Source organism: Corvus hawaiiensis, chromosome Z (genome assembly GCF_020740725.1).
Source record: "Corvus hawaiiensis isolate bCorHaw1 chromosome Z, bCorHaw1.pri.cur, whole genome shotgun sequence".
Lineage (NCBI taxonomy): Eukaryota > Metazoa > Chordata > Aves > Passeriformes > Corvidae > Corvus > Corvus hawaiiensis.
In genome coordinates, this window is record NC_063255.1 from 48,204,979 (window position 1) to 48,349,157 (window position 144,179).

Below are 144,179 nucleotides of genomic sequence, written 5' to 3' on the forward strand. Positions count from 1 at the left end.
CAATCCTGAGATGTCATGAAACACAGGATTCTGTTGTGGGCACGCTGGTAGACAAATAAAAACACAAAGGAAATTTGTGTTCCCTGACCTCTGAATTATGTTGATTCTCCCAGGACAACGATGACAGCTCTAGATTTTCTCTTTGATCTCCTTCTCTGTCTTAGTTGACTTCTAAACTAAATCTGAGCAGCGAAGCCTATTCAGATGTTTTTGTCTTTCTGTTCCCCTAGGACTGTGAGATATTTTCCCATTCCCATTGCACAGGGAATCCAGTCAAGCACACACCCTCAGCAGCTGTCTAGCACCATGGTGAGGCGGGTCTTCTCCCACTGTGCTCCTGAACACCACACTTGAACTCGTTGGCCATCATCACCTGAGGAAATATACTTAAAGAGTGTTTGAATCTAGTGGCAGGGAGTGATATGGTTAAGGGCAAGCACAAATAATTCAGTAGAGAGGAGAGAAAGAGCATTTCCATTTTATAGTATGCCAGGGGGCAAATGGATCTGTGCAGATGTACTTGCATCTCAGACAACTCTATCATTGAGCAATGGAGATGCAAGAAAGGTGATGTTAAAGATAGTAGAAAACTGTGCTGGTATTCAGCATGAAATGCTTCACTCTTGAATTGTACACACGAGCAAACATTTGAAATAATGAAAAAAAACCACCTCTGAAATGTCAGTGTGCATGCCTCTGGTAAAGACTGTGACCTGCTTTTATTCTCTGATCAGCATTCACAGGCCTGCATCCAGCTTGAGTAATATGAAAGAGAATCCATGTGAATACTTTATGAATTTTGTATAAACTCCTTCCTTCCGCAGGGAGTGATGTAGATGTGAACTGTCACTGGCAGAATAAAAATTGCCTTGAAACAGAAGATCTGATGGCTGGAAAGGTGTTGCAAGCAGGACAAATGAGACCAAACTATTTCAGAGATCACAGTACCTGCATGCAGACCTAAACCCCTCCCTGCAATAAACCCCATCTCTATAGTTTTTCTAGGCACCACAGGGGCATTTTCCCCCCCATTTTTTTCCCTGCCTGTGCTGCTCTGGGGTAAACAGAGGAGCAAAAGTCTCTGGACTCTCTTCACAAGCAGTTAGAAAACCGTCTGCTTCTGTTTCTCTTCCACATTTTAACTGAGATCCTTCTCAAAATGGCCAACTCCTGTACCTTCCCCCTGACAGCCATGTTAATAAATTCCACTCGGGATTCAGCCTTAGCCCGGAATCCCCAGATCTCTCTCATGATGCAGCTGCCAAATCACATCTTCACTTTCTGCTGGAGAATTTGATTTTTACCCTTTCAAAGTCTCTAAACTTCCTTAGTGATCTAATTTTTACCCACCATCACCACAGACTGAAACAGGGTTTTATTTATTTTTATATACTTTATCCTAATAGAAACTGGCAAAAACATGAAGGTCACTGAACATACAAGACTTAATATGGCAAATAAACAACAGGAGATACTGAAGCAGTTCTGCTGCTGCTCTATGGCTAACACAAGATACTTGACTGCTAATGGCCAGATGAAAGATTCTCACCCTTTCCCTGTACTTCTTGCTTCCCTTACTTCTGGCTGTAAGTCCTCGGGCACAAGCCAAAAAAGAGAATTAAAAAGTGAACTCCAAATCCACGATATATTGGAGCCAGATATTTTGTTCTACTGTGCTGAGACCTTTTTGACACTTGAGATACCTATCTTTAGACTTTTTGTCTTGCTCCCTTTAAGGACCTCTGTTCAAGTTCCATTAATACACGTATTCAGTATTTTTGAGACGCAAACACACAAAAGAAAGTTCAGAGAGAAAACTGCATCTGCACTGTTTGAAAAATTACCTTTATGTATGATTTCCTCCTAGCCTGTCCCATATGACACTAGCAGAGTATCACATGCCCCTGGGAACAAGCTCATTTAAAAAATATGGGTTAAGTATGTAGACTACTATTAATATTTAATGTATTGAGTATGTTATTAGATATTTATGAGGAATAAGCTAAAGTACATAATTATGCATACCATGAATATATCATGTAATTGCCATTTTTTGTTGCAACTACAGTTAATCAAGCTTGACAATACAAAGAAAATTTGGGGTATCTAGAGTTTTAACAATTATTAATTGAGCAAAACACAGAAAGCTTGTGTCTATTAATTTACTGATTCTATTCAGTTACTTAAAAGAATGTGTCTAATGAAGAAATCAGAGACATGCAAATCAGAGAAAGATAAGGGAAAGATGAGCACTGCTGAGATCTGCATGCAAATTGTTGTCATGTATGTTTTAGTAATTTTGTGTGTTTTGCAAAAGTGGCAGGTCTGTAACTGTGAAGGCTCTGATGAATGAAGCATAGACATGAAAGCTTTTTAGGCTCAGCTGGCCTTCAGAGACTGTTACACCCTTCTACAAAGCCTGTCCAATTCACACCTTCAAGGTTTAAATGCGTCAGCTGGGCTCCGGTACTTTTCTTTCAGCTTAACTATACCAGGATTACATTTGACTTAACTTTCCTTTTTCAAAATGGCATGCTGTGCTCCTGCAATGAAATTCATCCCCTGCATTTACCCATGGGTTAATGAAGTCTTTAATCCCCTCTGAAAGTGGATTTAGCTCCCTGCAGATTGGCTTTGCACAGAGCAAGGTGGATGCAGACCCTGCTGTGCCCAAGGGCTGACCCTCCCAGTGTCTCACAGCGCCAGAACGAGCCTGCCCCTTTACCCGTGTGTCCACTGGGCATCTGAGGCTCTCCAGAACCTCCACACCAGTAACTCCATTTAACACCAGTATCCAGCTGGGATCAGCATTTAGGCATCCATCATGCTGCTGCACAAGTCATGACATCTGTCACCTGCCTGCAGGAGCATTGACTTTGCAGCCTCCTAGAAAGGAGCACGGCATTGATGAGAGTTCCTGTGCCTCCTTCCTCCTCAGAAGGATGACAAAGGTGCTGGTGACCTGTCAAAGAACAACTGGCTCAAACAAAGTTGGCTTATGTATATAAAGGGATGTGCACCACAGAGCAAAAGGCCAGAAATGTCACTTAGAGCAGTTTGTCTGAAATCACTACACAGCAAATTGTTCCTTCTAGTGTTAGTAAAGATCCAAGGGTGGAGCACCATGACACTCCTGCTCCTTGGTCCTGTTGTGTGGAGTGTGGAAAGGATCTGGGGCATAAATTTGTCCTGGATCTGAGATGGATGCTAAGGCTGGCTGTCGCAATGACTGCCACTGACCACTGACTGCCACCACAGCTCCTGCGGTGTGCGACAGGAGCGCAGAGCAGCTGGAGGCTCTTGGCTTTAAAGCTGCTCCTCAGGAGCTCAGCTCTGCCCACGGGAGCTGAAGCTCCAGGCACAGCAGCTGTCAGCAGTCCCGACGAGGGAGAGGATCAAAAGTAGCAAGGAGGCTTGCCACACGGGATAATCCAAGTTTATTGGAGGCAACTCCCAGCAGACAAGCCTCGAGCAGCTCCAGGGAACCTCTTATAAAGAGAGGTGTTACAATGGGGATGGCTTAACTGGGGACCAATAGAAATCTCTGTACTAGTTTGAAAACAAACCAGTGGGAGGCACCAAGTCAGAATAACAATTTAATGGAAATTAAAGAAAAGGAAAAAAAAAGGTAGAAGAAAACACTGTCAAACTGACAGAGTCAAGGTACAACCTGACACCCTGTTAGGCACGGTGGTGGTAGCAGTCTGGTAGAATGGTGGCTGCAGTCCTCTGAAGCAGTGATCCTGTAGTAAAACAGTCTGCTCTTCCTCAGGAAGTCCAATGGTGGCTGTGTAGCTCCTGTCCTCTGGAAATCCAGTGGGAAGCCCATGTCTCTGGTGTTCAGCCTCAGATTATATCCAGGATGGGATGCTTGGTTCCTCCCTCTGGGTGGAGCATCTCACAATGGGGTAATGAGTCATGAGGCAAAGTGTTGATTAGGCTCATTAACAGAAGACAGTCCGGAGGGAGTTATCTCTGAGTCAGGCGGCAGGACAATGATGGGCCATTAACAGAAAGATAGTCTGGGGGGAGGAGGCAAGGAAACACTGCCCCACCTGATTTCAACAGCTGATGGGGATGGTAATAGAATACACTGCAACCCAGGACATTATCCACCCCTTATTCTATTACCATCTACATTATCCCAAATCAATACCTTCTTAAACTCTATAACACACATACATATATATATATATATATATATATATATATATATATATATATATATATATACACAGTGAAACCTACACACCGTTCTCACCTAAGATTAGGTCTCCTTGTGGCACACAACGGGTTTCCCCATCTTTCTGCATTACCCACCAAGTGCAACCAGATCTTTGAGCAAAGACAATCCCATGGATGGGTTTGTCTTTGCCTGAGGTGGGATTAATCCAAACAGTCTTTCCTAAAATACCTCTCAGGTGTACCACAGGGACTCTATCTCCATCCACTGTGTGAAAGGGTTCAGACTGGGCGGGACCAGCTCGATTGATGGACCCTCGGGTGTCGCAGCGGGGATTACTGCAACAAGCATATTTCAAACCAGGAGTCCCGTGGAAACGAAGTATATATGGACAGATTCGTGGTAGATGTTTCAGAGATGTTTATTTCTCCAGCCGCATGGCCGGGGCTCTCCTCAGGAACTCCGCAGTCACGGGACCCCAGGGTCCTTGGCCACACCAGGGAACACAAACCAACCAGTGGGAAACAAAGGTGACCAGGGGCAGGGAAACCCCATGCCTCCCCCTCAGGGCCCCTCTCCCAGGGCTCCATGGCAGGGGGGGAGACCCCAACATCTCACCCGTTTTATTTTAATAAAAGGAGAATGAAAACAACTGGATAAACATAACAAGAACAGTTTCAAGACAAAACAAGCCACCCTCCTGAGTCCTTAAATGTCCAAACAGATTCTCTGGAACATCTTAGGGCTGACAGAAGGGAGACAGAACTCTTCGGACATGCTTTGTGGGGAAACTGAGGTGGGAGAGGGTTTAATTTCTTCCCTCCCCCTTTTCATCCCCCCCTTGGTACCGGAGAGGAATTGTAGGGAAATGGAATTGTATAGGGAAGCCATGGGGTGAAAAACGGATTAGGAATAAACTGGGGATAGGGTAAACTTAGGAAGGAGTTCATATTGGGTATAGGGTAAAAGGGGGAAGTAGGCTGTGGGTAGGGAAATTGCTGGGATGGATATTGTTTATAATTTTGTGCATAATGGCTGCCTTTGACAGGAATACCTCCAGGCCCAGTAACATTTGCTGCTTGTAAACCCTTCTTTCCTTGCACTATATCAAATTGTACAACTTCCCCATCTCCTACACTTTGCAGGTAATTTTTAGGGTTATTCCTTTTAATGGCAGTTCTATGGATGAATAGATCTCCCCCTGTATCATCTCGTGTTATAAATCCATAGTTGTTTTTTACATTGTACCATTTCACAGTTCCTGTGACTTTCGTTGCTATAACTCCTCCTATCACGTGCTTGCATGTTCATCGTGGCTGCTGGTCCCGTGTGGCCGCCGCCTCGCTGACTCCGACGTCTCAGCTGGGCCCCCGCGTTGTGGCTGCTCCGCGCCCTCCGAGAGGTGCTGCTCCAGCGCGTGTCTGGGCTCTGTGCAGCCCTGCGTTGCCATCACCGCTGGCTCCGTGCCCTGTGAGTGGTTCCGCTCCGCAAACTCCACGCTGCTTTGAGAGCAGCCCCGTTCCGGCTCGGTGCTGCGCTGCGCAGCTTCTCGTGTCGCTGTGGAAACCGCCGCTTCTCCCTCCACAGGGCTCTCCGAGCCGTGTGCTCAGAGCAGCCTGCCACGCCGATGCCCGGTTCCTGGCTGCTCGTGGCCCACGGCACCCGCGGCGCCTGCGGCAGCACTCCCTCACTCGCGGCTGCGTGGCCGGGGACCCCGAGACAGGGATGGGGTCCGCGATAAGGCGCGCGCTCCCGAGGGGGCTGGGCGCATCCAGCGCAGGCACCTCCGCCGGCACGGCTGCAGTCATGCGCTCCCGGGATGGCGGCCGCGCGGCCTCGGCCACGGGCTAAGTATGATCTTCTGCTTTAGGGGTAATGGGACCGTACAAATGCTCCTCAAGAGCTTCCCTGATTATAAGGTATGCACGGAAAGCTTCTCTTTGATCCCATACTTTATCCCAGATCTCGTCCCAGAAACACCCCTCACAAGACACAGGAGGTTCGATATTAAAAATAAGTCTCGAGTAATACAGGAGAACCTTTTGAAAAGCCAGATGAAAAAGTGTTCTAGATCTCCCGGTTGCATTACTTTTTTGCTTTGTTGTTCAAGGATTCCTTTTACTACTAGATACATTTTTCTCTGTGGCTCAGAGAGCCCCATTTCCCACGATTCCTCCATAGTCCAGAGAGAATATCCAAACCAAGATGAGAAGAGAGAGGTCTAGAGTGGTTATTTTACTCACGAATCTTCCTCAGGGATCGGTATCTTGCTCGCATTCCTCCACCAGTTTGTCGCAGCGGGGATTACTGCAACAAGCATATTTCAAACCAGGAGTCCCGTGGAAACGAAGTATATATGGACAGATTCGTGGTAGATGTTTCAGAGATGTTTATTTCTCCAGCCGCATGGCCGGGGCTCTCCTCAGGAACTCCACAGTCACGGGACCCCAGGGTCCTTGGCCACACCAGGGAACACAAACCAACCAATGGGAAACAAAGGTGACCAGGGGCAGGGAAACCCCGTGTCTGTGCCCTCAGGGCCCCTCTCCCAGGGCTCCATGGCAGGGGGGGAGACCCCAACACTCGGGTATTGACTATCCAGGTGGCCTTTGCTAAGTTCACTTCCCAATTTTTGAAGGTCCCCCCACCAAGTGCCTTTAGGGTAGTTTTAAGTAGTCCATTGCAGCATTCAACTTTTCCAGCAGCTGGTGCATGATAAGGAATATGATATATCCATTCGATACCGTGTTCTCTGGCCCAGGTGTTGATGAGGCTGTTCTTAAAATGAGTCCCATTGTCTGACTCGATCCTATCAGGGGTGCCATGTCTCCACAGGACTTGCTTTTCCAGGCCCAGGATGGTGTTCCGGGCTGTAGCATGAGGCACAGGGTAGGTCTCCAGCCATCCAGTGGTTGCTTCCACCATGGTCAACACGTAGTGCTTGCCTTGGCGGGTTTGGGAAAGGGTGATGTAATCAACTTGCCAGGCTTCACCATACCTGTGCTTTGACCATCGTCCACCGTACCACAGAGGCTTCGCCCGCTTGGCCTGTTTGATTGCAGCACAGGTCTCACAACTGTGGATGACCTGTGAGATGCTGTCCATGGAAAGGTCCACCCCTCGGTCACGGGCCCATCGGTATGTTGCATCTCTCCCCTGATGACCAGAGGCATCATGGGCCCAACGAGCTAGGAATAATTCTCCCTTGTGCTGCCAGTCCAGATCCACCTGTGATACTTTCACCTTGGCAGCTCGGTCCACCTGCTTGTTGTTGCGATGTTCTTCATTAGCCTGACTCTTGGGTACGTGCACATCCACGTGTCGAACCTTCACGGTCAGCTTCTCTACTCGGGCGGCAATGTCCTGCCAAATCTCAGCTGCCCAGATGGGTTTCCCTCTGCGCTGCCAGTTGGCCTTTCTCCAGCGATCCAGCCATCCCCACAGAGCATTAGCTACCATCCATGAGTCGGTGTAGAGATAGAGCCTCGGCCACTTCTCTCGTTCAGCAATATCCAAAGCCAGCTGGACGGCTTTAAGCTCTGCAACCTGACTCGATCCACCTTGTCCCTCGGTAGCTTGTGCAACTCGTCGTGTGGGGCTCCATACTGCAGCTTTCCACTTTCGATTAGCGCCTACAATTCGGCAGGAACCATCAGTGAAGAGGGCATAACGTCTTTCAGTCTCCGGTAGCTCATTATATGGTGGGGCTTCCTCAGCACGAGTCACTTGCTCTTCCTCTTCTTCAGAGGATAATCCAAAAGTCTCACCTTCAGGCCAGTTTGTTATAATTTCTAGAATCCCAGGGCGATTTGGGTTTCCAATACGGGCACGCTGTGTGATGAGGGCGATCCACTTGCTCCACGTGGTGTCGGTGGCATGACGCGTGGAAGGAACCTTTCCCTTGAACATCCAACCCAGCACCGGTAGTCGGGGTGCCAGAAGCAACTGTGCTTCAGTGCCAATTACCTCTGAGGCAGCCTGGACTCCTTCATAGGCTGCCAAGATTTCCTTCTCTGTGGGAGTGTAGTTGGCTTCAGACCCTCTGTAGCTTCGGCTCCAGAATCCCAGTGGTCAGCCACGAGTATCACCAGGCACCTTCTGCCAGAGGTTCCAGGAAAGACCATTGCTCCCGGCTGCAGAGTAGAGCACATTCTTCACCTCTGGTCCTGTCCTGACTGGGCCAAGGGCTACTGCATGAGCGATTTCCTGTTTGATCTGGGCAAAGGCTTGCTGCTGTTCGGGGGCCCCAGTGGAAATCATTCTTCTTGCGGGTAACCAGGTAGAGAGGGCTCACGATCTGGCTGTACTCGGGAATGTGCATCCTCCAGAAACCTATAGCGCCTAGGAAAGCTTGTGTTTCCTTCTTGCTGGTCGGTGGAGACATTGCTGTGATCTTATTGATGACCTCGGTGGGAATCTGACGTCGTCCATCTTGCCACTTTACTCCCAGGAACTGGATCTCTTGGGCAGGTCCCTTGACTTTGCTCCTTTTGATGGCAAAACCGGCTTCCAGGAGAATCTGGATGATTTTCTCTCCTTTCTCAAACACTTCCTTTGCTGTGTTTCCCCACACAATGATGTCATCGATGTATTGCAGATGTTCTGGAGCCTCACCCTTTTCCAATGCAGTCTGGATCAGTCCGTGGCAAATGGTGGGACTGTGCTTCCACCCCTGGGGCAGTCGGTTCCAGGTGTATTGCACACCCTTCCAGGTAAAAGCAAACTGGGGCCTGCATTCTGCTGCCAAAGGAATAGAGAAGAAGGCATTGGCAATGTCAATAGTGGCGTACCACTTTGCTGCTTTGGACTCCAGCTCGTACTGAAGTTCCAACATGTCTGGCACAGCGGCGCTCAATGGTGGCATGACCTCATTCAGGCCACGGTAGTCCACCGTCAGCCTCCATTCTCCACTGGACTTACGCACTGGCCATATAGGGCCGTTGAAAGGTGAATGGGCCTTGCTGACCACCCCTTGGCTCTCCGGTTTGCGAATCATCTCATGGATGGGAACCACAGAGTCTCTGTCGGTGCGGTATTGCCGGCGGTGCACTGTTGCTGTGGCGATTGGCACCTGTTGTTCTGCAACTCTAACAGTCCCACAGCAGAGGGGTCATCTGAGAGACCAGGCAAGGTGCTCAGTTGTCTGATATCTTCTGTCTCCACAGCAGCTATCCCAAAAGCCCAACGATGTCCTTTTGGGTCCTTGAAATATCCATTTCTGAGATAGTCTATGCCGAGAATGCACGGGGCCTCCAGGCCAGTCACAATGGGATGTTTCTGCCACTCATTCCCAGTTAAACTCATTTCAGCTTCCAGTACAGTCAGCTGCTGGGATCCTCCTGTCACCCCAGAAATAGAAATGGGTTCTGCTCCCACATACCTTGATGGCATCAGAGTACATTGAGCACCGGTGTCAACCAAAGCCGTGTATCTTTGTGGGTCAGATGTGCCAGGCCATCGGACCCACACAGTCCAAAAGACCCGATTCTCCCTTTCCTCTACCTGGCTAGAGGCAGAGCCCCTCTATTCCTGGTCATGTTGCATGTTGCTCCCTTCCGGTGAATACGTTCCTGAGGTCCCTTCAAGAGGATCGGTCATATTATCATTCCGGTACTGTCTGGAGTTCTGTGTGCGGGAGACCGGAGCAATGTTGACTCTAGATGCGCTTCTTGTGGTAGTTGTCCCACTTTTTAGTTCACGTACCCGAGCTGCTAAGGAGGAGGTGGGTTTTCCATCCCACTTACTCATGTCTTCTCCATGTTCCTGAAGGAAAAACCAGAGGTTACCTCGTGGGGTGTATCCTCTCTCCCTGGTTGGGGGTTGCCGGCTCCTAACGGCAGAGACTCTTATTGGTTCTGGTGGGATGTGGTAAATCTCTTCCTTAAGTTCCTTTTTCAATTTCTGATGGCCTTCTTCAATCAAGCTCCGGACTTGCTCAGCCAAAAGACTTGTTTCCACGGATAAGACGTGGGTGCGAAACGGGGCTGTGACGGTGCCCTCGTAAATCCTCAGTTTGTTCACCAAGACGCCCACCCTGTCCTCGCCTTCCCTCCATTGCAGTGTTGCCAGGTAATGGGAGTATATCTCTGGTCCTAGGCGTGCGAACCTCAACCACATCTGTGACGTGCACTGGACGCCATCTGGGCTCTTAGGAAATCTCTCATCTTCTGAGAAAATGATCTCCAGCACAGCCAGTTCCCTCAGGCACCGGATACCTTGTTTCATTGTGCTCCATTTTCCTTGGTGCACCTGGAGGTCTTCTTTACAAAGGTACCTGTCCCTTACACTTGTAAGCAGTCGTCGCCAGAGGCTGAGGGTTTCTTGGGTTCTCCCGATCCCCTGGTCAATGACCACATCCCGGGACAGAGATCCCAGTTGCCTGGCCTCACTTCCGTCCAGAATGGTGTCATTGGCTGCAGTGTCCCAGATGCGGAGCAGCCAGGTCAGGATAGACTCGTTCGTCTGGCGGGTGAATTCCCTCCGCAGGTCTCGCAGCTCACCCAGGGATAGCGACCGAGTGATGATCTCTGGCTCTGCCTCTTCTGCTGGGTGCGAAGGTCCCGCTGCATCCTCGTCAGTCACTATGCGGACTGATTTGCTTTTTGATTTCTTCTTCTGCACAGGGCCAACTGCAATCGGTTTAGGCTGTTCTGGTTCAGTGATGGTTTGCATGGGGACGCTGACAGTGCTTTTGGTTCCTTTCTCCTCTGAGTCAGTCTGCGTAGACATGGACGCTGTTGTTTTACATTTGGTTCCTTTCTCCTCTGTGACAGTCTGTGTAGAGATGGACACTGTTGCTTTTTGTTTGGTTCCTTTCTCCTCTGTGTCAGTCTGCGTAGAGATGGATGCGGTTGCTTTGCTCTTGGTTCCTTTCTCCTCTGTGACGGTCTGCGTAGAAATGGATGCGGTTGCTTTGCTCTTGGTTCCTTTCTCCTCTGTGACGGTCTGCGTAGAAATGGATGCGGTTGCTTTGCTCTTGGTTCCTTTCTCCTCTGTGACGGTCTGCGTAGAAATGGATGCGGTTGCTTTGCTTTTGGCTCCTTTCTGTGTGACAGTCTGTGTAGACATGGTATTTGCTGCTTTGCTCCTTTTTACCTCCTCCTCAAGCAGACGTTGCACCACACTAAGTAGTGTTTTGTTTCTAAGCATGGTGTACACAATGCAGGCCATAGAGAAAAAAGAGAAGAGAACTGACAAGAAGATTATACCATCCTTAACATCCAGAGGGAACTCAATTTTTTCAAAAACTGCTGTGCCTGGCCAGAAAGGCTGGAAGAAACCACTCTCTACTCCTCCCACTAGGGGCTGGCTGTGATTGTTGAAGAGGTCCCAGACATAGGAGCCCAGACTAGGACAGCCAATACAAAATTGAGTATATATTCCGAATGGTATTCATCGCCTCGCAGGTTATTATGCTATAGACATAATAAACCAATAAAGCAATTCTCATACCATTCCCTGGTTTTAACAGGAGTAATACAACAGGCAGGTAGTTCCCCATGTGAGGAAAAATAGAGAGAGCAAGATACAGTACCCATGCAGACCAGCTGAGCACCATGGTGAATAGATTTCTGTTTATACAAAATTGTAATTCTGACTTTTTCTCAGAGCAAGCCCCACATTGGGCGCCAAATTATGTACTAGTTTGAAAACAAACCAGTGGGAGGCACCAAGTCAGAATAACAATTTAATGGAAATTAAAGAAAAGGAAAAAAAAGGTAAAAGAAAACACTGTCAAACTGACAGAGTCAAGGTACAACCTGACACCCTGTTAGGCAGGGTGGTGGTAGCAGTCTGGTAGAATGGTGGCTGCAGTCCTCTGAAGCAGTGATCCTGTAGTAAAAGAGTCTGCTCTTCCTCAGGAAGTCCAATGGTGGCTGTGTAGCTCCTGTCCTCTGGAAATCCAGTGGGAAGCCCATGTCTCTGGTGTTCAGCCTCAGATTATATCCAGGATGGGATGCTTGGTTTCTCCCTCTGGGTGGAGCATCTCACAATGGGGTAATGAGTCATGAGGCAAAGTGTTGATTAGGCTCATTAACAGAAGATAGTCCGGAGGGAGTTATCTCTGAGTCAGGCGGCAGGACAATGATGGGCCATTAACAGAAAGATAGTCTGGGGGGAGGAGGCAAGGAAACACTGCCCCACCTGGTTTCAACAGCTCCTGAGGATGGTAATAGAATACACTGCAACCCAGGACAATCTCTAAGGGAGGGATATGGACGAGGATAGACATTTCCTTGGGCCAATAGCCTCAAGGGGAGGAGGGAAAGGGATCACATGCCCCAATGGGGCATCGAGGTTTAGCGGATTTCCAAAGGGGGAGGTATCTAGAGGGGTAGGGTCTCGGGGGATAAGGGTAAATTGGGAGGTTTCAGATGATGGACACTGGACCTTCGGGAACAACAGGAGGGGTTTGGGTGATTGATAGGGAAAGAGCTAGAACAAGGGGAGGAGAACAACCATGTAGGGAGCACCGGGGGAGCGGCTTGGGTCTGGGGGAAACCAACTGGGAATAGGAGTGGGGAAGGTAGGGATGAACCATTGGGGTACAGAAAACTTCTGTAAAAATACAATAAAGGTATCGCATCACCACAGCTGGCCAGCAGTATTTGGGGTCCAAACCCCCAAATCATGGCTCTGCCTGGCTCCCCCTGTGTGTTGCCGTGCAGGGGAACCAGAGCACCACGGGGTGCAGAACCACAGGGTGCAGAAGCAGAGAGCCACAGCCCTGAGTGTTGTCCCACAGACACCACAGTGCAAAGTAAGCTGTTGCCAACCTGGCTGGGTGAGCTTGGTCGCCTTCATTTCATGGGTCACAGGCAGAAGCACAGTCCCCCGTGATGTGAGTCCCTGCCATGGGCCCACAAGCACTTATGCACTATTCTGGAGCTTCTAGAAAATGAAATCTCCCTGGATTCCCATGCAAAGTTCTTTTCATTCCTTTGGCTTCTACAGACCACAACTTCAGCAGTTGTCATCAGCATACTTGAAAAGGCCTCCCTGATGCAGCAGCCTGAGTGGAACAGACTTCCCTCCAATTCAGTTACAAGACATTAAATCCACAGAGGCACACTCACTTTGCCCTGCTGTGGAGAGGAAAGTCAAATGCATGTTAGTGTGTCAAAGGTGACCCCTCTCAGTGTCCTCCCCAAATAACTTGTCAGACAAGGATTTCAAAGAGGCTAAAGATAGACTAACTCCTACTAGTTTGGAATATTGCACTATTTATTACATTTTTACTGCATTTATGTTGTTGAGGTGCGTAAAATGTTGGCAAAATGGACATTTTAGCCTGGTTTTTTTAGGGCTTTTTTTTTTTACCATTAGTTTAAAACAAACAAGAATAATCTGTTCCTGACTGACAGCAGTAGATGAGCAGAAATGTTTAGGCTAGAGCTGTCTCAACCCATAAAAAAACCACATCTAAAGTGCCTGAATCTTCATTTGCCAGTGTTTCCAGAGCACAGAACTTCACTGGAGTGACTGATATTTACTTACTAAAAAAACAAAAAAAGGGTTTTCTTTACATCCCTGTTCACTCCAAATCTGGCTAGCATCAAAAAGCACTGGAAAGCTCAGTTCGTTCTGACAGGACAAGTGGTCTGTGGGTAGCTGGAGTAGGCTGGGGCAGCCAGTAAGGGAATGGGAGGGGGGTCCAGTCCAGACTGGCTATCAGATCAACAGCTGCTGCAGAGTTTAATTTCCTTTTATAGAAGGGAAACTGTGGGAACTGTGGCTCTCTGCAGTCGGTGGAACCTTTGGCTTAAAAAACTGCCCTCCCTGGGGAACAGACGCTATGTAACATCTCGAATGCCTGCATGTTTGCTCAGGTTTCTGCCACAGCTAAAAACAGTGTGCTTGTGTTTGTTTTATGCAGAGACCTGTGAAGCATCCCTTTTCCCTGGCTTCTGGACCATGACTTGGAGTTACAGGAGATGTGAAAGTCCTGAGAGGTTACAGGCAGATGGTAAGGGAAATGCAGTGTTAGGACCGTCCAGGGGCAGAAGGAGAAATGTGCCAGAAGCCTACCTGCTGCTATGCAAGGGGCCCCATGGGGCAGAGCACGGGTTCGGGTGCCTGTCTGGGTTTGTGCTGGTGGCCACTGAGCTCAGGAACATGCCCGCAGCTGTCACAGGGCTGGGGAACAGCTTTCCCACTAATAGCTGTCATTCCCAAGTCGTGCTCAAAGCTGGCAATGCCCCTCAGCAGGAGGAGTGTGCATCCTGGGCAGAGGAAACGTGTGCCTCTGCTGTTCCCTCACTCCCGTGTTTAATAAAAACTAGGATAAACCAGCGCTGGCAGAAGGGAAGGGGACAGGACTTGTCTTACGGCCAGGGAAGCTCACCTTGTTAACACAGTTAACACCTTTTCTTTAGATGCCCACTATCCCAGTCCTACTTGTACCAGCAGCTCCTCATTCTGTAGAAGGAAGTTGTTCGAGGCTGGAGGTTTTTTAGGCCAAAAACAGATGTCAAGGCAGGGAGCCATCAGAAAAAATTGGTGGTAGTAGCAGTTTGCATGGTGTGCACAGGAAGCTATCTATAGCAACTGTGAAGTCACAGAGGGCACGTTATCACCACCCTGCAGGTCTCATTCTGGCCACATACACGGAGTTATATATAGAGCCATACACAAAAATATAGAAGAGCCCTGTGCCTGTGTTGGAAAGTCTCATCAGAACTTCTCTTGAGCAGACTCCTGTCCTTGGCCTCACCAGAGAACTGCATATTTCAGAGGATATTTTGGAAGGATGCTGGACAGCGAGTACCTCCCAAGGACAGCTGATGTGTAAAGTACAAGACCAGAGTGCATGTATGCCCAGTCTATCTAAGATTTCTGATTTCCTCTGAAGTATTTTTGGGCTATTTATAGAAACCTTCCCCTCGCCCCCCCTTTCCCATCTATGTACCTCACAGGCTGGCTGTAGGATAAACCAGAGCAAAACTCTCATTGGTTTAAAAATTCACAGGCTGGGGTTTTGGGGGAAGTGGGGGTGGTGTTAAAAAAAATATTGAAGTGGAACTAAAGAACTGTAAGAAATAGTCCAGGAGGGTCCTTAAGAGCCCACCAAAGTGCCCCAAGGCAGGATGAACTGTCCCTACACCATGTCCAACAGTTCTCAAGCTGCTGTGAAAGAGCACCCCTGACAAATGCTCCCTGGGCAGCAGGTTTACACAGATGATGCCTTTCCACACAATACTTCTCCAAAACGAGTCTGAATTCAAAGGAGGCTTTAATAATAAAATAAACAGAATGGATGTTGGGACAAAGATTAAAATGCAATTTGGTCAAGTGAGCTTATTTTAGTAAGGCTTGGCTGTAATTTAAAGAAGGTTGTTAAACATAGACTGCTGGACAGCACAACAGCAAATAAATATACCTCTCTGCTTAGGGTAACCTTTAAATTAACCAAAGGCAGCATGCAATTGCAATAGCAGTCTTGAATATTTAGCTTTCTAGGCGGCATAGGCACCACTCCTGTCCCACAAGCACTCAGTAAGGGTGATAAACCACAGAAAAACTTGTTTTGACTTTTGTCATTTTTCCTTCAAATTTTCCTTTTGCAGCTTTCACATAAAAGGATAAAGTGGGATCCTCCCTCCCAGAGTGAGGCAGAGCCTTTGTCTCATGTGCTGGAGCAAAGGGAACATCGAGAGGGCTCTGGACGGAAGCCTAGGGTGGATCTTGCAGATACAACCCTGCAAAAGCCTCCATGCTCTCCCAGACTGAGCATCCAAAGCAGCTGCTTAACTGGTGCACAGATACGGTGGTTGATCTGGGCTGGGCACCAGGTGCCTACTGAGCTGCTCTATCACTCTCCTTCCCAGCTGGACAGGAGAGAGAAAATAAGATTGAAAAGGACTTATAGGTTCATATAAGACAGTTTACTAAAGCAAAAGTTAAAGTTTGCACATGCACAAACAAAGAGAAAAAAATAGGTTTATGTTGGGTCCCTCCCCCTGCCCTGTGGTCCTGGGAGAGGGGCCCTGGTGGGAGGCACGGGGTTTCCCTGCCCCTGGTCAGCCTCGTTCCCCATTGGTTGTTTTGTGTTCCCCTGCGTGGGCAAGGACCCTCGGGTCCCGGGATTGCCGCAGTTCCTCGGCAGAGCCCCGGCCATGTGGCTGGAGAAATAAACATCTCAGAAACATCTATCAAGAATCTGTCCATATAGATTTCTTTTCCACGGGACTCCTTGTCTGATACACGTGTTGCAGTATCCGCACTGTAACAGGTTTATTCTCTACTTCACATTGGTAAGCGATGTTCAGCAACTTCCTGGGAATGGGGCTTCAGCACCTGGAGTGGTTCCTCCAGAAGGCAAACATTGTAAATAAAAAATGTCCCCTTCCTCATCCTTTTCTTAGCTTTTATATCTGAGCGGATGTCATATGCTATGGAATATCCCTTGGGTCAGTTGACCTGGTTGTGTCCTCTCCCAGAATCTTGCCCAGCCCCAGCCTACTGATGGGGTGAGCAAGAATGCCAGGGGGACAGTGCTGATGCTGTGCCAGCACTGCCCAGCAGCAACCAGAGCACCAGTTATGAGCACCTTTGCAGCTACCAGGGCAAAGCACAGCACTGTGAGGGCTGCTAGGGGAAAATGAACTCAGACAGACTCAATACAACAGGGTAGCTCCTGGTCCTCGAACTACGGCCTGGTTATCATCACTGTTACGAGTTAACATGGAAGCCACCTTCACAAGCAGGCTAAAATTGTCAAAACACAGCTACCACATTCACATCTCTCTCCTTGCATTAGTGAATTTAATATAAACAACTTACCTGGCAAGTTGAAAGCTCTTTCCTTAACATTTTTAATTCTCAAGGTGAGAGCATACAGATTGTTATCACACAGATTTTCTCTTCCTCTATGAACTTTCTCTTTTTACTTCAAGTCAGGACCATATTCTTCCTCAGAATTCTACTTGTTCTCCAGTGATAGTGGCCTGTCCAGTCCTATTCCCAAGTACAGAGCCTGTACCTGCAGATAGACATTTTAACGGATGCCAGTCTTACCTTGGTGGAAAGCAAGACCAAGGAGCAAATTCTCCTAGAAACTATGCTAAGGCATGTGGAAAATAAGTAGGTGATTTGTGACAGCCAGCATGGCTTCAGTAAGGGCAAATTGCACCTGACAATTTTGGTGCCCTTCTGAAATGGGCTTACATTGATGGATGTAGAAAGGGAAACTGACACCGTATACGTGGACCTGTGTAAAGCCTTTGACACTGTCCCATATGACATCCTTGCTCTAAACTGGAGAGGGTGGACCATTTGATGGATAAGGAATGGTCTCACTCAAAAGGGTTGTGGTCAACACTAAACGTCCAAACAGGGACCAGTGATGAGCAGCCTTACTCAGGGGCTGGTATTGGGACTGGCACTGCTCCACATCCTTGTGGGCAGCAGGGACAGTGGGACTGAGTGCACCCTCAGCAAGCGTGCCAATGACACCGAGCTGCGTGGTGCTGTCCACACACTGGAAGGAAGGAATGGCATCCAGAGGGACCTGGACACGCTTGAGAAGGGGCCTTGTGGAAACCTCATGAAGTTTAGTACAGCCAAGTGCAAGGTCCTGCAGACATGAGTACAGGCTGGGCAATGACTGGATTCAGAGCAGCCCTGTGAGAAGGCCTTGGGAGTGCTGGTGGGTGAGAGTCTGGACATCACTCAGCCATGAGCACTCACCCACAGCCCAGAAAGCCAAACGTGTCCTGGGCTGCATCCAAAGCAGCGTGGGCAGCTTCTGCCCCTCTGCTCTGCTCTGGTGCGATCCTATGTGGATTGCTGTGTCCAGCTCTGGGATCCTCAACATAAGTAGGACATGGACCTTTTGGAGTGCATCCAGAAGAGGCCATGAAGATGATCAGAGGGCTGGAAAATCCCTCCTACGGAAACAGGCTGAGAGGAGGTTGTTCAACCTGGGAAGGAGAAGGCTCTAGAGATACCTTCTAGCACCTTCCAGTATCTGAAGGGACCCTACAAAAACATCAGAGAGGGACTTTTTGCAAGGGCATGTAATGACAGGACAAGGGGGAATGGCTTAAAACTGAGAGAGTAGATTTAGATTAGACATGAGGAAGAAATTCTTCACTGTGAGGGTGGTGAGGCACTGGGAACTGGTTTGCCCAGAGAAGTTGTGAATGCTCCATCCCTGGAAGTCTTCAAACCCAGGCTGGACTAGGCTCTGAGCAACCTGATCTGGTGGGAGGTCTCCCTGCCCATGGCAGGGGGGGTGGAACAAATGATCTTTAAGGTCCCTTCCAACCCAAACCACTCTACGATTCTATGTCCTTACAATGTAGTTATCAAATAAGGCACTTTTCCAGAGCCTCAAAAATAAAGTAGTAGTGTCAGGGTTTGCTGCCTTTAGTGGGTTCAGCTTGAAAACCTTTGGAGGTTATCATTCTCTGGGCCCTCAGGAAGACAGCTCCTCACCCAGAACATATAATTTGGAAAAAAAGACATGACAAGAGCTACAGTTCAAAAGAAATTACAGTTTTCCCTTGGTTTCCCAACAGTTCATTGAATTTTATTAAACTCAGAAACCAATCAGGCAAATAGAGACCAGGAACACAAAAGCTTTAAAATGGTGAATGAAAAGTGTAAATCTACAACACACTGTAACCACTCAGTGGAGTAATTTAATAACCATTTAGTATAAAGATGTTGAGACTTTCTTCTTTTTCACCCGATACTGTCTGAAATGAGGAAAACTTGTTAAGTAGCCTTTTCTTGCAACAGCAAAAAAAGAGCTTTTCAGAACCACCACAATATTAAACATCAACCTAAACAGACCAATAATCTCATTCAACTGACAAATTTTGGAGATGTCTCAAATTTTGGTTGCAGCAATAGCATCTTCTTACCTAGGCTCTCTCTGCTTCTCATGCATGTCCTGACATCTCTTTCACCCCCACAGGGACACTGATAGCAAGGTTTCTCCAAAATCCCAGGAGATGGGCTGTCCACAAAGGCTTTGACTTTGGAAATCACTGTTTCTCCCCTTCTACACTAGGCAACCCCATACTGAATGGCTTACTCGGTACAAAGTTGAAATGTATTTTTCAGGGAACACAACAGTTTCTACAAAGTATTTAATTTTTATACTGCCATCCATGGAGAAAGCACATTTGATGTAGCTTCTTCTGCTCCTCTCAGGTTGTTTTTTTACCTTGGGCATTAGAGCATGGAGCAAGGTACTCTTACTATGTGCTTCAGAATACATATTTCTGCAATGCCCAACTTACTTGCTAGTTTTTTTTCAGTGATAATGATTGTTCCATTTAGAAAAAACAGTTCTCAAGATGAAAATTCATAAATACAAACATACTTAGCAGCAGCCTTCCAAAATGGTGTTATCATATCTGCCAGCAGCTATGTACAAATCAAGCAGGCCTGAAAGCCCTAGTGACAATGTTTATATCCCCAATCCTCAGATCCTATGGAAAACACACATTTGACTTCCTTTGTTCAACATACCATTTTAAACCCGTTTTTCTGGAAGAGAAACTTGGGCCACACATAGAGTTTGAGAGTGTTTCAGATAGGATAGAGGCACACACGTTTGTCAGCCTGATAGCCAAGAGGTTTTACATCCTCAAGCACATGGTAAAGCGATTTAATGCATTAATTTCTTATGTAAGTTCAGTTTCAGCAATGTAAAGTTGTGGTTAACACAAAATTATTAGAGGTAGGTAATAATCACATGGTTTGCTTTTTCTAGCTACATTTAAACTTCACAGTTCACATTTAAATTTTAGCTGTATTTTGATGTATCCCCTTTAAAAATGATTTTAGGTTATGGACTTCTGTGAAACTCTTGTCCATTGTTTTCTCATTTAACATTTTTCCAGTCAGAAGACATAAAAACCCACAAAAATCAGAGAAGCAATTCAACACAGTCAGAATCCAGATGTCTGCTACACAGGAACATTCAATATTCATCATTTGTTTGCCTGACATCAGTTGGGGAATTTAGAATGGCTAATCATGAATGCAGAGTTGGTTATTAATACAGATTTTTGTCAACTTAAAAAAGATTAAAGATTTCAAACCAATTAGAGTAATTAGACACTCAGCTTGAGGCGAAGGCATACATATTTTGCTGCCTTCATCAAACTTTGGGAGTTAATGAGAAACAAATACACCTCGTGCAACCTTTAGGAAAGGCTAGCTCTGCTAGCCAACATGCAGCCTGAAAAGATGTAGAATAACTGGGGGCCAAGGAGACATGAAATGTAAAATCCAAGGAGACAAAAATGTAAAATATAAAGAACCCAGGGTAGCTTACAGATACAGAAAGCAAAGCAAGAAATATTATCTGCTTTTTGAGGCAGAAAACTGTTAAATTACTTGCCATGAGAATTTAAATTCTTGTTCACATAATATGATTTTTCACTGTTACCCCCTTATTTTCTGCTGAGGGATCCAGATGTCCCTCACAGATGAGAACCTGGTCACATGTAGGGCAACTCAGGAACCATAGTTTAGGATTTTGCAAGCATGGATTTGCCTCACGACAATCAAATACATCATTTTTTATGAAGCTAAGTAAGAACAAATATTTAGGCTGTTTCCCAGCAGAGACTAAGAACACCTTATTCAACTCTTCTGAAATTCAAAGCTACTCCCTCTACTAGGGCATGTAGTAAATGCTAAAAATCTCAAAGATAGTTCACCAGCAAGGCAGAGCAGTAGTGGGGATGGGCAGCTACAATTACATCTCATCTTCATTGCAACTACACCGTGTTCCAGAAACCCATCCTACCCTAGCATGAGTCAATTTGTGGCCACCATCTGATGCAAAGACAAGCAAATACTGTGCTATTTTGAACAATTTTGACTTCAAGATTTTTCTTGTTTGGTTTTAAACGGGTTTTCATCTAGGTAGACCCCCATGACCCAAGAGACTTCTGCTCAGGGAAGCTACTTCAGCCTTTGCTGACCAATATCTGGTTAAGTCCCTCCAGGAAAATGGGATTCCCACAGGAACTGCTGTAGTGAGCCCCCTGCCTGGGAGATCCTCTCTTTTAGGTATCTCACTAGTTCTTTTTACTTGTGGCTGGATTTCTGGTCATCTCAGCATGTGAGCAGCAAAACTAATTCCCAAGCTCTGTCTTCCTCTCTTTAACTCCCTCATGTTCTTTGAGTCATTACCTTTCTTTCACGCCCCAATCTTACCCTAGGCAGCTCAGATCCTTTCAACCAGTTTGGTTCCATTATTACTCCACATTCTTTGCTCTTGCTTCCAGCCTCAGTATCTCCCAGTTTCCAGTTCTCTTACTCTACAACAGTCCTACTCAAGTACCTCATTCCCCCTCCCCAGTAACAGCCCTACAGTTCTCTTGGTTCCACCCCTCCAGACTTCCTAGTTTTTCCAACTATTTAGTCTCTCCTCCTCCAAATAAACTGTCTCCTGGGACATGTCTACATCATACATCTTACTGTCCCCTGCTCCTCCTCGGCTTTTCCAAGCAGATCACTACGCTAGTTATGCTCCCAATGCTGCCATGTAAATTAATCTGCTATAGAAATAAAAACTATTTATTTAGGTAAGAAGGCTTCTACAGGTTTGGACACTGAGATTGTTCTGGTAGCCTAAAGATACCTATTGGATCTCTGCAACATGTGTGCTAGGGGTACAACTACACTACCCTTTTCTCTTGCCCTGCATTGCAAAACAGGAATCGTGTTTATCCCCAAAGCTCTTTTTGCTGACCAAAATGGTCTACGATCCTGTCTCTTTGGGCTCAGCAGTGGCAAATGGTGCACTTAATCTGTTTTAAGAAGTCTTCAGCTGTCTTTGGAACCTTTAGAAAAAAAAAGTGCTGGTAATGACTGGCAAGTAGAAAGATGTCGTGGTATCTAGTGAATGCACAAACTGACCAGCCACAAATACACCAGCTGCAAAGTTACTTGCTTCAACTCTGAACAGCACTTCAAGCATACAAATTAAGGCACTAGTAAAGCACTAAAGAAGCTGAGAATGTTCATCATTACTCTAAGCTGAACAACTTCAATGTATTGCAAAGGTTTGTCTTTGGAAGCGGGTTCTAATGCTACTCTTGCACACAGCTATGCTTCCAAAAGACTGGGTTGAGTATCTCTTATTGACACACATCAATATCCCTTCACTCCTAGCAAGCTTCACATGAAGAAACTATTTCAGATGAAAACTCTTTATCTGGCTAACAACCCACTGCATCTGTGTAAAACCTACTCAGAAGAATTATGAAATCCATTTAGTAAGGCCACACAACTTTAAAAGTCCAGTATATTGAATAAAATAATTTTATTTGTATTTAATTAATTTGTTTGTGAAAAACAAAGTTTATGGAATCTGAAAGCTGATGATAATAGGTAACTTTTAACTGAGACTTAATATGGGAGATTCTCTACCCAAAAATATGTCAAACAGTAAGATTATAAAGAACTTCAATGTTCTGTGCTATACTGTATGATATGTAAACAATTTTGAAAATACTTCCCCATTATATATTTTGACACAGTATGCACAAATTTAAAAAAATAAAATTAAAATGAAGTTTAAATGCCTCAAGGGATTTCTTATAAGTAAAGCCATCTGAAAAGCCATTTACAGTCTGCGGTGACAAACTTCTATATAATCATTTCCCTTTTCACAATGCAGAATAACCTGCTGAAGGCAACTCCCTATCAAAGTGATGCCAGCAACACAGATCTGATTGTATGACTCCAGCACTTAAAAGAGCACATTGGTTATACATGGCTTTTAACCCTGGGCTACAATTATGCTACCAGAACTAAATTCAAGTCTAAATCAGTCATGTAGAGAGGTGTGTGTCGTCTGAACGCTGTTTAAAGTCCGTGTGTTCCAGATCTGATGAAGGTGCTGAAGACGCTCTGATGCTCTTGTGCTTACATTCAGGGCGGGATGAACTTTGCAAATACCAGCTTCTCCAATTAATGACAAACCACAGATCCCAAAGTAGGCATGTAGAGCATCTGAAAGAAGGACAGAAAAGAAAAAAAAAGATAAAATTTCAGTCTGTAACAGCCAAGTGCTCCTATACTCAAACACCCCCAAGTAATTATAGCCAAGGAAAACAAATAATCAACTGCTATTTTAAACTTGAGTTTTGATGGAAGGAAAACACTTCTGCCCAAAGCTACCAGCATGAACTAAAGTCCAGATTTCTTTTGTAACAACTTGTGCACTACTTGATTTTTTCTGAGTGCCACAGCCAAAAAAGCAAAAGGATTTAAGCATCTGAAAATAACCAGTCCAGAAAGCAAACTTTTTTTTTTGCAAGCATTTTTTGGCTGGTTACTCCATGAGCAGCTAACTACTGAAACAACAAAATTAGTGCCAATAGCTGCCAACAGCAAGACTTAGAGAAATTGAAGAAGCCATTACTTTTCCTAGCTTCCCTCCTTCCTGAGAGATACCCTAAGGATAGGAATTCATGCAGCTTGATCAAGAGATGACTGCTACCAAAATGGGATACTCTTACTCTCCTATCCCATGCTGCTCCTGATGTCCACCTTACACCAGGGTTACATGTGGCACCCAGACCTGCCCCCAGCACTCGAGGTGAGGCCGCCCCAGTGCAGAGCAGAGCGGGACAATCCCCTCCCTTGCCCGGCTGGTGATGCTGTGCCTGATGCCCCCCAGGACACGGGTGGCTCTCCTGGCTGCCAGGGCACTGCTCACTCATGTTCAACTTTCCGTTGACCAGAACACCCAGACCTAAGGCCCTTTTTGCAATGGTGCTCTCCAGCCTCTTGTTTCCCAGTCTATCCAGATGCACACCCTGGACTTGCCCTTGTTCAACTTCATACGATTGGTGATTGCTCATCTCCAATTTGTACACTCTGCAAGACTTCTCTGCCCTTGAGTAGCCAACAGCTACTCCCAATTTAGTGTTGTTTGTGAACTTATTTAGTATTCCTTCCAGTCCTGTGTCCAAGGCATTAATGAAAATGTTGAAGAGCACATAACTGAGGACAGACCCCTGCGGAACCCCACTAGTAACAGGTCACCAGTCTGGTGTCACTAAATCCTTTTTGCCCAATACATGAGCCAGTTGGTCACCCATCACATGATGTGTTTACCCAGCCATGTGCTGGACAGTTTGTCCAGAAGGATCCTGGAAGGGACAGTATTGAAAGCCTTAGGTCACAACTGGCTTCCCTTGGTCAACTAGGCAGGCAACCTTGTCATAAAAGGAAATTAAGTTTAAGACAGGATAAGGAACTTCACACACAACAGGTGTTTGAAACAGACTTTTCTGATCTCCAACTCACAAGGTAAATTTTTCATTAAGATAAACCAAAACACTCCCTCCAAAAATTCCTCCAAAATTCCTCTGAAATCCTAAACTGATTTTCAGGCAAGTGGCAGAAGCAAACCTATCACAAGCACGGTGTTGTCAGTGTGGTTTCACCTCAAAAAATTCTGAACTGTTGTTCAAAATGAAATTATGAAAGGATTAAATAACAGGGCACAGATTCTGAACAGACTCTTCCTTTACCATGACTAAATTTTTGTCTTATTTGGTCAGTTTATCTTCCCTGTACAAAATCCCATGGGCAACACTACTGGCACAAGCTTTGTTTTCACAAGTTTGCAATACCCAAACTGAATTCCAACAACTTTTAAAATGAAGAGATTTTAACATCCTTTTGAATTTTTCCTTCAAATTATCCACTTCCAAAAGCATAATAATTAACTTTCAGATGTATACGTACAACCATAATCTGCAAATGACAGTACGGAACTATGTAAATGTTGACTGTTTTTACATATATCAATGACTTCTCAATAAGCTGAAATGATTAATTTACTAAAGAAACAAATGTTTTAATATATTAAACTCAATTTACAGAGATACCTACAGCACAATATTCCCTTTAAGCACAACAGTTAAACACATACTAAATAGACAGTGATACTCTTTTAATAGTAATCTAAACGACAACAGTTCACTTCCTCTGTGGCTGTACAGGGAAAAACTTCATCTCCCTCTTTCTACTTCAAAAATGAAAACCTTATTATACTTTGAGGGCTTTTTTTATCTTTTTTCTTTTATGGAAGGGTACGATTTCCCTTACACCTCTCACATGTCTGACTGCTGGAATGCATTTCTTACTTAGAACACACTCACAGTAATTTTGAAAAGTTGTATTACCTGGATGGCTATCTGGCCACTTGGCAAATCCACCAACAAGGCGATCTTGAGTTGACAGGATGTAATTTCGGTTTTTCTCAAAATTTGTATACTGGAATACATTCAAGAGCTGAAAAGAAATTAGATCGTTACAGTAATATACTAAGTCTTAGCATATTTTTAATACTAGAATTTAGTGCCTATTTTTGAGATAAGCAGCGACAGCACAGACAGCACTAATCTGGTATACCTCCATTTCCTGCATTTTTGCAAGATGAAAGACATTGGCGTGTATTGGTGCACTTGTGTCAAATATCTAACTCTTTCAAGCAGAGAAAATGGTGCTTAAAGAAATCAAAACAAGTGAATAACTATACTTAATAGCTGTTCTATACACTACCTTCAATGTTGCTCCCACCCAGAAGGAATAACAAGTGTCTACAGGTTTGTTGGGACGTCCATGGTAGCCATTCTGTTGTCTCATTATACACCATCTTCTTATTCTGTTCAGTTCTTTTTCTGAAAAAACTTCCTCCAGTTTGCCCATCAAACACAGAGATGCAATACCACAAAATGTAGAGCCACCTGTGAAGAGAGAGCAGGGTTTGCAATGCTTTGATGCAGAGATTTTCACTGAAGACGTATGATCTCAGTCAGAACTTTAACTAAGTTATTAGCAATTAAATCAGTGGACTTTTAGAAGTATGAAAAAGTTAACTTCAAGTCTAAAATTCAAGTAAGTAAGAAGACTCTAGTTCAGCAGGTATGTCAAAAGGGGGGAAAAAAACCCTCAGCCTAGCTCTTGTAGAAATAAACCAGATCATTTTCTTAAAGCTGTTTTTTCTCTCAATGCTGTGCAATTTACATTACACAGCAGTCCAGAAATAAGTAAATGGCATTGGAACAGAAACATTTCTTCATTTGTAACTTAAAAAAGAAAGCCGTTGGGATGCCAGCAATCAGACTGAAGCAGAGATGCCAAAGCCAGTCTCAGACACCATCCCTCAGAGGATATAAACAGACAGAAGTGTCTGGTGAGCAGAAGGAGAAAAAAAATTAAAAATAAAACTCAAAAAAAAAATCAGAGTTAACAGTGAAAAGACTCCTGGACTCTCATGGTCATAATATATACAAACTGTGCTTCCAAGGAATTTTTTGCTGTCAAGGAAACTGCATGGTAAATTAGAATATAAACTCATGTTCTTTGTGTAGGCCGGCCATCACTTTTTAAAGCCCATCAAAATTTATTTTGAGTCTAATACTAATACTTTGATATGATAAAATTAGAGGCTGGGAAAGACCATAAGCAAGCTGCTAACACATGACTTTGGCCCCAGAATTCCTTACAATACCCTGGTGCTGGAAGACCTCTGGAGCTGTAAGGTTATTTTCATTCTGATGCTGAAATGCAGTACAAAAAGGCTGCTGGAGTACTGCTATCTGTTATCACTAACACTCTACAGAAAGTTAGTTAACCAATTGTTTTAATACCAAGGGGTGTAATTTAAATTTTTCAGCTTTATTGATCCAGCAGGAAGGAAACACACAAAATCCTATTAAAGCTCAATACTAAGGATAAAGATAGTAAATATTTTGTAGAATCATAAAATCATTTAGGTTGGAAAAGACATCCAAGATCATTGAGTCCAACTTTTGACCAATCACCATCTTGTCAAATAGACCACAGCACTAGATTTAGTATCAGTCACATGAAAGTCAATAGTTCCTCTGTCACAAGCAAACTGCTGCTTCGTAACATAGAAACATTTTGCTGAAAAATACCTTCTTAGTATTTTAAGTCTCTTAGGGATTCCTGTCTTCAGATCTACCAACTTTTTACAAAAATTAATTGTTGCTTCAAGATTTGAGCCCACAACAGATGCTGTATCTATCACAGGAAATCTTTCTAGGTTTTACCAAAGCTGTTGAAATTGGAAATAATCAGTTGCATTGCACAAAATCTCTTGCAGATAAAACCGTCAGAGTAACAATGACATGTGTGGAAAAAGTTTGCTCTGTCAGCAACAGCTGAGATCTACAGCCAACACCTTTCAACAAAACACTCATGAGGTAAGATTAATGGAGGTGATATATTAAGAGCCCATCTGTTCAGATATTAAGCTAGCTAAAGGAAGAAGAAGAAGTGATATTTAGAGGCATGTTTTGGATGTGCTCCTCCTCATATCACTTACTTAAAAATCGGAAAAGAAGGAGAGGTATGGCATACCCTGCACCTCTACAGCATTTTCAATACCGGTCTGAAAGGTGTAGAACACTTTTAACATTCTTACCATGAGATTCCAGTCCAGCTCCCTGTGCCAGGCCATTATCATATGACTGAAGAAAAAAAATCCCACAAACCAGTTACTTTAGAACCACGTCACTTTGACAGACATTACAATTTCTTACTTTACTAACAAAATTATCATCAGATCATAGCCACAATTTAATCTCATTAAATTCTGAACCTCCAAAGTTCTTGGCACAAAACAGTTAACAAATCAGCCCTGTTTCAATGCAGGCAGTTTTTATGCCTTTCATGGAATTAATTTTAGTTGTGACATGTGTTAGAAACCTGAAAGTGGAAAAACATATCTTTGCCAAAAAAAAAAAAGCATGTAATGCAGGTATAAAAAAAAAAAAGGATGTGTAATCAAAACAAAACAAAATTAAATAGATAATTTAATCTCTCTCTAATCTAAGAGCAGTTTAACATTAAAAAAGGCAAAGTGCAAGGTACTACTGCTGTAGAATACTCAAATCCAAGCAACACTTTAGTAAGAAGCATGTACATCAGGCTTTTAAAAAAATGAGAAGGGAACTAGAAGCAAGAAGAAAATTATACATCGGAATAAACTTAAATTTGCCTATAAAATATTACTGTTAAAAAGAACCGTTACAGTGCTGAAAAATCACTCTGTTATGTGCAACATAAGGAGAAACTCAAGTCTGACAAAGCACCAAGAATATGACAGTTCACATCTGTCATGAGTAATCCAGGAACAGATGTATATGTAAGAACAATAATCTTTCTTCCCTAAAAATCCATTAAATCATTTTACTTCAAAAGAAACAAAGGATCATATCGGAAGTTATTCATAAAGTAGAAAATGTTTATTTTACAAGAGTTCATAGAATACTTACTAAATTATCTCTGAACAAATACCAAATGGTTTAGTAGGAGCAATGAGGTATAACTTTTGAAGTTAAATTACATAGGTCTTACATATTCTAAATCAACTGCTCAATTAATGATTGGATCAATATCTGATCAGGCAGTTAAAAAGCAGCAAAAATCTTTCCCCCCCCATCCTCCAGGTGCTGACTATGAATTTCTCATGTTTTCTCTAAAGCAGTGGCTAGTAGATACAGGATACCTTGACAAACCACTAATGATTCCCACAGTCCTTACCAAAGAATGGCTACAGGACTATCCTGTCTTTAGAAATTACCTAAGGATTACTTTGTGTATCTGCTTTTAAAGCTGACATTAAGAAAAAAATAAGCAGAAGTAGACACAGAAGCTACATTAAAACTGTATTCCTAGTTTTGAGTTGTTGCTGCAAGCTGAAGCAACTAAAAAGACTAATATCTGATACACACACTTCAAGCTACAGCTTGATTTCTCAAGCTTGAACTAGTAAATTTTAAGTAATGTCTATGAATTTCTGAATGTTAAAGCACACAGTGTAAGCTCTTCCTTTTGCACTGCCTTTTGAGAATGCAATACAAATGTGCTGCCACACTCCACAGACGCATTAATTGCTAAGAAAAGGCAAGCTGATTAGCAAAGCTATGCTGGCAAAGCTAATTAACTCTACAAACAGCAATTGTAAAAGGAGGTGGCTTGCTTTATGTATGACAAAGTAATTAGCTCTGGAGAAAAGCTGTTAAGTGTGCATCCCAGACACTACTATGTTGGGCTGTACAATTAGCTTCAAAATCTTATAGATAGTAGCTGACCCTTGGCTAACTGATGCCTATTTATTTACAGACAGCAGCTGCTCTTTGGGGACTTGTGTGCACTAAAGAACTAGGGAATACTTTTATTTCTTTGTCCTTTTGAAAAGACTCAAGAAATCGTATGCAAAAGGAGCTCTTGATTACTGCAACATGAGAACTGCATAATTAAATACTATCCTCAGGAAACGTGTAAACCCAGTTGAGCAAAATCTTCACTTCACAGTCTACAAGTTTTACAACCAGCTTAAATATATCAACAGACCAATATAACTGCATTTGAAGAAGACTATACTAGAAAAAGCAGATGATATTTTTAAAGCTTTTTGCAATTTCTCTACTTTAAGAAAACCAAGCATTGTTGTAAAAAGCAGTGTTATTGAGTCTCTGGAAGTCATTCAAAATCTCAGCATCCTAGTTGCCTTTTGATTAGTGATATATCTGAGTTTTGAAAGACAAGACTCAATCTACACTGATAAAAATCGTGTGTATTTTACTGAGAATAAAAGTGGCCCAGCACTATTTTTGTGATCAGCATTGTATAAACACATTTTAGTCCAATGACAACAACAGGGCTATTTATTCTGTATGAAGATTCAATTCCTTTTAACATTTTAAACGTTGTTTATGTTCCAATCTTCTGCTGTCCTTGACACGCCCAACTACACAAATACACTCTCTCATTCATCTGTATTGAATTGTATGTCACAATTCTTATACTGTATCACTAAAGGCAACAAATTCCAAAGAATAAGCGAAAAAATCCACAATCTTATTACAAAGATTACTGTGTTTAACCAGTCATGCTACTCTCAATCCAGATTAGTTGCACTTCACATGTATGCCAATTTGAAAAACTGAGAAGAGTTCTGTTAACTGCCACATGCTTCATCTAGGTGCGAATGAGTGACAGACAACAGCAAATCAAAACCACACCTTTCTGTCAAAGCAGTTTAGTACTGAGCAGTGCAATCTCTTTTCTTCCACAGTAACAATAATAATTCCATAACAAAAGTGCCAGAATGCAGAGACATTGTAGCAAAACAGGAATAAGCATTTAAAATAAAGCCTATAGCTATATTCATTGTATAATTAGTTACACAAGGAGTAACAAAATAATCTCAAATAGAATTTACTTTGTATTGTTCCATTTTATAGGTTAGTTTTAGCACCATCTACAAAATCTTAATGGGAGAAATCAAGCTAACATTCTTGGATGTCACATGTCACATCCATTGTATTTATGAGATACACTTTAAGAAATACTTGGCTCCTGTGATAGGTAATTGAACCGAAATACATCTCAAGGAAAGTGGTGAAGAGATGAATGAAAGGAAGGAATAAGCACTGCTGTGAAATGATTTTCACAATGGGCTAGTCCCTGAATGTCTGAGACTTCTTCAGACACATCTGCAGCTCTAAATGTGACCAAGCCAGATGCAAAGGTTTTGTGTCTTTTCCTAGAATTGCCAGACACCTTGCAACTGAGTTAATTCACAGAAATACTGGTCTGACCAAGGAGTGCAAACCCAGAAAACACAGACAGAACTAGTGTACATGTGCATGCCAACTCTGCAGTGAATTCAAAGCACACTAGTGGTTTAAAGAAGTTCTACTGAACAGAGTGTATAGTTAACCTACAAATTCACAGTAAACCTGGACAAAAATACAGCATGTCTTGCTGCACATTTCTGAATGCTAGGATGACTGCTGCCTGCAGAACACTGCTTATAGGATCTAAGTTACTCTCTGAGCTAGCCAGGAAAAGACACAATCTTTTGTGATCAGTGTCTTCCGAACTTTGACCATGCCATGACTCCAGGTCTACTTTACTGGTGAACTGAAATATTAATATGAGGCCTTCCAAGATGTCTTGCCCTGTTCAGGCTTCAATTACTCTTTTTTTTTTAAGTGGTATCAATTTTTCCAATAAGGGCATAATGATTGGAATTTACAGGTACAACAATTAATGCTAAGATCTAGAAGCAAAGTATAAATCTGGTTCAAGATCACACTACACAATAAATCTCCAGTATCATTTCAAAGATCTAAACTTTAAAAATCTCCACTTGCCTGTGCTATTAAAGGCCTCACCTGATGCTCTCTAGTTCTGTCTTAGAAAGAAATAGTTGCTTCTTGCTCCCTTTATTTTTTCAGTGCTACTTGTTACCTTACACACCTCTGTCACACTCTACTTAACAATCTCATGTCCAGAACAAAGACTCCTAGTACATTAAATACTCCTTTTACACAATCTGGTTCATACCTTTCACCATTCAACTCAACTTTCTTTGCCCCTTCCTAGTTCCACCATTTCCTTTGCGATGAAAACTGCACTCAGATATTCACAAGGTTAACTAACAAACAGTGATGTACAGAACTACAATGAGGATTTTGCTCCTGTGTTTTCTTTTGTATTCTTTTGTAATACTTGATTCTCCTTTTGTATCTCTGCAAAGCTATCTGACTAAAGACTGATCTCAGTAAACACAAAGGTCCAGAAAGGGTCAGAGGAGGAAGAATTCTCCTGACCTAATCAGTTTGAGCAAGCAGTCTGCCTAAGCTCCTCCCTCAGACTGTGAAAAGAGAATGGATAAATCACTGTCCTTGGGTGAAACCCACTGAGAGGATTCAGTAGGGATATTCTCATCCTGAGAACCCGTGCTGAGTAAGGTGAGCTACCAACTACAGGAGAAGGGCTCTTATGGGATGCAGGGGAGGAAGATTCAAGGATTGTACAGAAAACGCCCTTGTTATGGACTGTTCTCTGGGGAATGTAGAGGTGTGCACGACTTACCATGGCATGGCTAGGGAAAGGACCAATGGTAAGAAAGCGAAAATCAAAGTAGACTGGGGAAGAACAAGTAAGTGAAAACAGAGGGGAAAAGGGGATAAAAAGTGTCACTAGGGTGTGAGCAGACTGCAGGTCCATATCCTTGTATGACTGAGCCCTGGCCTTGATCACCTTTGTCTGTCCAGGACCATGGCAGTGTGCCAGAAAGCTTCTTGAGGTGAACAGTAAGAAATATTAAGGCATCCAACTACCTCCTTTAAAAATAAACAACAAATAAAAAACAATTTGGTCTGAAGCAGGAGATTTTAAAGTCTTTTTTTAAGCTTGTTTCTCACATATATTTTACAATCTTGCTGCTGGCAGCAACTACTGAAAATACTCATTTACAACAGAAGTTGTGTGTCATCATAAATTTGGGTCTTCTTTACCCTATGTTTACTGACACTCAGGGAACTGCAATTTTCAAGCTTGCTCAGCTTCTTTAAAAAATTGTATTTTAATGTTGGAAAATGTAACTCAAACTAATGAAACAACATTAAAAAAAATGGAAAGCTCCTTTACTCCAACCAAATATGAAGACAACTTGCACAGACACAGAAAAAAAGATGTGTACATACTCATGAATATTTTTCTTCACTCCAAGTTATCTAATAAATAAATAATGGAGTGCATGACTGGAAACACTTAAGCATGAACTGGTGTCAATAATTAGCTTATTTGAATCAGTACATCTTTTAAAAAGCAGAACTACAGCTCAATGAAACATGAGGATTTTACTGATACAGTGCTTTACGCACCTTCTCTAAGTTATGCAAACATCACACCTCAGTTTCCAAAAACTTGCTTTTGATTTTTTAATTATTTAAAATAAAGAGGATTTTAAATTTAATTTGCAGTGAGCAAACACAGCAAATAAAATTATCTTGCTAGCACACACATTTCATGAAAATACATATGCAAAAAAACAATGTACTTTGTAATTCTCAACTTGCTAGAGCAGGAAGGAAAAATAAAGAAATTACCAGAATACTTCAGTTTGGACAGAGATTATTTTAGCCACAGTTAAGAAGAAAAGCTATAAGCCTTAAAGCATAGAAAGAAATAACATTTTGTGAACACTCACCATACTTCTTCTAATGTAGTCTATCGCTTTCTTCATATCCATGCCTGACCAGTTATCAAGCATGTAGCAGATGCAGGAAGCACAGTACACAAACCTCATATCATTCTCACTTCCTTCCAGCACTGCACAGAAACTGAAAGAAACATTTCTGTCTTTAGACACTGTTTCGGCTGTTACACCAGAAAATATGAAATGCAGTTCAAGGAATTGCGCAGTGTTTTCTTTGAAGATTAGTTTCCAGTAGTCTCATAAATATAACCCAAAGCTACACTAGATTTTCTTCATAGAAGATGTGATTCTAAGCCAAGGAAAATGAATAGAACTATTAACATTTAGGGGCCTGGGTAACTATTTCCAGCAATGTAATGACACTGGTGTTTATTTATTCCAAGATGTTTATGCTTACGGTCTTTCTCCTATTAGTGTAGATACAGATATATGACTCAGCATTTTACCATTTACTCTTTTGGGCAGAATTCTTTGACTTTCTAGAAATCCTAATAGCTCACAAGGCTTTCCTTCCTTACTGCAACTTCAGGACCAGTTTCCCAGGTATGTATAAAAGTAATTGCTAATACTACCATTTCTAATACAAATGGTAAATGAGCGTTTCATTTCTTATTGTCACAATCTCACCAAACTCTATGAACATTTTACAAGTATTGCACCTGGGCTCTTTTGGCACAATCTCAGATACTCCTAAGATGATGAAGGATGCCCTGATTTGGATGCTTGTATCAGAAAGTGGCCACCAGGACCAGGGCAGTGACCATCCGCCTGTATCAGGCACTGGTGAAGCCACACCTCGAGTGCTGTGTTCAGTTTGGGCCCCTTACAACAAAGAAGACACTGAGGTGCTGGAGCATGTCCAGGGAAGGGCAGTGGAGCTGGGAAAGGGTCTGAAGCACAAGTCTGATGAGGAGCAGCTGAGGCACCTTTGAGTGTTCAGCCTGGAGAAAAGAACACTGAGAGAACACCTTACCACTCTCTACAACTGCTTGAAAGGAGGCTGTGGGAAGGGTTGGTCTCCTCTCCCAAGTGGGACAGAGGAAGTGGCCTCAAGTTGCACCAGGGGAGGTTTAGACTAGGTATAAGGAAAAATTTCTTCATCAGAAGGGTTGTCTAGCACTGGAAGTGGCTGCCCAGGGAAATGGTGGAGTCACCATGGCTGGAGGTATTTAAAAGACATGTAGATGTGGTGTTTAGGGACATGGTTTAGTGCTGGATTTGGCAGTGCTGGGTTAATAGCTGGACTTCATGATCTTAGGGTCTTTTTCAACCTAGATGATTCTAAGATATACAAAAATACGTAAAAGGTTGAATTACCTGTGACAATAAATAAACCTTTAATTGTTTCTTCTGCTTGGCAAGCCTCCATTTCGTTCAAAGAACTAGTCAGTCAGTATCCTCTGATGACTTAACAACTTGCAAGAAGCCAGCATACATATTGGCATATGTTCTATGACTGATACAGTTGCCAACCAAACTATTTGCTTATAGAACAAAAAGATTATAGCTACTTTTTAAAATAACATGTTTCTTATGTTTCATTCCACATGTGGGTTGTGAAAGCTGCAGAATATAAAGTATCTTTTACCTTCCATCCTCCAGCTGGAGAGCTCTCAGTCCTGCCAGTATGGCATCTTTATTTACTCGACTTAAATCATCCCCAAGAATAACCAGACATGATAGTCCTGTGTAAGTCATTGCTATGTGTCCACTATCATAGGGATGAGATATACCCGGACCCTAAAAAAAGAGGAAAAAAATAGAAATACTGAAACATCACAAGATCTTATACTACAGCAAATTTTTTTTTTTTTTTTTTTTTAGTCAAGAGGCAAACAAATGACTTTTCCCTTCACTCATTACGGTTAAACTGAAGGCATCCTGCTCAGCTTTCCTCATCAAACTGAGCTACTGCATAACTCTGCTAACCTTCTAAATTCTTGGTCAGCAGGAAGCTTTGGAAAAAAGCTTTGCCAAGAGCTATATTTGTGCAACAGTTAAGCAAAAAGATGGGATCTCTTCAACTGTGCCTAAGTTTGTCCTGACACACCACTGGGCATTAGCTTCCTGGCAGCTGGGTAAGCACTCTTAAAACAGTCAAACCTCTGGAGGGCCCCTCCCTCCAGCAAAGATTTTACAACACAATGATCTACAAGGAGAAAGCAGTGAGAGAGATTATTAATAATCTCTCTGTCAACTGAAGCAATACCAAATTAGCCACTTATCTACTTTCATCTATTTTAAAATAATAATCAGAGTTAAAACAAAGTACTTATACACCAAATAATCACAAAAACATAAAATATCCTGAGTTGGAAGGAACTCACAAAGATCACTGAATGTCAACTGAGAACCTAAAATGATAGCTAAATGCTGACTAGTCCCACAATACAAATAACAGAAATGAGCAGGGGATTGATACAGCTGTGCTAAAATTATTATTTTTCCTTATGGTATTTTATAGGCCCATCCTGGACTGTACCACTTCATGAAAACAGAGACCACATGTAACAAGATGACTTTGGATACTTGGGATGGTTCAGTTGGGAGCAACTGCAAGGTAACTATTTCAACAGAATAAAAGCTATTTCAATGCTGAGTAGTAGAGATAGATTTTCAAATGATATTTTACTAGCATTATTGTCTAATCAGTTGTAATTCTTATTTTGCAATTCATCCTAAAAACACAAGAAAAAAGCAGCATAAAACCAAAATTTAATATTATGTTATGTGTAACTGGCATTTTTCAGGCAAGTTATTATTTCCAAAGCCAAAAGGTTTTGCTTCTAGTAAGAAACTGGGAGAAAATTTGTTACTAGCCACCAGACAGCAACAGACTGCTCTCGCACAAGGGAATCAAAGACGGTTGGGAAAGGGAGGCAGAAAACAAGGTGAAATGGCTTCAGCAGCACTGAAAAAGCTATGTAACAGAGAAGGAGAAGAGGAGAGGGAGTGCTGAGACCTGCACCTCCTCTCCCTTATTCCTGGTCCTGGACCCTCTCTTGAGAAGGGGACACAAATCTCAACAGCTCCCACTCCCACCCCTGTGCTGCCAGTGCCCCCATCACTGCCTCCTACCCTGCACGTTAAACAGACATATAGGGCACATTAAATTCCTTTTGTAAGGAATTTACAAATTCTCTGACTGACCTGAGCTAATGCACTGGTGCAGACATACTCTGAAAAGACAATAAAGGAAGTATGGCCAGGGCCTCTTCTCTATGCACTTTGCCTTTTGTGGTAACTACTCTGTAGGTCCCACAGGAAACAGATTTACTTGAATCTCAGAGATGGAGTAAAGAGTTCTACTCTATTGGCATTACCATCATGTTCTCCACAACCTCAGCCTTCTTTAAAAGAATTAACACTTAAAGATGTAAGGTGAGGGGAAGCTTTCAAACACTTGGCTCATCGATGTGACAGTGTTCCCCACTATATAATTTAGAACAGCTATTAAAATGTAACTCACAGCCACCAAGAATTCCCACTGTCCACTGCAGAGAGAGCTAAGAAACTCTCTCTACTGTAGAAGCATGGGCAAGATCTCGTCAAACACTAATAAAGAATGCTACTGAACATACACTTGCACTGGCGCAGTCCCACTTTCAAGAAACTTTCTTCTCACACCTGGCACTGTTGCCCCAAGACAGGATTCTTTCGCCCAGGGTGCCAATCCACACATGGAGTTTATTAGATTTGACATGTTTGCACAGAGGTGTGTGCTGGGTGCTAAGTACACAAAGCCAACACACCTGGTTACAGCCAAGAAGCATTGATTATACTTTCAGAATATGTAAGTATGCAGTTATCTAATTTCTAAATACATGCCTACTTAATAGCTGTTGGACAATTTTTTGCATACTTTGATGTAAAGGTACAATGTAATTTATGTTTATTGCAGATGTTCAGTGGGTAGGGGTCTTCACTTGGAGCTGGGTAGCCTAAGCCTTAGAGGTGTGTTTTTCACATTATGATGATTTGAGTTCATTTAAAGCACACGATTTTAGCTGATTTAGCTAATTTGAGTAAAATTTACGGTACGTTGCCAAACGCAGTGTCTAGTCGCTAATTCAAGATATCTCTGCTTTTGTGATCTCTTTACTTGTTTCAAAACTGTTCTGCAAGATCTTGCCATTTCTCACTTCATAGAACCACAGAATGGCCTGGGTTGTAAGGGACCTTAAGGTCATCTAGCTGTAACTCCCCTGCCATGGGCAGAGACACTTTTTCGTAGATCATGTTGTACAGGTCCCCTCAAAATATATTATAGAGATGTCTGCTTAAAATAAAAAAAATACATAATACAGAGATATTTTAGCCCAGGCTTACCAGGGTCTTTATAGTATTTATTTTTATCTTAAATTTACTTTTGTATTCTACTTATTGTTATCTTCTCTGTGATTCACTCTGCAAAATATTTTTAACTATTCATCTCTCACCAGTATGAGTGTTGCAGCCTTACAATGTTGTGTGAGGAATACAAAAGAAATATTTTTTCCCCAAGTGAAAGCTATGTTAATTACCACAATCTTACATGCAGCTTACTTGCAGCTATTGGCTTTCAATTTAGCTCTAAAACTGATTCACAACACTTTAAACAGACTGAAAAGACTTATGCCCATCTGAAACTTTGAGGAGACTGTTCACCCCTAAATTAAAAAGCTAGTTTAAACTTCAATAACACCAAATCAGAGAGAGTGCAAAATCTGGAGCCACTTCAGTATATAATTATTTTCTAATTCTAAAATTAATCATGTTTTAAATGTGATGACAGAGGAGTCACTCGTAGCCCTCATTCACACTTAAGACTGTTACAGTTTGTGAGGGCTGTGTTCTGAGTAGGTGAAGTGGATATGCTTTAATTTTACTTTTGCTTCTGTCCCAAAAAAGCTGAAAAGACATTACCATCAAACACCACAAATGCAACAGCCGTAACACCTCAACTCCCAAACCAAACCCAAACAACCTATCCTTTAGTAAAGTTGGATATTCCAACATAACCCTTGCTCTTTTCTACTGTTTTGAAAGGTCCCTACTGACCAAATAGATTTGGCTATCTCTGATACCACTGACTCAGAGTTCAAGAATGAAATCACTCTAGCAGCATGTAATAAACAACAAATGTCAATGCAAATCCAAAATACTTACAGGCTTTTCAAAAAATATTTTTCAAGGCAGATTTAACAGAATGTTTTTAAATAATGAATAAAGAAAAATGATGTGACTGTAAACAAACCTCAGAGTCATAGCAGTGAATTTCCAAGCCTTTTTTTCTGAGTTATTTCAGAACATTTCAGGCAACAGTACTGGAAATGCTTTAAACCTTTCTTGGCCAATAAATCAAGCGGATGCAATCCTTCAAATGCAGATACAACGAAAAAAGCACTGCAATGCTTAAATAAAAACCACATCCACATGCAAACAACTTTCTAGAGATAGTGACCTTGCAGCTAATTTCCACAGGTTACACAATTCCACCTCTTTATCCCAACTGTATATTGGCCAACACATTCTAAGACACTAATGGATTGCAACATATTTCCAGTAAAGATAGTATTTCAGTATGAAGCATATACTATAGGAAGTTGAGAATTAAAACACCACCAAGTGTTGGGAGGGGAAAACAATGCTTTGCCAATATTACACACTTTCTGTTTTCATGGCCCTTTACAAGATCTCAGAACTATATCCAGAATAAACCCTTCTAGCATCATACACTGGGGAGGATGTGAAAAAGGTTTCCAAAAGCATGCACTGATACAATGTACTACACTGTAGAGCTGCTAAAGGTGGGATACAGCTGGAAAAGAAATGTAGAGTCCAGTGTGCAGGAAGGACTGCGAAAGTACAGTAGCTCTGTCCTGTGTTTGAGAGTGAAGAATCAAATCTCACTGAAAATTGGATGAAAAATCCATGAGAGCACTAAACTAGCCTCTGCTAACCTCCTTCCTCTCTTTTATTAAAGGCACTTTCTTTTCATATGAAAGTTTAACTCTCTTGAACCTCAGTTCATAGGGCTTCAAAGCATCCTCTCTTACAGTCATGACAAACAGGGATGAACAGAGCCTTGCCTAAGTCTCCGGGGGTACCAGGTGCAATCAAATACACATGATTCAACACAGGAAGAGAAATACCAGTCGCACTTGCAGCACTGACTTTGGAAGAAACAGTCAGGCCCAGCCTATTAATACATGGCTCCCTGGCTCATGTCACTGCCAAGATTTTAGGTGTTTTTTTGACAATGGGATGGCCTACATGGCACCAGACACATTGGCATCAGATGGGATTCACCCTTCTCAAAGGACCTGGACAAGCTCTGGAAGTGGGTTGTGGGAACCTCATGAGGTTTAGCAAGACCTACACCTGGCATAGGACAACCCCAGAGTGTGAGAAGAAGAGAAGCCATTGAGAGCAAAGGACCAGGGAGGTGCTGGTGGATGAGAGGCTGGATGTGACCCAGCCATGTGCACTCTGCCCAGAAAGCCAAACATGTCCTGGGCTGCATCCAAAGCAGCGTGGGCAGCAGGGGAGGGAGGGGATTCTGCCCCTCTGCTCCTCCCTGCTGAGACCCCATATGGAATGCTGTGTCCGCCCTGGGGTCCTCAGCACAGCACAGGAAGGATGGGAACTTGTTGGAACACATCCAGAGGAGGCCACTAAGTTCACCAGAGGGCTGGAGCACCTCTCCTATAAGAAAAGGCTACAAGAGTTGGGATTTGTCAGCCTGGAAAAGAGAAGGCTTTGAGGTGACCTTTGTGGCCTTCCAGTTCCTGAAGGGACCCTACAAGAAAGATGGAGAGAGACTTTTGACAAGAGCATGTACTGACAGGACAAGGGGGAATGGCTTCAAACTGAAAGAGGGCAGGTTTAGATTATGTATTAGAAAGAAACTCTTTACTGTGAGGATGGCAAGACATTGGATTAGATTGTCCAGAGCTGTGTAATCCACACCCCTGGAATTGTCCAAGGCCAAGCTGGATGAGGTCCTGAGCAATCTGGTCTAGTGGAAGGTGTCCCTGCCAGTGGCAAGGGGATAGGAGCTAGATGATCTTAAGGGCCCCTTCCAGCCTGAACCATTCTATGATACCAAAGAACACCACATTCTGCACCACTTAATTAGGGCTATTCTGCCCTTCTCTACCTCATGACAGCTCCTCAGCTAGAGAAGTCTTCATTCATTAGTAAAAGACCAGAAAAGGAGGAAACTGCACTGAGATAAGCCACAATTTGTATGTCAATTTCTTCACTGCTGTGAGAACTGAAGTTCTAGGTATCATTTTCGTATGTTTCTCAGGCACATTTCTTAAAAGTTCTGCAAACATTTCACTATTAACAGTACAAAATTCCCTGCCTTCCAGACATTCTGTAATCATGCAGTTAATATTATAAAAAAGACACAAGATCATTTATTGCCTAATTTAAAACATTTCACATATACATTCTTAACTGACCTTGGAGGGATTGAATGGCATCCCTAAATATGAAGAGCCTCTGAATCCACAGCGATTCATGTTTGATCCTGGAAAAGATTAAACAACACTCAACTAACTTGTATTGTTGAAACAATCATTATAAACCGTAATTCTCTAATGAGATCAAGATCTGTTAGTTCAACACTACCCACAGCCTTAATACAGTGTGCATGTGTTTCGCAGTTCTCAACCTTAGTTTGTTATCTCTCTGATTAACAAAAAATTAAACAAATAAAATCACAAGCAAACTTAACTTACTGCTGCAGTGACAAAACACAAAGCATCAGATTTTCTTTTAATTTGTTGGAAACACAGTTTGTATCACCATAGACTTGTCTTCTATGCTCACAAGGAAAAAAAGAAGAAAAGGACTGCTCCCCTGGGAAAATGGCCAGAGTTAACGTATTTTTTTATTCCTCTCTGGATTCCTGCCTGGTAATACCGTCTGTTCCCAAGCAGAACTGTTTCAAGATACTTCGCAACATGTTCAAGGACAAACAATTCGCAGTTTTAAGTACATTGTAGCTATCAAACATTTCTGTCAGTGATTCAGTGTAATTTGTTTCAAATGTGTCACAATACCTGAACATGTAGCACATAGAAGTGTGAACCACACACTGTCAACAGTTAAGTACAGCTTTGCAGGGCTCAAACTTGCTTTTGCATGGCAAAACCTCGGTTGTTTACTGCTCGGTGTCTGGAAGTAAAAACCTAATGAATGCCACAGTTAAACAGCAGCTGGCTGTTCTTAAATCCTCTCCATGTTTTCTAAGTTATACAGCCATTAATCTAAAAAATCCTTACGGATATTAGGGAAAATTGCACCAGAATAAATAAGAATTAATAGTTATAAAGCTGAAACTCTAAGTAACATCACTATGCAATATGGCCTACAAGCTCTGGTATAACTTAGCAGCATTTTACCTTCTAATTCTAAATACAGTCTGTATATATGCAAACTTTAAACTAGAAAGGTTTTATTGGCCTAAGAATTTCTACTTGGCCTAAAGTACGCAACTTTCTCTGCAAGACAAGTCTTTGGATCTAACTGACATGGAGCAAAACACCTACAATTCTCCACTTCCTCCACAGTTCAGTCAAAAGTACTTTTAAATGATGCTACACACGTAACAAAAGCAACTTCAGCCTGCTGAAAAGCTGGTGTGCCATAGTCAGATCCACAAAGAAGAAAAAGAAAGAGTATCTGTATTTGTAGACAAAAAAAAACTTCATAACTGTTTTTTTTATTATAATCTAAACATTCTCATAAGAGAACATTTGTCTGTTCACTCCCAGAGTCAAAAACTTGCATTTCATGTTGCATCAGCCTCTGGAAAGCACAAAAAAATTGAACAAGTTTTAAAGACTAATCTAAGGTCTTGAAGGACACTGCCCAAAAAAAATCACAATTTCAAAAATGCCACAATGTGAATTAATCAGTAAGAGAAGACCTAGAATTCCTGCCTGGTAATTCCCAGATTTCCTAGGTGACATCATGGGAAAAAAAATCACCATTCACTTTCATTTTCAGTAAAAATGAATCTGCGTCTTAAGTACTTAAACAAACTAGAACACTCACTTTGAAATGATACTAGTGCAGAAACCCTTCATCCAGAAGAGAGCTGCTATGCTACTAACACACAGCTATCCAGGCCTGCTGCAAAGGGAAACATGCTACAACCAAGACAGCGCTGCAGACAACCAAGAACTCAGCTGATAGTTGCTAGATGGAAGGATTCATCCCAGAAATACTGATCCCCATCACTGGCCTTTTGGAGCGTAGCATATAGTTATTATCATAGTAGAAATGACAGCGTGAACCGCAAGTTTCATGCTACTAGTGTTTTGTATGCTGTCAGTGGGTCGCTTTGATTGTCTTCTGAATTCACAGATAATATACAAATAGATTAAAAATGAAGTACATTAGTGAAATCATGCCCTATTACTCCCTTTAGATGTTAAATTTTCATGTAGTATTTGAAAATCTTTTCTGTGCTACTAAACTTCTATCAACTAGAAAACAGCATTTGCAATTTTAAAATGTTGGAGTTTTAAATGCATTGCTGTCAATTTAAAATCTATTTTGCCTCTTTCTGTCAGTACTTCTGATCTCCCATTCTAAACTTCTCACACTGGCTCCTAAGAAAAACAGAAGACCAGCATGCCCTTTAGGGCAAACTTTAGGGCAAACTTTGCAGGGAATTTTATCCTGTCCTCAAATGCATTAATCTGCCTGCAATAGATGCTTCCTAGACGTTTGGTATTACAAGTGAGTTGCTAAATCTCTAGTCACAATACATGCAGTAAAAAATAGAATTCTTAGTTGATAAAGGAAGCATTAAAACAGGAAGTGAAAACAGCTTGTTTTTACCACATGACTCTACAACACTGATGTTGTGTCTCAAAATGGTTTTTTAGCATCCTGTGAACATACAAGCTCAAAATCAAATGGGAACCAAAGGAGAGTTACAGGAAATTACTGTCTTTCAGTTTATGAAAGAAACCTGAAAATGTGAAATAGAATTTTCTGTGAAGTTGGTTTTACTATTTTATTGCAAAGCACTCATACTTCTCGTTTTATGTAATAGTTTAGTATTGCTAATCCAACTCTTTACTTTCTTGAAACAAAAATGGGCTGTGAGAATCAGAAATAGAATTAAAAATGAAATACACTCAAATTAAAAGGATATGATCACAGCTTATGTCCCCTGGGAAAAACCTGCTAGAGTGGCCAGTTCAGCTCCAGCAGTTTGCTGTGCATCAGTCCAACTGCAGCTATGAAATGGTACCACCTGCTGTTCACTTCCACCATTAACCTTACTCAGCCACTTCCTGCAGGAGCTTAAGACAGAGCAAAAAGTAATAAATATTTCATAAACTGCTGTGTAACTACTGCAAGCTGAACAAAACACATCTGGAAAAACTGTTCTCATTTGACAACTAAAGAAAACCGACCCTTTCCAAAACCAAAAGACTTCATGCTTAAATCAAGAGCTGCAACTTTCCTGTGAAGAAAAAGAGGTTACTTATGTGTCCTTAAGCCAGAAAGTCCTTAAGATATGTAAAAGAGCTTCACGTGATGACCACAGAAAACTTATCCTAAGAGCTCTTTTTTTACAGACAGAGCGTTTTCGTTATTTATATTTCATGATTTCTCTTGCAGGGAAGGATTGATAAACTTTTACCACTACTTTTTCACATTCAGATTATCCATGCATTCCTCTGGCTGCAAGGGTTCTCTCCTTTTGCTAAGTACAGGAGTTTACATACATTATTAAAATCTTATAATATATAAAAAAATCATAGCTTTAACATAGGCTGATTCAGTCAGTACATCCAGACAAAAGTAAGCATAAGCTCTTCTCACTGAACTAGAGCTTGTAATTGTTCCTGTAAATCAAAGCACTACAGTATGTCACCAAATGCAAAGTTGAATTCTCTGAAATGGAAGTCCATTATACATCCAGATAAATACTTCAAATGTAGCCATTAAAGAAAGTTATATTGGAGGAAAATTTGTATTTTTGCTCAAGAAACTCAGGATCAGAAAGCTCAGATGTATCAATGATTTGAACAAAGTCAATGTCATTTTATACATTTTTTTTTTGGTACTGCCACATAAGAAAAAAGAATCATTAATACAAATCTAAATTTAGACTTTGATAGAACTAAGTTTTAAGTCTGTCGTGTAACATATTGGTTTTCAGTCTGTTATCCATGGGTCCTGGGGATTCAGACCAACAAATAAAATATGTTTCAGTGTTCCTTTCGGTTCCATTTCCTAGTACATCAAGCTAGTGAAGCATCCAGCTGTCAAAAAGTACAATTTTCTTCCCTCTCCCTCAGTGGGCTGGCACTGGGACTCCTAATCAACACAGTTCACCAATGCAACACAAAGCTAACCTTCTGTTAGATAAATAAATGCATGTTTTTCTGCCACTTCAGCAAGCTCTCAAGCAGGGTCAAACAAATGCCACTGCTCCTATGGGGGAGGATGGTGGATGAATATGGCCAAGCAGTGTGCTTCCACTGTGTAATTTAGATTACTTGAGTACAAAGCTCTGGATTCACTCTCTTTTAAAAGTGCTGAACTGGCTTTGAATGTGACTTGCAAGAAACTGGAATACATCTTCCTTAAATTGCTACGAGTTGCACTTTAGGTAGGTAAACTTGAAATTCTGTCAAGAAGCTGCACTATGAGAGGAAGAACAGCAAAATACTGATATGGTAAGGATCTTAAGAACAAGCAACTAGTTAAAAGAGGGTCTTTTGTCCCTTTTCCAATTTCACTAACACTTTAAAAAATACGTTTTAATCTAAAAACGTATCATTTCTGGTAAGGCTTGTAAAAGAACACCCTCCTCAAAACGAGAAAAAAAAAAGCACTTTTTAAGATTTCAACTTCTTTCTAAAAGGAAACAGAATGAGGTCTTCTTGCAGTGAGCACACAAACAAAACCGAAACACATATTAGTTATGCACCTAAGCAAAGCATTTACTAAAAGGGAAGGAAAGGTAACAGTGGCCAAAGTCTATGCAAGATAAAGCCAAACTATTTAGTGTGAGTTACAGAAGACAGGGGCCCTTCAAACAAGCAGAAGGCAGCAGTAAGTTGAAGCATTCAGCTAAAAATATGTTTCCGTTTGAGGGTCAGTTTGCACATGTGACATGCCATTCCCTCCGAGTAAGAAATGGTATTGAGCCAGTCTCTGGAAGACTTGAGCTAAAATTATGGTACCTAAAGGACATTATTTGTTTGTATCACAGCTACAATAAACCCACAGAAGAATACAGTCTATCCTGACAGACCTTAATCTTCAGTTTCCTTAAGTGCATTTTGATTAGGCTGACAGACCATTTATTTGTTTTCTTACTCAGTAGATCAAGATCTCACCACTTAAGTATCAGTGAACTTTAGTTTCACATAATATTTCAAAGGCTACAAACCTCTGAAGTGAAGCTATCATTAGCCATCAGATATATTACATCTATCACTAAATACAAACATGGCACCTAAAACTATCACAGCGTATTGTGAGACTTCATCTAAGAAGTGCTCTAAACCATGAAATTCTAAATTTTCTAGAAGGTTCTGTAACACTGCTGTTGGGTTGACTCCAAACAGCAGCTGAGGCAAGAAAATAGAGATGGAGAGAAGACTCACAGAGCGAGACAGAGACAGTTTGACAGGTGAAGCCAAAGTTCTGGGCACCCAGCAAAGCAAAGTGGGAATTAATTTACTACATCCCATCAGCCAAGCATGTGTATAGCCACTTCCCAGAAAGCAGGGTCTCAGCAGGTGTAAGGGTTATTCAGGAAGACAAATGCCAGAGTGACAAACACTTCCCCCTTTCTCCCTCTTTTCCCAAAAGCTTTTATTGCTGAAAATGATGTCAGATGGTGTGGAGTGTCCCTCCAGTCAGTCCTGAGGTTAGCCTGGGTCAGCTGTCCTGACTGTATCCCCTGATATATCTGCCATGGGAAAAGGAGTGCAGAGGAGGCAAAAAGAGCCAGCCTTGACTGGCACTGCTCGGCAATAGCTGAAAGACTGGTGGTTGCCAACACTCTTTCAGTACCAGGCTCAAAACACAGCAGCTTAGAGGCTACTATGAAAAAAAAGGAATTCCAGCCCAGCCAGTACACTTACTATAACAGTTTTTGATAAAAATAAACAGACACTAAGTTTGCAAAGCATCAACTGTTCTGTCTCCCATCCACTGGAAAAAAGACTGTAAGGCAGCAGTAGTTCTCAAAATAATTTGAGTTTACCATCTTAAAAAAAATGCTTTAAATAAAAATCAATTTAAGTGCTGTGCGTAAAGGAATCTTTGGAGGGACAAATGTGAAGTGCAGAAAAATTTATTTTTCTAATAAGTATTTCAGGAATTCTCTTTTTGACTGATACCGAACCTTAGAAATTCAACCACTGATGCAATCAAGAACAAACCCCAAGATTCTGCAAAAACATATTCCCATTTAAAATGTAGCTTTTAAACTGGTTTTCAGTCCCAGAGTCAAACTTAGTGAAGAGTTCTATCAAGTACAATAGAGTTACTTTAGACTGGTGGAATTCATCATTATAAAAAGTATTCTAATTTAAATGTTTAAAAACCAATATTCCCTGGAAAGAAAGATTTATTAGAATGCATGAAAAAAATGCTGCAATAGCATGTTTCTTTAAAAGTAAAATGTTGTGCTTTCTTGGTCTTTTTTTTTTTTAACCTGGACAGATTCCAACCCATCAAGTTAGCAATCGCCTCTTTAACTAGAGATGCAGGAGCACTTTGAAACCAGAAACTTCAGTGCCGTAGCCTACCACAGTTCAGTTACTTCTTCAAAGAGACCGAAAGAGGGAGCAGGAGCTCTGCTGCTGGGAGGCTGCCAATTAACAAGCACTGCGCCCACCAAGGATTAAAAAACAGAGAGCCAATGCATTTTACTGAAAGGAGATATTACAGGAGTGTAGGTGTTTCCTTCTTCACATTTAGTCATCCAATTTCCAACCTGCTGCTATCATCATCATTTACATTTTGCACTTTCTATCGTCCAACAGAAAAAGCAAAAATGAAATACAAATAACGCTAAAGTTTCAGTAGTCAAGCGACCAGATAAGAGCAGTGCTATTACCAAAAGCATAAGAAGTTATTACAGTATGATACAAAAATGCAAGACTGAAGGGAAGCTTGGTCTTCTAGTGAAAAGAAGAAAGCACAGAGTGCACTGCCAAAAGTGCCCTCCCCAAAACTCCCCTCAGTTTAATAAGGGGATGATAGCTAGAAAAAGACGGAGCACATCTCCACTGAACCGTTAGTCTCCACATCTGCATGCTGAGATTTTGACTGCCCTCCCTAGGAGGCTCTAGACAAGAGCAATATTCTGAACTTTGGCCATGTAGAAACCCTCAGAGAATTACTGCTTACTGTCAAAGACAAACAAACAGAAATGCCCGTTCTGATCTCTCTTCTTGCAAACTTCCCTGTTCTTTTGGAATGAAGTCCTGAAGACTGCGATAAAAGTCACAAAGTGAGCTACTCCTAAAAACAAAGCATGTACACAGTGGAAAGATTTTTTAACAGTAAGGCACAGGAACCTTCTAATCATTAATAAACTTTGCAGGAATAATTACGTAATCCAAATTTTCAAGAATCAATCCTGGAATACAACACAAGAAAAAAGAAATCTATTAGAACTAATTTCTGTCGTGGATCTGATGGTTTCTAAACCTCCAGAGTAAGAAAAAGGGTTTTTTTATTACTGTAAAAATAAAGCATCAGCAGTCTTGATTTCCATATGCTTACTTCATAAAACTGATTTTAGAGACCTAATTTGTAGTATATAATTAGACAAGATAATATAAAGGAAACACACAATTTTCTTTCTACATCCATCCGAAGTGCATGTTCACAATTTTACAGACAGGCACCTGGAATTGTCTTTGCTCTGGAGACCACCAGCCTGGAGCTATGCCCACACCGGCATTTAACATCCCAGCACCTTCTGTCATAAAGCAGCAGTGCCTTGCCCACATCTCCCTCCCTCCTTCCAACCCCTTCTACTGCCACCAGCCATTCACCTGGGCTGCCACAGAAAAAACCGCCACCACCAACTAGCCTACAGGAACAGCACCCCCTAACTTCTGTCAAGTCACCAGGAAAGGGACGTTTCCTGTGTGTTCCCTCACCAGCTTGAATCTGCTGTGCAATCTGAGGAAAACTGGGATTCAGCAGCAGCACTATTCCTTCTCAAAACCTTGGGTGAATTCAACCTTCACAGATCTAAGGAACAGATCTTTCTTTCTCAAGCAGGGACTGTGTTTATCTTTTTTGCTTCTTACCCTTAAACCTCCAATTTTCCAAAAGCTGTTGTAAATAACCACACCTAAGATCAGAGCTCCTGGCATGGGAGTGGAAGTCAATATAATCCTAGTATTAATAGTATTCCTATTAGACTTGTAATACTTTCACAACATATCCATTTCTTTTAGAACCAGGTGAAACATTCCTCTGAGATGCCTAAAAGTGCAACTTCATTATACTATTTTAAACTGGCTTATGTTCAAATTAATTTCTGGTTTTTCTAGCTTTATTATTTGCGAGGGAGCTATTTCCAAGATCTGCTCAACATCACTACCTGAAATTATCAGGACAGCACTTCAGGAAGGTCAACCTTGTATTTTATAAAAACAAGAGCCATCCACTATTCCCCAAGTAAAAAGCAAAAGTAAAGATGTTAATATCAATAAAAAAACTAAAAACTCACTCACTGTCTTCTGTGGGAAGGACCTGCAGGGAATAAATCCATTCTATTATATCATCTTTGTTCACCACATCTAAGGAATCCAACATATCCAGACCAGAGAGTGCGAAAAATGCAATTGTCAACCTAAAAGAAAAAGATAAGACTTACACTTCCCACCATACATATCATGGGGAAATTAACAAATGGTTGCAGCAACAGATACCTCTATGAATTCTCAGCCTTTGACAGTGGTGCAACACAGAGCCTAGCTCAGAGTACATGAAATTTATCTACTGGACAAAATAATGTTCTTTGTACTGAAAACATTTCTCTGTCTCAACAAGGTTTTTCATATAAGCTGCCCCTCCTTTTATATAATAATGACATGTCAATTCAAAATTTACCTAAGGGCCTGTCTACCTGAAAAAAAAAACCCCAACAAAACAACCCACTACAAAGTAAACTAGGTTATGGTATTAACATATCGAGCACTAGCTCTCTGTGAAGAATTCTTACACAAACAATCCCCTAAACATGCATTAGGTGCATATGCAAGGTAACCCTTAACTATAGTAAGCTGCCTCTCATTGTGTCCCAAACCCAACTTCGGATGCTTAGATGTCAGTGTCAAACAGCAAAGCCTATTTTGTAAGCAAACAATGTATGAACAGGCATATAGGATGAATTAACATCTAGAGGTACTTATTTCTGGTCCTTGGGTGTAAAGCAGGCTACATGACTACCTTACTTAAACATCTAAAATTAAGCATGTCACATTCAAGCCTCCAACAGAGCAGTGAAGTAGCTAGCATGCTGAACGTCCTTCTTTCCTACAGCTTGCTTCCATGAACATGGGCTATCATACCTGCTAACTAACACCTTCTTTGCTAGGTTTGTCTTAACTTAAACTATTGCAGCCACCCACGGCATGGCCCTCCAACAGGGATTACTCACTCTGACAGAGCACCTGAGCAACTGCACTGGGTTAGGAACCTGGGAGAACTTGCTATGAGAGAAAATGCTCATGTAATGGTACCTTGGATGTTCTGACTCAGACTAAAATTAGCTGGATGTATATTTTGCCACCCACACTTGTCTGCTGATCTTTCTAGAAATTCTTGTTCTCCTTACACCAGATAAGATGATGGATTGTGAAACAACTGCTACACATGCAGAAACTACAATTCAGCATGCCAAGGAAAACCAACAGTTAATACCAGCTTTCCTTAGGAAATGAAGCTGTAATTTGTATTTACCTCACAAACTGGTGAGCCACCTTGGCCACCAGTAGTTGGCACCTCTGAAGAGACAGATGCAGACAGAAGCCTCCAGAGCCACTTAATTTCTGCATGAGGTTCTGCATCAGAACCACAAACAGTAAGACCATGGAAAAAATGGTGATGTGATCCAGCCCAAAGCACACAACCAAAAGAATTACTCTAATTAAAGCACAGCAGCCAAATGACAATGCAGCAGATGCTAATCTCAATAAAGTGGCACAACGTCCTAGGGTGACATTCCTACCAGTGGGCTGGTAAAATATGTATCTTTACTATTATTATTTCCAATAATTATCTGAGTAGAGAAAGCCAAAAAAGTATGTTGCACACAGAAGTATTTCTATCTGGAACAAGAGCAAATTTTAACCCTTCCAATGACTAAGAAATTGTCTTTCAAAGTGCAAAATTAACACTTCAAGGCTTATATCCACTTTTACCATCTATCAGACCTCTGTTTAACCCAAAATCTGACCCTGGATAATTAACTAATTAAAAAAAAAAAAAAAAAATCACTAATTTCACTAAAAAGCCCCAAGGAATTTATTGTGCAGTTACAATAAACTATTTATTTGAAACATTGCCTGTACGTTCTGATATTCACAAACACTGACAGTCTTTTACTAGAACTATTTAAAATACATTTTCACTCTATTTTACCCAGCTAAGTTACTTCCAGAGAGGCACAAACAGCATGCCAACATCAGCACTAGAAACTGCTACAAAGTAGCTCCAAAACCACAAGGCGATACATACAATACAGACAGTAAATCTCATCTACAGTTAAAAATGCATATGTCAGATATATGAATTTAAAAAGTGGTTTTACATATAGTTAGGGTTCAGTTCACTTATTCAGAGTTGACTGTGTCTCCAGCATTACTAAGGAACAGCCTGTACTGTGTTGGAATTTATGTACGGTGGGCAAGAACAGCCGGCACCACTGGTCATACAGAGGTTGCAACGCAGCCATTTAGGCACTGAATCCTTACTTCATATGCTACGCTGCCTCACAGAAAATTAACAGACATATGCCCTAACAAAAACAACTCTTAGCAGCACCTTAGGTGACACATGCCAAGAAGTGTAAAAACTTTATCTACAGCCACTTCCACACAGGATGGCCAACAGAACACTTCTGATGACAGATTCAGACCCCTTTGTCTTCAATCGTGGACAAAGACTACAATTTCACTGAAGAATTCAGAAAGCATTTGAAGTGACAAATTGAGAAACTGATTAAGTGCACTACAAAGAGCACCATGAAGGACCTGAATCTTAAAGACTTCAGAGACCAGCAGAGTTGCATTCTCCTGCAAAACCTCAGTGCTGACAATCATTGTGTATGAAACACTATCAATAAGAATGCTTAAAAACTACTCTTGCTGCAACTACTGTTGCATGCAATAGCTACAGATAAAAATAATTACAAAGGCTTTGAGCAAAGAAGTTGAGTAGAGAACATGAAATGAATTCTCTTTATTCCCCATTATTGTCTGACAATCTACAGCTTAAGTTGGAATGCACCAGCACAGTAAGGAAAATCTCACTCTCTACTACCCTTGTCTGGTGACAACAAATACATTTTTCTACTGCAGTGCAGTGAAAAAAACAATCTGAAAAACGACTTTATTTATTTATTTGACAAATTTTTCTTTAATTTAGTTGAGTTTCCCCATCTAACTCACAATGGAACCACTCAAATTCAGGAACAGGGGAAATAAGAACAAAAGGGTAACAGCATTTCTTTCTGCAGCTGTATAAGCTCCAGAGGTTTGCTGAAGGTTTGCTGAACTCTGTGACCTTGAACTTGGCAAAAAGGCAAACTTAATACCCTTGAGGTCAAACTGGAGAAGATGCATTTATGGTTCAATCCCCCACTTCGCATTTGTTGACAGACAGGTGCGCATTCCTGCAGAACATGTCCATGTTGCCAAGGGCCTCTGGAGCTCACTGGTCCCATCTTTTGCAGAACACAGGGCCTCCAGAGGAGATGACCCAGGACCCTGACAAGCCATGTCCTCAAAGGTAACTCCATCACTTCAACAGGCAAACTTTTCATGGTTAACTGTTCTAACAGCGAAAAACGTTTTTCCTACAGCCACACAATTCTCCCCAAAGTACCTCATTCCCACAGCCTCCTGCCCCGTCACTATGGTCCCTTGCAAAGAGTACACCTCCATCTTTCTTCAGTGAGAAGTAATACCTCTCACTAATGGAAGACTGATTAGATCCCTCCTCCTCTAGGCTGAAAACATCCCATTTCTTTAGCTATTTTCAGATGTCAGTGGGGCTAAGGTTAGCTATTTGTGTTATCACTCTAATACATTTGCATGCTGTTGTAATTTTAAGACCTATAAAAAGTTGAGCATAGGATACCTAGACTTCCTCTTGCTGTCATCTAAAATAAATGAGAAAGTAGACTGAAACAACAGCTAATTTTTAATGAATAAATGGTTTACAGCTCTGCAATCAAAATTTCACAAAATTACAGAATAGCTGGGGTTGGAAAGGACCTCTGGAGATCATCTAGCACAACCCCCCTATCCTAATACAGGTTCACCCAGAGCAGTTTGCACAGGATCATGTCCAGGCAGGTTTTGAACATCTCCAGGGAAGAAATTCCACAGCCCCTCTGGGCAATCTGTTTCAGTGATCAGTCACCCCCAATCTAAGAAAGTTTTTTCTCATATTGAGATGAACCTTCTTGTGTTTGTGTCTGCTGCCCTTTGCCCTGTCACAGGCACCACTTAAAGAGTCTGGCCCCATCCTCCTGCCACCTATCCTTTAACATACTTGAATGCATTGGTAAGATCCTCTCTCAGTGATCTCTTGAGGCTAAACAGACCTAGCTCCCTCAACCTTTCCTCACAGGACAGATACTCCAGTTCCTTAACCATCCTTGAAGCTCTCTGTTGGCCCCTCTCCAGGAGTTCCATTTCTAACTTCCTTTTTTAATATAAAGTTGTGTTATTCTACACACAGCTCAGCACTATCTGTACTAGTCCTTACATCTTTATGCCAAGTGTTTGTCCTCTCAAATGAAATAAAGCAGGATGACCTGACCAAAGATGATGCCATGAAGATTTTTTGCTTTTTCTTTTATACCCCTGTTATACCTTTTTTACAACTTCTGTATTCCTAGTGCTTTTTGCCTACATTCTTAGACTTGTTTGTCAAGCTGAGAGACTAAACATTTTAGAAGCTTCGTAGCTAGGGATCAGTGTGCCCCAGACCCCAAGGTCCTCTCCAGAACACATTCTGTAAACCAAGATAGAACCATCCAGGGGAAGGTTCCTTGGGGAGGGGGGCTCACTCGAGCCTCTCATTGGGGAATCTTTGATAGATATGCTAATTAGGAAAACCTATAATGTTATACCCGATCTTTTGGGGGGGTGCATTTTCGCAGGGTGCATTTCGGTGCATTTGACCTGGATGTGTGCACCTAAGGATCCTTAAAATAAATACCAAGGTAAAATCCCTTTTTCCCTTCTAACTGTGTATGACTCTTGATTTTAAGACCAGGAAAAGGCATCAAAGCCATTGAGCATTCCTCATAGCATGACCTGCAGGACATTACAAAATGGAAAGAATCTTACTATTTTATTGCCTGAATAAGATTACCAAACTATCTACATGTTTCCAACATTTTATCAAGTGCAGCTTGATAATCACATTACTGGTCTTCTTACACCTCAGATGTAACTATCTTAGGTGAAGACTTGAAGAGGATCAAATAAGTACATTCTGAAGCCGTAAGAGGAACAAATGCCTCTCTAATTCAAAGTGAGGAACATAATTCACTAGTATTTTCTTTTATACTAACTAATGAAGACTTAAAAATATTTGTTACATGAACAAGAGTCTTCTGCCTGCTGAAGTGAAGCTTAAGTGATTTACTTTAAAATGGCTTCCAGAGTGGATTAAGAGAGTGAAGCACTGGATTTAAAACAGATTAGAAGGATCAACAAGTCTTCCCTCGTGGATGTCAAGCACTTTACGCGAGCAGTGACTACACCCCTACATTAACACATTTTCTGGGAGCCGTCTGCTGGTGGGCAGATTTATAGGGATCCGCTTCCTTCCGGCCGCGGGGCGCTGCTCCCGGCCGCGGGAGGCGGCAGCGCTCCGGGAGGGGTTTCCTGTCACCGCCACCGCCCGACGGGAGGGGAGCGCGGCCGGGCCCCGGACGGCCGGGGGGCGCCGGGCGGACACGGCGGCGCCCGTCCCGCCTCCCACCGCGCGGCCCGCCGGAGGAGCCCGGCCCGCTGCTACCTGCTGGTCTCCAAGGACGAGTAGCGCTCGGGCAGGATCTGGAGGCACCGCTGGAAGAAGCGCACGTGCCGCTCCCGCAGGAAGTCCAGCCGCTCCGGCTCCCCCGAGCACGGCGCGGCCGCCGCCGCCATCTCCATCTCGCCGCTGCTGCCCGCGCCCGGCGCGCCCGGATCGCGTCACCCGCGGCGCCCGCCCCGGGGCGGGGAAAGGGAAGGGAAAGGGAAGGGAAAGGGAAGGGGAAGGAGCGGGAAAAAGCAAGGGGGAAAGGGAGGAGCGCCTCAGTTCACTGCGGGTGGCAACCGTCCGCTTAAGGAGCCGTCACAACCGGCTGCAGGGAAGATGCGCTTTTAATGCCAAGGGATATCACAGCTGGCCGGTCTGATAGCCGGCGTGTCAAACCCGACACTCGCAAAATACAGAGGTAATACACGTCATGGGTCAAGGAACTCTGTGCCGGCTCCCGGGAAGCGCTGGCTGCTGCTTCGTCCTGCGACAGGGACAGGCTGGTGCGCGGCTACAACCCTCCTCTCCAGGCTGGGACAGCTCTGACAACAAAGCAAAAAGGCATGAAGTACAGAAGTGCACTTCTGTCGTGCTGCACATCCACCGGTCCCCTCCTCACCTCTGAGGAACGCCCAGCTGCGGTTCTGCAGCTGCTGGTGTCTCTTGCCTACGTTCTTCCCAGCCTTTGGTAGGTCTGTTCAACCTGGATCGGTCTTTGGTGACCCGAATCTCGACCTCAGAGTGAAACAAACAACCCAAACTCTAATAAGTCTTTTTCGTTCATCACAAAAGGAGTTCTGTTATGCTCACTGGGTCTTTATCGTAGTAGCAGGTGCAGAGTAAACAACACAGCTGGCTAGCCAGAAAGAGACACTTCCCTCCACGCTACCACAGGGAACAGGAGAAGGGTGAAAACTAAGGGTGGCAGCAGCTGCTTGCTGTCGTTGAATTTTAATAATTTAAAAGATTAAACTCTTGTAAAACCCAGTGTATGTAAAATGCTTCTGGGAGCCAGCCTACTTATTTAACCAATGGTAAAAACAATTTCGAAAAAAAAAAAAAAGCCACCACCCATACTGCAGCTCGCTTTTATGACCTGTAGGCCTTACCCAGTGAAATACTGCAATGAGATACATAAATTCTCAGGATTTTTTCCTATTTTTTTGAACACTGGAACAACTATGCCTGCTGCAATTTAGTCTCCTGATAACGGGGCATTACTTTTTGTTTCCCTTTATGAACCATTTAGATAATTGAAAACTACTGCTTTTTAGATGAATGAAGTCTGCTTAAATCACCAAGCTGCACACATCTCCAATTAGAACAAAGAAAAAGTTACCTTCTCTCTTAATTTTGCCAATCTTTTTTCTTCTTCTTGTTTCTCTGTCTCTTTAGCGTGTTTCTGTAAAACCCTTAGTTCCAGTTTATGTAGATCCTGAAACATAATGAGTGGAAAAGCAAACTTCTCTTTGGAAGTAAAACAAATGATACAAAACTACACATGCAGCCTTTTTACAGCTTTTTTTTTCTTGTTTTGAAATTATCATAATAGTAAAGTTTCACTAGCTACATGTGATAGCTTGTCCGGCACAAAGACATTATAGTTACATGGCTTGAAAAAACCCCCCAGTAGTTTCAGCTATTTATAAAAACTTTAGTGTGAATACAGATAATAATATCAGTTCTCCAGTAATTGCATTTACATTGGTATGGGATCTGACTTTACCTAACAGGTACTGAAACCCATAGGATATTCAAACAACTCTTTCTATCTCCTATCTGAATACAACACTTAGGTCCTCTGACATCTTCTTAGGCAACACAGCCCAAGCAGTTTTTCCCAAGTAAATTTTTTACTGAAGAAATAAAACCACTTCTATATGGATAAGGAAATATGAGCTTGAGTAATCCTGCAGAATTTAGATATTGAAGAAAATGAGCATCTTTGTTTAAAATCAAGTTTCATACTGTTTGTCTGCAATAGATGCTGTTACTTATATCAATAATGGATTTACATTAATGAAATTTGGATTTTAAAACCTGTTTAACTGATTATATTGTAGGAGGAAGTCGCAAATTTAAAACAACAACATGCAAAAATGGAGATGAAATTACACACATGCTCTTGAAACTTAGAAATTTCTTGTGCAGCAATTTGCTTCCTTTCCTCCTTTTCAGTTTCCTCTCTCATCTCATTTTCAAGCTTTTCAAGTTCCTCCTTTACTTTTTTTTGCAAGGTATTCCTTTCCAACAGTAACTTCAAGTGGCTTTGGCACTCTTGTTGTTGCTTTTTCTCTTCTAGTTTTAGTTGTGATGCTTGATCCATTGCAAATGCTACTTCTTGCTGTTTCTTCCAGACTTCAACTGCTGCTTGTTTTCTTTTTCTTTCTTCTACTTTTTGCTTCTGAGCTTCTTCACGCTGTAGCCATCTTTCCTTGAGCATTTTTTCTGATTTCTCTTTCTCCTTCAAGTTTCTTTCTTTTTCTTGCTGTTGCTTTTCTTTCCACTTTTTAATTGACTACAAGAGACCATAGGGAAAAAAATCCAAGGTTTCCATGAAAATCTTACACATTGACATTGATTCAGTCTGATGAAGACTTATGTTCCAAGGACACACACTACACAGAGGAATTAAAAGTCTGTTGAAGGCAAAACTTAAAGCCAAGAAGTACCTGTATCTGTTTTCTCACTTTATTTTTTCTATTTTATGGATCACACAAGCAGGTTTAACAGATGTCTGCTAAAACTGTTTCAGATATGGCAATCATAATAACTCTGGGTAGTTATGAATGTCGATATAATATGCTTTTTTAAATGCAAACATATTACAGTTCTTACTTTTTTTCCAATTAACCCACTGTTTTATAGTAGTTCTTATGTCAATATATCTTTTATTACTGGATAGTTCTTGAGGGAATCATAATTCTGTATGTCAGTCTGTCGTATGTGTATTGCTTATAGGTGGGACAGACATTCTTAGGGACAAATGTAACAGGAAGACAGGATCACTTACAGCTCTGGGCTTGGCACCTAACCTGCTAATCACTGACATCAAAAGCATTTATAATATACTTTGGCAGTACACATCCCACTTCTCTGTGTTGTTAGCTCTATGCTCGTTTGTAATTATTTTTTAAAGACAAATACTTTGGCAAGTTTGGGATGCTAAAGACCTCAGTTATATACCATCAACTGTAAGACAAATCTGCCTAGCACTACTACCAGAGAGGCAGACACAAAAATAAGACAGTATGCATTTTGAAAATAAGTGCTTTTTCTTAAATCTCCGAAAGCCCTAGAGGGGTTATTTTACCTCTTTCTTTCTTTCATGTAAAATTACAAATTCTTGATACCATTTGTCATGCTGTTCTATATCTTCTTTTGTTCTTCCATTGAGATACTCAAGGGCTTCATCCATGTAAGACAGCCTTCCTCTGTATTTTGTCCGTATCTTCAGAAAATTTTGATGATCATAATCATCCCAGCCTCCTTGCCGCCCTCCTGTTCGCTGAAGAAATCTTTCAAACTCTATTACTTCTTTGGGTAGATGATTTTCCAGTGTTTTATCAACTGTGACCCTGGCTGATGGTAATTTCAAAACTTTTTCTGCTGTTGAGCTCCCTAATACCCACAGTTCCACTTTTCTCTCAAAGAGACTGAGCTCATTAATGGCAGCTTTTTCCTCTTTCAAAAGCTGTTGATATCTGAAAAGAGACAAGCACTGAAATGTAAGGAAAAAAAACCAGTATTCATTGTCCATTCACCAAAAATGAATTTTGTAATTGTTCAATGCCACACAAAAGCTATTCTTCAAAGATTAAGAACTGAAGTGGTAACAGCACAGTTAAAATGATCCGATAATAAAGCACTACACAATGAGAATTAAGTTACCCTTTTACTGAAAGAACACATTTATGGCATGCATACAATTAACTCAATCCCCTCCTGACACCAGTGGAGAGAAAAGGAACCCCCCCAAACCGGCTTAGACAACACAACAGCAACAACAAAACCCCTACAATCTAATCTCTTCTTCAGCCTTTCCCTAGAAAGGTTATTCATAGGCAAATCGTTGTTACACTGGAATGCTGCAATAGCTGTATAAACAGCCTCCCTAAAAGGCAGCTTACCAAGATTCTAACGCTGATAGCTTGTGCTTTGATATACATACCATGAGAATCACTACCAAAAGAGTAAATCATAAGAACAGTTTGCTAGATTAATGCAAAGTTTTCATTGTGTCTTATGAAAGCACTTTTTCTAGTAGCTGAAGCATGGATAAACATACATTTGCCTCTGTTCCTCTTTAAAAGCATTGATTGCATTTTCAATTTCTTCCATCATTTCCTTGATCTTGTCAACAACTAAAAAAGGAAAAGAAGAAAAAATTATTTAACTTAAGAAGTCTACAGTGTTTATCAGCACTATCCAGAAATGCAGGACTTGTGGAGACTTTCAGGACACATATTTCAGTGTACAAAAAAGCATGCATTTCCATCTCGCACAGCCTTAAAAGAGAAACTCTTATTTATTCAAAAGGTGTGTTTAAGAAGTGACTTAGGTAACTGGATGCAAATCCCGATATAAATGTTTATTTCCATTAAAGAAGTCTCATCTTGACTGAGCTTCAACTGATTCCCAGAATAAGACAGCCTTATCCTAGAGTTCCACGTTTGCTTTTTATAACAATACAGTTAGTGACTTAAGCACACTCAACTCTGGTTTATACCAGATTGTAGCAATCCTATTGAACCTGTAGGCCACTGCTTTTACAAAGCTGACAAAGAAACATCAAAGTAAGACTTAGTCCTGTACTGTCAGCGTGCTGTAGTCCTGACTTTAAGAGGGTAATACTGCTGTCCAGGGAAGATCTATTTTGCACTGGTACAAAATCCATCCATTAGATTACATTATATTATTAGATTAGAATCTGTTTTACATCAGCACAACATCTCTATGGACACACTGAATGTGTAGTTTAAATAACCTGTATTTTAGTAAAGTTATATAATCTAAACCTCTTATTTCAGCTTTCATGCCTTGTTAGTTCTTAGTATCTTCACTGACAGTTTAAGAAGATAATGATTTTTTTTAGATAAAACACTGAATAAATGAAATGGGATGCATTTTATCCAGCATCAGCAAGCCCTCAGCTAGTAGGAAGGCCTCTACCTGAGCTCTGCAAAATAGTAGATACCACATGAGAATGGTTCTTTCAGAGCCTATTTCCCTAAAGCTTTAAAACATCCAAACTGAACAAACTGCTGCAATATTTTCTGTAGAATATTCCAATTTACATTTCAAACCATGTGGTGGCTAGAAATGAGTTCCCTGAAGAACCTACCCTGTGACCTCTTACCAGATCAAAGGGAGTTACAGGGTAGTAGAATACCAACTTTGTTTTACATAAGGCAAATGTTACACATGGGAAATCTAGCTTTCAACAGCCTCAAGGAACAAACACACACCACTTGTAAGATAAAGTAAGTTTCTGATAACACAGAACTGCAGAGTCTTTCACCATTTCTTAGGTTTCTGCAATTTCTAGGTTTAGTCTTCCCTTTCCAGATTCCTGCAAAATCATAAAGACTGGAGGAGTATCCCAACTCTGCAGGAGAAAGACAACTATGCAAGAAATCTGTCTGTAGAGGAAAATGTTTTTAAATCTGATATCATGACTTACACTCTGGTGTAGGCTTCACATCTTTTAATTGTTGCTGAAGTCTCTTCACACTGTTCTGTATTTTTAATAGCTGCTGCAGGATTTTAGCTTCTGTTAAACAAAATAAGGTGCTGATAATTCTAAGTTTCTTTTGCATTAAATTCAATACAAGAACAAGAGCAATGAAGTGTCCAAAATAAACCAGGGGTTTGATCTAAGCAGGGACAAAATTCTGTTTGATGATAAGAAACTGCCATAATACTGAACATTTTAACTGGTAACTGCATGTAGCTGACCATGCAGTTAACAGTTAAAATGCTTAGTATTTTAGAGGGGAGATTCCTAAAGGGAAGTTTGGAGAATATTGCCTATGCAGGTGATAGCTTCTAGGGTTTTGAGGCAAACTTTGACTTAGGCTTCAAAACACTCATTTATGAAGAGAAAACAAACTTTGAAAGTCTATATGAATGTACTACTTCAGTAAGATTAATTAATTTGTTGTGTTAAATAGAGAAGAATCAATGTTTTCTTGCCCTCCAAGTATGTGTGGACTTATTTGCATTGTTACCACTTGGTTCCTCATGAGACCATACAGTACTGAAGAGGATGAAGTTCTGGATACACCTTAGATATTAAGGAGCTGTATCTTCTATCCTAAAAGATTTGGATTAAGGAAGGTATAAGGAAGGTACACATTCCTGCTGAGACCACAGAAAATCTAAAAGCACACAGATCATGCTGAAAGACCTGAATGCAGTAAATGGGAATTGGGGGCTGTTGTACACTTTTGCATCTTTTAGGATATACTCCTTCACATCTGACATGTAGTGCCTGACACTTCACATCACTGTCCTCTTTATTATCTCATAGCATCATCTCCATCCGTATTCCATGCTCCCTTCTTAATCATGGAAAAAATTCTGAACTTATTAGCTTAGTCATTCCTCAGAAACATTTATATTTCTTAAGGACTGCAAGATGCAAAGGATATTCTAAGATTCCTTAAATAAAAAACGTACATCAGAACACACGCAAATTTGTAAGATGAGGATACTTTTAATTGTTTCTACATTCCTTTCCTTTCTTCAACTTATTTTGATCTATATCAGATGGCATAGCATGATTTATGTGATTACTTTTGAAAGCATTCAAGTACTGTAAGTAAAGAGAGTAATTTTTTTTCTTGAGTTACATTATCACCTGTAAGTGGAACAGATACTGTAGGACTGTGTAACATCTCACAGCACTATCTGAACTAGGAATATTCAAAGACTCAAAAACTGCAAACACAGAACAGCTTAAAAGTATATTTAAAGGCAGCAATCAGTATGTGAATGCTGAGGTAAGAATATTTTCATTGTACCTTAGCTGGACTACATTGTATTTTGCAGTATACACCCAAAATTGATTCAAAGTGTTTTTAACAGTACCTTTTCACCACAGTCATTTTACATTGAAGATTAAAAGAGAACAGTTAATAACATAGGGGGCCCAAAATTTTTATGCTCCTGAATTTTGCAAGTGAATTGTGTGTTTATAAGCACATGGTGAAACACTACACTTACTAGGATCTATCTTCCACCTAACTCATCTCTCTGTACTACCGGTTTTTAAACCATTTACAAAAACAACACCATATAAAAGGGGGGAAAAAAAACCAAACAAGCCCAAATAAAACCCCACTTACTTTCCGTTTTCCTGCTGACAGTCATGCTGTGTTCCAGTTCCTCTAGTAATCTGTATTCTACCCTGAAATCACTCTTCCTATTATAAAGGTGTCCATTTCTGTCTTTTTCTATATTTGCAAGCCTAGGAAGAAAGGGTGCCACACTGAATAAGGCACAAACACTTAGCAAAGCCCCAAGATTTTCCAAGGTTATTGTGCAGCCAAGGCTGTATTAACAGGAATATCTTAGATTTTATACAAATCCATGGTTTGTTCCTACAACTGTTTTCAAAGAAAATCTTTCTGCAGCTGTAACACTACACACCACTCAAGCACTTGAACAAGAGAAAGAAATTAACAGGGAAATCACCTCACTGGCAAGCAGTGGTTTACGCACTGAAATTCTATGTGCATGCTTATTCTCTGGAAGCCTATGAGGATTTTCCCTGGAAACGTGCAGGCAGACAGGCTGTATTAATGCAGTGGCACACCTAGATGGAGCCCCAGCACAGACAACACTACAGAGGGACGCTGAGCCTCAGTTAAATGGGATGCCTCATTTCAAGCTGCTTGATCAAGAACATTACCCAGCAGTCAAATTTTGAGCCACAACCCAGGATCCAGGGTAATCAAGATGAATTCGATTCAGTCACACAGTGTAAAACACTGCTGTGAGATTTAAGTACCCTGTTTAATCAGGATTCACAACTGCAAACCTCTCCTTCAGTCAGATGGCTACATTAGCTATTCCCCATAAAGCTCACCTGTTTGAGAAGAAATCTCCCTGTTCTTTCAGATGCCAGTGTAGTTGTAATCAGCACTTGGTCAAGACATGGGGAAACAGATTTAAATCACTTCTGTGCCTCAGCTGTCTTGACCCCTTGTTTTCCAAAACAGTGGCCTAGATATTTTAGATGAAGTCTTTCAATATTCTGCTACTGCAATTCCCCTTTTGTTGGGATGTCTTAAGGGCTTTAGGTGCTTCGAGGATCAGCACAGCTAAGTAGGAAAACTGAGAACTCAATTGTGCCACACACACACTTCCTTTTCTTTGCACCTAAGAGTATCAGTTCTTACTAAAGAACATGACTGGCCTAAGTCCAAATGGTAATTGGAACAACGGGACATTTTGGAGGTCATAAGCCTATCCTGAACTTCTGTAACAACCACAATAATTTGAGCTCCTGAAAAGGAAACCTTTAGCCTAAAGACTTCATTACCATATATTCTTAATTTGAACCTCGAGTTATTGTTACCTCCAGAACAGAACGAAAACATGATGAAGTGTTTAACTTACTGAGCTTTTAGCTTTTCTGCAGTTCTTATGAATTCAACTTTCTTAGCTCGTTCAGCTTTCATCTTCCAGCTCTGAAATTGTCGGCCAGCACCTGCAGTACTGGAACAGCTCTCATTCTGTAGATAACAAAATCAACTGTTATTTACAACCAATTTTTTTTTTTTTTTTTTTTAATGCTCGTTGGTTAATTTCAAGCAAACAACACCACAGCGCAGAGTTCGCTTTTCTACTGCCGCGATTCAAGTAATTTTAAGCGGAAACTGGAGTGAGGCGTGACGCACCGGCGCACACACAGAAATGCCCTGCTCAGCAGAGACACGCCGGTTCCGCCACAGCGGCGCGGTGTCGCGGGCTGCGGACCCGCGGCCAGCCCCACACGCCCGCGCAGCCCCGGGGCTCCTCCGGGAGGCTCGGCCCCGCCGGGCCCGGGTGCCGGCGGCCTTTACCTGCAGCCGCCCGGCCGCCGCCGCCAGCGCCGGGGCCAGCGCGGCCATGTTGCCGCCGGCCCGCTGAGGGGAAGGGCGGCCGCGCCTCTCGCTGACTCCATTTAACTCTTTTCTTCCCTTCATCTGCTGCCGGAGGGCTCTTCTTATTGGCCTTGGTTTCAGTTATGTGGGGATTCAAGGGTTTGTAGTGATTGCTTCTTTCAGGAAAACAGGGATATACCCACATTATCCTGTCACAATCTAAAGAGTTCCGCATTATTCAATAAATTTTGGGGGGGCTCAAGATCTTGTTTCTCACTCGTGTACGAATCAAACTTTCAAATGAGTTGCCACTTAGTATTTCTGTGGAATAGAAATAACACTCATGCAGTGGCTTTCCTGCTAAAGAGATTTTTGGAACCGGTGTTTTCCCAGCTGCTGGACACAAACACATCCACAGATGCTGCCCGAAGGGCTATGCTGAAGACATTTTGTTGCCTAATTGATGTTTTTAACAGCACTTTCCAGATACATTTTTCCTCTTTCTATTTTATGACTATACTTGTTCTCTTTGTATTTGCTGAATAGGAATTGAAAGGAGAACATTTCAAACCTGAAAATATTCTTCAGCATAAAATAAAGAAGATTGTTCTCACAGCCTGCTACCTGAAAGGCTTGTAGAAGTATTCTCTTCACAGCAGTGTTTCAAAGTCTTTTTTGTCTTGTCCTTCACTATTGGATGTAAGAGAAAAAAGTAAGTTGTGTTAGCATTTGCTTTCTGTTGGTGACTGTCAGGCCTTCCAAGTTCCCTGTTACTACGAGCAGCAAATTGGCCACTGGTCAGGGACTACTCCACAGGAAGCACCTGTTTTCAGAAAGTGCTTTAATAAGGTGTCTCCACTCATAGTGTAACTCAGGTGTGTTCAGTAGTTCACCAGTTTCTGGATGGTGAATCTCTAGGACTGTTTTACTTTACTTGTGAGTTATTCAAAATCCTGAGGACTTTACACAGGTGTTCTGGAAACCATATGCAGGGATATTTCAGCTGTCGGAGCATAGTTAGGCTTGGTTACTTCTGGCTTTGGGCACCAGGGATTCGCACATCAAGTTGTGATGCTGGTATAAAGATGAACCTTGGGTTTCAGCTGTGCCAGGACCTTACTTCATTCCCTCTACAGAGCAGAACTCATTTCAGCCAGCATATGCCTGCAGTGGGTTCATTTTTACTGGGCACCAGGACTCCACAAAGATGCTCCATCACTTGTTCTGCTCAGCAGGACAGGGGAAGAAAATAAGATGAAAAACTCATTGGTTGACATCAAGGCAAAGGCCACACTGGGAAGCAAAAAGATTTATTCTCTAATTGCTCTTAGCAGGTAATGTCCAGCCACTTCTGGGAATACGTCCCCAGTACATGTAGCAGTTACTTTAGAAGACAAACACCTTAATAAAAAAATTCACCACCCCTTAGCTTTTATTTTTACAACATCACATGGTATGGAATGTCCCTTTGGTCAGCTGTCCCAGCTGTTTCTCCCCTCCCAACCTCTTGCACACTCCAAGCTTGCTGGCCTTTGTGGGAGGTGTTGAAGACAGCCCTGATTCCACCTGAGTGTGCCCTGATGACCACACGGCCCAGCAGGAGCCCAGCACTGGAGTGGTCTCAACTGTTGTGGCCACAAACACAAAGCACAGCTGTTTTCAGACTGCAACAGGGAATATTCGCTCTATTTCAGCCAGACCAAATATGATGCCACAACTCTTGGATGGCCTCTTTGCCAGACAGGTAAACAGGTAATCTGAATCCAGAAGAAACAATCTAGATAATTACGTAATTTCCTTCTAACCTCTACCGCATTCGTTTTCAGCTTAGTTTGGTATTTGAAGTCAACGAATCCCTGACTTCTCTCTGTGTTTTGCTTCATGAAATCTTTGAAGATTTGGCACAAAAATAAGGCATGGAAATACAGCAAGAAAAAATTAAAACTGTTAACATTTAAAGGAATGGAGTATACATAGAACAGGAAAAAAAGCTGTTAACCTGGAAGATGCAATCAAAGAATCGATCTTGGTCACCTTATTTATGGCAGAAGCCTCATATGTCACAGCATTGGTTCAGCAGTATCTGACATTTTCTGAAATCCTTCGAGCCAAATAGAGAAACAGGACTGCACCAGAACTTAATATTCCTATCCATGAGATCTTTGAGGAAACCACCTATTTCACCATGAGATATAAGCATCCCCAGAAGAAACACTTTTCTGAGTAGTTTCTCTTCAAAGTGCCTTTTTTTTTCTTTTATATTGGTGACTTATTTCTGAGACCTCAACAGGAATGCATAAGGGCAGTTGTAAAGTATCAAGCAGAAAAGACAGACACGATAACAGAAGCAGACTGGAATTAGTTTAAAAGAGGAAGAGTAAATTAATAAACAGAAGAAATCAAAGTCTTTAACCCTCTGAGTGTAACTATCTACTTGTGAAGGCATTCATAAAATTGTCTAGTTATCCCACCATAAAAGGACCCTGTTGCTGCTATCCTGGGCTTTCCCTGTATTTTTATTTTTGGAAATGGTGTGTCCACTCTAGCCTATTTTCAGACATGCAAGTCAGAATTAAACAAACTCAGGACATGAGTCAGTATAAGAATTAAAGAATAAATAAAATGGATATGAGTGCTGAAAAGAAAGCTCTTGCAGGTACATGGATGATATGTGCTTATTCTGGGCAACTGTAATAATGGGCTGGGGAGGTGAGGTGGATAAGCAGAGTATGGAGGAAAGCTGATAGGTGCACCTGCAGTAGTGCCAATGTGAGCAAAGATCAAGGCTCTGCACTATGAAGGCAGGCTGCTTTCATCTCTCTAGCTTTTGTCCACCAGGTGTCATCTGAGAAGCACATGATAGCTACTAAAGGCGCTTTTTTTGTTTTGGTTTTGTTTTTTTTTTTAAGAAACCAACGGCAAGCTTTTGGTGTCTGTAGATGGCAGCGCCTGCATTCAGTGCTTTGCCTGTCTCTATCCCTCTGTAGGGGATTATCTGGCCCCACATTGATACTGTCAGCTCCCCATTTGTTTGATGAGGACTGAGTGGTCATCACTTTTTCCTGTGAGTCCTGACCTGGAGCGCTGGCAGACCTGACAGCCTGGACACAGACATGTTTGTGGCTCTGCAGCTGCAGCCCAGTGTCAGTGTCCCCCAGTACCTTCTCCTGCCAGTGCCTAACTTGCCCTCGAAGTCAAGGAGCTCCAGAGTAGACAATGGCATTATAGAAGATTCATTTTTTGTTCCCCAGATGAATGCCTATTGCACTCACGCAAAATCATTTTCGCATAAAGTCCCTCCCCTCCCCTCCCGTGAAATCTAGATTTCACAGTAAAATTGAAATGGAAACCAAAGGGGAAAAGAAAAAGCCCTGGAAAATTCCATGGGTCCCAAGTGAACAGGAGCACATCATTTTAGTGTTCCTCACTGTGCCGGTTTGGGCAAATTTGGAAATATATCCTCTGATAGAAGGCAGGTTACAACCAACCCTCCCCCACCAGGTTCGGGAAAAAATGAATTTTCCTCAGAGGAAAGTGAAAGAGATAAAAACTATTTATTTAACAAACACACAGGAAAAGGGATAATGATGCTAAATAATAAAACTTCTCGATCTGCTGAGAGAAACCTGGGGAAATTTCAGAGTCCTTCTGTAGATCTCTCTCTCCTCTCTTTCCCTCGGAGCTGGGACGGGATGGGCCCCCTCCTCCAGGGCCTCCACCTCGGTGAAAAAAGTCCCGATGTGTTCTGATGTTGAAACAGTCCAAAAAAGAAGAAGGGGAAAAAAAAAACCCACAAAAAACAACCCACCAAAGTCCCAGGAAAACAAAGGTTCAACTCTCTGTCTCTCTCAAGAGAAAAAGTAGCCAAAAGCTGGCTGAAAATCAAGCTGCTTTCTCCCGCTCCCACCGCTGCTGAACGCAGAGAGCCGTCTGTATCTCAGTGTGTCCTTGAAACATGAAAACAAACTGCAAAACTGCTTTGAAGAGTTTGCTCTTTTTTTTTTTTTTCTCTCCCCCCTCTCAGGCTCAGTTTAAAGGCATAGAAAGCCACAAAATTAATTTCTGGGCATAGGGCAGCAATATGGGATACAACATCATAAAGTCACCCCAAGACACTCACTTTCTCCTGTTTTATAACTATGTAAAAGACAACTGAATAATTATTCATCCTATTCATTCCTTTTCCCCTCCAATTCTTTCCTTCTTTTTTTCCCCATTCTCTAGAATTTTGAATTTATTTTCACATCATTTCTCATTCTTGCCTCTTTTGTAATTTTCTCCTTCATCTTCCTTTCCTGTTACAAAAAGGAGAAAGAAAATATTTCCCACAACTGTACTTGAAACTAACGAAAAGAGATAGCAGGCATGCCAATAAACAAACAATTCCTAATGTGTCTGAAGTCTTGAAGGTTTTCTTGAAAATCATTCTGGATGTGATGAAGGCGTTAGTTCTAAGTTCAAGTCCCAGTGTTCCAAAATACCACCCTTCTTAGATCTGGCAAGCAGAGGACAGAAATGTGCTCTGGCAAAATTACAGAAGATTTTAATCTTGGCCAAACCTCAACACAGCAAAAAGTTGGATGCTGTCCCTGGTACACATTTGTACATTCAATCAACAACCTTAGCAGCTGCCTGTGTTGGGAACTGGCAGACTGTATAGGTCACACTATTACATCAGTCATGCTGGGGCTTTAAGACCTTACTCAGCAGCTGTCTCTGCCACTTTTTCATCACAAGTTTTTAATTTATCAGCTCCTATACTGCTTTTCTGTAACTGGTCATTAATGCAATCAAGTGTGATTGACTTTCTTACGGCCTTTTGTTGCCCTTCTCTGCTGCTTCTGCAAAAAACCGACTGCCTGCTTTGGGCTGTTGCGAGTTTTTCTTCCTCCTGTGACCTAAAGGCCAAGAGTTGACTAACTCAAGCCACACTCAGCAGCACTCCAAAAACCTCAAATACATCAGAGGCAAATAAATGAGAATGTGTTACCAATGTAATGAAGGTTCTCTAGGGAAGTGTGTGCTGCAGAAAAGAGAGAGGGTTCCTGGGTGCCTGAAGAAAATGGCTGGATAGAAAGATGACCTGTACTGGGTGCAAGTGCAAGGATATTGGTGAAAAAAAGCAAACCTGACATACACAGATAAAGAGAATCACCTAGTCTGTCACAAGTGTGCAGCCTAGCATTGCTGCAATTGGAAGTGTTCAAGAGTTTTGGCACTGCATTCCTAACTGGCACATTAAACCCCTTAATTTTTATGATTGCTTTTCTTTTTCTCAGTTCTGATCCCTACCGGCTTGCTATGGTAGCTATGAGAGTTAAGTGATTAAATTAGTGATCAGAATTAAAAGGTGGAATTTAGAATGTTGTACTTCTACATTTTTTCTTTGTAGTTACCCTCAGTCCTTATACTTGAGCAGCTGAAAGAGCATGTGTGTGAGTTGGGACTGTAACTGCACAACCAGCACAGCAACACACAAATCTCAATCACAGCCACAGTTTTCTCCTCCATTGTTCTGGATATATGGCTGAAAGATGCAAGACACAGTCACTGCTATTTAATGTGTCTTTGTAGTTTAAAAAGGGAACACATAAACACAGTCCATTTACAGCAAAAAATCCCTAGTATTGCCCAAATGCTAATTGAAAAATAAACTTGAAATGAGGACAACATTTACTATTTTCATGGCCACCATAAGGCTACATCAGTTTCACAGATTATTCTGGACGTCAGTAGCACAGAGTTAAACATTGTGATTTTCACAGATTTACTCTTGCAATGAAAAATAGCCGGTTTTACTCACATTCACTGAGTTTTATTTGACCATTCCTTTATCAAAGAGAAGCACTATCCAGACCATATTAAATATTGACTCTAATTTTATACCTGGCCTCAGAACAGTTTGCTGGAAAATGTGATAGTACATGTGCAAGAATATACCAGTCTGTGCCAATATTAAGTCAAGTAAATATTTGCGCAAAAGACGTGGTAAAATTCTGTGGGTGTTAAATAGGATCTTGGTACTGTTTTAGAGGAAGGGATTTATCACATTGTCTGTTCCCTTGATCTTTCATGGTCTTTCCCTTGTGGAGTATACATTCTCAGAAAGTCATGTGATGCTGGGATAAGTACTCCTGGTTTCTGTCCTGACAATGTCCCAGTGAAGTCAGTAGGAATGTTGCTGTATGAACAAGTTGACACAAACAGTGCTTGATGCTTTTGATAAGGTTTTGGATAAGTTTTTCAACCCCAAATACTACAGAAGCAGCATTGACAAGCAGTGAGATAGGAAACAGAGCTCAGGAGGCTTTAAAGGCCTTCATTTAAGCTATTGTCTTAATCTGTAATTTTCCTTGATTTTAAAACAGTACTTAGAGCAAGAAGCCATCCATTAAAAAAACTTAAAAGTGGAAACAGATCGGCTACAGGTCAAGGAGAGAGACCACCTCTTACATATGCAGGGACTGATCTGGTAGCCTGCTGCCATTCCCACAAAACCGTGCCTGTAGCAGTACCTCTTGGTGACTCATGACACCAGTCTTGTGGCTCCTAGCATAGCCCCAGGAAGCTGACACTGTAATAACAACCTGACAAATACTCTGTATTGATGATTTGCAGATGTGTTTCAAGACAATGATCTCTTCTTACATATTTAGTCAACAAGAAGCATGAAGTGGCATAGAGTTTTTTTTCTCTTGTATTGCTACTCCTGCATAGCTACCTTAGAAGAATCTGCATAGCCATTTTTGATTCCTATCTGCAGTAGACAGAAATCAGAAAACGTTTGAAATGAGCAAAAAAGTCAAAATAGATCCAAGGAACATTAGTTTTAATCATCTGTTGGAAACCTTCAGTGTCAGGTAAGGGTTGTGCTAACAGGGATTGAAAATGATATAATTAGTAAGCAATTCACAGCCAAACTGAGGTCAGTACATTTTTGTAATTTTTATTCTTTCCTATTCATGTTTTTTGCTTTTCTTGAGATATCAGGGTTTTGTCCCTTTTAAAGCAGAAAATGAAAGCGGAGCATTTTTGATTAGTTCCTGCCTGTTGGCAGAACTGCAAAATATCAAGCTGTTTTCAGTGAAAATGAATGGGCTATCAAGATGTACGAAACACAGTCACTTGTGTCTTAAGTGAAGAAAATCTTTACATGCATAATGTGATATCAAATATGCAAGGTGCTGGAGACGGCTGGGGCAAAATAGCTCACAGTGGAGACACAGTGGTGCAGTGAGTCTGGAGCAGTGGCAGGGATTCAGAGGATGTCAGTCCTGCCCCCAGCACAGCTGCTCGGGGGTCTGAGGCAAGTCACAGAGACACCATTCAGCCCTGCACTGGAACATGCACTCCAGTGCTTGGGAGCTTGTGTGGATGGTGCTGAGGAACTACCACGCACACAGGAATGACTGTGTTGAGAATTGCATGTCAGCATTTCTTTAACCGTTCACTCTGCAGCACACAAGACCAAATAAAAATTACATCTGCATTTGCACTGGGCCTGCTGCTAGACACAACTATAAAATACATGATTTAGGAAAAAACCCCATGCAAACATAGAGTGTTGGTATAGTATGCTATCCTTGCTAACATGGACACCAAGCCTGGAGGTCACAGTGGCCTTTAGTTAGATAATCCTGTAAGGACCAGAAGTATATTTGGTTGGAAAAAACTGCTCTGTGGGGCACCACAGAGGAAGTGAGGGACACTTGCTTGATTTCTCCTCAAACAAGCTCTTGTACCAGGCTGAGCCATGCTGCAGGCACTGATAAGGAAATGCTTGCTGCAAGTCATACAATGAGATTTTTTCCCTTAATGAAGTCTTTAATAAGACTAATGCTGCTGATTACACGTCTGAGAGAAAATAGCCTGCATGAGGAAGGTGAGAGGCTTGACTGTATGTTACAGAACTTTCTGACAGATTGGGAAAAAATATGTATCACAGTATATTTCATAGTTACTGACTGTTGGTAGGGGAATTTGCAGACAGCCTGGGATAATTAGATGATTTTAGCTGTGTATTGCCTAAAATCTAAAGGTCAGGTTGAGATTACAAGTGGTTTTAATGCTGGTAAGAGTAGTATGTTCACAAAGCCAGCTGCCAAATGGGTGGTTTTCAGTGTAGGCTGTTCTGTAGCATTGCTAAAAATAACATCCACAGGTTTCCACTTTTTCCTGTGTTCCATGGGTAGTAATCACAGGCACCATCTACTTCCCACATAAATCTTCACAGGATACTTCTGAGCTCCACTCAGATGAGTTATACCCAGAGCTAAGGCAGCACAAAAGATAGTTTAAAGATGGTTTTGCCGTTGCCACTCCCTCCTTGCCTTCTGGCTGAGTGGTCACTTCAGTACCCACAGGACAGGGAACCAAAAATGAGCAGGAGGATGCCAGGACTTTTCCCTTGTCAGAAGGCACACTTCTGTAAATTGATGAATACACACTGTGAGTGCCAGATAAATAAACAAATAGCAGTTATTACTAAAGCCAAAGAAAAGACAGATGTGCACCCTTTACAGATATTTAGCTGAAGCTGTGTTGAGAGAGATATTAAACCCCTGAACATACAACAGTCCATTTGGAAGCATATTCTAGATTGGTACATGATAACGCTGGAAAACATGCCTCAAGTTCAACATTCCCCTTGGAAACTATTTCACTGAGAAATTCTACCATTAAGCAAAATGTTATATACTCTGACAGAACTTCTCAGGCAATTTGCTCCATTTCCAAGTGAAGTTCATCCTTCTTTTTTTCCTCCTGTGTCATTTTATTTATTGGAGAATTCCAGTAGGAATTCTCTCTCTCTCCTTCTGTCTCTCATTCTGACATCTGTCAAGAGCTATTTCCATTATGCTTTCTTTTAGGGAGAGCAAATCTGGATCCTGACCATTCCTGCTAGTCAGATTACAAAATCAGAGCATGCCACTCTAATGAGAACCTTTAGTATCTCAATTGTATCCTGCAACACTGATGATAATAAAAGTTTATGACAAGGTACTGTGAGTTATCTGACCCCTGCTGTGCATAAGAGGAATTCTTTTTTTTTTTTTTTTCTGCCTCTATTGACCTTTTAAGGTTTTTGTTTGCAAACTGGCGGGGTTTTGTCACAGCAATACACAGAGCACTCAAATGAGTACCATTTGCTAGGACTCATGGACATGAGCTGAGGCACGCTCCTGCTCTGACAATGCTGATGTAATGCTTGGGGAACTACACTGCAGTGAGATGCATGGCTTTAGCGTGATCTTTGTGTCAGAGGCTTCTACTAACACATCAGCATATACACACTAGCATTTCACTACCTCTTTCAAACAAAAGCAGTGCTTCTGACACTCTGTTTTTGTGCCCATGGCACCAGACCCTGCTATGCATTAAAGGTCACTTTGTGTCATTTTCCAAAGCTGGCTAAAATGGCCCAGAAGGACTTTCCCAATGCACCCATGTCCCAGGTGGGAAGGAGCTGACGTGTTTTGTATTCTGTTCCCCAGCTGAGGGCTCCGGGCCCATAGCCAGGGTCGAAGCTTGTTCTGAAATAGGAGGCCACATACCTGGAAAGGGCTGAGTTTGATGGGGATCTGGGACAATGAGTCCCACCATACAATATGTGGTTTACCTGCAGACCAGCATCTGTGGTTTTCCCTTCCATCCTGCCCTCAGTCTCCTTCTGGGTGCAGTCAATGTGATGTGAGTGTCTGACTGCCAGATTATGTTTCACATCACAACTGCTCCTGTTGTGTTTGCACTTATGCAGGTTCCGGCAAGGGTGAAGGGACAGACACAGTCCACAGCCATCAAGTCAAAAGGAAATGCTGGGCATTTCAAATCTGACTGTTACATGTCATATCTCAACTTACTCCCAGGAATATGCAATTGAGAAGTGACCAGAATGTATTTTAACCCTTTCATTTGATACAGCTTTTACATAGCTTGGCTTTTATCTAATGAGATTATACTCGGGTGGATGAAGAGGTGGATGCTGTCAGAGCCCTCTCTAGCACTGCTGCTGGACCATCTGCAGGAAATAAGAGTGGCTCCTTGGCTGTGGAGACACCCATTCAGACTGAGCCTGTGCCTGTCAGCTCTGTCATGTCACATGTAGTGTCTGTTGGTGTCAAATCCTTTGGCACCCAAGTGCCAAAGCCTGTAACCAGGTACATGCATAGATAACTTGACATGGTTGAGTAGGTCTCCCATAAAACAAATATTTGTGGTCTCGGATTCCAAGGTACTAAGGAATATGTTACACAATCCCCATGACAGTACTGATTGGTAGCCTCACCTCATATTCTTGTGGGAACCTACTGATAGGTATATGTGTTCTGGTTTTAAAAACTTCTAAAAATAAGATTAGCTATATTCCTTGTCTAACAGCTGTATCTTATCTCTCTTTAAAGTATATCTTCAAAATGTTTTCTTATTTTGCTATGTCTAGTTTGCCAGAAAGGTTGAAGTGCTCTTTGTAAAGGTCACAGAAGAGCAAGGAAATGAAAAGAAAAATAACTGCTAGGACCACAATCAGCAATTAGAGGAAAGAACAATGGCAAGGGAATGTACAGGTGCTTTTGAACCCCAGTGCAACTCCTGAGACTTAATGCACAGGAATTAATATTAATCCAAAACACATATATCAAATTCTTCCAGGTGCTTTTCATTTATAATAGCAAAGCTTTGAACATTTCAGTCATAATGTGCTTTTTAGTGAGTCAGGCCATGGTGCTCCATAGGCACTTTTTCTGAGTTAGGCCCCTTCTGACCAAAAAAATGTTGCCTAAAACATCATGTCCAGAAGAAAATGTGATAGAAAATTGTAAAGAGTGACTAAACTCCAGACCTACACCTGAGATGTCTAAGCATTTCTCCTGATGTGTGGAAAGCTTTCTGTGGGATGCACCTGAGATGGCAGGTGCTGTCAGAGCTCACCAAGAAGTGTTAACAGTAAATGCCATTTTCTCTCATGCTCCAGTTCTGAGGACAATTTCATTCCAACTGCACACTTGTTTGCCATCTGCTGAGTGTTGACTGGGAGACATGAATGGTGCCTGTGCAGTTCCCCCATGCTGTCCTGCTTTGGGGCAGCCCTGTGCACAGCTGGTGCGGTCACACAGCTGCTGGGTGTCCAGGGATGGACGTCCTGAATGTTCAGACATATTTCCTGTACCAGATTGTAAAAGAATGTTGAAAGGACTCAACCCTCCCCCAAAACGTCCAGAAAACCCCAGACAAACAAACAAACAACAAAAAAACCCACCCTTCCCCACAGTATCTGTGTATGTACCTAGATAGTGGCAGTAACCTCTGTCTTTACAAACATCTCTGTGCGTTATACTCACCTACATTTCAGTGTGTTACATTATTTTACAAAACTGGCCTGCTTCTTAAAGACATAATTAAATTGAAATACCTTTCATTATGGTGATTAAGGACCATTGGGAAGTAAAATCTTGTACTTTACTTGAAATAGAAGTATTCGCTATTTCCTTGAGAAATGTAGACAATGCCCACTGAGTCTCAGATACGCTGTGCTATGCTAATAGTGTATGAGGATCAAATTTCTTTTTCTTAAACAATTAATACCTTATCCTTAGAGAAATACAGTTTCTAAGTTGGTTTGGACACACTGTCATGCACGAGTCTTTTGAAAATCTCTGGGGTTAAATCATTTAAATCAGATGTCATTTCTACAGAAACCTGTACCATGGAGAATAGACCCACCTTAGGCTCTTTTGTTCCAAAGCCAAATGCTCTCCACTTGGACTAAATCAGATGTTCCCCTGATTATAAAGACTAGCAATAGTAAATTGATAAATTTCACTGCATATGCATTAGTAACCCCAGTGGATGTAGTTGAAAAGCTGGTTTAAAGCAGTTACCACTTTCATTTTAAATTGCTGAGCAAAAGCCAGTTGTCTAAAAGCCAGAGATGGGTCAGTATTACAAATTTAGTGCATTGTTTGCAGAACTGCTCCAGAAAGCTGCGTAGTCTGAAAATATTCATGACATAGCCAGAAAACAGGCAGTAAACACTTTTGGTGCTTGTTGAATTGAAGGGCTGAACTGCTGTTATTTTCTTAATTGCCTAAATTGTTAGCAGACCAGAGGTTAGTGGTGTTTATGTTTTGAATACAATCCAATCCAATATAACACTAGCATTAAAAAAAAAAAAAAAAAAAAAGTAGTCTTAACTGTTTTTTGGGGAAAAAAAATAAGTTGATACAGAAAAAAAGATAATATTGATATAGAAATTCATCAAACAATATGTTGAATTACTCCTACAGAATGCACGCTCACCTTTTGAAAGTTTTATGCACAATCCAGAAATGTACTGGTCTCTGACTTTTGATGATAATGGTAGAAGTTTGATTTCTAAATACCTTGTAAACTTCTGTCTGTGGATAAGTAAAAATGTAACACCTGGACTACTACAATGTGAATTAGAAAGAGAAACATTAAACCTGCTGTCCAAGGTGTCTGTTTCTTTAGTCTTAAGGGCATTTTCATTTTTCTTGTCTTTTGTCAGTATATTAAAGGTCTTCCAGAAATTTATCTTGCAGAAAAATGCTAGCACCCTTTCACAATACCTAGACAAAATCAATATGTTGCTATGTGTGTGCTAAAGTGCATCAAACATCACAATGCTTGAGCAGGAGCTCAAATGATCTAAATAAATATACAGACCTCCGTTTTCTAGCTTTTCTTTGGTTTTTACTCTTGCAGTTTGAAGGTACTCTAACGTAAATTTAAACATACACTAAATGTTAGATGCATTAAATGAGTTAACACCAGAAGTTGGCGTCCCAATGAACATGACATCAGGGTCACAGGAGGCAGTTCATAGGAGGAAACAAGCCCTGCCTTCTGCTCTGGTGTGTGGCAAATTCCTCGGTGGTAACCCATGAGCTTCTGAGGGGCAACCTGGGAAGGAAACAAGAAAGGCAAAGGCTGCTGGAAAACCACAGCCACAGCTCACAAGGGAATAACCCCCTGCAGCAGGATGCCCACCATCACCTGGAGGCTCCCATTGGGACACATCCAGTGGCTGCCTCCAGAGGCTGATGAAGGGCTGAAATGTTGCAGTTGTGGTGGAAATCTGCTCTTGGGATGGTGACCACGTGGAGACACATGGCTGTCCCAAAATAGCTTCCAAGGGTGGTGAACAGACTGCACACCTCCCAAATGCACGTGTTTGCCAGGGGTCCCCTGTCAGGCATCTGACAGATATTTCCAGAAAAGGACTCTAGTGTTGTTCTCTGCATCATATAGCTCTTGCTATGAATGACATCTTCTAAATTTAGGGGGTTTATTTCTTTAACAGAAAAATATTTAGATTTTATCTTACTTGGTGTTTTTCTATTTTACTTTGCCAGCAGAGGACAAGCCTTTTAGATGTTAGAGGACAAACCTGGCCTCAGTAAAGTATAAATTTGTTACGGCAAATAAAAAGGGTCATTAGTTTAATATGGATAATTTTTATTTCTTTTGATTGAGTACAGTTCACAGCAGACATAAAATTATTTACTTCAGGTCAATCTTTCTGCTGGCTTAGGAAGCTGCAAATGTGCCAAGTATCTTCCTCCATCTTGACCAAGCGGTATCAGAGTTTTAATTTTTTGGGTATATATTCAGCTTCTCTTGTCTACCAGCATTTTCTGTGTATAGCGGGATAACTCTGATTTAATCAGCACCCTTTCTGGCTGGTGTTCTGTTGACTTTAAAACAGTTGATCTAGTAAATCCAGCTAGAAACTGTGCAATAAAGGACTCTTCTACCTACAGCAGTGCATCTGCAGCAGAATGTGCTACAGACAAGCACAGATTTGCCAGGAATTCTATGTAAAGACCCAGCTGCTGAAGCCTGAAGGGTTACACTAATTTTACTTTCTTTCTGGTTAGTTAGAGGTAGTTTAATGTTCTGGGGAATGAATAGACTGCTGCCACAAAGAGAGCTGATTATAGAGGCAGATGCCATGTCAATGAGACAAAAAAAGCTCTTTAAGTGGTGATTCAAATGTTGTGATATGGGAGAATATACAGGAAGGCCTAATCCAACACCTTCTGGACTCAGGGATGGTCCTTTCATGGCTCTACTGAAACAGAGCCTTGGGTACAAGTAATAGCTGGAAAGTGTTTGAAAACATTACTTTGACAAACAACAATAATATTATAATCCCTTCTTTCTCATAGGAGGCTTTCCTCTATACAATTGTGACTTCACTGCTCACTAAATGTACCTGTGATTTTGCATATTCTGTGCAAATAAATTCATGGGGCCTTACTGGAAATATGTAATATCAGCTTTAGACCTGCCCATACAAAGACTAAGCCTGAGCAAAAGCTAGGGTTTGTAAAGCCGCTTGAAATGAAAGGTATTTGCAAATGCAAATTACTATTATGATGGTAATTTCTTTCCTGATCATGCATGATACTTTTTATCTTAGAAAATTTCACTTCTTCATAAAAAGTGTATAGCTATCCCATTTATTAGAACAGGAGAAGATAACATAAATATAAATGAAGTTTTCTTTCAGATACCTGGACCTGAATGCAAAACAGCATGCAGTTCTCTCCCGTTCTTATTGGGAGGACACTTTAAAATGAACCTGAAAATACAATAAATCTGCAATTGCTAGGAGTATAACTGCATTAGAACTTTAGTCTTGCAACATTTCTGAATCTTGACACCTCTTTAGAAGGGCATTTTCATGACATAGCTTTGAAATTACACACAGGGAAGCCAAGAGTGCTCCAGACATGGTCTCACCAGTTAGAGCTGCCTCTGAGGTTCCAGATTGTGCTGGAATGCCTCTTTGATAATAAAGGATCACCATCTTACTACTTAAAATCAAAGAGATATATACTGTGTTTCCAATGCACCTTTAATATCATGTAAGTACTGTGAAATTACTGCCTGCCATGGAGAAAGTCACAGAGGTAGAAAGACGTCATCTTCTGAAAGTTCTGAAATTTCCTGAGTCATCAGTTTCTGGTGATTCTGAAATGGTAGTGAAGCTGTAGGAGCAGGCTGGGTGTTTGCTGTGCCCAGAGGTTGTGACTGCATGGCTGTCAGAGGGCTGGCAGTGCACAGTTTGTCTCTGAGAGCCCACAGGTCATGCCCATGAGAGCAAGTTGTCAGGTACTGCCCTGCAGTTTCACCTACACCTATTCTGAACAGGCTTACAGCACTATCAAGAACATTTCACAGGCCCAGGGTGGCTACATATTTACTCATCGCTAGATATATTTGTTTTGTACAGCAAAAGGGAAGAACTAAAAACTAATTTTCTCAGAAAAGAAACATCCTCGGCCAATGGGGAAACCACGGTTGCTTGCCACAAGAGAAAATCCAAAGCATGTATTTAGTGTTTGCGTGTTTTCCTACATCTCTGTCCAGAAGAGGACTTTTTCTGAAACGGTGTAGGGGTTGCTGAGTATGGCTTGGGCCAGATTGAAAGGCTGATGTTCTTATCTGACAAAAGGAAAGGTGGTTAGGAGTCTCACGGAAGGATCTTGCAGGAATTTGTGCACCGTAGAGCTGTAGACTTTGACAGTAAAATACATAACAGGAAAATCTGATTAAGTGCTTTGGGTGAATGTATACTCTAGTAGGCCTAGAAGGTTGATTATCAGTAGGAGTGTTATTAGTGATGTTAGGATTAAAAATCATATGTGTCCTCCCTTGTATAGTGGGATCATTACTGTTTTGTAATTAAGTAGAAGAATTGCAGTTGGAGGGTAAAAAGGTGTTTGGCAGTTCACCAGTCGTCATTGGTGTTGTGGGAAGTAGTAGGGCAGGAAATATTACTGAAAGAAGGATTAGGGGGATTCCTAGGAGGGATGGGCTTGTGAATTGGTCAAAGTTCATGGTCAGGTTCAAGGGGTATTTTTTGCAGTTGTGAGGGTTTTGTTAGAGGGGGAATTGTTAGGGGTGAATGATGGGAGTTTGGGTTGAATGATTAATGAGAAGGTCAGTCATGTTGTTAATAGAATGAACAGACCAGCTAGGAAAGCCCACATGGGGTGAATATGTGTGTGCAAATATGTGTTACACATTCAACCAGTGTCAGTTCCTTTTTCACGGGGATCCAGATTTGTACTGATTTTTTCCAGGATCTCTTAATTTTGTGGTATTACTATCATTATGTGCTGTTACTGTTCTATGTGCTATTATTAATATGGTAGCATTATTAGGACTATGGTATTGTTATTACAGGGTAATATTCCAACACCTGATATTTAGTAAACCATAGGTGCATTTATGGTCTAAGATAGGAACACATGCAGCTAATCAATATGCTCCCTGCAGACCTGCTACTCTAAGCTTCCTACTCTGAAGCCAAAATGAGGAGGACCATGGGGTACAAATGAAGATGCTCTTGACTTGATTCCTGATTTTGTTTACATCCCATATGCATTCCCTTTTTATGCATCTAAAAGGCAGGACAGAAGTCCTGCAATTTGTCAGGTGAGAGAATGAAATACCACTAGGCTACAAAGCCCAGCTTTGCAGAAAATTAGCTTTGCGTCCGTACAAAAGCATCAGATAGAATGTTTATCAGATAGAATGTTCACCCACCAGCATCATTGCTCAATTTGCTTTGCTTTGGTCATATCATATCATTTACCAAGCTTATCTAGTGAGTGAAACAAGTGGTTGGCATAAAGTGTTGCCCAAGCAGAAAATGAACTGCAGTCAGTTATCAGGGAACACAAGTAAGTTACTGGATTTGTTCGTATCATCTTAAAGCAAAATAAATTATCTACATTTAATTTCTTGTGAGGTGACCTGACAGAGTCCATATCACACTCAAATTAAGAGATACAGTATTATTTAAACTCACAAAACATTGCAAACCTAGACATAAATAAAGAAAAATAAACTCCAGAAACACATACTGCAGTGACTAAACACTCTAGATTATGTGTTTTCTATACGTCAAAATTCAAAAAAAGTGGTTGTTGGAAAGAAAGTCAGCAGTGTAGAGGAAGAGGCCTACATGAAGTTTTTTGAGCAGTCAAAAGTTACGTGTCAGTTTGATTTTGAACCTGCAAGATTGCTATCTTACTGAATTTGGTGCCATTTGATTTAGCTGGCTATGGTTTACTCTTTCAGCTGTTTTCTCATTCATAGACATCAATATGTGGCTTGGGTGACCCATTGCAATGTGACAAAATTATTTTCTAGTTTAGCTCAATTTTGAGTGTTGCTTGCTTTATTTTATCACAAGGGATTTAAAAGTCATCAGAAGATGGGTTGAAAAGCACCTGGATTTCTGTGGGGTTGGGGTCATGTCCACCCAGTCCCTTACAGAGCTTAGAGAAGAACCCCAGCTCTTTTCACGCCACAGCCATTGGGCCTTAGGACTTAAGACAGTCACCATCCCAACTTCTCAAAGGTCATGAGGCTCCTGGGTTTTCTGTGCTCTCCCAAAAAAGTCTTACGGTTTCCTATCCAGGATACACACTGCAAAACTCAGGGATCAAAATTATGCTGGGCCAATTTTGCTTTCTGCTCATTCCAGGGTAGGTCTCACCCCAACCACAATGTAGATCAGACTGATGGTCTCTGTCCATTACGGATGGTAGCAGGGCCATCTGGGGACTCTTTCAGCAGCTTCAAGACTTCAGGGAAGAACTCTCTCTGCAGGGAGCAAGAATGTCGAGGCAAAGGCAGTGACAAGCTCTCTGTACTGGAGGTGCCAGTACAGAGAGCTGTACATTGGTGCTGGTGTACAGAGAGGTGTACATTGCTGCTGGTGACACTGCTGAGCCAGGGCGGAGCAGCCACAGTGCAGAGTGGTGCCCTACATGTATTTATTTACATTTTTCATGCCAGATTTCTTACTGTGCATGAATCATTTTTCAGTGGTTTGGCCTACTGAAAGAAATCAAAGGTCCTCATTTTCTCCGAGGGCAGGATGCCTCTTAACATTAGTACTGCTGCTGCAGATTCCTGTTTGGTTTATATGACAAGCTGGTCTCTTAAATGTACCAAGGACAGAAAGTTTAGAAATTCGAGGATTCCCTAGCAAAAAAATCCTCCTTCCTTGTTCCTCAATGTATACTCAAGAAATAAATGGGACGCAGATTTGGGAAGAGAACCAATGTTGCAACCACCTGGCTTATTTGGTGAAGAAAGCTGCTCCATTCTCAGCAGTCCAGGCTAGTGCAGTTTGCCCCCACAGACCCTCTCTGAAGCAATCAATTTCACTCTAGCATCAGTCCTGTGAATGTGAACAAGTTATCATAGTAGCATAGAATGGTTTGGGTTGGAAAAGACCTTAAAGATCATCTTCTTCAACCCACCTGTGATGGGCAGGGACACTTTCCACTAGACCAGGCTGCTCCAAGTTCTATCCAACCTGTCTTTGAACAATTCCAGGCATGAGGTACCCACAGCTTTACTGGGCATCCTGTTCTGGTGCCTCACTTCTCTACAGTATGCATCTGTTATATAGATCATATAGGCAACACACAATCCCCATCCTCTACCTGTACAGTTCATAGATTTTAGAGCTACAATTATGCTAATTAGATCTGCTTTCAGGTGAGATTTTGAGATAAAGCAAGGCAAGCAATTTCACCTTTAATCTGCTATATCTATCCTAACACTTTTAATTGAATTGGTTGCAATGCGTATTTGCAAGAAAATTAGCTGTGACAAAGAGTTTTAGTAGTAAGTAATCCACTTTCCCTTTTTCTTTTTAGTGGACTGGGGGGAGGCATTTTCCATTGGAATTTGATCATTGTTTAATTTAATCTGATGGGTTTTGTCTCTTCCCTGGATTAATCATTATTTGCCTCTCTATCATTTCATTTAAGACCAGGTTTCTGCAAATGGAAACTGGTGACTCAGAAGGATTGTTCTGGGACTTTCTCTTTAGACTCTACAGAAAGCATCACGATGGCATTTCCAGAGATTTCCCTGAATAAACACAGTGTACTAGCTCCATGTCCCACTCAGTGTGCCTGGGCTTTATTGCTCTGTGTGCGTATGTATCTTTCTGCCTGCCTCTGAACCAAGCTTATTTATGTAAAGGCTACTTGTGCAAATGAAAATGCTGTTGTTCCAAAGAACACAGGCAAGCAGTCAAACAGCGTATTGAGTTTCTAGTTGGCATAAAACCAAGGCCTTGGTGCTTTGCACAAAGAGTCCCCCGCTTGTGAGTGCGCAGTTTGACGGAAAGCAGAGACAGAGTCTGTCATCAAAAAGATTTTGCATAGTTTGGAGTCTCAATTACAAGAAACCCCCAAAAAGGTGTATATATGGGTATATCTATCTTTGTATCATGAATTTCTGCTGTCAGTACTCTAAATAATTAACATTTGAAAACAAAGGTCTAAAGGACTAACACAACAATAATAAGCAGAGACAAGCAGTGCCCTGAAGTGTCGCGAGGTAACGGAGTGGGAAACATATGCAATGAAACATCTACAATGCTTGAAAACACCATATGTTGCTTTGCCAAGAACTCTAGCTGTGCCACTTAACTGTGCTGAGCATTAGTCATGAAGCAAGCCACCCTGCTGGGAGGGAATTGGAGTTAATGATCCTGCCTTTAAAGAGGCTTCACAATGCAGGAACCCTCTCCAATCGCAAGCCTGCAGTCTTCTTTTGCAGTGGGGGCCATCATCCTTGTTGGGACTTCTACTGGGGTGTATCCGATGAAAATAAAGTTTGCAAGCCTAGTTAAAATGTGATTTCTAATGCAGTTCTAGAATATTACGACTCCACAAGCCTTGGGGTATTAAAACCCCTTGACACCTTTTAGAAACAAAAGACCGGGCCTAGTGGCTGGTAGGTCCCTCCCAGCCCACCTTCCTACATCATGGGCAAGGACACGCCTAGGAATCCAGGTGGGAAGTTTTACCAGTGCCTGCCACTACACTGACTTGATTCATACTGATTTTTTTCACCACTAGGCAAAAGTTGCCATTGCAAAGTGGCTCCAGATCTGCTCTGCAAGGAATATTGGTTCTCAGCAACGTTCAGAAAATGGAGGGAAGAGGCGAATTGTTCATAAAATGGTAAGGGACTAAGCAGTGAATGCCATTATCCCACTGTATGTTTAGCTACGATATATCTCCATCTTGGACACTGTATTTTGTTTGAAATAGTTCACAAAAAGTCAAAGAATTGAGAAATCCCAGGAAAAAAGGCAAAATTTCTGAAGATAGAGAAGAGCTTTCCTATGAAAAAAATTTGAACAATTTAAGACTCCTCAGACTGGAAAGGGGCAGAACCCAACTGTGCTGATTTTACAGAAAAAAAACCTTTAAAAACCCCCAACTTTATTAACTGTAAAATGTTGAGTGATTTGAAGGAGATGGCTGTTTTTCATGGACTCTTCCAGCACAATACCTCAGGAACACTGACTGAAATAAACATAGGAAGATCCTGACAAGCACAAGAGGTGGGTCTTCACAAATGACAATTAAATTGAATTACTCCTTGCTCCAAGACAAGGGATAAATGAGAAAAGGGGTTTTTTTTTGGTAAATGATAAAAAAATTTGGATTTTCAAAATAACTCAATACATTGATGGGAAAAGTCCATCTAGGTTTACTAAACACAAAGAAACCACCACGACAAATTAGAGTGACTCACCAGGTTTTTCTAGGTCTTCCCTGCCCTTTTATCCAGACTAAAGGAGTCTCATTAAAAGTTGTCTGGTCAGATTTTATAAGACTATTTAAACCAGCTTTTCTATTAATAATATCAGTGCCCTTAGAGCTAGTCAGTAATCTGTCCACTCCTATGAAAATATTTATGACTTGCAAAATGCTTAAAATTGCTAGGCAAATATTCGTAACTGAATGGAAAGAATTTGAATTTGTCTGTGGAATGGTTAGTAAGATTAGTAAATTGATCTGTGCACCTAAGTGTAGCTTTGAGGGTGGAGGTTTTGATCAGGGTCACACATGATTGTGCAAAGGCTTATGAAAACTGGTTTTAAAATGCACTGGATTGGCTTTCTGTCCAAACTATGCACATGGTCTAATTCATTATCTTTTGAGCTTAATCAGATGCATTCCCAAAGCAAAAGCAACTTCAGCTTCAGAATGGGAAGGGAAGAGAATATTCCCATGCAAGTCCTGACTTCTTAGAAAAGCAGGAGCACCATTAAGAAGCCTGTGGAGATAACAAGCTTTCTGCTTTCCCTTTCCACTTCTACCTGATCCTGACCAGGATGTTCCTGCTTGAGGTTACTCCTGCAGTCTTGTTCATGTCTTAACAATTTATGGGAATTTTTCATGTATCTTCCAGGTGCTGTAATGGAATAGAAAATGCATGTGTGGCTGAACTGTGACATGAAATCTCTAGTATCCAAGGAAACAGAGAAAACACATAAGCAACTCCTCTTGTGAAAGTTAAACCAAATTATCTGTATCATTTTACTTGTCCAAGGGACTATCTTGCTCAGACAAGCCAGTGCAAAAATATTTTAAATGTCAAAATGGAACTCACTGCAAAATATAGATCCTAGTCTCAAGCACCCTAGTTCTTAACAGGGTTTTCATCTGTGGGTGTAATTTTGTCCTATTAAAATCACAAAGATGAATCACAGATAATTTTTTGTCTTCAAAACCCTGAATCTTCTATCAAAATGAGATGCTGATTGCAGACAGCTTGAAACTGGACATATTTTCCCACAGCTTGCTAGTTTATGCCTGCCTGTAAAAAGAAGGATATAGTAATGAGGTGATTAAGCAAAAACTGAGATGTACTGTAGGGAAAATACTAAAATACTATGCAGTAATCTCAAAAGAACCACAAAAGAAAATGTCCCCTCATATATTCACTACCGTTTATCTACTGTTGCCCAGAAATGAGAACTGCTGAAGTGCTAGGAAAAATGGTTCTGTCTGGAGCTTTCCATTGCAGGAGGGCACTCACAATATGAGTGAAATGAGAAGAAATTTTTAGGCAAGTGGTATGGGTAACTGGCCCTTTGGATCTGCTTGTGTATCCAAGCAAAAGCCATGTAATGCTTTTCAGTTCTGTTACATGCTTTTAGATAGATATATAGATATAAAGCCAGTGTCATTATCCAGAGCTGCTGTTTCAATGAATAACCAGACGCGGACAAACCCTCAGGCATAATGGAAAGGGGCCATGATGTGGCACAGAAACTGTGTGCAAGTTTCCATGGCTTATTTTTAGAGTCAGGGACAAAAGGAAACAAGAACAAATGTAAGATCTCCATGATAGTCAGTTCAAGAGAGAGGTGTATTCCTTGGTTTAAAGTGTTGCACTTTGGTATTTCCCCATGGCATGCACACGCTCCTGAGCCTGATGGGCTGCCTGAGGGAGAGTTCTCATTTGCCGTGGATTTTCAGATCCCAGAGAGAGAGACTACAGTCTACTGGAAGTCCAAATTGCCCAAATACCTCACGACTTGTTGTTGTATCATGTATTAGGTGAAAAGCAGACAGGGTAGAGCTGCCCAGTCCTCAGTCTGGACAGTCCCAGCCAGTCTAAATGCACATGCATACCTGTGTATACACCTATAAGTGTACACTCCTCAAGCAGAGAGCAGAAGACAAGGTTAAATGAATCTGAATATAAATGTAGTCTCTACACAGGCATAAAAATTGCACTGTGTTTCAGTGGGAGGGAAGTCAGAACCCTCTAACAGTGGTGCTGGAGCAGTGTGCAGTCCATCAGACTGAGGTGTCATGCAGACCGCTAAGAAAGCTGCAGTCTTACAGAGAAACCACAGCTGTGATGAGGTAGCAGTCTGACTCTCTGCTTGCACATTAAAGCAATTAATTTCTGGATGTCCCTGGTGTGACAGAAAATGTAGCATCTACGGAGGTGTGCAAATGCAAAAGGAGATAGATTAAAACTTTGCAACTTTAATGACTTCAAAGTGAATCCAACGATTCTAGGAGGGGGAGGGTCTAACTGATTGGATTTTTGCTGATCTTGGCTAGGTTCAACTTACTTGCAAAAGAACAAATCAGGGGTCCACACTGCATAGACAGGACTTCCTTGGACAATATTCAGACCAGAAACAGCTCCAGCTCCAGCAGCTGTGGACACTGACACCTATCAGCTACACCAATATGTGCAATTAAAAGGAACAAATTAATAGTTTGCTTGGTTTAATCCCTGTACCAAAGAGTCAAAAATGACTTGTTGTGAAGATGTACTTTATAGCTTGTGCTGGGGCCAATTCTCCTCCTGGGCAAGCTCTGCTCTTAAAACAGTAATACCCAGGGAATGGTGTGACTGAGAAATTCCTGTTAGTGTTTACTGTATTGCAGAGAAGAGGTCGTGCATTTCTGAGAAGAGTATCAGGTGCAACCTGATGTGGCCAACAAGAGTTCATTTTAGAACAGACCATTCTGGCACTTGTCTCCAGATGAGTGATTTCACTGAGGGATGGCTTTCTGTGTCCCAGAAGACTTTTAAAAGATATGGTAAGAGGCCTCACCTCTATTGAAGATTATTTCCCTCATTTTCAGGGCATTTCCAACTATTTCTTGACTTAGTTCAGCTGTTTTTTTAATTTCTGTAGCCAGGAGAAAGGGCAAATGAATCACAGGTAGTCTCAGCTATGTCGTCATTTATCTGTTTCAACAATTTGCCACATCTGATGGTGTAGCTGTGAGAACCCAGTGTGAAGTGCAGCCCCTCAGCCCACAAAGTACTAGTCTGTCAGCTCTTGAACATGGGAGCCAAGAAGGAAACCAGTCAGAAATGCCCCTGTGGGTGCTGGCAGGAAACTTTGCACCGTGCAAAGACATAGAATCAGTACTGCTTCAAGGCTGTCCCTGTGGCAGCAGGAGAGAAGAAGCCAGGGAGTCAAGATTCCTTCTATATCATTCTTCTTGACACATCTCTCCTCAACTGGTACCCCAAGAGGTGTGAGCAGAGACAGAAGCTTCATGTGAACAGGGTTGCCTCACTTTCCACCCTGACATGAGTATCTTCACAGGACTTCATAGGGGATGAATGGTATCATAGTGTTGTGACTGGTGCTGATCCCAGATGTTTATAAATTGCAGGACCCAGAATAATAATAAAATTAGCTAGAAAAAATATCTAGAGATAAAAATAAAGCTTAGATTCTTTTTAGTTGCTGGTTTTTGTTTGTTTGGTTGGTTGGGTTTTTTTGACATTTAGAGCAGCATTTATGTTGTATTTTCCAGCTTTACTCACATCTCTGACAAGTAGAAATATACACTTATTTTCTCCTTTTAAAAAAAAGGGAAGAAAACTACTCTGTCATTATTTAGTCCCCTGCTTCATTATGAATGAGAGGGATAGGAAATGCTATTCTCACCTGACATGCCTGCAGGCCACCCTTGCAGCAGAGCATGATCACCTGTGCTCTCACTCTTCCTACAGTTCCTCACCTTCCCAAGTAAAAAGCCAAGCACTGTGGTCGCATGAACTGAGATGATGGGCAATCCACATAACAGAAGAGAAACATTTCTCATCTTGTGTTTTATGATCACAGAATCACAGAATGAACTAGATTGGAAAAGACCTTGGAGATCATCAGCTCCAACCTCTGACCTAACACCCCCTTATCAACTACACCATGGCACTGAGTGCACGTCCAATCTTTTCTTAAACACCTCCAGGGACAGTGACTCCACCACCTCCCCGGGCAGTTCATTCCAATGCCCAACCACTCTTTCTATATAGATTTTTTTTCTACTGTCCAGCCTAAACCTCCCCTGGCACAGTTTAAGACTGTGTCCTCTCATCCTGTCACTGGCTGCCCAGGAGAAGAGACTGACCCCCACCTGGCTGCACTTTCCTTTCAGGCAGTTGTAGGGAGTGATAAGGTCTCCCCTGACTCTCCTTTTCTCCAGGCTAAACAACCCCAGCTCCCTGAGCTGCTCCTCATAGGACTTGTGCTCCAGACCCCTCACCAGCCTTGCTGCCCTTCTCTGGACACACTCCAGCATCTCAACATCCTTCCAAACTGGGGGGCCCAGCACTGGACGCAGAACTCAAGGTGCAGCCTCACCAGTGCCAAGCACAGGGGAAGAAGGACTTCCCTGGTCCTGCTGGCCACGCTACTCCTGACACAGGCCAGGATGCCATTGGCCTTCACGGCCATGTGAGCACACTGCTGGCTCATGTTCAGCCTGCTGCCAGTCAGTGCCCACGGGTCCCTTTCTGCCTGGCCACTGTCCAGCCACTCTGTCCCCAGCCTGTAGGGCTGCAGGCGTTGTTGTGGCCAAAGTGCAAGACCCAGCACCTGGTCTTGTTCATCCTCATATCGTTGGATATGGCCCCTGTCTCCAGCCTGTCCAGGTCCCTCTGCAGAGCTCTCCTACCCTCCAGCAGACCAATGCTCCCACCCAGCTTGGTGTCATCTGCAAATTTGCTGATGGTGGACTCAGACCTGCCCCCAGCACTCAAGGTGAGGCTGCCCCAGTGCAGAGCAGAGCGGGACAATCCCCTCCCTTGCCCGGCTGGTGATGCTGTGCCTGATGCACCCCAGGACACTGGTGGCTCTCCTGGCTGCCAGGGCACTGCTCACTCATGTTCAACTTGTCATTGACCAGGAACTCCAGGGCCCTTTCTGCAGAGGTTTTTTTTCCTTTCTCTCCCCACTCCTCACTGACTACCCCTTCAAGAGTCTTCAGCGTCCAAATGAGCTTTGACAGCTGGAAAGACGTGTGGGCTGCAAACAGAAACACCCCACTGTCCAAAGAGACTTTACTGCTTCTTGCATGAGCAATGCATTGATTTTAGTTTGAAGGTTTCTTCCTAAGAAAATTAATGTCTATAACTATAAAATGTGATATGCTCAGCATCACAGGAACCAAGTTTAATTAATTAAAAGGGAGGCTGTTTTTCTTGATTTGAGAACAGCAGGAAGAGAACAGGAGGTGGAGAGCTGAAAATGCTCTTGTCTGGCAATGAACAGTGCACAGCGTGAGGAAGAGGGAAGTTGAAGTGCTGATTATAATGTGTGAATTTTCTGAGTTGGGCAGTTATTTGCTGACCTTTTCCACCAGGGCTTCACTGCCATTACAGGACACCCAAATAGGATGTGTAGTGAGGTAAATGTGCTCTCAGACTCAGAGGACTGCACTTTCCTTTTAAACATCATCCTTATATGCTGCTCAGTATATTTAGAGTGGTTGTGATTAAGGCCACCAAAAATAAAGCTACCACATATTTCACTCTATGATGTTACCTGTCCTTAAGCTTGGGGACCAAACTGAGACATGTCAAGCACACCAGAAATTATATGTATAGGGAAGTTCTAAAGGACTTCACTGAAATCCGTCCTTTTTTAGGCTTCTGAACCATGCTGTGGTATTTAGTTGGGACCTTCCACTGCAGAATGGGGCATTGGAGGGGACACTGATACGATGTATTGCAGTGGTCCCAGAGAGAGAAATGCTGGTTTTACTTGCATTGCTGGCATTGTAAGCTGGCATTGCTGAACCTGCCAAAGAAGTTTGTGGACCAAAGACAAATGTATGTGTTCTCTTCCTGCTTGACAACAAGTTGTGCTGGAAGTTTTAGAGCAGTGTTGTCTGTGACCAGAAGTGTCACAGAATGGGGGCTTACAGAGATGCTCAGCCAGAGGCAAGGTTTGGTGCAGATGAGAGCTATCTAAGCAAGAGGCTTCCAAAGCTGTGGTAATCTGTGGCATCATGGATACAGGAATGGCTATTTTCAGCTGACAGTAAGACTTGCTCAGGCAGCTTCAGCAACAGAGAATTTATAGGATGAGGAGCTGTTGGCACTGCTGAGGATCAGCCTGTACCTGCACTGAAGGCAGGCAAAGGATGCTCATTACTATGGGAGAAGCAAAAAGGAACTAGCTGTTGCTCCCACATGCCTGTGGTGTTCCAGAAAGGCATTCCAGCTGAGCAGCTCTGAGGCTGGCTTGCTGGCAGCCCATGGAATAGGGCACAGCTTCAGAGGGATGCACCTGGAGCTGATGCCAGAGACCCTCTGTGGGGTGGAGAATGTGCTGTCTTCATCTCCAGGTCCAGGTCCAAGCCCAGGGAGTAGTCCAGCCTGGCCTAAGCACTATAAAGAAGGCAGTGCAGCTCCTTCATTATAGCATGATTTGGGGTAAGAAACAGAAAAAGCTTCACTTTTTCTTTTTCTCTAGACTTTAGGCTGCCCATGTGAAAGGAGAGAGGGCTTGGGGGTCTCAGGCTCTTTCATGTGGGCACACAGCACCCCTGAGTATGTGACCTCTGTGGCACTAGAGAAAGAAACCCACAGTGGGAAGCAACATGAAGGCCAACAATTCTTGATTTTGTTACAAGAGGATGCTGCTTGTCATCCAACTCTCCCCTATTCAATGAAACAGCCTGCATCACCCTGATGAGCGTAAACAATATTGAGTACACAGTGTCTGCCTCCTTTTCACCTTGAGAACAATTGCACTTATTTGTTAACATTTTGTGAAGAGAAAAGAAGAAAAACACTACATAAAGCCAAAATGTGTTTCTTTTAGTACAGCAGATGCGCAAAGGTGAGCACTGGCAAGTCATGGGTGGTCCTTAATTTTTTTTAATATGCCAAGGGAAAATAAATCCTATTACTTTGCTCGGGGCTGTGGAAAAACATTAAGAAAGGGCAATAATTAAATGTCTACTCCTGATCCTGCAACACGTCCTTCAAATATCCAGAAGCTGCAAAGAAGCTGTAACCCAGGGACACAGTCCTGTTCATCCTTACTGAACTAGGTGCTTTTTGCCCAGGCAAATAAACATTATTGAAGTCAGCATGACACCTTGCAAGAATAAACTTTACCCTTGTACAGAAAGAGACTGGCAGATAGAAGTTAAAGTTTAGATAATATTTTGCTACCTCCCTTTCAGTAAAACAATTTTTGTACACTGAAAGGAGAGGGAGATGAGAGATGATATTGCATGCTCATGGAATATACAAAACAGGCTCCTATTTGTTATACAAAAATGCAGTAACTTTAATTACATTGAATACGTTTGACAGAACTTTAAAATCTAAAGGATTAAAAGCTTTCTGACAGCTCCTGCAGTCAGTCATGGCTGTGTCAGCCAATAGCAGTGCGTTGTGCGCTTGGGGAAGATAACTTTAACCAGCACTGAAAAACAAGAAGGAATGAGGAAAAAAGCCGCTATTGATTTTTCACTATGCCACAGCATGTGATAGCTCCCCTGAATAAAACTAGTGGATGCAGTGGGAAAGGAACAGAAATTGATATCTGTGCTCAGCTTATCCGAAGTGCTGAGTGGGTTTAACCATTAATAATTACCATTATGCACCAAGGAAATAATTGCCCCTCTTAGCACATGGTTTAGGAGGGTTTTCATTTTTATGCAGTGAAGGATATGATGTGAAAGTGGCTCTTTAGGCAGAGCTTTGATGAGGGGTTTGGGGAATCCTGAATCACCCTCAAACTAACACGAAGACTAGAAGACTGTGGGGGAGGGGGAAGGGCAGGGTGTTTTCAGACCCACTGCAGCTCTCCCAGCAGTGTGCTCTGCTCCAGTCCACAGTTATCCACAGCAGTGAAATTTTGTCACCCACCACTTCCCCCAGTGCACACAGCATGCCAAGTACCTGTTGTGGTGGCAGCCGTAATAAATTTACTGCCGCTTTAAAATGAAAGGCATCAGAAAATCATTGTCAATAAAAGTAAGAAAAGAAAGGCAAGGGAATTTGAAGCCTGAGAGTTTTTGTTATGTCTTCTTTCTTTTCCACACCCCCACCCCCCACACCTCCCCCATCACTTTATAGCAATATATGCACATATTTTAAAACATGCACTTTCTTCTGTCTGTTATCAGACATTTCAACAGCACTGCTAGCAACATCAGCCTAGCAGGGATAAACTGGATGTGATGATGAGAGAATTGTTCTGCTGGTACAAACTGGTGCTGTTCTGCATAAACCAATGGACCTGTGTCAGTTCACATCTGCTGAGCCTTTTTCTTCTCTAGAAATCACTCTCTCATGTCATATCTCCCACAGAAAGTGAAAGCAGGGGGATTTTCGGGTTTGCTCTGGGAGACCCTGCAAACAGAAGCACAATAAGAGAGAGCTCCCACTGCTAACGATTAACCCCAAGCCCATTGATTTTGGTGCAGGTGTCACTGCCCGCTTGTACAGTGCCCTTGTGTGTGGGCCCTGAGGCCGTTGCTCCTGAGGGGCTCATATAGATTAAAGACTTCATACTTGCATTTTGACAGCAGCAGCAAACCTTAAGCCAGGTGGGTTCAATACCCTAGGCACTGCTCAAACATGGACTGGGGACTCAAGTTGCAAAATAACCTTCTCTGTCATACCCACTGCTCTGCAAAAATTATCCAGTCTTCACTGACAAGCAATCCTCTTAGCTGTCAAACTCTGCCTCACATGTTCAGCACTGAAAATTAAAAATCTTAAATAAAAGGGGTGTTTTAGAAAGACAAATATATTCTAGAGATGAGAAAAGCTATTTTTACGTATTTAATTAGTCACACTTGAGAGTAATAATAGCATTACTTGGCTTGTGCTATGTTATTAATATTATGCAAAATACTAGATACTGGTTGTGTTATCTTTTTTTTTTTTTATCGCTAGACCACAATTTCATCAAACAATAATTTGTCATGTAAACTTTTTTTTTTTTCAATTTTACCTCTTATATGTGAAGGTACAAGTGTACTTATGCTAGAGGAGCAGTAAGGAGCAGAAATCCTGTCAGGAATTGAGATGCCAGGTGAGAACCCCACACTGGCTGGAGAGCACTGAGCACAGGTGCTGGTGTTTCCTCAAAGATGGTAATTTGCAAGTACCATTTTTTGGTGCTGATCCCTGAAAAAGGGCAGTGCTTGCAGTAGCTGTTGTTTTCTTTATTAAGTAATCAACCAGTTTAGCTGCAGAGAGGGTGGTGGTGCTGGGCTGGAAAGCTGTTGCACTGGCAGGAGGGTGCCGGCTGACACGCCTGGCTCCTCGGGTGCGCTGGCTTGCTCACGCTGCTGCAGAGTGATGGACAGGACGGAGATGCCGGAGGCTGTGCCCTGAGGCTGTCGGATGTGAGTCACACCTTGCAAGAGCATCCTGTGAGGGCACAGTCATCTACTTGCTCCTGTTGTTTTTTGGCAAGTTGCAAGCCCCCAGTGCAGGACGTGTGCAATGGAGAAAGTCACAGAGACAGAGACAGAGACAGAGACAGAGACAGAGACAGAGACAGAGACAGACCCTGGTTTGGCACCCTCTGCTCAGGCAGTGAGATGTCTTGTGCCTGGACAGAAGGTGATTGCCCCAGGCAGCCACCACGGGTGGAACCGGGACCTGCATACACCCAGAGCTCAGCCTTTGAAACACTAGATCAAATCAGTCCTCCGATGTCACACCACACAATATATACTCTGGTGTGTCTGGGGAGCTTCCACCAGATTTAGTAACAGTGGACTTTGTTTTTCTTGGTGTTTAGTTTAGCATTCAGCCCTCTGCCCTGAAAAAAAAGTTCCTCTTCTTTCCCTGAAATAATATGTATGAGATATTAAGTAGATATTTATGCCTATGAACAAAGATTTTAATTGCATATATATATATATATACATATATATATATATATATACACACACATATACATGTATATATTTTCTCCTCAGGAAGGCAACCATCCTCCTGGTAAAGATATATTTTCCCCATTTAATGGGCTGGATTGTGTGTTTCCCAAGCAGACACTGACCTTCAGGGTTCCATAGTCCAAAACTATATCCTGCTGCTCACACATTTGTTGACAGACACTACCAGTACCGTCCTCCTCCTTACACTTTCAACCCTCTCTGTCAGGAATTAGAACATCACTTGGGTCCCCGACTGCCACCCCCAGAGCTCTGTGGTCACTTTGGATACTCTCAGGTTTTCCAGCACTGTGATTGGTGCCTACATTTAAGAACACAATGGAGTAGTAGTCAGGGGGTCAGGCAAGCTTTGGCAGGCCTCCCCAACACCCAGATCCAGGTCTCCAGCATGCAGCAAACTTCTGCAGACAACAGGTCAGGTTGGCAGGTGGTGCCACTGTCCCCTGCAGCAGGGAGTCCCCGGCTGCCGCCACTGCTTCCTTGTGGTGGCCTTGGTAGGTCAGGGGCAGTCGGCCCAGATACCTCACTTGAAAGCATGGCCAGTTTCCTCAGCCTGGTGGGCAGTGAACAGGTTGCCAGAGAATCTGTGAATGCCCCATCCCTGGAAGTGTTCAAAGCCAGGTTGGATAGGGCTCAGAAAAACCTGGTCTAGTGGAAGGTGTCCCTGTCCATGACAGGGGAGTTGGAACTAGAGGGTCTTCAAGGTCCCTTCTCAAGCCAAAAGCCAAATCATTCTGTCACATTATAGTTCTATGATTTTATGAACTTATGGCATAGTTACAGGCCTTCAGATAGAGCAGAAGGCACCAGCTTCCATCCCTTTTCCCAGAGGCTGCCCTTGCTGTTCTGCTGGGAACAGACCCTGCCTGCACCTGCATTCTGCATTGCAGCTGGGGCCCAGGGTTCTTGAAGCTGTTGCATATCTGAGAAGATCCTGTCTATCGCTCCTAGTTCCACTACATATTCATTTTCTTTCTTTGTTTTTTGGTTTGGTTTGGGTTTTGTTTTGTTTTGTTTTGTTTTAGTATGTGGGAGATGTTCTTGTCTTCTGTATGGTTTCTTTGTTACAAAGAGAATGACAAGGAAATTACCTTGGGCTCCTGCATGGTAGGAGACTTTGCAAAAGCTGAAATCACTTATTCATCATAATCTCCTATGAACCTGCACAAAAGGTATTGGAAGCACATTAGAATAAAGTTGTCTTTGTCTAGCTAGCTTGTGATTTTAGGAAAAAAATTATTTGCATACAGGGAAAACAAAAAGCCAGCATACCATTCAAAGGTGGTTGAAACCATGTTTCAGCTCAAAATAGGGTGGCTAATTTCACTGGAGTCTCAGTGCTGACACACAACTCTGCCTTGGGATGTCTTCCTTGTTCTACACCAGGCTTTGGGCAGTGATTTTAGTTGGGGCTCCCTTGTTTTGCGGACAGAACTGGAGAGCTACACAGTTAAAGGAATATTTGCTAAGATACTGTAACCCCAAAGTGATCACAAAATACCATCAACAGAAAGACATTGTGTTCTCCACAGCCCACTCCCAGGGCTCCATTGCAGAGTGCACAGGCCCTTCCTTTTCCTCTCAGGTCTGGGCAGAGACCTCACAGGGGTACAAAATGCTGTGGAGTCGAGACTGGTCAAGTGCAGCTTTACCCATGAGGATGGACTAGAAAAGAAGTATTTCAAGGCTTTATTCACATAAGGCGTCAAGTGAGCCTGAGAGTATTAATGAGGCCAACACAACTTCTCTCTCCACTTTGGCACGGATTTTAGAAGATCCTTAGCACCAATTTTGTCCATCCAAAATTGGCATACCCTCCAAGTCAGATATGCTCATGAAGACACCATGCTGTCCAGAAGGAAGGGGAGGTCTGTTCATGGAAGAAACCTCTCTGAGCTCTGTTCTACAGCCTCCCAGGACTCAGTCACAACTGAGAATATAAAAATTACAAATTACAAAACATAATCTCATAACCCTTTCACCTGTGAGACTGCTATTACTTCATGTTTCCTCACTTTGATCTTCCATCACCAACTTTCAGAGATGCTTCCTCTTGTTGCCATGTTACTAGAGCAGTTCAGGCAGTGCCTGCTTGGCAAAGAGGTTCAATTTCTACCCGGGGACTCTGACACAGAATTTTTCCATTTTGCTTGGTGGGTGCAAACAAGCAACTGCTGCTGTCCCAGTCATAGGTATGATGATCTGAACGTTTATCAATCCTGGGACAGAAAACTGCTCATCTTAAAATAACCACTTATTAAAATAAACGTATTGAATAACCAGAAGCTGCTCTCTGCCTGCCACTTTGAGGAGGGGTGAGCCTCGGATAGCAGGAATGTGCCAGGCTGATGCAAATTCACACCTGTCATGGCACAGTCTCTGTGCCTCTTCACCAGTCCACTACTGTTGCTTCTGGCTTGTGATAGCTGGGAATCTGCTCTTCTTTTATTTTTAATACAGGTTCTCTTCCTCTTTTACTAGAGGAAAAAAGACAGGACAACTCAAATAAAGGGCAGGGGATCAGTCTGTCTCCTAATGAGCTGGTGCCAGCATTGGGTAAGAACTTGGAAATGAAGTATTTCCTTTCAGCTGCAATAACATGTTAGTATGTTTTTGTCAACATTACAGAAGATACCACACGAAACACAATTCATTGAGTGTTTCATTTTATTTTGTTTGACAGTATCTCTCTTCTTTTGTTAAAATTAGAGGATACATTATTAGAGGATTAAATTAGAGATAAAATTAGACAATTATGTAACATTTTCTGTTATCATCCTAGTGACTAAAATACTTGGAACATCCCCTGCTACTGCTCAGGAGTTTAAGCCAGAAGTAGAGGAGAAAGAGAGGTGGCACTGGCTGGTGCTTTCACAGTACACACTTGTGTCTTCAAAGAACAGGAATATACCAATCCCAGGTATCAAAATGCTCATAAGGTAAATATTTTGTTCCTTGATGGCCAAAGGCTTGGAGTCCCTGAACCATCAGTAGGATTTGCCTTTGAAATATCCTGTAGGATGATTGTTTGAAACTTGGTCACAATTTGTGTTCTTAAATTTGATTTTAAAAGCAATATTCTTCTAACAATAATCACTGAGGTAAGCGTAGGCCCTTCCTATTTGTTAAACATGACTTTTAAACACATTTGTTGTCAAAGAGGGACCCGTTTTGATGCCTGCATGGATTGATAGTCTCAGCATATGCCATCTAAAACCAGGACTGTGTTTGCTTTAAGCATGTGTGCTTCAAAAACAGTCTGGAGCTGTGGCAAACTGTGTATATCCCCTCCCATCCAGTCCTGACTCTGCACCCACCACACCACCCTGTAGCATGGGCTTCCCCCTGAGAGCTGGCATGGGAGATGCTGGCCACATCACTGTCCCTTGAGACGCTCCATGAAGATGGAGAAGGAACCCTCACTGTTATCTGTAATCCTGGACTGAAGGATTACATTCTGCCTAAATCCTGGCTTCCACTGTTCTAGTTAGATACGATATTCCTTCTCCTGTCCCAGTAGTTAAGCTGGGTCTGCTGTCCATGGGGATGGAACTGCAGCATTTCCCTATGGAAATCGGAGGAGGCCATGGGCAGTGTGTCAGGCACAGCAGCTCCTCTGAGGTATTCCCTTGCACCATACATGTATGCTTGCTGCCCATCCAGGTGCACTGGCATCAGATCTCATAAATCTAACATAATTTCAGCTCTAGATACAAGGGGACACCTGCTTTCCTGGGCCTTCAACCTGATGGTCTTTTTAATTGTGTTCTCTCTTATAATTAACACACCTATCCTCACACACAGGCTGTACTTCATATCTTGCACCCCACAGCTGTCAAGAGTGATTTTCATGGTAGCATGGCTTTTTTTGAGGTTGTGTTGGCTCTTAGGAAATTAAATTGGGACTGCCTATAATTGCACTGATACTGAGGTAGTCTCTTCCCAATATTTAACATCTTCTGACACACGCTTTAACCCACATGTACAGTGTTTGCTTTCCTCATTATGCTGTGAGTACCAGGGTGGACTTAGAGAACAGCAAAGACTTTGAGGAGTAGGCTCTAAGGGTGTTGACATTAAATACAGCTTGCTGTTGTGATGATAAAGGTGAGAAGTTACTGACAGAACTTCCCATTTTAGTGTTTCATTTACCATTTGAAGAGCAGTAGTTTCATGCAACTGCTTGTTACACCACAGGACCAAGTAGATTAAACAAACCTTACATCAATAAATTTCCTTTTTCGTTTTGACCATTAGAAGCTAGCAGAAGCTCTTTTCTGCCAAAAGAGATAACATACATCTCTTCTATGAAGAGGATTTTATTTTGTTGAGGGAACAGATCTCCTCTTAATCAAAGGAAAATACTCATCAATAATCAGCTTTTATTTTTTTCTATGAATATACTTAATGATGTTGGTTGAAAGCCAGTCTCCTCTGAGACAACTTGAAGTCAGCTTGTTCACATGCAGAAGTAACACTTTACTGTATGACTAATTAATTTCCTAATTAGCAGCTGGCAAACTATTATTATTTTTAATTAACTCATCCACCGAGGCTCATTCTGAAACTAGCAACTCTTTATTATAAATATAAAAGTTAGTTCTTGACATTTATGTTATGCCCAGCTAACACAAAAGGCAAGCCCTCCAGAGCTGTGCAAAGCCTGTGCACCACAGACCGTCCATCTGTGTTTGCATGCAAGTGTTGGTGTGCAAATTCCTTCACCCTGACACTGCTGATCTGCACACAACACACACACGGGTTCATATGTGCATTTTTCAGCATGGTTTTCAGCTCATGGATTTTCTGAATGTTTCTTTCAGGTGGTTCAGTGTCTATGTAGCTATAAATCTGTCTATGGCTACAGCTGTGCCCAGAAATGTCTGTGTGTTCTCCTCACCTGTTTGTTAAATGTGAAACTCTCTAAGGTAAGGTTTGCTTTATGGCACATGAACAGCAATCTGTGTCAACAGGCGCAGTCTGATTTGAAAGCAGCGTGAGGATCTTGATTGAATTTAATCTGTTGATCCCCACACACTCTGTTTTTGCAGCTGTGGCGTTTTACAAACTTGCTGTGTCATCTAAGTACCACACAAATATAACTTACTGAGAAGTATGAGGGACCTTACGTCCTCGAGCCACTGAAGAGTTATTAATAGTAGAGTGGTCTACAGCAGCCAAGCTATATTAGACCAAGTCCAAGTCCACCTGAAACCTGGCAAGTGAAAATGTTCTGGGGGATTTATTCCTGTGGAGGAAAGAGCAACCAGAGGAGAAGCAGGACTGGGTCCCTCATCAGAAGGATGAGAATAGAATAAACAAATTTTAGAGAAACAGGGATATGAGGCAAAAAACTAGCCCTGTCTACCATTTGCTTTCATTTCCTCTAGCCTTTTGCTGTTCAGATGTCTCCTGAGGCTGGGAGAAAAGGGAGGGAGGTACCTGTCACCCGCAGAGTGCTCAGAGGTGCTGGAAGACTGGGGCAGGCTCTCCTCCAGAGCCCAGAGATCAGCCAGAGGAGATGGAGGGCAGCTGAAAAATGGAGTAATCTCCTTTCTCAATTACCTTTTATTGCCTGTCTATCCTCATGTGTCCCCTGCCTGCTCAACCCATCTGACATGCAGACTCTAGTCTGCTGTCAGGGCAGTATGCCACCACTTACTCAATTGTGCTCCAGCAGGGTCCTGAAAGGACTTTGGTGTTTTAAGTGCCACCAGGGTGTAAAGCAGCCTTAAAAACCTACAAAAGCCACTAATATTGGTTTGAGGAGTGGGAAGCAGGGATAATCAATTGTAGACTAAAAACTGTGGGGTTTACACAGTTTTTCATCCTGAGAAGCTGCAGCTAGGGAGTGAGGAGCCACCCCAAGAAAGGAATGGTTAGGAAGGTGACCATTAGCAGGGATTTGAGCCCACCATATACAGACCTAGCTCCAAGCTGAGCTATATATAGCTGTCCTAAACCTCTGGATGCCTTCCATCTGCATCAGATGTGCAGCATGCTGGGCAATGCTACGGCACTGCGGTCCAGCATGGAAAATTCAGGCTTTAAGTAATGGCAGGCTGAGCTTTCTGCTGGGACAGCTTCATTGAAGGAAATTGCTAATCTTGATTGTGCTGGTGGCCTTCGTAAGAGCCAGTGGTGCAGCTGTAAGGCCATGCTTGGAGAAGTGGTGGCAGTCAGGGCTGAGTCCCTGTGCCAGCGTGGCCACCATTCCCACATGGAGAAAGGTTTTCTTGCCCCTCCACCACCCAGGTAGTGTTGCATAAGGGATTTACATCTACCCTAGTGCTTTGTGAGATCTGAGCAGCTCATTATTTTTAATAGCTCTGACATCATTATCAGTCATGGGCTTACCACAAGGATAATGGGCTGTTGTTTGCCACTGCCTTTAGCATTAACCCCACAGTGTGGGCACACCCAGCCATGAAGCGTAAGCAATTACAGAGCCTCCATCTTTACCTTAGGGTTACAGTCCACATTTTTAAAATCAGCCTCAGCTCTAGTGTCTCTAACTTGTACTGGAAACATCATGTGCTCTCCACGCACCTTCTTCCTAATGGGTTTATGAAAATACCAGCTTCTTTTGTGGCTGAGTAAAGAGGAGAATTTTCTTCTTTGTCATAAATGCCAGAAGACATTGAAATTTTCAGTTGATCAATCAATACAAGAATATTGTTCCTGGGATTTTCTTTTATTATTTTTAAACTAATGTCCCCCTAAATTTCCAGCCCTAATCAATTTTCAGCATATTTAATTTTTTTAAACAATAAAATAAAATATTTCCAAGTCTATTTACTGCAATCAAAATCAGAATACACATTGGCATTTGGGTGGTACTTTTAATCTATTTTTCTCCTTATGTAATGACACACATCCCTGTTCAATTAGGTGACTCATCATACACTTCAGCTGTAGTGTGCTCTGAAAAACAGAGCATAATGCGTTCCTAACAATTACATACTTCTTAAAGAAAAGTTACAGTCAACCAAGATTGATAGAAACAAATAAGGTTAAGTCCCATTTATATCATTTAAAATGATAGCGTGGTCTATTTCACCACAGCACTCATTTTAAAAATGGTAGCCCAGTTTGTGATTCATAACCATACCCCCATGTCACATAATTACACATTTAATTCCATTTAGCTACCTACATACATCAGCTTGTTTTTCACCTTTATTGTTCATTCTTTCCTACTTCACCCAGGCTAATGTGGTCCCAGAGCTCTTCTAAAGTAGTAAAAAAGACATGTGTGCTTATTTATTTATTTCTGCATTACTGATTGATTGATTGATTGATAAACTGTGCTTCTAGGCTGCCAGTTTTTTCTGAAATTTGTTGCACACTTAGCCAAAAAGGTCTCACTTTGCTAAACGTACAGCAGAAAGGTCTAGCAGGAGGAATGCATTTCACAGCAGACAGATGGGAACCAGTGCGCCGAGGAGATTTGGATTCACTGGATTCATTCTCTGAGGACATATCTGCTTTTCAGTCTGTCCCAGCACATGGCAACCTGGAGCCACAGCCAGGCTGTACCATGTGGCATATCCCAAGACATCAATGCCATCTCACAACCAGTCATCAGACTGCTTAGTTAGTTTGGCTCTCCTAAGCAAGGAGGATTCAGAAACTGTTTTATGGGAATATTCTTTCATAAAAGAATACAGCCTGCCGGCTGACCAAGAACCAGAAGAAAGTTGTCATCCAAACCCAGGAGACTGGATATTTCAGTTGTCAGTATCAGCCCCCTCAACACCTCAAGACAAACCTTACAAGCCTTGGGAATCTAGATTTAGGCTTTAGTTTTGCAGAAACTGAGCACCTAGCTGATACTCCCATGTTGCTCCCAGTGGCTGAAATCAAAGTGTGCTGCATAGCACACCATCCAGGGGGCTCATTTCCAGGTGCAAGGCATTGCAAGCCTGTGGGACACTAAATGTGGACCTCTGTGGCATAGCTGTGCATCTAGAGGAACGGGAAACAGCTTTTAGTTTGCTGTAACATGAAAAACAGTGCTTCCACAACTTTGAGATTTATGAGTCCACTGTGTGTATAAGGAAATGAGAGGGACAATGTGTGATGTCAGTTTGAGATTTGCCCTAAGAAAGACATGATAAAAGTCAGATCCAGCCACAAGGCTTTGATCTACAAGATGAAAAGCATTTCAAAGCAATGACAAGTTCAAAGGTATTTACTTAAATATAATAGCTCGTCCTCATTTTTAAGCAGTTGATGAAACAACGGTACAATATTATAAAGAGTTCAGATGACAAATAATGTCAGGGTTAACCATGTGTGGAGGAAGTTGCCAAAATATTAACAAATATAAAAATTACAACTATCAGAGCAGTTCAGGAGATCTGCACAATGGATTTTGTCAATCCTGTCTGGACTGCTCAGACACAGAAATAATGCTGGAATTTTTTCCCCACTAATAGACAGATCCTATTTGAATTACTTACTTGTTTATATCCTGTGTAGTGAACTGACATGTTATTCAGATTCAAGATGTAGGAATTAGTTCTGCTTTTCTCTCAGCACATTCATTAAAGCTGATTTATCCTGTGCATTGCTTTTGAGTAGTGTCTTTGGCTATCCCTTTGGCTATCCCTTTTCCCATGGCATTGCTTCCTCAAGGCTCACTATGACTTGTGCTCAGGGACTGCCAGCTTGACACCCACACAGTAGGGAAGGAATGAGTGGCAGCAAGCCAACAGCACTGGTTGATCACCATGCTGCAAATGAACAACTGCACAGTTTCCATACTTCCTCTGATACACAAATATTGGCATTTGGAAGAAGGGATTGTCAAAAAGCAGATAAGGAGAGGTTCAGTCTAGTAAAACTGATAAACTCATCACACATATTCACAAAACATTAGTAACTTTCCCCACTCTCATGTGCTAGAAATTTGTGTAGCCACCTGCACTATTAATAAGGATTTTTGGAGTCAGATCCGAAACTGTAGTTACCATTCATACCCAGATTCTCAGAGTACAAACATCACAGCACCAAAGTACCACCTCACCTACAGAGCTTTATTTTAATTAGTCAAATGTCTGCCTCACCTGCAATTTACTCTCTTTCCTCTATACCACATAAAATAGATTAAGGTTAGTTGTACGCTAAATATGTCTTTTATTGTGAAACACCCAAAGATCAAGACATTTTGTTGTAACAGTCTTATCATTTATGTTCTCCATAAATTGAGAAGAAATAATGTGAACTTCAGCAAAGACATCTAATAACTCAAATTCATAAAGCTTCTTGGGGAGCAACTTGTATCTTTTAAAAAAAGAGTAGCTGACAGATTTTCCCCAAACTGGCTGAAGTGAGGCTTATTCCTATTAAAATAAATCAAGCAAAACAGATCAAATCAGGCTGTACATTACTGACTTAAGGAAGTGTTTTCTGTTTTTACCGAAAGTAATTCTTCAAATTTCACTATGAATCAAACTAAATTGTGCATCAGTGGAGGTGGTAGGAAAGCTAAAGGTCAGTGTTTAAAGTCTGCAGCTCCCTAATCTACAGTTCATCTAGAAATCAACCCACCTTGCAATCGAAATCCGTCAGTAGACTAAAGGAAGCAAAACCGCACAAAACAGAACATTTCACTGAGTAACCATTTGAGGAGTGCCCAGCAGGAGCATCACAGCAAGGCTGAATCAGAACTCGACAGCTGGAGAGTGAGTCTTTCCAGGTGGAAGGGATCTTCACCCTTATTTCATTTCTTGAAGTCATCGTTGTGCTCAGGACGGTCTGTGTAATGGTCAGCTTCCAGATTTTAATGGTTGTTAGTGCTGCTTGGATGGAACTGTGCACTGCCGCAAACTGTGCAAAGTCAGCGCGTGCTGCAACATTTTGCCCAAGATACAAAGGCTCATTTACAGGAGATGTTTACTCAGAGGAGCTTCATCACAGAAGTAGACTGGGGGAATATCACAGAAAGTTAGAGCATGTTGACATAATTAGTCATCAGATGCAGTTTTGAGCATGAGAGTAGATGAAGGGACAGGAAGCATTACCTCCAGCTTTCTGCAGAGTATGCCTTTAATGGTGGGGAAAGGAGTGAAATCACTGATCAGGAAAAGGGGGAAGAATGCTAAAGTTAGTATAGATACAGTATCAGAACTATTATCTTAATGATTAATTTCTAAAAAAAATTGAAAAAACTGTTTCAAAAGAAAAAAAATGAAAAGATTTCTACTGTATGAGCTTTAGGACATATTTTGACACACCAGTGATAGAAGAACAATTTATTAAATACAGTTCAATGGATAAAGAAAACAACAGATCTCTAAAACTCAGAGAGCGTCACAACTGAGAAGAATGTGAGAGATGAAAGAGCTTTCATTGCTGCACTGTCATGCTTGGCAATATTAACAATCAAACAAACAAATAAACAGATTGAACAAGAATTGAGCCAAAGTTCCAAAACAGTGATTGAAAGGTGCTAGAGCTTCTGAGGAAAGAAACCCCATTGGAATACTGTGTGGAGGACTTTGGCAGAGGGGAGTGACACGTCACAACAACAAAAAACCAGGCAAACCCTCCCCCCACAACACACACAAACCCCAAACAAAACAACAGACCCGAACCCCCAATAATTAGAGGGAATGAATAGATCCAGAGAAAGATAAATCTACACAATGTACAGGTCACAGAAGCTGGTAAGAGCTGAGAGAAAAAAAATAAAAGGTTGAGCATTGTACTTCTAACCATGTGATGCAGTTAAGAAAAGTTAAATATTTCAATATGGAAATACACCATCCAGGAGTATGGGTTATGGTTTAACTCTAGTCAGCAACTAAACCCCACACAGCTGCTTGATCACTCCCCACCTGTGGGACTGGGGAGAGAATGGGAAGGTTAAAAGCTAGAAAACCTGTGGGTTGAGACAAAGGTTAATAGAAAAAGCAAAAGCTGCCCACCAAAGCAAAGCAAAACAAGGAATTATTTCACTGCTTCCCATGGCAGGCAGGTGTTCAGCCATCTCCAGGAGAGCAGGGCCCCATCATGTGTAACGCTTGCTTGGGAAGACAAACGCCATCACTCCAAATGCTCCCTCCTTCCTCCTACTTCCACCCCACTTTATCTACTGAGCATGATGATCTGGCATGTCCCTTTGGTCAGCTGGGGTCAGCTATCCCAGCTGTGTCCTGTCCCAACTCCTTGTGCACCCCAGCCTGGCTTCTGGTTGGTTGGTTGAGAAGCAGAAAAAGCCTTGGCTCTGTGTAAGCCCTGCTCAGCAGTAACTAAAACATCTCTGTGGTATTGACACTGTGCTCAGAACAAATACAAAACACAGCCCTACTGGGAAGAAATTTAACTCTATCCCATGCAAAATTGGCCCAGTATGGAAATACCTACCTCTGTTCAGAGCTCCTCCTCTCTGTTCAGCAGGGACCCATTCAGGACATGGATGTTCCAGTGCTTTGGGTGTCAAGAGGTACATGATGATGTACCAGATCTGCACATTTTGTGTGGACTCACTGCTTGTCCCTTCTTTTTGGCAAGCTGCCTCCTGAATGAAGATTTCAGGTGAGCTCTGACTGGTGTACCTGATCAAACCATGATGCTCAGCAAAACCTGAGGTTTCTGCTCATTTATAATTTACCTCTGATGTTCTTTTCATTACTGGCTGCAGTACTAGTACCAGATGGGTTTCATGAAGTGTTGCCTGTCATCAGGAAAAGGCTTCACTGACAAAAAATCCTCACCTGTCAGAGGAGCTCTGCTATGGTGCTGCAGTAAGGCCAACACATTAGAAAATTGCACAGCCTAAACACTGTGTGGGACAGGCAATTTCTTGGAAAGAAGAGGAAAAGAGCACCACACACCTATCTAAAGCACCCAGAAGGCAAGCTGTCAAGCAACTAGAAATCATCCCCAGCTATGTGAGCATGTAATGGAAGTGCCTGAAGCTTTTTATTCCCAGGCTACCCAAGGCCTTGGAGCCCTGTTTACCATGAGAAAATATCTACAGAGACACCAGCCATGAACTGATCTGTGCAAGCAACTAGGGCTCACAGCTGTATGGTACAGAGCAGGCAGAATAACAGAACCACTTGTTTGCCTTCAGAAAGCACCTGGCCTGGACCTTCCTTCTCTGTGAATGAAGTGAGAGTGTGCCATCATCAAAGAGGCCCGCAGGAAATCTCCAAGAGGCATCTCTTCTGATTTATCCTTATCATTACAGTATGATCCACTGCTACCAGGTAAATGCCCAACTGATCTAATTTTGGAGTACCACCTTATTATTTTACAGATACCTGTAAGCAACACAATATTATTGCACCAACAAGGTGGAATACAGAAAGAGAGGAGGAAGAAGAAGAAGACAGAATTTTTTTCTGACCTCAAAGTCCAGCTTTCAAATGTGAATGCTGTGGTTGTTTCTCAGCTCCCTCTATAGAGGGAAGAATGAGTAAAATAATTACAGACCACCTCTGAGCATTTTTACGTCATAGAATAAAAAAATACCACAGAACATTCACTTATTTATCTTTACAAAGAGGAGCAACTGAGAATAGCTTCAGGCAAACCCCCTCCTGTTTCCACCTCCATAGTTATCTGTAGGAACTTTCTTTCATACACTGTATTTTTCTGAGGTTTTATGTTATCATATATTGCTAAATACATGGTGACCCAATATTTCCCTCAGTAAGTAGCTGAGAGCTTTGCAACTTTTACAGCTTTCCTGTAGGAGTGTTATAGATCAAAGCAGGTTATTCCAGCTCTAGTGGATTTTTGTTACATCAGAGCCCATTGCATTCCTCTCTTGTGCTTGCAGCCACTACTTTGGTTAACAAGACATGCTCCAACATAAAATAGCCTGAAGTGTAACATTGTGGTTTTGTAAAAGCAGGGCCTTGATGCCTGCTCTTGTGTAGAATAACTTCCCAATCAACAGCTTTAGAAGAAAAACCCCCAAAATTGCCAGTTCTACTTTTTCTGAAAAGAAAGTTTCTATATGCCTATGTAACAATCCTCAAAATTAGCTGAGGACCCTTTGCACACCTTGTGTGACAGGTACATGTGGCTGTCCAACTGCACAGTGTGTGGGACACACAGTCTCTGTGCAGCCCCCAAATTTAGCACACCAATTTAGATATAATCTAGATATATTCTACACTAGTTACATTCTACACAGACAAGAAATGGTGAACTCAGTGCAAAGTTGGCTGGGTGTAATTACCCAGCCTGAGTTACCTAGAGGTCCTGAATGATGTTCAAGCAGCAATCTGGCTTTGAACTCTGGTGGACATGTGTGCTGGGCAGTAGACATGGATGGTGTTTTCAAACTAGGATGTTAGCTAGCAAACTGTTAGTGGTGATCAGCAGATTAGGAACCCCATCTATATCACCTAAGAAAGTTTCATGCCTTTTGCTGGTCCATAGAGAAAAAAAAGTCACTGTTTCTTACCTGGTGTGTAGGAATAGAGAGCACTTTTAGCACATATGGAGCCACAATCTTAAAAAAAAAAGTATATTTTATATATATATATATATATATATATATATTAGTTGATTCTAAATTTTCCTTGTGGCCTTTCAGTACTTAAAAGGGGCTTATTAAAAAAGAGGGAGACAGACTTTTTGCAAGGGCAGGTAATGGTAGGACAAGGGGGGGGACATTTTTAAACTAAAAGAGGAGAGATTTAGAGTGAGGGCTAAGAAGAGAGTCATTACTCAGAGTGGAGAAACACTGGCACAGGCTGCCCAGAGAAGCTGTGGTTGCTCCATCCCTGAAAGTGTCCAAGGCCAGGCTGGATGGGGCTTTGAGCAACCTGCTGTGTTGGGGTTTGGAACTAGATGACCTTTAAGATCACTTCCAACCCAAACCATTCAGTGATTCTAGTATTCTGTGATTCACTAGGTGTGTTCCCATGATAGCCAAAAGGGGTGTGTTTTTCCAGCCATGCTAGCTCTGTGCAGTTACGGCAGAAGCAGTCCTAACACTTAATAAAAGCTTGTAAGGAAGCTGGGATGCTTGACACCAGGTTAATCTGGCCATAAAGGGCCTAGATTTTCCCATACCCTTCACCTTGGTTAGCCAAGTATATCATAAATCAGACTCCACACACAGATTGGAGTGTCTAGAAAAGCACGGAAACTTATACCCACCAGCCTTCTCTACCACAGTACACTCAGGGCCTCTGCCCTAGGGGAAAAAAGTACTTAAAGAATGTGGTTACGTGGTGATTAAAATACAATGTGCAATTACATGGCAGGTCTAGAACTCAGTTGGACAAGGATTTGATAACAAGAGCATGTAAACAAAAACATAACTTTGATGGTTCCTGTCCTGGAAGGGTGGGAGTGGGGCTTGAAATCAAAGCTTTCCTGGTCTAGAGCACTTCTGAGGACAAAGGCTTTGTGGCAGCCTCCAGACCTTGGTGGAAAACCATGCAGTGTTGCTCCGATTTGCAAAGCACCTGATCTGCAGGAAGGGGAGATGACCCAGCCACCAGCCCCTGCCACTACAGTCCTGGAGTTCAGCCCTGAAAGCCAGCAGCCATGCACCTCACCAGCCAAACCAGCCTCGCAGACACAGCTGCGTGTGAAAAGTCTGGCATGCAAAGGGCTTTTGATGCAAAGATTTAAAGTTGTCATTAATTACAGAGACAGTTTTTCCATCTCCATTATATCCAGAGCACATATTAGAAGAGATAATTCCTTCTGGAATGCAATTACGCTGTAAAATTGTTATATTAAAAACAATCCATTAATAAAATGCTTATTCTGGTCTTTTATGCAGCAATACCATTTTGAAACAAGGAATTGCTCTGTGTTCAGTGCCGATGTACATATATGTTCCTTTTATTTTAGAAAAGGATTTAGGAACTGGTTCCCAAGTAGCTGTGATAATTGTCTGTTTTCTGCTATCTTTCTAGTGTTCCACCAACTGAGTCTTCCCCCAGCTGTGTGAGTATATTGGATCCAAGCTGCCCTGCAGGAAAAAGATAAATACTTTTTCTGGTTAAGAAAAATGGAAATGCATGGTATTTTCTACTGATACTGAAGACTTGCTTTATTATTTTTTACCAGGAAAAAAATATCTGCTTAGAAACATGACTCATATTGCAGGCAAGGAGTAGTTTATGGCTGGCAGCTCCCCTCCATTTAGTGTTGTCCCCTGTGGAACAAAGGAGAAACATTAAATTCTCACTCCCAGTTTCTCAGATGAGGGCAAATGTGGCATTAGGTCTCAGCTGAGCCCTCAGTGGTACTTGGACCTCAAATCCAGCAATGCATTAAAGTAGATGTCAGTTAAGCTGGGAAAGTAGGAGGAGGAGAACGAGGAGGAGGAGAAGAAAAAAAAGGAACTATTTGTGTAGCCATTGAGGAATGTTACTGGGATACAATTATCAGATGTATCTCTCTGCTCTTAGCAAGAGGAATATTTTAAAAGGCACTAAAAGACAGTGTAGAAGGCATGGGGAGTAGGAAACATGCTGCATATTTGATAAGAACAGGGAATGATGTATTTAGCCTAAAGAACCATGCAATCTTTTATTTTCCCAGAAGGATTAAAGCAGGCGCTACTAATAGGGTTTAACTCTTGTTAGTACTGAGTAAATATGTATTTCTAAAGACTGAAATAACTATAAAACTGTAATCTCCTACGAGGAATGACTTCAGAGTGCAAGCACAGCCTCTTCTATCTCTCCTTCACACACTGTTGCTCCGTGCTAACCCCAGCCCTCCAACCCCCACTGTGTGTTGTTCACACATTCTTTCTTATGCCAAAACACAGCGTCTCATTGAGACAGTGAGCCAGGAAAAGAACTTTTCTGGACAGTCTGATGATTAGCCCCAGCTAAACTGCCTAGGTGTGGAGGGTCCTGGACCCTCCACTGCCTCTCACAGCCCTGTGCAGACCATTGCATGCCATCTCTTTCAGTGCACCCAGTGAGTGCCCCGTGGTCTCTAACTCCTGCTCCCATTGCAGTGTCCGTGGTGTTTTCTATAGTCAGCTACGTTAAATTTCCCAGACTGCTTACTATGCTGCTGTTTATTTGCCAGAGCTGGAATAATTTCAGTCCTAGCTGACTCAAAAGCTTCACTGAAGCGTCTCTGCTCCAGCTCAGTCCTCAGTGGAGAATAAGCACAACAGGTAGAATTTCACGAGCAACCCACACAAAGCTCCCACAGAAACCAAAGGTACTTTCTGGGATACATTGTAGAGTCTGCTCAGTGAGGAAACCCGTGCTAAATATAACAACAAATTGCTGCTTAATGAGTAAGACTTCATTTGGCAGAAAGGATTCCTCCACCGACTTCATTGGCATAAACACTGAAGGTGTAGGAAGCCTTGTAATGGAGAGGGTAAGGAAGGGGGAGTAGCAGGGTGGGATTGGGGTGTTGTCTGGAAGTAAATAGTCAAGCAGGTCCTTCAATATTTTCGGAACCTGAACAAGTTAATGCATTTTCATAGAAAGACAGGAAAATGCCTAAACGCAAGACAGTCTTTTCAATGTGACAAATGCAGTGGAATAAAATGTGTTTACTGCATACTATTCCTATAGGAAATAAGTGCCTTTCTATAGAAATAAAATGGTATTGCAAATATTTTCCATGGGAAATCACACATAGAGCAACTGATTTTGAATGGCAAGATTTATTAAAGGGGAAAAAAAAAAAAGGAAGTTGCTAGGAGATCTTGTGTGAGAAAGACTGAGTAGCTTGTTGTATTTAGAAAATAAAAGCTAAAGATGCTAAAGAAGACATGAAAACACCACTGCTCGTAGTCATTATGCAGTTGCGTAGTGGCTTGGGGAATCTCAATTCTGGCAGGTTAAAGTGGAACTGGGGGTCAAATTTTCTCTCCAGTGGAGAAATCTGTGCAGGGAAGTTGAAGCTGCTGCTCAGTGCCTGGTGTCCTTGCAGACGTCAGTGTCCTTCCCAGCTCTAAAGAAGTTTGCTCTGTTTGCACTTGGTTAGTATGAATGCAAATTGGCAGCCTTCATTCCAGGTCTGTGTTTTGTGGATGCCTGAAATAATTGCATATAGGCTTGAAAAACAGGAAATCTAATTATTGGAACGTTGGAATTAATAAAATAGGTGGCTGAGAGTGCAGCTTGTAAACAACTAGATAATGGGCCAATCAGGAGGATGTCTGGAGTCCATCAAAGGGCTGTCTGAGGTATTTTATGACAAAGATATCCAAATATAGCACTTGAAGGTCTACAGCATAAACTGAACACATGGTGCTGCTAATGACAGGTGCTGGAGTACATGCTTCACCTAAGGATAAAATAATTACCTGGTTAAAAACACATGCTAAATGCATGCTAGATGGTAACAACAAAAAGGCATGATGCAAACTATCAAGGATTGAATAAACCCAAGTCCTGGGGAGCCAGTGTTGTCACCTGCCTCTGTGGCATTCGCCTCCTTCACCAAAACCCAGGTGCTGCAGGTTGCTCAGATGTGGCAGGACGGCAGTACCCAGTGCCCAGGCAGCTGGTTCCTTGCATCTTTGGTAGGCATGCAGGAGCTCATCCAAAAAAACCTCAAAGCCATGCAGCCTTGAGCATCTCCTCCTGAAAGCACCTCGGGTGGACAGGGAGGGGAAAGGGGGTGCAGGGGAGGGGAGGGAGCCGCTGCCCTGCCATTGACCTGGTACAATTAGTCACTGCTGGGACAGCTCATTCTACCAGAGGGTGTGAGAGGAGGGAAGGGAGGACTGAGTTGGAAAAACACACAAAGGCAGAGCTGTTCACAGCCAGACAGGGTTAATCCCAGTGGGGCTTATGCTTCTTCCCACTCCTTCACCCCTAGAAACTCCAGAAAACTCAGACTGACTACAAAAACACACATGGACAACAAAGAATTATTTATGCAGGCACAGCAGAAGAGAAGTTTTTCAATGACACGAGCTCTGCTGTCAGAGTCAGAGCTGCCAGGGCACAGCCATGTCATGTACAGGGGTGCTGTAGCCTGCATGTGGGGATCTTGGCAAAAATATGGGCTTAGGCCATACTAAAGAGATAGGGTGTTTGTTGCCAGGGATGTAGCTTTGTCTTTGGGGAGGGGGGAAAAAAAGTGTATAGCTGATTAACCCCAAAGGTGTTGGAGCAAGGAGGTTTTCTCCAGACCCTAGCAGACAGACTGCTGGTTCTGGGGGCTGAAGGTCCAAATTCTTGCAGTGAATGTGTTAGGCTGTTGCTTCCTTTCCTCCTGGAGATGTTCCTCGCTGCCTGGATGATTCAGTACCTCCAGATGGCAGCATGGCAGGCTGGGGGACAGATGGCTCTGGGTGTTCACCTGGGGCACGAGCATCGAGTTCAAAGCTGCGCCTCAATTAACAGGTGCCAACAGAGAGTGAAACTGCTCTGGTCTATATCCCTCATTCTGCAGCTGGGGCAGAGAAGGACTCTGCACTGCCATCTGCTCACCCTTCCCTCCCTTTTCCCTGTCAAACTTTAATGTTTGGTGGTCCATTCTCCTGTGGTGCAGGAAGACAACTGAAAAGCTGGAAGAAGGTGAACAGCATGTATTCTAGAGGATTTACATTCTAGTAAGGAAAACTTGCATCAGACACAAAAGTATCAGTACACTGCATTTCATAAAAGGATAGTGACCTTTTACTTTCAGTAAAATACAGTAAGAAGGAATTGAGGCACAGTGAAAAATTTTAAAACGCAATACATTATACTTAGTCTGTTACCCTGTTCTTTCTCCCTAAAGGGTTAAAACGCCTTTTATGAGATGAAGAAAGTTAATATAATTTATCCTAGAAATTACGATTACTATAGTAGAGAAATCAGGGCAAGTATTTTTATTCATGCCCACATTTTAGCAATGACAATTTACTTTTCTAATGCCCATGGGACCCCGCTGAAGAGCTGTAAATGATATTATCAGCCATGCCTCAGCGCATCAATGCCACACACACACACACGAGTGGCATCCTGGCAGGGCAGCAGAACAAAGAGAGCCCAAGCAGGATAGCAGGAAGAACCCTTTATATCCTACAGCTTTGTGTGTTACTTTTCCAGCTGCAGGTCAGTTGTCAGTGGGGCAACACCAGGGGTGAATTTATCTGCTATCTACAGAACTTTTCAATAGCCACATTGCTGCTATCACTTTATTTATTACCACTTGAAGACAATCATGGCATATGGGATGTACTGAACACAGAAATCCTCTAATTATTCACCAAATGCTGGGAAACTTGTAGGTGGCTCAGTATTCAAGCAAACAGCACTTGCAGCTCACAATTACTAGCAGGATGCCATGTACAAGTCCACAGTGTATTTGGGAAATTAGTAGGTACTAAGCATGGATCAGGAGAGGTGAAAAATTTCAGATTTTTCTATATCCTGAATATGTCCTGAATGTGTAATGGTTTGCTCCGAGCATGTTTATAACACCAGGTCTTCAGCTCTTTAAGAAAGTGCCTATCTCTTAGGATGGGCATAGGTACTTTCCAACTAAAGCACAATCTTGACATATATGGGCTCCCAAAAATCTAGCTATTGTAGTGGACATTAATCAATAAATTAAACACAGGCTAGTCTTGTCACAGAAAGCTATGTATAAAAATGTTAGCCTCTGAATAAATGCTATGCTCTATTGATTGAAAAATGTGCAAACAGAAGATTTCAAGTTGACAACTCACCTTTTGTGGGATATACAAAGAGGAATATAGGGTATGATAAATCCCATGTCGAAGGATTTTTTAGGAAGTCCCGAGGGGAAATGAGATCATAAGAGCAACTGGGAAAGTGTCATAGAAAAGTAAGGGGGATATCCTGCAATATAGGTTATGACAGCTGGGACTGAGTATGTTATTTCAGATCTACTTAAATTGGTTTAAGATGGTTTTGCCTCAGACTGAACTAGAAAAATAAATTGGGAAGGAGCTGCTTTCCTGGCTCTGAAGAGGGTGGGGAAGAGGGTGGGGAAAGCCAGGTGGCTTGGGATGTGCAGAAGGTATTTTGGGAGCTACAGATTAAAAGAAGACAGAATTCTTGCTACTGTGTCATATTGCAGGGACAGTTGCCATAGCATCATTCGCTCTAAGAATAGATTTCTATAGCCCAGCAGCAGGTCAAAATATTCGTAAGAGTGAGGATTTTTTTCAAGGCCAATTCAACCAAAATGCAGGTCCCTGTCCAGAACTGCTAAGAAGCACATAAGGTAACTCACAGAACCTAGCCCCAAACTAGAACAAATTGGGGCAACTAGGACACAGCCATGTGGTGTCTGACAAGAGCTTTCACAAAAATCAAAGCAGTCGTTCTGTCTTGCCTGAATCTTTAACTGGTAGACAAAGAAACAGGGCATGGATTGCGAATGAAAGCAGAAGATTTTGTAAGAGAGGGGTATGTCTGAGACAGAACAATGATCCAAAACGATTTTTCCTCTCATCCACTGATTTTTCCCTCATAGGGAGCTTGGCAGCTCTCTGCACTCCTTATGGTGCAGAAAAGAGATTTCTGAGCTCAAATCAGGACTCTGTCTGTCCTGTTGTCTCCAAAACGTGGCTGGCAGTCCAGCTGTCCCAGTCAGAAGCAGATCAAGGGCATCATGACACAGCTGCCCTTTTAGGCACAGAAATAACTTGCCCCAAAGCAGGAGTTTGGAGGCAGTAGCTAGAAGCAGGTTGCCTAATTAAGCTTGCATTGTGCATTGATGCAGCATGGGAACTGTCCTTGCTTCCCCAGCAACTATGAGACAGAGTTAAAAAGATGTTGAGCAGCACAAAACAGTTTCCAACACTGTGGTAAAACAGAATCTGATCAGAGAGACACTGCTTATAACAGACTTTCTGCAATGCACTCGATCTGACTTCATTCCCTCACCCACATGTGACTGCATACCTGGGCCACACCATCAGGGCAACTGCACAAGCATCTCTCATGACATGGAGAGGGTTTGAAAGGTGGAACTCAGACTGTTCTTTGGGAAGAAGAATGAAATATGATGACATTCTCCATAAAAACAATCTCTTTTTTCACTTTGGACACTTCTGAAATATGACAATATTCATTTATGAGTATCACAGTTTCACACCTCAATCACACATTTGATTACACCCAAGAGACTTATGGCAGAAACAGGCAAGCTATGGGCAGAGAATACTTCCTCCTCCTTAGCAGTTCTGGGGGATTACAGCGGAAAAATCAAAGAATGAAATAAAAGGGTTAGCAAGAAGGAAAAGGCAAGCAGTAGAGTCTGTCACCTTTAGGGAATATCAATTAAACACAGACACCCTATGGAAAAATGGCGATACACTCTGTGCCTCTGAGCACTACTGCAGAACAAGTAGCTTATTCTGTGCAGAGGATCTGTTAATTGCTTATCTACCACCCCCATCAGAAGATCATAATTTCAAAACTAGGGTCTATAAAATAAATGCAATGGCCAGGGGCTTAATACTGCAGGCTTAAATCTGCAGGTTGTTCTTAAAACTCACCAATGCAATTAAATCTTCTTAGTATTCTTTCCTGATGTGTTTGAGCTACACATGACCTTGCCACAGCATTAGCATGATGAAACACTTTTTATTTCATCACTGTCATGTTCACATAAAGACATTTGCTGACTGTATGTAACTGTTTCATGAATGTCTGTATGGTGCATCTCTTTCTGTTTACCCACACATTTCTATACCAGTTCACCTTTTATTCAATTAAATATCATCATTTTAGAGGTTGATATAAGCTGGGCTGCAGTGCCAGCCACATACACCAAAAGGATTTCCCATAGGGCATGTAAAAGAAGCCAAAGTGGGATATGGACATGTCCTTAAGTTTTTGTGTCTTAGTGCTTGTCTTATTGAAGAAAACAGTTGTCAGTGTACTGAAAGAGGCCCTTGGGAGAAAGCCAGAAAATGCTATGGGCAAAAAATGCCCCAGAATATGCTATTGGCAAAACACACGTCTTCCTCTTAAACACAACCGAACTCATCAGTCCCATGAAATGCACCACTCTGCTTGTGGTGGCATGTAGCTAGGGTGATTTTGATAGCACAGCTCTAAAATAGAAGTCAGTACATTCATTGTGGGGATTTCTTGTTATTTGGAATGTCCCATAAAAAGTTCATCTTTAAAGTTACGTAGGAGTGTGAAGAAATGGATCCTCTCAGGATATGAAGTTCTTTGCAACCAGTATGAAGGTTTAGCAAGCTAGGAGCAAGCACACAGGATGTGGGTAGGAGTAGAAAACTAAAAAAAGTAAGCCAAAACAGACCCAGTCAGGTCATGTCTCCAAAGGTGTTGTATCTGGGCTGAAACCACGGCCTTCTGCAGGACAGATGACTGCAGGAAGAGAGGAGTCACTGGAAGCAGGCCTACAGCTCCTTGCAGAAAAATCATTGCCTCAGCTGTTTGTGAGATAGGGTCAGGAACCTGTAAAACCACTTAGCTGCTGTTACTCTGACTGCAGCATGGCCTGCGCTGAGTGGTGCTGGGCATGACCGGAGCGCAGCGTGCTGCTCGGTGCTGCAAGGCTTCAGAGTGGAGACAGGCAGCAGCCCCTGAGCAAGCCAGCAAATCCAAATTACAGACTGATGTTAAACCTGCAGCCATCCTCACTAACTTATTTTTTAAGTTGTTGCCCTGTCTTTCTAAGAGACACAAGTCTTGCTGTATCATTGGGAATGTACCTGCTCATGGTGCTGTGGTGGGGTGGGAGGTGTGGAGACCCATCCCCAGCACCAGCCCTTCTTACAGGGACATCTCAGTGGAGAGGTGGATAGCCCCCCTGCACCCTTTAATTTGGTGGGTTTATCTGTGGGCTTCTTGCTTCCCAACTGGTAGCTCTACCAGAGATTAGAGGTAATTTTTGTGTACATGATTATGGTACCGTGAAATCTAAAGATCAGTTTGCAGGAAATGTAGTGATGATGCTACTAATTATTAATACATATATTCTGATTTATTCCTTCTATAGAAATGACAGAGAAACATCTTTATCCCCAGATACCTGAAATCAAATGAATGTATACACGTGAAGGAAAAATAAAGGTCTCCTCCAGATTATGGAGACAACACACCTCATTTCCCTGTAACCAGTGACTTTGCCCCTTATGGGAGTGCCATACTCCGAATCTTGTCAATCTTTGCTATGGACTCCTCAGACAGTTTTCTTTTTCTGATACTTTCCTGTTTCCTCTTCCACCTTTCCTCCCTTCTTTGCCCTCAAGCTCTTTCTCCACTGCTCAGGAATGTGCAGAGTTAACAGCTCCATCCCTGTCACTTGTCCCTGCTGCTTTTCCCAATCACCTGTCCCGGTTTCTGTGTACACCTCATGCTGAATTAGTGGTGAGGGGAGGTGCTAAGCTTGAAGGCAGCAGTGGGGAAGCAACTGAATTTGCAGCCATAGCCTTGGGAGACCAAACTCATGTGGTGAATATTCCCAATACATATTGCTGCTGGTGATCAGAGGAGAGAAAAGCACTTATTGTTTTCCTTTCATGCTCCTGGCTCTCCCAGTGATATTTTTGTTCACTGTGTTTTTTCTGCCTCAAATTACACAATTCACAGGAAGTCTTCTCATATAAGAGATTGTTGAGTAAATAACTGTTTACACATATCAGCTGCAGGCTTAAAGATGTCACATACTGAGAGAACTCAGCTGCATCTTCTTGTCATATCCTGTTGGTTAAATTATGTTAAGATGCTGAGACAGTGAGTCCATTGGACTGGATTTCAGTCCAAGGAAATCTTCATTGTTTTCTGTTTTAGCATCACTGAAACATACCTGATGGGCAGAGGACTTGTCCTATGGTTTTATAAAAGTAGCATTATTATTTACAGAACAACACTCAGGGCAACAAGCAAACATGGCCTATGTGAAGATCTGATGGTACTACTTTTCTGTACTAGGGCAAATAAACAAAGTACTGATGGAAATTTATTTTTGTGCATCTGTGTAGGGCAATTAAAAAAATCCCAGAAGTCATCAAAGAAAGCACCTTTGTGACTCTCCACAAACAACTTCTCTTCTTGAAACTTCAAAATGTGATCCACTGGAAATGGGTAAAGAAAGTTTTATACACAAGAAACACTTACCAGCCCTGAATGGCATGACATTTGGCAAACTGCTTAGTCAATTCAACGAACAAATAAGGAAATTTAAACAACTTGAAAATTTTGGAAATAGCGTCAGCCCTGTTTTAACAGTATTGTCACAACAGAAACTTCTTAAACAGAGAAATTTCATTTTTAAATGCAGTGTTTCCACATTTTTATTCAGACACAAGTTTTGATTTTTTATTCCCCCAATTTGGCTGACCTAGATTTCACCTAAGTGCCTAATATCTTTCTGGAGAACGGGGGTTACAGCAGCTGACCAAACTGTGGGAGCTGACTTGTTAAAAACCAAGCCAGACAGGCAGCAGGAGCTTGCCATCTAGGTCAAAAGCAATCTGGGTTAGCAAGCGTACTTTTCCAGTCACACAGGATTATGCTAGTTTTGCTCTTTTGCAAAAGGCACAGGAGGTCTGCCAAAGTGTAGTTCTAAAACTGCTTGCCAAAAATGACATTTAAAGTCAAAATTTAAAGTCTTAAAATTTTTGGTCCTAGGAAGACAAAAAAAAGTCTCAGAAAAAAACCAGCAAACACAGATGTGTTTCAGTTCAGTTGCAGCCTGTCCTTCCACCATAATGCATGACCCAGCAGCAGGAAAGTCATCACCCTGGGTCAAGCTGACGCAGTACCTTGAATACTCAACACTTAACAGGAGACCTAAATACAAGTTTTGAAAGTTTTCTACAGGACGAAAAAAAAAAATGGAATACAATGAGACAAAAATGCATAGACTATAATCATTCATAGTCTATAAATGCATATATTTGAGAGTAGGGGAGGACAGTGCTTTCCAAGTATTGCATAGTATAGTTTTGAAAGTACAAGGAAAATGCCCTATTAAAGGCTAGTGGAAAAGAGCAGAGACACATGCTGCCTTTATCTTTTTGCTCCACAGGAGTGGTAAACAAGGAACACCTGCAGCACTTTCCACAGCATCCCTTTCCACATGTGCCTGGTGGAGAGGTCTCTGGCACCCCAGGCAGATGCTGTGCTCAGAGCACCACGAAAAGCACCGACACCCAGATCCAGGTGGTTCCGTGAGCTGACATTGCCATCACACACTGAACAGCTGATCTCAGGCATCACAGCCCCATTTACTGAAGCCTCCTGAAGGCCATCCTCTATGCTCTCAAAAGTAACTAGAACTTTTTACATTTATGTTTGACTTTCTAGCTGGATTAGCACCAGCTGCTTCCATGCCATGTGTCACCCCAGTGACAGCATCACCAAGGAGGCCACCAAGCCTTTTGCACGTGTGATCTCACCATGTCGGGGAACTTTGGCTGGAAGCTCCAACCAAGCCAGGGCTGCAGTCAGAGAGCACGGCTATTACAGCTATTACCCTTTGATGCCTGCCTGGAGAGGAAACAACTGTCTAGTGCATGCTTCTGCTCGGCAAAGTGGTTGGGTAAGAAACACAGTTATGTCTGTGTTAGTGCCCAGCATATCCTTGGGTGTCCTTACCGTAGATGATCGCCACTGTGGCAGCACTGATTATAAACCTGTTTGCAAGATGGGATTCAGCCCTACTAAAGCACAAATACTAAAGCTGTGGATGATCTCAGCTGAGGACTCACAGAAATAAGGGCAGCCTTAATCTCCCTGAGGAACACAGACGGAGTCACACAGTTGGAAATAGCACGCACGCAGTAAACAAGTGCAGCATTAGCTGCCCTCCATCCACATGCCAGCACTACCTGGCCAGTGCAAGGGGCATCTCAGGCCCCTGACACCCACCCACATATGCCCCAGGCACTCAGTTTCCCCACCAAGCATCAGTTGTGTCTTTGCTGTGTGAGTGCTGCATTTCCACGCAGAACTTCACCTCTGCTGTCACAGGTAGTGAGAAGCGTTGTTACATCATGTGCTCTACTGACAGCTTAGCAATTTGGGAAAGCTGGAATCATCTGCAGCAATCAGCCACTATCCCAGGGACACACTGTCCTGCACTGACCAGAAATTCAGCTGAGCTCTTAATGGCCAACCCACTGTAACTGATGCTTCCATTGCTTACTGAAATAACTATTACAGCCTGTTCTTGCTGTTTTAGCATAGTAACTGAGTATCTTATGAGAAACTGCCTTTTTGCAATTTGCAAATTTGTTTCTATGCTTTAACTTGCATTAAGGAGAACTAAAGGAATGGGATTATCAGCAGCTCAGGAAGAGGTCCGCCGCTGGCTGGGCTTTTTCACAGGCTCTATCCAGCCAAACTTCCCCAGCCTGTCAGTTTGCTCAAGAGATCAGCACTGACACTGCCGGCCGTGGAAAAGCGAGCTTTGACCTGACACAAATCCAGTGCAAGCTGATGGGGTGGTTTGAGTGATCTGGATGTAGTAGCACACACATCAGGGTGCTACACGCATCAGCAGAAGGAAGCTGCTGTGTAGGCACTGGTGGGAGAAACAAGTCCTTCTATGCACTTCAAAATCGTTTATTGAATAGAGCCAAGAATTAGCACTTAAGGCAGTCTTCAACCTGAATAACAGAATGGTTTGGGCAGGAAGGGACCTTAAAGATCATCCAGTTGCAATTCACCTGTCATGGTCAGGGACATCTCCCACTAGACCAGGTTGCTCCAAGCCCTGTCCAACCTAGTCTGGAACACTTCCAGGGACAGTGCATCCACAGCTTCTCTGAGCAACATGTTCCAGTGCCTCACTACCCGCAAAGTAAAGAATTTCTTCCTAATAGCTAATCTAAATCTACCCTCTTTCAGTTTGAAGCCATCTCCCCTTATCCTATCACTACATGACCCTGTAAAACACACCTCTCCAGCTTTCTTATAGGCTCTCTTTAGGTACTGGAATGTGCTGTAATGTCACCCCAGAGCCTTCTCTTTACATGGAAAAACCCGAACTTCGTCAGCCTTTCCTCTTAGGAGAGGTGCTCCAGTCCCCTGATCATCTTTGTGTCCCTCCTCTGAACTCACTGCAGAAGGATTACATCCTTTCTGTGCTGGGGACCCCAGGACTGGACACAGCACTCCAGGTGGGGTCTCACCAGAGAGGAGAAGACAGACAAAATCCCCTCCCTCAGCCTGCTGGTCATGGTGCTTTTGATGAAGCCCAGGATATGGTTGGTGTTTTGGGCTGCCAGTGCACATGGCTGAGACATGCCCAGCTTTCCATGCACCAGTACCCCCAAATCCTTCTCTGCTCTCAAACCCTTCATCCCCCAGCCTGTATTGATACAAATGGCTGCTCCTCAAGCCTGTCAAGGTCCCTCTGGATGAGCTCTTTCTTGATAATGTGGGTGTGAACAAAGGGCTGGTTCTGCATTTGTTTCTGCGCTGGTGAGGTTTTAGACACCAGCAGCTTAAGTGAGAGAAGAGCTGCTCCTCAAAGCCAGCTCTGCAAGCCTGGCACCCCATGCTGTCCTGGGACACATTGTCCCCTCCCCAGATTCACAGACACTCTCTGGCACCCAGCTGTCAGCAGCAGCTCTGCACAGAGCATGGCAGGCTCCCAGGAGGGGAACACAGACAGCTTTGTCTCCTCACACATCACCAGTGGGCTCCTCTGGACGCCAGCCCCATAGGACTGGCTGCTGCAGCCCTGCCCCATCCATATCAGGACGAGCTGGGCTGCCCAGCCAGACACTGTGGGAGAGGTGACTGCTCACAAGTGGCTGGGAGAAGTGATGCTGGCAGCTCGCTGGAAGGGACTGTGAGATCCTGCTCCATTACAGGAGGAGCAGACAGGAACAATATCACAGCAGGGGCAACCTCTGCTCCTTCTACCTCTGTGCTGAGCAGCACTGGTGGAGAGGGGCTCAGAACTTGAGTTAGCTCTCCTCTGTTCAGTGAGAAGTCTTTCTGCTGAGGCCACCAGCCGCTGGTCACAGCATGCAGGTGACAGGAAATGCAAGTGCTCCACTGGGGCTTAAATGGACCAGTCATTAAATTATCCCTCATTAGCAACTAAGTGATTTCACATATGTCCCTGGCTATACTTTGAAAGGGATAAAGCAGTGATTGTTGTTAATTGTAGCAAGTAGTGGCGTGGAGGTGGAAGATGTGATCTGGCACTGCCACTGTCCCCACATCCAGCACAGGAGACAGAGCCATTTAACATTCATGCTTCTCACTAGTGTTCCTTAACATCTGTTCAGCAAGTTATTTTAAATAATCCTGGGACAGTCACAGGTGCAAGTTATACTTATTCAGTTATGACCCCTATTGCTGAAGTTGTTCTCAGTTTTGATTATTTAGGTTTTTGACACTGGCTCAGACAACTAAAAATAGGAAAAATGTCTGATATTAGCTTAACAGTACCAGTCTCTTTCCTCCATCCACCTATTGTTCCATTGTTTTTTCCTCTCTGATACATGCATAGTTTTGTTATTTGGGATTCATTTATGAACAAAAATGTTACATTTCAATCATGACCTGAGGTTTTTTTAATTGAAGTCCTTTACACTGCTTGCCAGAAAAAACCTCTTGCCATGCTATTATGTGAAATGATAGAGCAAAACATGCTCCTTTCTAGTGTTTTTACTTTTTTTTTCCTCCTTTCTTACATGCCCCTTTGTAGAAAATAAAGTCTCTTTCTTGTGGTAAGTCACTCTATGTAGCAGTTTCCAGCAGCACAACCAAACTTTCTGAGCTGCAGTTCCTAACACAACTGATGTTACACACAAAGGTCAGTTCGCCTTTTGCATGTTCAGCGACTTTCCTAAAGCTAAAGGTTTTTCTCTTCCACACAGATGAAGAGCTGCGTGTACATGTGTGAATGCACATCTATCTGTCTAGATATGTGCTGTGCTATACCCACATACTCTCAATATAAGTGCACTACAGCTCAGATTTCCCATTCCATACATGTGAGATGATTGCTTGGTTACAGACCATGATCAGAAAAGAGAGACTGCATGCACCCAGTACTCTGTGTCCCATGAGGCACACACGCCAAAGCCACCTTCAACACATCATCTGTCCCCTGGACATCAATGCCTCTCCCAGCAAAAACTGCTGAAACACATACAACAGAAATTGGCTTCAGATTATGAGGAACCAGAGGAAAAATCAACTATAAAGCAACAACAGGTATAAAATGTCCCTGAGTCCCTAGGGGGAGAGCAGGGAGGAAACAAGACACTTCCAGACTTGCATCTCTTGCTTTAAAAGTTGGAGTTTAAAAGGGACAACAGGACTTTTAAATGGCTTTCTTGGGCACAGGATGCCATGGTGACCACTGCCATGGTGACACGGTGATCACTGACCATGGCTGGAGGAAGTTTGGATCCTCACAGAAGGCCCAGATTCTCCCTCCTCTGAGGGAGGGTACCCCTGCCACCAGCACCACTGCTCTGAAAGTACTGTCACACCACTGCTCTGGCTGTAGCCCAGGACTAATATCCCTTGGGAGCACTTTTGCTAGTGCCTGAGGCACCACAACAAATACACAAAAGTATGGCACTTTGAAGGAGAAAGGCATGACATTTCTCAAGCTGGCTTTTTATCTCAGATTAGTTTAAAGAGATTTTGAGTTTCAACAGACTCCAAGAGAGGAACAGTGGATAGCGGAGAGTTAATCAAAACATAGCATAGCAAGTCCCTGCAGTACCTGTTGGAATAGCTCTTGCATGTGGGTGTATTAATATGTGTGCTATACTAGACCCCCTCCCTGCAAGTATAATCATGTTAGTCATGAAATGATACATGGCGCTCAATAACAGATGCAATTCCATGCTCAGGAGTATTTTGCATACTACATGGATTATTAATGTCTCATGGGCAGGCAGGTGAGGAACGGCTTTTTTCCTTTTTTTTTAATCCAAAGTATAATTGACTTCTAAGTAGGAAAGGGGCATATTTTCCCCCTTTCATTAAGAAAAGCATTTTGGAGATGGATCTGACGAAGCTGTTGACCTTCCACTTTGAGAAAGTTTCACTTTGGGTAAGAACTAGCCTGCTTTAAGCACCACTAACATCAAATTTCACTCTGAACTTAATCAAACATAGATGTGCTCTTTGCAAAGCAATAGTACAGTCATGCCACTTGAAGTGCAGCTGTGTATCTGCATGAAGCAACTCTAAGGCAGGAAAATGCCAGTCACAAAGGTAAGCAATTAGTTCAGTGGAGCTGAAGAGGGTAGCACAGACAGCATTGTGGGAGGCTCATAATAAGGCTAGGATGATTTTTAGAGTTTCTTATGGAGATAGCTTCACTAGGGGCCTTGTTAGAGTAGATCTTACACAGAGCACAGCTCTCTGAAAACTGCTGAAATAAAATTATGGTAATTTCAATGAGAGAGATGGGGAAAATGCAAGCTTTTAATATTCAGGAGGGTCAACATGACATTACTTACTCGTTTATTTATTTAGAGGCAACTTTATTTGTGATGTCAAGAGCACTCAAGAGGCTCATTCTAGGATCTGGCAATATGTTTACTTTGAGATATTTTTAAGCAGAGCAGAAGGAACTGTGCAGTGACCTTGCCTCATGAAAGCACCACATTAGCAGAAGGTTAGAGAAGTACTTTTGCCCTTGGAAAGGTACATACATATTTTAGCTATTAGTTCCTATATTATAAATCATCTTTTCCTGTAAAAGGGCTTTGAAGTAATAAAAAGCAGAAATATTATCTTTTGGTCAAGCTTGGTTTAGAGTACACTGCCTGAGACCCCAAGAGACCCCAGGCTTCCTTCCTCCCTCTGCTACAAGTTTCCTGTGTTGTCTTGTCAGTGGACTATTTCGGGGGTTTTGTTTCTTTGCCTAATAGTAAAATGAAAGTGTGTCTCTTTGGAATGTTTTGTGACCTAAATCATTTGCCATAGGCCCTAGGATGAAAGGTACCATAAAAGTCCGGCAATAAATACAGTCAAGACTGCAATTTAATTAAAGTGCTCCAATTATTTAGGGAAGAAGAAATATAAACCAGAAGCTGCCAGATGTTCTTTGCAGTCTTTTTGAAATTTCTCTGTCAATAAATCAGCAAGATTCTGTGTTCCTGGGAAGTTTTCTTCAGCTTTAAGTCTCTTCTTGCATCCCCTGTTGGAAAGAAATCCATAATAGCAGTACTTAACAGCTGAGTGAATTATTTTCTTCAGACCCACGGCTTTATTGAAAAGATATTGACATAAACAAAAAAAAAAAACAACCAAACCTACTGATGTTTACTCTGGAATAGATATCACCATTCACTTGTTATTCAGCCCATGGAAAGATGCATTTAAACCACCTTCTTTAAAATGTAATCCAGTCATGGAGGAGGGTGTGCATCGTAGGGACAGAAGGGAGAAACGTAAACTCACTGAATGGTTTGGGTTGGAAGACACCTCAGAGGTCATCTAGTTGCAATCCTCCTGCCATGGGCAGGAACACCTTCCACTAGACCAGGTAACTCAGAGCTCCCTCCAGCCTGGCCTGGGACACTTCCAGGGATGGGGCACCTACAGCACCTCCTTGTACAGCACCCTTGTCCTATCACTGCATTGCCTGATAAAAAAGGCCTTCTCCAGCTCTCTTGTAGGCCCACTTTAAGTATTGATGTAATAACATCTCCCTGGAGCTTTCTCTTCTTCAGGCTGAACAATTCCCAACTCTCTCAACCTGTCTTCATAGGAGAGGTATTCCATCCCTCTGATCACCTTCATGGCCCTCCTCCCAGCTTGCTCCAACAGATCCATGTCTTCCTTGTGTTGAGGACCTCAGAACTGGATGCAGCACTCCAAGTGGGCTCAGCTCTCCAGAGCAGAGGGGCAGAAAAGCTTCACTCTACCTGCTGGCCATACTGCTTTTGATTTGAGAAGTTTTTACATCCAAGTTAAAGATTAAAATAAATGCCTTGAATAGTTCTGTGCTCATTATTATATATATGGTCCTAAACATGTTGTTCTGTGTGAGTTGCTCTAGAATTATAATTCAGAAGACAGTGACCAGATGCAGCACTGTTCTCAGTGCAGGGCAAAGCTGTGTCCATGCATACTGTGATGTACCATTTACACGTTGCACTGCCCAGCACTAATGCACGGACGAGGAGTGGCTTTTGGCTCATGGAAAATCCATGGGCACAGTGACTCATCTTACATTGATTGGCTTCACTGCTCACTTGATCAAAAATGAGAAAAAAAGGCTTGAGTTCAGGAGTTTCACCCCTCGACCAACAAACAGGTCACACAGCCTGGATCACTAACAACAGCTGCCGTGTTCTGGCTGCCTGCTGCTCTAGTGCCTCTCCCCTCTGGAGATGATGATGTCTGAGATTAGGGAGGAATGACCAAAATTCCCCACAGTGACCTCTCTTCAAAGACAGCCCTATCAAATGTTGGCTTACATAAAAAGAATGGTTGGTTATTTCCTCAGGAAAAAATGTCTTTGAAGAGTAGCAAAGGCACATTTTGAGGAGATAGCCATGTTCACTTTGAGAGGTCTTTCTAGTTATATTAGAAATTATAGATAAGAACCAAGAGGCTGGGAATATACTAGGGAACATGAAAATCTTTGATTATAAATAATTTTCTGCCTACTAATGGTAGTTTAATTAATTTTGATGAGGCTCTTGTTTTTTGTTCGGGATGTCCTAAATATTTACAGCAGGCCTCAGACACTGAAGTGCTTTGTGCAGCACAGTCCTTGCTGGTCCAAGGACGTGTGCAATGTCAAGAGCCTCCTTTACTGAGAGCCAGGCTCTATCCACACCAGGAGCTGTTGATTTCAAGCTTAGAAACACAAACAGTAGTAGGGTTTCTTTCCTCTTGAAATAAATCAACCTGTGTCAACAATGTGTTGATCACATTGTTACTTGCTACATAAAACCCTTCCAATATGAACACACATCACTCTGTTATTTTTCAGTTTTCATACTTTCATCTTTTTACAGTAACTAACTTTCTAGCAGCTCCAAGACCCTGCATCATTCAGGTTTCACATGTGGAGGCCATCCCATCCCTATAAATCACCTCTGGTCTGCAGGCTCCTATCACCTACTAATTTACTTCATAAAATCAATCAAGGTCTTCAACTGCAAAGCTCTTAGGGGCTCAAGACATGGTATACTACTTGGGCCCCAGCCCATCTCTTCATAGCAGCCCTTGCCAGCCACAGTTCATACTAAACATCCACATAGAAGTTTTTGTTCTCAAAGGGTGGAGAAGAAACTTCTGAGTACAGAACCCAAATTTTGCATATCCTTCCAAGGAGATGTGTTTATGTCCCAGTATGACTGCCATCGTGTCAAAGTGCATCAAATGCCAAATGATAGCCAGAAAAATCCACATACATGTTACTAAGGGGAGCACATTAACCCCCTTCTGATTCCTCCTTCCTAGTGGTACGTGAGTTGGCAGAGATGAACACTTTGAAATCGGGGGCAGGGGAGAACTTCTTTATTGTTACCAAATGAGGACGATTTCCTCCTGCACTTTTACAGTCAGGTTTTTAAAGGCAGGCATAAACCCTGCATGTATCAATTTTAAATTTCACACACATGGTTCAGATACGTCAATTTCCAAACCTTTAGCCATTAACTTGCTTGCTCTGAAAGAGTACAGCTGAAGGTGACCCTACACAGGTCACCATAATTTTCTTTTCTTACTGCCTGGTAGCTCTTACACTGAATTTCATCAGTACCTACTAACTCAATACACAAAGTCTAAGTAGGTCATTCTGAATTTAGTTACTGCCCTCCTTCTGTACAAATCCAACCTTGTTAAGTGCCTGTGGCTATGCTGAGCTATGCTTACCCGGGGAGAACTGCTGTAGGGTCTAAACCTTCCACCCAAGATCACCATCAGCCTAAGGAAGACGAGATCAATCTCACTGACCTCTCAGTAAGCTACAGTTGTTGTCAACAGCCGTAAGGCCGCCACAAAGAAGCATGTAAAAGAAAGGTGATCCTCATTGCACAAAATAAAAAGGAGAGAACACGTCCATCCCAAGCCTGTGGCTAAGGACAGTCTGTCGTCAGCCAGTACACCAGGCCTGCTCCAGCACTGTATTGGTTTTACCACTTAGCTATCAGTATCATTTTCTAACATAGATTTTGATTTCCCAGCCAAATCTCCAGCTGGCAGATTGGTAGTTGAGATTTAGTTGCTCTTTCTGTGCAGAATGATTACATATCTCTACATCCTGGCTTTTGCAGGCCCCCATAAGTCTGACAGATTAGTTGGTTTGACTTCCTGCTCTGCTGGTGACATGCAATGAATTCATCCCAGCTGAACTGGTGATTACACCACTGTTTGTACAGACTCCAGGTGGGACTGAAAATTACATGGCAGGAAGTCTTGAAATACCTGTGTAGGTGACAATCAGGGAAATGATAGCCCTGGTGGGGCTGATTGATTTGGAGAGAAAAACCAGATTAGATCGTGGAACAGAAGAGTTTGCAGATGTCAGCCTTCTGAGATGTCTTTTAAGCCTGTGGCCTCCGAATTTTTTTGGTTGCTCACCCCGCTCAGTAAAAAAATATTTGAGCTAAATATTACATACATTATAAAACCTACATAAAAATAGAAATTTAAAAAAGTTGAAGTAAACACTGGTTTAAAACTATAATTTTACCTTGTTGATTAATGGTACAGAAGATATTTTCTTCCTGTACCCTAGTGGGTTGTCTTGCACACCACCTGGAGTTCATGCCCCTCCACTTTGAAGACTAGTGCTGCACCCCACCAGACCAAGACGAGGTGGGGGTTCCACACAGCAAGCTGTTGAAAGGTGGTTAGAAGGGAAAGGGATGAAAATAGCACTGTGCAATGAACATCGTGCTCATGTACTACATGTCTCTGGCTATTCTAGGGTTGAGAGAAGCACAGTCTCTGAAACAAGATCTTCATTAACTGCTCTTCTCAGGCTCATTATCCACAGATGTTATCGGCACTTTTCAGTGCCAACCCAGACAGCTGCAAACTGTGTTCTAAGAGGTACAGCAGGAAGAAAATACACAAGCCCAGGGAGGGATTTTGCTGGTCCTGGTTTTACAAAAAGGAACATGGGGTGAAAAAGCCCATTTTTTGGCACTTAAGCAAGCAGTATGTAGAGTGACACGGGTCAGACCCTGACACATCCCTGCTGTCGGGCAGAAGGACACACAGGTTGTAGGTTTGGGATCCTGAGTGCCAAAGGCAGAGCTGCAGAATGGCAGCATGCACTCAGCAATACAAGACAAGATGAAGCAAAACAGGAAGAGCTCACTAGTGTGAGATCAGTCTGGTCCCATATTTCAGTCAGACATCAACCAGCAATAACTGCTTACAGCAGGAGCAGAAAGGACAAATATAAAGCAATCCTTTCCCTAACATGCAATCTGGAAATCAATAGGTTCCCACCCAGCTGAGGGGCTCAGGTGAATGCAGACTAGGCAGTGTTTCCTTGAAGTGCTAGTTTAACAATCTAATCCCTTTCTAGATCTACTGGTACTTTTAGTCATTTCTGCCCTGTGGCAAAGTTGCAACAAAGACTGCAAACTGCAGGCAAAATAGCACAGGTAGGCGGCAGCCAGCACTGGTACTTACAGTGGGACCTTACTGTTGCTTCCTAGTGATGGAGCAGCAACAGCTTTAGCATCCTTCTCCTAGCCAGTGTTGGGGCTCCAGCTGTCTTGATCTGACTTTGAGCAAGTGCATTCTGCTCTTGAACACAGCAGAAGCATACACTTTCCTGGAGAGTTTCCAACACTCAGCTCTTCTGAAATGAATACTTTTTTCACACTGGATCAGTGTACCTAAACAAACATCTTCCAATAATGCAGCCCTCAGTTTCAATTTAATTTGTTCATTCTGAGGCCCCTAAAAACATAAATTGCTTAGTTTAGTTGAAGTAATTCTTTTGGTTTACAGTCAGTTGGTGTTAAATAGTAAAACAAAGAGTAATCCAACTAACAGTTTCTTTGGGAGTTCTTGGTTGGATTGTTGGCTTGTTTTCTTCTCATCAAGATGTTAAATTAATTTCTAAAAGGCAACAAAGCAGTGCCATACTTGCTCATACTGTATGCTGAGCTGCTATTATTTCTCACTTCAGTGGCTACATTCAGAAGCTTCATTGGTAGAAGTGTAACAAGTCTTGGCGGTATTTCATCTGTTTTCATATATCAGTTGGCTTCTGTGCCTGGCCTAAAATCAAGATTCTGCCCTGGCCTAAAATCAAGATTCTGCTACCAAAGCCACTTTCCTCTGGGTTAAAACCACTTGTTTCCACCTTGGAAGAGTGGGCAATTTCAACCTGAAAAACAAAAACTTTAGTTTCTAGAAGATCACACCTTGCTGAAAGATCCTTTCTTGCTTTAAGTTCCAGAAATGCTTTAGTAAAAGTTTTTACAATGCAATATTTTATCCAAATAAACAAGAAATTAAGTAATTTCCTAGTACACTTCTTTAGGAAAAGTAACTGAGCTCCTCAGAAGTGAATTTGCAAGTGGAAAATCCTCTACATTGCAAAGTAACAGTAGTACAGAGAAAACAGGACTGACCAAATATGCACTAGTTCCTTCCCGTTTTAGTTTCAGATCTCTTTTCTGTAACACCTTTGAACACATACTACATGAGAGAAGTAACTAGATTTTCCTTCTGTCGAGACACCACGCTTAAGGCAACTGGAACCCAATACTCAGAATCATATTAATATTTCTCTCCATGGGACCTCAGCCCCTGCTTTGGGCAGCTGTCAGGGATTCCCACATCCTAACTGTCCCCCAGCAGAGCACAGCCACTCCCGCCCTGCCATGCCAGGGGCTGCCATCTCAAGCCTTGCCCCCTCTGGCACATGCATGTCATATGAACCAGATGCTCCTTTGCTTGAGACTCCAGAGCTGATTTGAGACACCCAACAAACCAGGAGCAGCCTTCTCAGGGATCCCAAAGGCTGCAGCTGGGTCCTCAAAGCTAAGCCCCAGGAGCACTGAAGCCTCACTTACATCCCTCCAGGTCCCACAGGCCACGCAAGGTCTGGCTGCTGCCCCTCGCAGAGCAGGGCATGCAAGGAGAAGTGACGAACAGGGCAATGCCACTAACCTTCTCACACCAGCACCCACCTCGCACAAAGAGGAGGAGGCACAGACCTAGGGAAAATAGCGGGGATCTGCAGCAGCTGAGCATTTTGGTGTATTTTGCCTGGGTGTAACTTAATCCACACAGTTCAGCACCTGCTACAAATAGGTAATGGCACCTCTACAGAAACAATCAAAGCCACACAGCTACAGGTGTGCTCCTCAGCCCTTGTCATATTTCACTCACTAATCTCTGCTACTTTGCTACACTTAGCAGAACATCAAATGAGCATTAATGGTGGGATTTTTTCTTTAGAGGAAAGCTTATACATGCTGAAGGAAATAAAATGTTTTCTCATCTCATTCTCAGCATTATTCCTTGTAAGACTATCTAACAAACACTTCTATTAAAGAAATGCAAACAGATTTGCAAGGAATTTGAAGAAAAGATCATGTCAAACTTAAAAAATACTATTTTGATTTGTTCAGCAAATGGACCTTGAATCATATTTATTTTAAAAGTCAGTTATTCTATTTCTATCTATGAAGAACAATGACACCAAGGATTATTAACCCTTAGCACTATTAATCAAAGAATAGCATCAAGAGTAAGCAAAGCGAACACCAGAATTTTTCTAACTCCTAATATCTTTGAGTTTTTGCAAGGCATCAACTCAGTTTATCATTCTCAAGGATCTCCTTTTTCCTTCTGCCCAGCTTGCAATGTCTGAGGCTCTCCTTGCACAGCTGTTGAACACACAGTTCCCACTGCTGCATCCTGAGTGCTTCACTTTTCCAACCTGAGGATGCAGAAACTGAGACACGAAAAATAAGTAGATGCATTTGAAATGAATAGACTTGAGTAACTTCTTAGAAGCTGATGGGTCTTGGTGCTAGCAAGATAGCCACTTCGCCTCACAGGTATTTCCGTAAAGATAATTATAAACATAAATGATATTTTCAATGTGTGGGTGGTTCCCTCCCGTGGCCTCAGCACTCCATGTCATACTAAATCAGTAGTTCTCAGATTGCAGCCCTCTGAGAAGTGTCCAGGAGGGCAGCTGAGACCACCTTTGCCTCTACAGGCGAGAGACTGTGAATTGCACAGGTGCTGCCAGTATCCATATGTACATTGCTTAGCCAAATCCTCCCAGCTGAGCTGCTGCTGCTGCTGCTGCTACGGAGGTGCCATTTCATCCCTTGTCATTACCTAGTAGTGGAGGAGCACTGACACCTCACCAGCCACTTCAGCAGGCACCAGAGGGGACTCACATGTGGAGATCCTGCTGCCACTTGGCATCTCCCACTGCAGGTCAGTCGCCAGAGGAGCACACCAGCAGTTCCTTTCATCGACATCTCCCCAGAATAAACAACCTCCCTCAAAATAGCCCCAGCTGAGCAGTTTGGTCCACCAGACCTGTCTGCTGAGCAGGTGGCAGGCAGGAGGCATCCAGATCTTCCATCAAGTCATTTCAGTCACAGCCACTACTCAGCCAGCATTCTATAGTGGCAGACAGCCTGGGAGATAAGTTCCCTTTACATGTCATGTTATAAGCAGTGTCTGCTGGTCTCAGAGAAAAAGGGGGATCTGCTTTTTCCCTACCTATGGTGAGTCCTTGTTCCCAAACCTTTTTAAAACTAAGGAAATTTAAAAAGGGGAGAGAGATAGGGAAAAGAGAAGGGGACAAAGAGAAAACCTCTCTGTGTTTTGTATTTGTTGCAGTTAGTTGCATTATTTTCCTCCTGAGGATGAGTATTGATTCAGTCGTGACCAGACAAATGAACTGCAGCACAACCCACAGAGATTAGTCAAGTGAGCTGTTGGCAATATTAAGATATTTGGTATTAACAAATGTATAGAGCCATAAACCAGAGAGCTCATATAAATATAATCATGGTAGGAGGGAGAGGCAGGTGACATAATCAAGCAGCTGCACTCTCAGAAGTTTATAATAATCTTTGTTCCCTTGTATCATCCCACAAATGTTAGTCCTTCTCATCAAGTTGTGACTGTGATGCTAGAAGACGAGGTGAGCAGTAAGAAATACATTTTAGGAACTGGTCTTAAAAAAATATTGAAATGCAAGATAAACAGCTGTCTGTCTAATAAATTCAGCCTTCTGGAGTCTTCTTATAAAACTGCAGTGTCACTTCCAGTTAATATCTGACTTTAATCTCCTTTGAAACCAGTATTCTTTGGAAATGAAACATGCATTGCCTCCTCACAAGCCTTTGGACAAGATTAGCATCACACTCGTTTCACATCAATCACACACTTCACTGGGGGCTTGTGTCCTGCCATTGTCCACAGGGAGCAGGGAGCATCAAGTAAATATTTCCCATTTAAATGTCTCCATGCTCAAGCAACTTACATTTTAGTAAATGCAGACATGCTAAAATGCTATGGCAACACTGAAGTGGTGAAATAGAGGAAGTGAAATAGTAAATTCACCATGAAGGATTACACACAGGCCACTCCTCCTGTTACAAAAGAAAACCCTGAGACCATGACTGAGCATACCATCAGTCCCAACACACAGACTTCCCACTCATGCCAGTTCATTTCACTGTGTAAGTTCTATTTAGTGGCTGTGTAATGCTTTGTCACCTAGTTTCCTAGGATAATTTTCAATGTTATGGTTTACTCCCTCCCTCAGTTTCTCATATAGCTTCAAACCAAACCAGACCCTGAGGTAGCTCACTCCCATCAGCAAAGGAGAGTTTTGTATTATGCAGACCTCACACTTCTCACTACTTTGCTTTCTAGAAGCATTGACAAGTGTTATACCAACAAAAGTAAGGGCATGGCCCCATCTGCATTACAGCATGCTGGAGCACCCTGTAGCCGCTGGTTTCCCAAGAAAGTGGCTCCTCTAAGGACAGCAAACGGTTCCTGTGTCTCCTCTGGTGGTCTGGCACTAAGCTGTGCTATAGATCAGCTAGCTACAGGTTTCATTGATCATAAAGATGTTTGTAAGATATAGGCAAGCTGTAACTACATCCTCTATGTCCTGTCCCAATCCACAGACATACCTCTCTCATATCTGGGGCAGAGGCTATGAAAATTTTTATTTTAGGGGGCATGTCACATAAAGCCTTACAAGAAGTTGAAAAAAGATGTATATTCTCAATGACAAATAACCCACTTGTTAGCTTCACTGAACTAAATTTCATGTGACTGACTGCCATGGTTAGGAATGACAGGTGAGGATGATGAGCTCACTGAAGAACAACTGGGTGAGGCCATCTAGTTTGTTTGTGTTTCAGTCGCAGAGGTATGCACTACTGTATTTCACATACACCCAACCTCTGAAAGATCATGTCCCTCTTTCCCCTCTCCAACACTCTTTCAGCCTATTTAGTTGCCCCCAATTTTTGCAACAAAAACTTGTTCTTTGACAGTGTTTAGGTAAGAGTAATTTTCACGCTCAAACCACCACATTTGATTATGGACTTTTGTAACTATTAATACACTTTTATACTACCTAGAAGAACTGACAATACTCTGTAAGATTTAAACACCAACCACTACTTTACTCTAAACCTGCATATCTGCTTTTTAATTAGTATTTGAAATCACTGGTGTAGCTGAGTATCTGCCCCCAGTATTTTGCTGTGGACAGGGCCCCGCAGCTACTGTCAGTGCTAATTCATGGTACGGTGATTCAACGCCAGAGATGCCGACTGTACTGAGAAGCACTGCAGAGGTTGTATTTTCTTGGTGCAGTGCAGGTTGCTTAGTGACCTGACACCAAAACAAATGCATTCACTTGTGTATTTAAAGAGCAGCCTTTCCTGAAGGGTGCAGCATTTTGTGGGGGCACCTGTTTCTTGCATGCTTGCAATTTTTGTCCTGAAATGACAGGCTTGATGTTGTACTCCAGCTGGTTAACACTTTTTTACAAGGAAGTCGTGCAACATGTGTGCAATCCTCTCTGACTCATCTCACACCAGCGATGGTTAAATCACACTTTAACGTCCAAGCCGTCAGACTGACTGCAGAGGCGAGAGTCAGTAAAGCACTACCTTCCCCAGACACATGGCAGCTGATACATTTGTTTCTTGTTTGTCCATCCCTGGTGAAAGCTGAAGGTATATTGCACACTTCCTATCAAAATAGATCACTCAGTTGCATGTGAACAAGGACGTGAGATAGTATCTGAGGAGAGTGCTTCCCACCAGCAAGTTGCCCTGCACTGTCAGATCACCCCAGACACCCACAAGAGGGGCTGAACACTGAAGTCCCACTCATGTAGTGGAAGGGCTCTGTCCTGAAAAAGTCGCGCTTCATATTCCGTGGCTGGAGGTTACATGGTGCACTCAAGGGTTGTGTGTGGAGGTTGGAGGTGTGTGGCAGACACTGCAAGCTCTGGGGTAGACAATGGGTCCAAGTATACTGGCTTATTTCTCTTACACTCAACTCCAAAATTAGCTGAAGTGCCAGTAAATACTAAATGAGTAACAGACTTATGTAATAAGGCTTCAAGTATCTGTAATAACAGAGGGAATGACACCAGAAGGACGGGAACTTAAGAGTCACTGATACCCATGGTCACATCCTGTCCTTGCCTCAGCTTGTCACTCACAAAACATAAAAGGCCCCAAGCCTAACAAAATGAAAATTAAAAGAGACCTCTTAGCATGCCTATCATATCTGATTGTGACCTTCTTTTAATTTTAGAGCTTGAGAAACATTCCTAATGCTGTGTTAAACTAGCTGTGCCATACTTTCTTTTAAGCTTTTGATTTCCTACTTGAAATGTGAAGGAGCCGATTTTTTAAGAATACAGAAAATTTTTAACAGAATACAGAAAACATCTTTATACATTTAAAGCAAACCTTTCCCACTTACTTCAATTATATCTGTGAAGAGAGTTTCCAACACCAGGTATCAAGCAGGCAAGCACTTGGAAAACTCTGTGAAATGCCTGCTGTTACTGCCTTTCAGAATTTAGGTGGAAGTCACTTGCTTTGCATCACCAAAATCTTGGACCAGAGTCATCCAAATGGCAGGGGCAGGGGTCAGTCCCCTTAAACACAAGGCTATACTTTTGCTTTTCCTGCAATTGTTGGGCCTTTTTGCTACAAATATCTCAGCTCCTGTAACAGCAAACAGCTTCCTTCAATGCACAGCCCTGACTCACACCCAGAATCACATCCTGTCCAAGGAACAAGGAAGGGTTTTGGGAATAAAATAGCATGATCATATAATTATCATCAGCTTGATCAGCCATGTGCATGTGGGAACAGAGAGTGAGACTGCTGCCAGCCCTTACTAAATTTTTGTTTGACTTTGTCATTGTATTTTTCTGTTAACTTTGCTCTTCTGCATAATTATATATACCCTTGTCTTACCACATGGAAAAATTACACAGAAGAAGCTGAACAGAGACAGTGACTAGAATATGCTGGGAGAAGCGTAGAATCAGAGAGGTGAGGACAAGGGTATTTGGAATACAGCTGGTGGCTGAAGAATAGTCTGCAACGAGGATGCACAAAAGAGAAATGAGACCACTACGGACAATTGGAAAATGTAGAGGAAGGAAACCTGCAGTTTGATGGTCTATTAAATTAATATTAGGGTAAGAAAGCCACAAATCCACATAGATGATGTGGCCTGTTCAACCTGATCTAGTGGGTGGCATCCCTGCCCATGGTAGGAAGTTTGGAACTAGATGATCTTTAAGGTCCTTTCCAACCCAATCCACTCTATTCTATATTTCTGTTCTCTCAAAAAATGCATGCAATTTACAGATGATGCATTCATGGAGCTTACTTTCCAGAGGCTGGTGCACTGAGCCAAGCAGGTCAAAAAGCAGAAATACCCCATACACTGGTCTGACTCCTGAAACAGAAGTCTTTTTCTCCAAATAAGCAGCAGAGAAGTTAGATGATTCTATGAGAAACACTTACCATCAAGATTTTCAAGATCCAACTGGATAAAGCACTGAGGCAACATGACCCAGATTAATAGCTGGTCATGCTTTCAGATGGAGGTTGGATAAGAGACATCCTAAGCGCCCATCCAGCCTGCATGACCCTGTGAAAGACTAACTAATGGCAGTAACAGCTAGAAAAAACACAGTGTCTTATGCATGCTTAGAATTTGGCTGACAGTCACACATGAAGTATATTTCCAGTCTCCTTGACAGCAGCGAAGCTACTCACAGGAAGAAGCTGAGCAGGAGCTCATGCTTAGATATCTGTCTGGTTTGATGGGCTGTGATGCTCTAAAATACACTGTTCCAAAACCACTCTGATTTGTGAGCTTCCAAGAGCATAACAAGAATGAAAGTTGGCTGAAAAGCATGAGACCATCAAACCCACGGATTCGCCAAAGCATGTTGCAAATACATTTTTGAAAGGTTTTGAAACATCAAACATGTTTGAAAATGCAACTGCCGTTAGCTTAATCAGAAGTGCCCTGTACCCCATGAAAATTTTAGTAATATTACATGTCTTAACATGCCTGGCAAAATTTCACTTTGCACAGCTGCGTACACAGTGAACTCTTACCTCTGTATGAACAGTTTAATCCTATTTCAACATATTGTAGCTTGATAATATGTGGGAACACCAATAATTCAGCACCTACTGGATGTAAAATCTTCCCAGGAACAAGAAAGGAGCAAAGTAATCACATGGCCTCACCCCTGTGCACTTTACAAGAACACTCTTTGGGGCTGAGAACAGGAAGACTCCTGTAGACACATTTACCCCATTTCCCATGTCCATGGTGATGCTATTACTGTCTCCATTATACACCTCATACACAAGGTGCAATACAGTCAGAAAAAAAGCCAATTCAGCTGCTTCCCACCCATTCTGACTTGGGAAAATTTTAACTTTCCAGGGGATCTGTGCCAAACAGCTACCACAAAGGTCCGTCCCTGATTCATGAAGCCTGAATCCCACCGATGGAAGACATAAGGATTCCCTTCCGCTAAGGCACTGCATCTCTTTCCTTCTCTGCCCTTCAGCAGTTAGGCTACGTCATTACAGTTTTGAATGCTGTCTGTATTCTAGCGGGCAAAATCTATCAAATCAGATGCTGGAGTGCCTTGAAACATTAAGAAATACCTTGAATTCCAGGAGGATGGGGAGAGTCCCAGCAGCCTGCCATGGTAGTGCTTTATACGCATGAGTGTTTTGATGGCACAAACTTCCTGTGTTGGCAAGCCCTTAGCACAACTTAGACTTCCTCCCAGAGGAGACTCTCAGCCTCAAAGGGCAGCAAAATGGCTATGTCAGATGGACAACCACATTGCCACCAGCAAACCAGTGACTTTTGTTCCAAAAAGGAAGAAGAAAGCAGCCCAAGTACCCTTCCACAGCAGGTGTTACCCTTCCAAGGGAGACGTTACCCTCACAGCTCATCTTTAATGGTGCAAGCTGAAGGAAGTCTGAAGAAATACTGTAGAGGGACTGCATGTGAGCCATGTGCAGACTGCTGCGGCAACTGCATGTGGGCATGCTCACAGCACCAGGAGGGAGACAGCAGGAATCAGGAAAAACTAGGAATGTGATGGCAACCTGCTAAGCTTCACTAAGTCTTGGGAGCCAGTGCAACACTACTAATAATCTTGACATTTCTTTGTCTCTCCTAGGAGCTTTAGCTGGTATTTGTATAGCTAATGATGCTGTGTATCATTGTGAGCTTTCACCATCGTCATCCTGGAGAGAAAGCTGGAAAACAACTTGCTTCCAATTGCCAAAGCTTCAGAGACATAAGAACAGGAGAATTCTACCTTAATGCTAGCATCACAACCACTAACAACAACATTCTTCATTTCATTTTAAAACATACAGGTCAGGAGTTAGGGAGGGAGTAAAAGGGATAGTTGTTACTTCTGCAACCTGCTGCCTCCGTTCTTTCCTGCTGTTGATAATTCACACTTGCAATTTGCACAATTTCAGACATGCCTCTTCCCAGTACATGTTCTGCAGCACAAATCACAGCTAGGGACATACTTTGGCAATAGCAATTACATACTGAGATAAATGCCAACAAAATGATGCTCTCTCTATTGCAGCATCTCTCTGGGCATGATAAAGAATTACTGTGCTTTGACCTCTCTCAGACACTGCAGGCAAGACAAAGATATTGTTCATCTTCATTTCTGTGTAGAACCAGGCAAGTTCCTAGTTAAACTGTTTTGCAAGTGAGATACTTAAGCAAACAGCATTTCCACTTTTCAGATAGTATGACCATTTTGAGGTAAAACACAGTTGTTTTGTTGTAGCTCTCTTTTACTTGCAGTAACTCCAAAAAAACCTGACAAAAGATTGTAAGAAAAAAATCCTACAGAACTTGAGTCTGTAGGTGTTCCTCTTAAAAACATCTTTATTTTATCAATATTGGAAAACACCCTTCTTCCTCCTTCCATTCAATAAGCAGCCTCAATGGAGATGTTTTGTGAATACCTGACAGATTTAATCCAAAGGATACCTGCAGGGGCATCAGGGCAAAAGTATATGTGGAGGCTTGCAATTGACTGTAAAATGCTCACAGCACAAAATGAAACAACAGCACTTTGGGATTTCTTTTCCCTTCTACACTAGGTTATGACACATTTTTCTAACCATGCCAAACCAGAAAAAACAGTATCTCCTTATCCATATATGCAGTTGCATCATATGCCACCAAGTATACAGAATATGGCAATAGATATAAAAATTAGTGCTTTAATTAATGCCCAATTTAACTTAATTATTGCCCACGTGCATGTTTTTCCCAAGGCCAGTATCACATCAAGCCACATAAGCCATAAACCACTGATTGTGGTTAACACTTGTGGTTTTCTTAAAGCCTCAGTTTTGCCATCCAGTACCTCTGCACTGGCCTCAAAGACTAAGTCACTCTACTTTGTCCTTGCTACTTCGGTCAAATGAAGAGACACACTAAAAGCACAGCTAACGACTAAAGAAGGTTCACAGCTCTCTGTCTATGAGTACGTGCATGCCCATGAACTCAGTGTTTTGCTACACATGCACATGCATATTTATGCCATGAACTATACACACATACATTGATGTAATGCAGGCATGCTTGCTGGGCCTTGCCTGGTTAACAAGGATGGAATGTCTGACCCTCTCTCATCCTGTTGTTCATCACAGAGGTACTCAACTCCAGGTGCTGAGTCCAGGAGTTTCAAGACACCTTTCAGCAGTGTGCGTGGTTCAAATACTCAGGGTGGAAACAGGGAGTAAAAATTCTGTGAAATTGTTTGATCTGTACGTCTTTCCGATACCCGTGATTAACTAAAAATCCCACTTCTGTATGAAAGCAAATGATTTTGCTGATTTGAATAAAAGTAAGTTCTTCTTGGAAGAAGAATCATCAGCCATCCTCCGGAGAACTAATAAAAAGGATCTAGGTAACATTACTTAATCTTTTTCTTTTAGAGGTCTTTGTCCAATTTTTACAGGTAAGACAAATGTTGGGTTAGCTGTGAATAGACAGATTCCCTGAATTAAAGAAAATGTGTACATTTCTACCCACGTTCTGAAATTTCTCTTTTGAACAAGAACTTACTCAGGACTGAGGGGCTTTTTAGGTTTCGAATGCTTTTACACAATGCTTAGAACATTTCTGTCTCTGTGTCTCATGGAGTATTTCCTCATTTCAAAAGTGTTGTTTCAGCTGAGCAGATTGCTGAACAGTTGACTATGTAGACAACTTTGCCTAGAAGGTAAAGTGCTTGTGTCTGAGAAGTCCTTTACAGAAGACACTGCAGTCACTTTGCATCAGTCACAGTGGAAATGTAAGGAATTTTTAGCATCATGTCAGAGAATGGTTCTATGACTACACACAAAATCTTAACTGCTTAGAAAAGACAGGAAGCTACATTTCTACTCATATTTCTTTTTCTGGGATCAAACCTTGCTAAAATTACTGAGGTGATATTCCAGATTTCAAGCCTGGCAGTTCACAATATGTGAGCACAGACCCTGTTCTCTCTGTAGTGTTCTGTGTCTAGTGCCTTGCACTATTAGTACAAGTAGCAATACTTCATTTTCTCACTGAGTGTTCCAGCACCTTCTCACGCCCCAAATAAAATTTACTATTGCCTGCTAAATCAGACTGGTTTTGTAGTAGCTGTGTGTCCTTCTTTCACTTTTTTTCTCGGCTGTTTTCTGCTGGTGTAAGATCAATGTCACACAGCCAAAGACTGAATAAAGCAGGGTGTAAGGATTTATTAGGAAAGAGTGGTACTGCCCCAGCTTTTTGTCACACTGCTTTTAGAGCAGTATGTTCAGACACCTTGACTGGTAATGTCATCCAACTCCAGATCACACAGCCCAATTCAAAGAAGGGGGCTGCCTAGATCAACTCTTTCACTTCTCCCTGTTCTGGAGAACTGAGGGACAGCTGCTGTGTTCAGTGAACTTTTCAGTGAAAGGGACTTCTAGCAGTAGCCATCGTTAATCTGTGTTGCATCAATGCTGGCTGCCAGAGCAAGAGCAGAATGTACACTCTTCAGCCTTATCCCTCAACTCGCTGCAACAGGAATGAGCTCAAACCTTTGCCCATCATGCAAGATGGAGAGGAAAAATAGCTATGAGGAGCTGGTGAATGCAGGGGTTGACACACATCCCTCTGTGGCACCATTAAGTTACATATAGCCTGGAATGTAGTGGCCAACTGGCCACTACATCTTCCTCCTTCTGTAAAACCCTTTCTGGCCTTTCTTCCTCTTCTGCTGCAAAATACAATCCTGTGTCAATGCAAGATTAGATTTTCTTTTGCCTACTTTGCCAAGAAGCTTTCAGCTAGATCTGTGCATTTAAGTACAGGAGGGTCTAATTATCTAAGTTATCAGCAGCCTGAGTGTGACAGGGCCAGAAGTGAATCCACTTGCTTCTCCAGTTCCAGCAGTAGCATAGCACATTTGGTTTTTCATTTAGTAGAAGTATGCTCAGCATCCTTTTATTTTCCCCTTTTTGGGTTTAAGAAAACAGTTCCATATTCAATTCAGGTTCTTAAAACATGCTTCTACAGTAGGAATTTACGAGTTTTCATTATCAACAATTTAAAATTTTCTTTTTAGTCTACTAGAACTTATCCTCTGAGGTAGATGACCCTGGCCTTGTTAATGGCAGGACAGAATGAGAAGAACACCCTGTAAGTGGAAATTTTAATGCACTTTCCACTTCTGCAGAGTCAATAAACAAAAATCTTCAGAAGAAATACATGAAATGTCACATTCCTAATACTACCACATATTTCTATGGCAGAGAATGGCGAAAGAGTCATGAAGCAGGAACCCAGTGGACAAAGTAGTGGGATCTGGAAAGACACTGAGAGAATGACAATTTTAAAGGCAGATTTTCAAGAGCAAAAAATCAGCAAGTTAGGAAGCAGTAGAGGTGTTTAAACAGGTGCAAAGCTTTTCAAGTACCTTCTGCATGGGAGGAAATACAGTTATTACTGATTCCAGGATGAGATCTGCTTATGTAATCTTTAACAGCTTACACCAGCAATACCTGCAGACTACATCTGCAACATGTGAAACAAAACCCACTGTGCAGTGTGATTAACAGAGCCTACGTTTCCTACTAATGAGGAGGTGTGCTAGTTTCAGATGAGGTAGAGTTTTCTTCAGTGGCTAGTATGGAGCTGTGTTTTGAATTTGTGCTGAACACAGGGTTGATAACACAGAGATGTTTTTGTTATTGCTGAGCAGGGCTTACACCAAGCCAAGGCCTTTTCTGCTTTTTGTCCTGCCACACTGGTCAGGAAACTGGGGCTACATGGGAGACTGGGGGGAGACACAGCTGAGACAGGTGACCTAAACTGACCAAAGGGATATTCCAGACCATATGACCAGGACATAAAGCTGTGGGGAAGGAGGAAGGGGGTGGACACTAGGAGTAATGGTGTTTATCCTCCCAAGTCACCACTGCACATGATGGGGCTCTGCTGTCCTGGAGGTGGCTGAACACCCATCTGCCCATGGGAAGCAGTGAATTAATTCCTTGTTTAGTTTTGCTTGCGTGTGTGGATTTTGCTTTCCCTATTAACCTGTCTTTATCTCAACCCATGGGTTTTCTGGCCTTTACCCTTCCAGTTCTCTCCTGAACACCGGTGGTGGGGGAGTAAGTGAGCGGCTGCTGGCTGGGGTGTAACCATGACAGGAGGCTAAGCACCCCCACCAGGCATATGAAGAAAGGACAAGCAAGCTGAATCCTGCATTTCTTCCAGCCTTCCTGCTTCCCAACTGACACAGCTTAGAAACAGCACAAGCTGCTGAAGGCATAGCAAGTGCCAAATCTCCCCAAGCATTTCCCACTTCAATGCAGGCTTGACTCAGCCACAATGGCAGCAGGGGAACAGTGGCAGGTAAGAAGCTCCACAGAGCAACTGGGAACAATAAAGGGAGGAAGCAGGGAACACAGTGGTGATGATGATGATGATGATGATGATAAGCAATGATGACACGTCTAGAAAGGGTCACAAAGGATGAAGGGAAATCAGAGCATTTAGTTTCGGTTTTTATTTTTAAATAGCTGCCATTGTGCACCACCTACACTGGACTTTACCAGGCATCACTGTCACAGAAGGGCTGACTGGTTCAGCAGCTGGCTCTCAGTGGCACCCCAGGGCAGGGGCAGTCACTGCGCACTGCAGCATTCAAAGGGGCATGATGGCAAGGCACCACAGCTGGAAAAACACTGCTGCACCAAGAATTCATGAAGGCATGGTCAGAAGCAGGGATCTCCTGAAAATTCCTGCTGGAGGTGTGGCAGAGAACAGACATCGCTGGGCAGAAGTGCCAGATCCCTTCTTCCACGGAAAAGTTCTTCACCAGATACATGTTTTCTATTACAGATTTCATGTCACTTTGAGCTTTTTAATACCAGAGTTTCCATACTTGAGAACTGAAATGAAGGATTTTGAAAAAGGGTGATCATGGAGTCTGGTCTCGCTCATTACTTGTACCTAGGTCAACAGAAATCATGACACAAACAAGGTCAGAACTCTTAGAGACGAACTGGGAGTCATGGTTTCCCCCAACCTTCTTAGCAGGCAATAATAACTACTCAACAGAATTAACTTCAG

The 144,179-nt window shown here is 42.3% G+C and overlaps 2 protein-coding genes across 2 annotated transcripts; both read right to left on the bottom strand.

The window, feature by feature from the left end:
* Positions 1–18,694: 18,694 nt before the first annotated feature.
* On the bottom strand, positions 18,695–54,659 carry PGGT1B (protein geranylgeranyltransferase type I subunit beta). Its single transcript, XM_048291073.1, is given in 10 exon segments — positions 18,695–23,033; positions 23,036–23,170; positions 25,357–25,465; positions 25,736–25,920; positions 27,627–27,672; positions 33,213–33,345; positions 34,810–34,961; positions 40,673–40,740; positions 48,956–49,074; positions 54,483–54,659. Coding segments are annotated over 10 exon segments (1,128 nt in total). The 5' UTR covers positions 54,620–54,659; the 3' UTR covers positions 18,695–22,989.
* A 152-nt stretch (positions 54,660–54,811) lies between these two features.
* CCDC112 (coiled-coil domain containing 112) lies at positions 54,812–63,653 on the bottom strand. The gene is made up of 10 exons (XM_048291072.1): positions 63,557–63,653; positions 63,111–63,226; positions 61,835–61,956; positions 60,169–60,258; positions 58,774–58,849; positions 57,799–58,189; positions 56,605–57,003; positions 55,825–55,920; positions 55,105–55,220; positions 54,812–55,027 (listed from the first exon to the last, which is right to left on the bottom strand). The coding sequence occupies exons 1-10, from the start codon at positions 63,602–63,604 to the stop codon at positions 54,997–54,999; spliced, it is 1,485 nt and encodes a 494-aa protein (XP_048147029.1). The 5' UTR covers positions 63,605–63,653; the 3' UTR covers positions 54,812–54,996.
* Between the last annotated feature and the right edge of the window lie 80,526 nt (positions 63,654–144,179).

Bases quoted from the DNA above. Each gene is read 5' to 3' on its own strand.
- CCDC112 (XM_048291072.1), bottom strand. From the start codon at position 63,604: ATGGCCGCGCTGGCCCCGGCGCTGGCGGCGGCGGCCGGGCGGCTGCAG. The intron at 61,957-63,110 runs GTAAGTTAAACA...CTTTCTTCCTAG, and splicing joins GCAGAAAAGCTAAAAGCTCA to GCTTGCAAATATAGAAAAAG. The intron at 55,921-56,604 runs GTGTGTAATTTC...ATTATGTTTCAG, and splicing joins TTTCTAAGTTTCAAGAGCAT to GATCTACATAAACTGGAACT.